The sequence below is a fragment of the Pygocentrus nattereri genome, chromosome 10 (assembly GCF_015220715.1).
Source record: "Pygocentrus nattereri isolate fPygNat1 chromosome 10, fPygNat1.pri, whole genome shotgun sequence".
Taxonomy (NCBI): domain Eukaryota; kingdom Metazoa; phylum Chordata; class Actinopteri; order Characiformes; family Serrasalmidae; genus Pygocentrus; species Pygocentrus nattereri.
In genome coordinates this window covers 20,848,604-20,992,782 of record NC_051220.1, presented here as the reverse complement: position 1 = coordinate 20,992,782, position 144,179 = coordinate 20,848,604, and the positions used below count along the sequence as shown (strand labels likewise).

At 39.5% G+C, this 144,179-nt stretch overlaps 1 protein-coding gene and 1 long non-coding RNA gene across 9 annotated transcripts; one reads left to right on the top strand and one right to left on the bottom strand.

Annotated features, from left to right (window-relative positions):
* Positions 1 to 49,113: 49,113 nt before the first annotated feature.
* nhsl1a (NHS-like 1a) lies at positions 49,114 to 138,475 on the top strand. Of its 8 annotated transcripts, none has more exons than XM_017694428.2 (9): positions 49,114 to 49,498; positions 113,946 to 114,098; positions 119,265 to 119,389; positions 121,288 to 121,362; positions 121,939 to 122,131; positions 124,122 to 124,253; positions 125,525 to 128,818; positions 130,402 to 130,528; positions 136,934 to 138,475. In XM_017694428.2, the coding sequence occupies exons 1-9, from the start codon at positions 49,180 to 49,182 to the stop codon at positions 137,532 to 137,534; spliced, it is 5,019 nt and encodes a 1,672-aa protein (XP_017549917.1). In that variant the 5' UTR covers positions 49,114 to 49,179; the 3' UTR covers positions 137,535 to 138,475. The 8 variants fall into 8 exon arrangements, with proteins under 8 accessions (XP_017549917.1, XP_017549916.1, XP_017549919.1 ...); XM_017694427.2 differs by having other exon boundaries at positions 49,115 to 49,498; positions 125,522 to 128,818; XM_017694431.2 differs by lacking the exon at positions 49,114 to 49,498 and adding an exon at positions 77,057 to 77,896 and having other exon boundaries at positions 125,522 to 128,818.
* On the bottom strand, positions 116,186 to 119,305 carry LOC108425630. Its single transcript, XR_001857719.2, has 3 exons — positions 119,221 to 119,305; positions 117,914 to 117,989; positions 116,186 to 116,222 (listed from the first exon to the last, which is right to left on the bottom strand). It is a non-coding gene; the product is annotated as an uncharacterized LOC108425630 (long non-coding RNA).
* Positions 138,476 to 144,179: the final 5,704 nt, after the last annotated feature.

The following is a 144,179-nucleotide window of genomic DNA, read 5'->3' as shown; positions in this document are numbered from 1 at the left end:
TCTAACTATGTTAGACTAACCATTAAAACAACTGCATATTTATAAGGGTGTGATTATATAGATGTATTTTGGTATATGTACTGGTATATTGGCTGTATTTCAATTTCTTTCCCATGGCTGCATGTCCTCAGGACCCAAAGCAGGTCTTATTTAACTCCATTGTGCAACCCAGTGATACACTTGGATTCTGATATCTATAAAATATGGACAAAACTGCACTGCATAGCCTGAGATTTGAGCAAATGTAATTTCTATTTGAACTGTTGCTTTAAGATGCATTTTTCTTCTTTTACTTTATCAGGCCAGTAGAAATATTAAGATCCTCTACAACCCATTCGTAAGTATGCTTCAGTGTGATGTCCTCTCTAGTGCTGACCTTAATTAGGCTCCATTCTTGACGGCTTTTTTATGCATGACCAGATTTGGAGTGAGATTGAAGTGAGCGTGAGTCCTGCAATTTCCGCACAGAATCCCACTCCTCATTCTCAAAACTGGATGAACTGCTATGGCAGTCACTTCTGTGGACAATGAAGAAACTTGTGTTGAATACTGGAGCATTTTCAAGGGGTACATACAGATTCCTTCTGCATGCAGGGATTTTTGTCTGAACAGCATATATCTCTACACAGGGCTGCAGAGAGTCATATTAGTACATTGTAATGAGACAGCGACAAAGTTTGCAGGCAAAGTATGTTAATCTATGAGACTTTAAAGCATGCAGCATGCTAGCCTGAGGTAAATGTTCCCAGTTAGGGGGAGGAAACTAATTCTGAACTGTCCGGCCTCGATTTTCATTGCATAGAAAGACAACTCCTTATCCAGTGTTTCTGTCCACCGCGCCGAAATTATCAGGGCAAAGCAGCCATATTGAGAGTCTATCTCTTCCATTACAGCCTGTCTTTATCTTGGAACGGGGGAGCGCAGGCTGCAGCAAGTGTCTGGCCGAGGATGCTGTCCACGGCCATGAATATGGATGCGGTGTCAGGTGTAAAAGAGTGGGCCCCTGTGATGCGGCGCTGTCTCTGACACATCCTCTGCTCAACTCCCAGCTCCAATCACACCCCAGATGTACCGGAGCTGCTGCTACTGTCACTCAATCTGTGGCCCGCAGTCTCAGCCGACAGCCGGAGTCCTCGGCCCATAATGCTCGGTGCCGACAGAGAATGCAGAAGGAGGAAGAAACTGAACTGCATGTTAACTCTGGGGTTCCACCTTTAGGAATAGAGTTGTCTTAAACGTTAGCAGTCTGAGTGGAAGGTGCAGATTCTAAACTTTCAACTGACACCACATTTGTGTTTGTAAGTAGAAAAGGATGTATTTTATTAGTTTTTAAATTTGATGAAAAGTTATTTCAATGCCTTTCAATAAAGAATGCAAATTGACCGTAAATGTAATAAATAAAACAAAAATACATGTCCATAATTTTTAGTTTAGCTTTAGTACGATTATCATGCTTGTTGTATTTTAACTCTGCTAGTATTGCATTAATATTATTATTTCATCATTAAGGTTTAGTTCAAAACAAAAGGGCTCACTTTGTCACAATTTGTTTTGTTTTGGTTTTCAGTCCTGCCCTCTTGTTTCATGACTCCACCCCTGATTGTCGCCACCTGTGTTTCCACCTGTCCCTCGTTTACCCTCATGTATTTAAGCCCTGTGTTTTCCCCTGTGTGGTGGCAGGTCTTTGTTTGAATTGTTGTTTGATATGTTTGAGGTTTGATGTCTGTTGTTTTTCTTCCGGCCCTGTTGTTTGTGTACGTGTTTCTTTACATTATGTCTGTCTCCTGCTCTACGTTTTGGTCACTTGAACCTGGACTGTCTTGATAATAATAATAATAAACAATAATAATCTGTTTATGCATTTTATTCTCTACACTTCTGGCTTGATTAAAAGCATTTGTTAAACCCACATTACATCTTTCACTTTTGCCTTCCGAAATGCACAAAATGAGACTTCGGGTTTTCTAATTTTGAATTTTGATCTCCCACTGCCATTCGCAAGGATCATCTCTTGAGAGATTATTCTGTAAAAGTACTCTGAGTTACGGTTATTCTAAGAGTTGGGATGAAGTTTTTTATGTTGTTATTTAATGTCATTAACAAGTAGTTTCAGGCCACAAAGAGAGCAGAGCATTTAATTTCTCTCTGGCTCTAAAGTTTGAAAAGCCATTTTTTAACACAGTTTACAGAAGTTTCACTCTCACATAATCTGTTAGCTTCTTTCATGCAGCTTTGCAAGCCACCATTGAGGATGTGGACTTCTATTGTGTGCCTGAAAGGATGAGGCTTTTCTCAAATTCTATGTTAATGGGATGTGACACGAAATATGAAATATAAGTAGACAGTAGCTGTGCGTATCCAGCTGGGACTATTCAGCCCCAGTTTTAAAATATTTGAGAAATTAAACATGTTTGTGGGGGAGAGAGGAGGAAAAAAAGTGCTTATCTCGTTTTACAAAGCACTCCTGTAGAATATCTCTGAGTACCCAGACGAACGGAAACAGGGGGGAAACAATGTCGAGATTTCGGAGCAATGTGCACTCATTGTTTCCTGAGTTAGATTAGAAATGGGTGCAGGAGAAGGGAAAGGGAGGGGAGAGGAGGGAGGATTTTTTTCCTTTTTTTTGGTGATTCATACCCCTCCTGCAAAAGGCAGAACCCTCAATTCTACTCTATCAGGACCGAACACCTTGGCAGATAGGCGCTGTGAGGTGAAAAAATAGCGAAATGAAATTTTTCGCCACGCTTAAGCGGAGTGAGCAAGGCAAGTCAGTGAGAGAGAGGGAGAGAGAAGGAGAGAGAAAGAGAGAGGGAGAGAGGGAGGGATATTCTCCCATCACTGCACCGCCGCCTCTCTTTGTTCTCAGAGGCCTGCTCGCCATTCTGCATGATTAACAATATTATCGGTACCTGCCCGCGTCTGCCGCCGGGCTGCATGCCATTGTGTTCCCGTCAGGGGTGAGTGGCCAGGGCCTGGCGTGACACTGACGCCGGACCATCAGGTGCCACTGGGGGGGGGGGGGGGGGGGGGTGCATGCTCCCAGGTGGGCCTCTGCACTGGCATTTGCAGAAGCTCCTCTGCAGGGGGTGGGGGTTTGAGCGGGGGGGCATCAGGAGGTAGTGAGGAGGCAACGACTCTGTCGACATCTGCTTAAAAGAAGGGCGAATGAGTTGGCGGGGGGTTGGTGGTGTTTGGGCCCCACAGGGGCGGCACATGTTCCTGGTACTCACGGCTCCATCTGGTTCTGCTGCTGAACTCAGAAAAGTGTGTAACAAAACGCCACTGATCCAGTAATGAATCAGGCTAGTTCATGAGCATGGATGATATGTCTCAAATAGGCCTTGTTGTGTACGTTTTAAGGACATGAACCATGAAATATGGTTACATATTTTCAATACTTCTAGATTTTCTAGATTATCAGGCAGAAGAAGATCATTAGTACCATAACCTTAGCTTTAGATGCTCCTTGTTATGCAAGGGTTCATCGGTTCTACTCCTGGAGGGCCAGAGTACAGCACTTTCTAGGTGATTTTTCTCTGCTAACATACCAGAATAATCTAGTAATTGACTAATGACTGATCAGGTGTGTTTGTGCAACTATGGTGGAATCTGGGCTTACAGGATCAGAACTGATATTTCCTGCTCTGTATATAAAGAGTTGTATTCAATTGACTGAATGGTCAAATTATGTGCTATGAATTATGAACACTCTTATGCACTATATTTCCAAAAGTATTCACTCACCCATCCAAATCATTGAATTCAGGTGCTCAAATCATTTCCATGGCCACAGGTGTATAAATCAATCACCTGCAGACTGCTTCTACAAGCATTTGTGAAAGAATGGGTTGCTCTCAGGAGCTCAGTTAATTCCAGCATGGTACCATGATAGGATGCCACCTGTGTAAGTCCAGTCGTGAAATGTCCTCATTATTAAATATCCCACAGTCAACTGTTAGTGGCATTATAACAAAGTGGAAGCAATTGGGAACGACAGCAACTCAGCCATAAAATGGTAGGCCACGTAAAATGAGCAGGGTCAGCGGATGCTGAGGCACATAGTGCACAGAGGTCACCAAATTTCAATCGCTACATATTCCAAACTTTATGTGGCCTTCAGATTAGCTCAAGAACCGTGTGTAGAGAGCTTCATGGAATGGGTTTCCATGGCTGAGCAGGTGCATCCAAGCCTTACATTACCAAGTGCAATGCAAAGCGTCGAATGCAGTGGTATGAAGTGCTGCCACTGGACTCTAGAGCAGCAGAGATGTGTTCTTTGGAGTGATGAATCATGCTTCTCCATCTGGCAATCTGATGGACGAGTCTGGGTTTGGCGGTTGCCAGGAGAATGGTACTTGTCTGACTGCATTGTACCAAGTGTAAGGTTTGGTGGAGGGGGGATTATGGTGTGGGGTTGGTTTACAGGAGTTGGCTCGGCACCTTAGTTCCAGTGAAAGAAACTCGTAATGCTTCAGCAGACCAAAAGATTTTGGACAATTTCATGCTCCCAACTTTGTGGGAAGAGTTTGGGGGTGGCTCCTTCCTGTTCCAACATGACTGTGCACCAGTGCACAAAGCAAGGTCCATAAAAACCTGGATGAGTCAGTTTGGTGTGAAAAAAATTTACTGGCCTGCACCTCCTGACCTCAACCTGATTGAATACCTTTGAGATGAATTAGAGCGGAGACTGTGAGCCAGGCCTTCTCATCCAAAATCAGTGTCTGACCTCACAAATGTGCTTCTGGAAGAATGATCAAAATTCCCATGAACACACTCCTAAACCTCGTGGAAAGCCTTCCCAGAAGAGTTGACGCTGTTATAGCTGCAAAGGATGAGCCAACATCATATTAAACCTTGTGGATTAAGAATCGATATGATTCAAGTTCATATGCGTGTGAAGGCAGATGACCGAATACTTTTGGAAATATAGTGTATATGGCATTTTTTGCGTATTTGAACTTATTGGAACAAAAGATATTTCCAAGGACTTTTGCATAGGCTACATTTTATGTTTTATTTTTTTTGGTTTTCAATACTTTAAGTTCAGCAAATGAACAGTAATTCTAAATTAATATATGAACATAAACCCTAAATGTGTTCGCTCTAGAGGATGTGGTAATTTTTTCATTAAGTTAAAATCAACAATACTTTGTAATTTGGCATTCAAATGTTTGAAAATTTTCTGTGCAGTCTACATATAATATTTGTACAGTTTTACATACCAAAAACAATCATAATTTATTTGTATATGAGCATTTTCCATTTCTCCTTATTCCTTAGAATTAACCAGCTTATTTTTGTTATTTTTATATAAATGGCATCTGTTCTGATTGGCTGCCGTATATTGTGTCTCATTCAAAAAGAAACTGATTGTATACAAAACAAACAGCTAAAAAAAAGAACAGAAATCTTCAAGGAAAACAAACCTCAGCTACTGTTTTTTAGGAGTCTGGATACTTTGGAAGGATATAATGATATGTTTGCTTGCAGAAATACAGGAACAGCACAACATTTAATCATTTTCAGCACATCTTCCACTCCAATACTACTGCTACAGTCTTCTATAACACTCCTTGCCACTTCAGTGCAAATGGACAAGCTAAACTGCAGTACTGAACAGAATAGAATGTAAAGGTGCTCATGGATGTGACATCACAACCATTACAAATTCAAAATGGAGTGTTTTCTGCATCTTTGTTTCTATATACAGATCATGTGAACTGTTCTGTCCTGATTAAAGATCTAATGTGCTGTGTATGTGTATTGTCTTTTCCTTCTCTCTAGCAGAAAAAGACTGTTGTAGCAGAGTCTATCAGAACAGATCTGTTCCCTCTGAACCTAGGGGGGCAATCTGACCCCCAGTAAAAGTGCTTTTGATTTAATTTGGAATTCTCTCTCCCTCTGCCTTTCTCTCCCATGCACACACATGGACACCCCTTTGCCCAGAATAATTGACTCAGCTGCAGTCTTTGTGATATAATAACCAGTTTACTCCACTGAATGACATTTCACAAGCTCAGCCCCAGCATAAAGCTAATTGTTCTAGAGAGAGAGTGCTGTGTGAGCGTGTGTGCATGTGTGTGTGAGGCTAATGATAAGAGCGGAGACGACACTCTCGCTGCGAGCCTGTGTGTGCGGTGGATGCGACATTTATCTTCAGTGAGACACTGCTGTCCCTGTATTCCTCCATAAAGAGAATGGGCTCCTAGTGTCCCCCCCTCAAAAAAAAAATACTTTTCAATAAGCCCAGTGTTTCTTTCTCTCGCTCACCCACCCCCTAAGCTCTGGTCCATTCTCCTGCAGAGCAAAGATAGGCAGTGTAATATCAAGAGAACTTTCTGTCTTTCGCATGGCTCCTTTGATAGCACTTTGTTGTTTGTTTTATGGATTCGTATAAAATCCTTCTGGTTATTTCTCATGTCATAGAAATATGTCCATCACTGCTTCTAGGTATTTATTCCTAAAAGCTGATTAATTACAAGCAAACATGGTGCCTGCTTTACGCTGCAGTATTCACATTTCTCAGACATAGTGATGTGAATACAACCAATGTCTGCATGAAACTAAGCCCTTAATTTGAGACTTTGAGTGGTGACAGGCCAGAATCGTAATATAAAACCCTCACAAATGTCTTTTGTGATACACTATGTCTAAACAAATCCAATATTGTAAAATGGTAGCAAGCTGGGTTAATACTTAATATAACCTAATGTGTTTCACCTAAAATGAAGCACTAGTACAACGCAATTATTAGTGAAGGCAGAACATAATACTCTCTCAGCTTACTATGGAATTCTTAAATTTAGGAATTACACACAGCCACAGCTTCCAAGCTCCTAAAGACAAAATCATCTCAGAAGCCACACCCTTCTGTATCACTGGAACTATGGAACTGGAAGTGTCCAATATTTGCATAGTTTGGATTTTGACCAGATAAAGTTTGGCATCCATATTTAATAAATACTCTGGTCTTCAGACCCACCACTCTTTCTAGAGTACTTTTTTGTACTTTATGCAATACCACCACCCTTCAGTCATATCTACGTAATCCTTTAGAATACTTTTACTCTGCCTATGGTACAGGTTCCCAAACTTGGAGTTCCACCTGTCCTGGGAGCAGGAGAAACACTAAAATACAGGGTAGGGGGGTACCATTGATCTTTGGGATGGATGGATGGATGGATGGATGGATGGATGGATGGATGGATGGATGGATGGGTAGGAGGGTGGGTGGATAGATGCATGGGTGGGAAGATGGATGGATGGATGGATGGATGGATGGATGGATGGATGGGTAGGAGGGTGGATGGATAGATGCATGGGTGGGAGGATGGATGGATGGATGGATGGATGGATGGATGGGTAGGAGGGTGGATGGATGGATGGATGGATGGATGGATGGATGGATGGATGGATGGATACATAAGCATATATCTTTGTCCTCTAGTCTTCTTTCCACCTCCCTTAAATAACTCCAAATTGTGCTTTGGCAAGCATTTGCTGGCTACAGTCATATAAACAAGTTTGGGCACCCCTTATAAAATTATGCAATGTTGATTTTCTAAGTGAAAATTAGTTAAAACATCCTTTACAGAGAACACACTTCTGCACATTTTAGTGCCCATTTTCTGTTTATTTATATTTTCTGTTCTATGTCTGCAATATGATAAATAAAATAAAAAGAAATTATGCACCGAATTTGTAGAAAAAAACATTTGTTTGTTTCCTGTAAACAATGTATTAGAAAATTAACAAACCATGTAACCATTTGACAAACTTCTTTTGTGCAAAATTTTACATATTACTGTATGTCTCACACAGCGCAGGATGAAATCATAAAGCAGAATGTGGATTAATGCAGTGACGTTTCTACCACAAGCAAATGAATGGAGCTTCTACCACAAGCGAATTAATTAACATTGTGTTTAGAAATCCCATGAAACTAATCAAGAGGTAGATTTGTCAAACTTATTAAGATATAATGCTTTCACTTAAACATTTACTTAACAGAAGGGCTCCTGAGTGCCGCAACCATCTAAGCCGTGGCAATACCGTAGGTAGATCATCCAAAACAGCAAAACTGTTCACATTCTGTGTGGTGAGGATGACCCTTCCTCTCTCCCCATCACTCAACAAGATGCTGGCCAATGCATTGTCTGTTAGCCAACATAACAGAGCTGTGTTGAGCTAGACAACAACGTTGCGTAAACCTGAAAAGATGTACATGGACACATATGCTAGTCTTCATGCTCTAGATCTCCATGTTAGAGTGGAATTTTGTGGAGGAATACTGGGCAAAGACCTATTTTTACATGAATTTTGCATGATGAAGTCAACTGGTGGTCGTGTGAAGCCTCAGCATTTAGCACTCTCAGTTCTTCTCTCTGTAAGTGTTTTGAGTGGGTGGAACACCTGTACAGTCTTCAGCTCACTCACCGAGGAGTGGCAGGTGTGAACACAAACCCCTGGCCAGCACCCTCCCTGCCCAGTGGCCATAACCCCAGCAAAGTTATCAGACACCCAACAGGAGAGCATCATAAGCCAGCTGAGCCCTTGCCTGTAAAACACAATAAAGATTTATTCCAACACCACACTGGTTTATCAAGTAAGTGTTGATTAATCTCATGTATTGTTCATTCAGTAGCAAACATCTGGGACCTCCACACAACCAACACACTATTACAACCACCTAACTTGTAGATTCACTTTGTTGATGTGCAATTAGATGTCTTAGACCATCTGTTGCCACCTATAATTTGGGGTTCGTACCAGGACCACACTCACACTAGCATTCTCACTGCTGTCCTGAGAATGAGTTGCTACTCAAATAATATTTGGTCAACAGCAATGGAGTGGTCAGAAACTGACCAATGATGAATTAACTTGCAATAAGAACAGCAGTGGTAGTAAGCAAGTCAGAATTATTAAGGTACACATACCTTAATACACATATTCACTGTACTCACAGCTCTGTGACAAAACTACCAACAGGCAGACTTATGCTCTAAGGTAAGATAAACTTTATCTGGGTTACTGTATGTGACTAAAAGCATTCTAATATAATGTCTAATGATACATAAAGTTACAGAAAAATGCTAAGGTCAGTTAGTTAACTAGTTAGCTTTTCTTAACTTAGCTGCAGAGAATAGCAGAGAACTAGCAGAGACATTGTTCATGGATTTTGAACACCTTGCATTTTGTTGTTTAGTGCCTTTGCATGACAAATTCATTTATTTTTGATTTCATGATTGCCCGTATACAATTAGATGTGGATCTTTAAAATAGACCACCACGTTGGGACACAACATCTTTGCTATAAAACCTTTCAGGTGTCCGTTTCATGCCTATAGTTATTCTGAGGGATCTGATGGACCAGGCTGGTACAGTGTCCATGACTGGCATTGAGGTTTGTGACTGTGGGGCCCTGCTTGGTGACAGCTGAGCGCAATGCTGCCCCCTCCTCCTCCTCCTCCTCTTCCTCTCATCTTCTCCCCCTGCTTGCCAAAGCTTTCAGGGGCTGCAGAAATCTGCTCGGCAGATGGGTGCCTCGCTTTTTACATCTCACTTGAGGGACGGAGGGGGAACAAAAAAGAAAAAACGGCGCAATCTGCATCTCACAATGCAGCATCAGCGATGCTGTTGAAACGAAAGAGGGAAGGAATCGATGCAAGGGCACGGCCCAGATCCTTAAAGCATCCCCAGCCCTTCAAAAAGTAAATCCCATGTTTTATTTATCCGATTGCGGGAGCAAAGCAGGACCCGAGCACACTGTGCAGGCCTTCTGTTTCCCGATTAGAAGGGAAAAAAAAGAAGAAGAAAAAAATTTGAGAGCGAGAGGAGGGACAGGAGGGGATTCGCACATGTCGCCGAGAAAGAACTACAAATCCCAACAGGCTCAGCGGTGGAAACGGACCAGCTGTCCACGGTTTGCAGATCACATCCCGTCCTCTTGATTACGAAATCACGAAAATAATGAGGACCAAAGTGCAGGCGTGAGTGTTTTCCTCCTTTGTTGTCGCTTTTTTTCTGACAGAAGTTTTTTTTTTTTTTCCTCTCTCGTTGCCTCCAAGCTGTGGTCTGTAGCTGCCAATGTTTGGTGCTGGGCTACATTTGTTCCCTCAGACAGAAGAGAAGCCTCATGCCCTGCCCTGCTAAAGCTGCCATCCAACTCCCGCCTTTTGTTTTATTTAATTTTGAGCGTGGCCCATACGCCTCCCATACCAACTGGCATCATCAAAGTTGCAGAAAGTCCGCAGCAATTAGACACTTTTTGGAGTCTGTTTCACTTTGGAGAAGGCCTCTGCTTTTCTGTGCTAAGTTGTCTTGTGCTAGATGCTGTGAATGTGATTTTATCATGGTTTCTGTTGGTCCATTCGTCATGAAATGTGCACACAATGTAAATACCAAAGTTTCAAATTATGTCAAAAACTGAAAAACAAAAAAGGAGATACAAGGTGTTCTTCCGACAGCAGCAAAATGCTGAAAAGTTACAAAGCACTTGCTTGTGAAGTGTGTCTTGAACTCTAACCCACTGGGTAACAGTAGATAACTCAAGGTATTGTGGGTCTTCAGAGAAAGCCTGATGATTTCTAGCAAACCTAAAATGAAATGTCCATATTTTATAGTTAATTTAATAGAATCATCTTGCTGTAGTACTGTACTGTAGTTGGTATGTTTACACTTTGCAAGTATTGTAATAATTTTTAAAAAGCTTTATTTGAAAACAAATGGATTCAAATTATCACCCATCAAATCTGAAACTCTTCAAGTCTTCTTCTCAGTGCTATCTAGGTAGATACAGCCAAGCAAGCTCTCCCATCGGTTAGGCCTTCAGGAACTTATGAAAATTAAAAGTCCTTATGTATCTGATTTAACCACTAGACGTTAACATACAGTATACATGTGTATGGTTTATTTACATGTATTTAACCTTTAGTTCATAAAACAGTTATTAACTATTATGTTGTATGGTACTTTTACTGTGAAATACTTTGTATTATTAGTAGTAGTATTATTATTAGTATTATTAGTATTATTATATTTTTACATTGTATGGCCATTACCCAATGCCAGTGTGCATGAATTACAGTGCAAGGTGCAGAGACAAACTCATACAGATTGACATATTACAGCTATAGTTTAAAAAAATAAATTAAATTCTGAGATACAGTTGTAGACCTGTCCAGGGAGTATCCCGCCTTCTGCCCAGTGATTGCTGGGATAGGCTCCAGCACCCCTTGTGACCCTGAGGGAGAAGCGGTTTAGAAGATTCAGAGTCAGGTGTTTTCAATCAATGGGATGACAATCAGGTGTGAGTGGGCACCCTGTTTTATTTAAAGAATAGGGAACTGTGTGGGGTCTGCTCTTCACAACACATTTGGAAGTGTTGTGAAGAGTGTTTATGGAAGTGTATCATGGCCTGAACAAAGGAGATTTCTGAGGACCTCAGAAAAAGAGTTGTTGATGCTCACGTTGGAAAAGGTTACAAACCATCTCTAAAGAGTTTGGACTCCACCAAACACAGTCAGACAGATTATGTACAAATGAAGGAAATTCAAGACCACTCTTTCCCTCGCCGAGTGGTCGAGTGGTCGACCAACAGGGATCACTCCAAGAGCAAGGCATGTAATAGTCGGCGAGGTCACAGAGGACCCCAGGGTAACTTCTAAGCAACTGAAGGCCTGTCTCACATTGGCTAATGTTAATGTTCATGAGTCCACCATCAGGAGAACACTGAACAACAATGGTGTGCATGGCAGGGTTGCAAGGAGAAAGCCACTGCTCTCCAAAAAGAACATTGCTGCTCATCTCCAGTTTGCTAAAGATCACATGGACAAGCCAGAAGGCTATTAGAAGAATGTTTTGTGGACCAATGAGACCAAAATAAAACTTTTTGGTTTAAATGAAAAGCGTTAAGTTTGAAGAAAGGAAAACACTGCATTCCTGCATAAGAACCTTATCCCATCTGTGAAACATGGTGATGGTAGTATCATGGTTTGGGCCTGTTTTGCTGCATCTGTGCCAGGATGGTTTGCCATCATTGATGGAACAATGAATTCTGAATTATATCAGATAATTCTAAAGGAAAATGTCAGGACATCTGTCCATGAACTGAATATCAAGAGCAAATGGACCCTATGCACACAAGTTGTTCTACCAAAAAATGCTTAAAGAAGAATGAAGTTAATGTTTTGGAATGGCCAAGTGAAAGTCCTGACCTTAATCCAATCAAAATGTTGTGGAAGGACCTGAAGCAGCAGTTCATGTGAGGAAACCCACCAACATCCCAGAGTTGAAGCTGTTCTGTACGGAGGAATGGGCTAAAATTCCTCCAAGCTGGTGTGCAGGACTGACCAACAGTTACCAGAAACGTTTAGTTGTAGTTATTGCAGCACAGGGAGGTCACACCAGATACTGAAAGCAAAGGTTCACATACTTTTGCCACTCACAAATATGTAATATTGAATCATTTTCCTCAATAAACAAATGTATAATAGTATAATATTAAGTATAATATTTTTGTGTCATTTGTTTGACTGGGTTCTCTTTATCTACTTTTAGGAAAATCTGATGATGTTTTAGGTTATAGGTTATATATTTATGCAGAAATATCGAAAATTTGGTTCGGAAAAAGGGTTCACAAACTTTCAAGCACCAATGTATATAAGAGTAGCATGCTTTTGCTTAGAAATCCAAGATGTACCATATGCATGGCCAGCATGGGCAGAGATTGGTCACACTCTTTCGTGGCACAGTGTCCTCATCAGTTGGGTATCTACAAAGTCATGTAGCAAGTTGAGTGGTTAGTGCTGTCTTCTCAAAACACACTGGCTTAGTTTACATGCAAAGATCTTTGCCAATCTGATTCATTCTGATTATCATTTCCAATTATTTCTGACAAAAATTTACATTTACATGCACACTACCAAGTAATTAGATCCAAACTTATGTACATGTGTGGATGTTACCATGTCCACAAGAATCACGAGTCCAGTCAGAGTGAGATGAGCTGCAGCATGTAATGCTATGTTCACATGTGTGTAGTTCAGCCATGAAGGAAAATTCTGTCACCGCAAACAACAACGTTCCACAGACCACAAGAGTTCAGTTTTCCCAACTTTTGCCATCAACTGCAGCAGTGGAATAAACCGGATGTTGATTTGAATTCCAGACTCAGTAAATACAATAAAAATTAAAGAGCTCCTTTTTTTCACTATGAATAAACATCTATACTATGCAAACGTTTGCATGGTTTCGCACTGTTGTTGGCTGTGTACCGCTATAAGGTGTGGAATGTTGGTGCTTTCAACAAAACATGTGAATGCAGCATACATGAGTTTTTTCTGACCGGGAAGGTACTCAGATACAGGCTTTATCAGATAGAAATTGTGTTAGGAATAGACTCCATCGGACTGGTCTATTCCAATTGAGGTGAATACATGGACATATTCTATTCTGATTGAGCTGTTGGATTATTATTGGATTGCCAAGCTGGACATAAACATGGCTTTTGAGAGATCCAGCCATGCTTGGTCTCTGCTGGTCAGAAAATGGGGCGGTAGACTTCCACCACCCCAAATAAAGTGTGTAGCATTTGCTCTACTAAACTTTTGCTGCTGTTGTGTAGGCAGGTACTAATGACTGGCATTTCAAGATAGATGCATTTGACGAAAATGGATGAAAATGGCTGCCCCTACATGCAGCCCAATCCTACCCCACCCGACTGAAAAAACTGAAACCATTGTGTCTCAGTTCTTGCATCCTTGTGACTTTTTTCTGCCAAAATAAATAAATGAGACTGTTAGCATGAAGCTCTCCATAGATCTGCACAATTGTTTTGTGGAGCCTATAACCCTGGTAACATTCCCATTACTGCATGCCACTGTCAGTTACGCAAAAAGCAGGGAAAGATGTTTTCTCATGGAAAGATGCTTTTAACATGCAAGCACACCATTATCATGTTCTACTGTTTCTCTTGATGGTGAAAACTTAGCGTAGCTGTGCTAGTTCCTATAGCCTGCTTACCTAGCAAGCAAGTGTTAGTAGTAATTGACAGTGACGGTGACTCGTCTGATTGTTTTTCTCTGACTTAGCGAAACTCTTAGCCAATGACTCTGAGAACCAAATTCCTTGGACTCTTCAAACATAACAGCATCATGATCAGCTCAAGAGAGTAAACAGTATCCTTAATGCTAATTATTTACCAATGAAGCCTGACTGCTTCTGCCTCATATATTGTGCAGTCAATTGCTTGGGTTTATGTAGCATTTCTTCATTTCATTTTCAGGCCTAGGAGTAATCAGAACACTCTGCTAAGCTAATCAAATTTTTCTTTCTATTTCATGCCAACACTGCTAAATAGCCACTGTAAACATACAGTATCTCACAAAAGTGATTACACCCCTCACATTTCTGCAAATATTTTATTATATCTTTTCATAGGACAACATTACAGAAATGAAACTTATCCAGAGGTTGGCTTTAAAAAATAGATGCATGAGTGCTGCCAGCATTGCTGCAGAGGTTGAAGAAGTGGGAGGTCAGTGTGTCAGTGCTCAGACCATACACCACACAATGCATCAACTTGGTCTGCATGGCCGTCGTCCCAATTGAGCATCTATGGGGCATCCTCAAGTGGAAGGAGGAGAAGTGCAAGGTGTCTAACATCCACCATGCCCAAGCGGGTTAAGGCAGTGCTACATAATAATGGAGGTCACACAAAATATTGACATTTTGAGCACAATTTGGACATGCTCACTGTGAGTTGTACTCACTTGTGTTGCCAGCTATTTAGACATTATTGGCTGTGTGTTGAGTTATTTTCAGATGACAGTAAATCTATACTGCTATACAAGCTGTACACTGACTATCAAAGTTTATATCCAAATTTTATTTCTATAGTGTTGTGAGTGATGTACTCACTTTTGTCAGATACTGTAAACCTAGGCTTCTGGTTAATTAGCCTTTACCCACTGTGGTATACAGGGCTAAAGTTGCCTTCTTATCAAAATTTTCCATTCCACCTTAGGTGGTGTAATAATTAGCTGCTGTACCATTTAAGGTGGAAGAGCATTTTCTGATAATTTAGCTATAATGAAGTTGGGTACTTGGTTATCCTTACCATTGTAATGTATCTGATCCATAATGCTTGCTGGCTGCTCACCCCAATCTGTAATCAGGCCTGCCTGTGATGTTCTGGCTATAGCACTGGGCCAAGATTAGTGACCACATTATGGCGTGAAGTAAGGAAAAGATTGCAGTTTTCACTTCTTGGCAGACAAATGTATTTCGGTTGGGTATCATATATCTACTGGGACATTTTGAGCTGGGGTCAGTTTGAGTGCAGATGATGAGCTTGTCACTTTTTAAAAGTCAGCCAAGATCATCTCTGATAACACATCACTTTCACTCTTAAATCACATTTTAACAGAAACTTTAAGACGGCGGGGAATGAGCAAAGTATAACAAGTGCTGAAATAGGGGCTGCATTGTAATAAAAGAGAAAAAGAAAGAGAGACATGAACAAAAAAGCTGACAGTGTTAATATGGAACCAAAAACGAGGAGCGCAACCTGGCATTCACTCAAATTCTGCACCTGCACCTTAACAAATGGAGCTCTCCTGTGTGCCTCTCTGGCTTTCTCTGACTCCCACTCTCATTTCTATTCAGCAGAATCTCTCTCTCCTGCCCTGCGTCCAGGCTCCGGGCAACGTTTTCCGGGCGTTTTTCTTTTTTTTCCACTCCCCTCTCGCCTGCACAGCACGATGTTTGTGCGTTAATTTGTGCCCACCCCTGAGGGAGTGGAACAATGAGGTGGACCTGTTTTGGAGCGTGGTGCCAAGTTTAGGGGATGACACAGCGCAGGGCTGCAGACACCTGGTCTGCCTGAAGGGGAAGTGGAAGAGTGCTCCACACCCCATCCCCCTCCCCTCCCCAGTCTCTCCCTTGCCCTCACCGTGCGCAGAAAAACAGCTGCTGATCAGCAACTCACAGCCACCTTACCGTACCAGCCCTACCTACACCATCAATCAGCATGTTCCTCCGGCGAGAGGAGGGTTCAGGTGAAATAGAAGCTAAGTGGGAAGATTTCTCCCCTTCTAACTGTATGTACTTTTGCTGTTACCCCAAATGTTATCAGTCAGTCTAAACATGGTTGACTTCTGAATTTTGTATCTTTAGTTTTACACTGAAGCTAAAAGGCTAATAATAAGTAAAGGAAGTTTAGACATCAGTTTGCATCACACAAACTACCTATATCATCACACTCTTGCCTCAAATTGTGTTGTTATGTATCTTGAAGCTACACTATATAAGTTTTGGAGATTTGGAGACCTCGCTGATGAAATGTACAATTGCAAGCAATATGCAGTAGAACATTTTGTAATGTACATTGTGCCTTGTGTGATTGCGAATGTGTTGAAAGGGTATTCAAATAGAATAATAGTCCTAAACATTGAGCCGGACCTTTATAGAGACTGTGCGTGTGACATTAATACATAATGAAAAATTCCCACAAAATACAACCTGACACTTTGGACATTTGAATTATTATTATTTTTAATAGGGTGAGATGCAGTAGCGCATAGACGCCATATTTCAGGGTTTTTTTTCCCTGACTCAGTAATGCTACTTCTTTTCATTTTAAGAAAAGATCTTTCATAGTGCAGCTTTAAACACAGTTGTTTACGTGGTTTCTGACATTGTGTATCTGTAAAAATAGACAAAATTACAGACAAAATTCAGACATCAAGATATTACTATTGCAGCTATGCATCAAGGGAAGAATTACTGGGATTTTCTGTTGGGCCGTGGGGGACTTTTTTTTAACAAAATACAAAGCAGTTAACTTCCATCAGCAATACACTGACAGCCCTGGTGTTTATTTATCTCTCTCTTACTCTTAAAGAATCTCATCATTATTATTATTTTAAAGAATCAACAACCAACATGATATATTCATCAATTCATCAAACTCTAAAATCTTAAATAGGTGGTATAATGTACATATTTAGATTAATGTAGATGCTAGTGCATGGAGTGGCATGTCTTGCCATGTCTTGGCCTACTCATGTAAGACATAACAATATTGATTAAATAGACTGTAGAGTGTAATTTTTATTTAATAAATGAATGTAATGTTCATGTGGGGACCCAATTTGTACTATTATTATTATTAGTAGTAGTAGTAGTAGTAGTAGTAGTAGTAGTAGTAGTAGTAATAGTAGTAGTAGTAGTAGTATTTGCACTGGGCCCATATGATCCTAGATATGTGACTGTGTGACATGCCTCCATTTTTAAAAATATCATCAGCACCTCATGTGCAGTATCAGTAAGCACATATGGACATCTATTTGATATTATTTAACAATTTAACATCATGGTTTAGGCATGCAATTTGCACAATGCCGACTGTCATTGTCATTTGACTTGACAACTGCAGTTTAAAATAGTTCAGATGCCAAACATTTCTTGGCTGATTATCTACAATTGAGATAAGTAAATTTGAGTTTTTGCTAAACTATTGATTAAATGTACTAAAGTCTTCAGTCACGCTTTATTATTCTGCCTCGTTCTTAGTTATGTGAATCGTTTCTTGACTGAACTTGACTGAAATTTGTTTCTGATTATTAGGAGTGACAAGCATAAAGAATCTGAAAAGAATAACTCCATATAATGACTTCATGCTGTAGAGGAGAGGCACAGAGAGATGAAAGCACTTTACACCGCGTTCAGCTGGTAATGACTTTTTTCACCTGCATAGCAGATAAATGCCTGTGGCTGAGTGAGTCACAGTGAGAGAAAAGGAACAGGGTTTGGAGTTACACTGCACTTTGTTCTTTATGTGCATCTTACATGCCACGGCACCAAAACACACTGTGTTCATCCACTGAACTCACAACACACACTGATTCACTAGCACACAGATCGAACTAGCCCTTTAACCAAAATGATACTTATCAATAAGAAGCATTGAGTAAATCGGAAATCAAAACTGCATTTTCTTTCCATAATGGGATGGGCAAAGTGTGAAGTGCATCAGGGAGAGTATCTGAGCTACCTAGGTGTTTTGTCTCAGTGACAGGTGGGGGTGGAAGGAGGGGGGAGGTAAAACATGACGGTAATGCTTGGTAACGTCTTTAACAGTCCCCAAAGTTTTAGGTAATTACTTTGGTGAACATGTTGGGAAACTTCAAATTCAAGTAAATTACACTGAAAGGTCTTGGGGTAAAAAAAAAAGTGCTAAGTAACAAGGCAATAGCTCTTATTCATCATAGGTGTCCAGTCAAATCTTATCATAAAGTTTCACCATCAATTTTGTTATTCATCAATTCATCATTCACCATCACATCTGGTAGTGTACGTATATAATATCACTCATAGGAATGCTTTAACTGTTCTGTGTTACATTTAAATACATATTACACCAGGCTTTTGTTTTATGGTACACTCTTAAAAAATGCTTCTTTAAAGGTGAAGACCAATGGTTCTATGTAAAAGCATGAATACTCAAAGATCCATTTACATGCTGAAATGTTTCTTTACATGATGAAAATGTTTTTCAGATTGATGGAGAGCTGTATAAGGTTTGGTATAGAACCTTTTTGAAAATGGCTCTACGTAACACCAGAAAGGCTTGACATTTTAACAACAGCAGAATGCATTTTGTTACTATATAGAACCCTTTTCAAAAAAGGTTATATATAGAACCATCTACAGCACATACTCCAACAACCATTTCACCATGCAAAAAACATTTAAGTAGGTAATCGGTAAGTAGGGAAAGAACCCCTGAAGAATCATCTATTTAGTGAGTCTACTACTGACACTCCCCCCCCCCAAAAAATAAACAGAAGCATCTCATATTTTGCAATAATGCAGCATTTAAATATGTTACTTTAGGAAAGTAATCATATTACACAATAACAGCATTCTACTCTCTTAAAAGACATTTTGTTTACTTCACATTACATTATTTCCAGTCATAGCTATTTTAACACTACAACAGACTCAAACTCCACCTACAAGCTAGCTATTGGCTCAAAATCCACTGAACACTGTCATTTCATTGGCTGCCCACCAAATCGTGCTGATAGGCTTGCACTCGATTTTATGAACTGAAGCTCATGCGTCATTTTTGTTCAATTTCTCCTTCTTTCCATGTCACACAAAAGTTTCATGAATCAGACACAGAGTAGTTTGTACGTTGTTTAAAGTGGTCAGATTTGTGCTCTTTTTACATAGTGTTGATGAATAAGTGTAACTCAATAGCACTGATATGCCCAAAATTCAGGTTCTGGCTAATAAACAGATAAAGGACATAGCAAAATGTCTCATAAATGGAGAAGTTATTTTGTGAAATGCCATATTATGATTTATGCTTAATTTGAGAGCTCCTCACTCTATCACATAGCGTGTAGCCCGCCACCCGACAAAGAAAGCTCATTTCCGCCGCTTGTATTCGCGATCTCGTTCTTTCGGTCATTACCCACAGCTCATGACCATAGGTGAGGGTTGGGATGTAGATCAACCGGTAAACAGAGAGCTTTGCCTTTTGGCTCAGCTCCCTCTTCACCACTATAGTCTGGTACAGTGATTACCGCATTACTGCTGCTGCCTGTCCCAGCCTGTGGCCAATCTCACGATCCCGCTTCCCGTCACTCATGAACAAGACCCCAAGATATTTAAACTCCTCCATCTGGGGCATGTCCTTTCCCCTTACCTGGAGTGGGCATGCCATCCTTTTCCAGGCAAAGACCATAGACTTGGAGGTGCTGATCTGCATACCAACCGCTTCACACTCGGCTGCAAACTGCTCCAGTGAGCGCTGGAGGCATCCATGTGATTCAGCCAAAAGAACAACACCATCTGCAAATAGCAGAGATGCCACCCTCCGGCCTCCACACATAATGCCCTCCTGACCCCGGCTATGCCCTGACACTCTGTCCATGAATATCACGAACAGGAGTGGAGACAGGGCACAACCCTGGCGGAGTCCAAAGCTAACACTGAAAGAGTCTGACAAAACACATGTAGACTGGGTTGGCAAACTCCCATGCCCCCTCAACAATCTGTGAGAGGGTGAAAAGCTGGTCCATTATTCCATGGCCAAGAGGGAATCCGCATTGTTCCTCCTCAATCTGAGGTTCAGCTATCGGTCAGAGTCCCCTTTCCAGCACCTTTGCATAGACTTTCCCAGGGAGGCTGAGCAGTGTGATACCCCGATAGTTGGCACACACCCTCCGGTCCCCCTTTTTAAAAATAGGGACCACCACCCTGGTCTGCCAGTCCAAGGGTACTGTTCCCGAGGTCCATGCAATATTGCAAGACGTGTTAGCCATGACAGCCCCACAATATCCAGAGCCTTAACACTAGAATGACTAAAGCTACGAAAGCCCCCTTGTAGCCCACTCCCTAGCTGTGAAGTGATTAACACCTATTGTCTTGGTAATGATAAGGAATGCATTGGAAGCACCAACCCCATGCCCACAGAAAGCTCCTACAGCTCCCAAAGCACCTAACGCAACACAACTTGAAGGTGAACCTGAAGTTACAACCCGAGTGTATATGTTACCAATCCTATTGTGGGATGGAAAATTTGTAGAATTGTGTTTCAAAAGTTATAATTCAAGGGCGTGTAGTAGCGACGGATAGAGCAGCTGCGATTTCTCTAAGGCTGCAAGGGAAGCTCAGATTCCCCTAAAATATTAAATGGTCAAATATGTACAGTTGTGTTAACATTTCATTGACTACAAATGCGTAAGTACATGATAATCTCGAAGACAAGTTCGTTCAGAATCAGCTACTTATCACGTGGCGTCAATACATTTGCCCGTAGAATCTGAGCGTCTTTTACTTCAACAGGACTGCATGGAGCGGGTTTTTTCATTGCTTCGAAACTCGCCAGTCATTGGATAAATGCCATGATTTTGTCCCACCCCCGGATGCTGAGTTTCTCTGAGAGTGAATGGAGCTGTGGGTGGGCGGGTCTGGACACGGAGCTTCTGCAAGATGATTGTAGGATCGGTCGAAAGGCTGATTCCCATTTTGATTGACAGCTATTTTGACCTATTTATGTTGAAAGACAAACTGCAACCCATTTCTTGGTGTTTGCTTGGTGAAATTACTTGCACATTTTATATTGTGCATTGTGTAAATAAACACTCATAGTATTTCCTTGTTTCAGTTTAATTTAATTTCGTTAGTTCGTTCAGGCAGTTGTTCATACTGTTGGCTAGGTCGGAGTGAACTAGCCAGCTAGCAAGGTTCACACGATGTCAGCCAATGCTAATATTGTCAACCTGATTTTGGCAAATTTAGTAGTACTGTATAACTGTATCCAAAAACGGTATTTATAATGATATATATATATATATATATATATATATATATATATATATATATATATATATATATGATAAAACAAATACATGTGGTGCAAAACATTTTTATTTTTAATTTACGCAGAAAAGCAAATATTCTGATGATAATGATATAGAGATATTACACTAACAACAACAATCAATATATTATATATTTATATATTTACAGACATAGGGAGAGAAAGACAGATGTTACTAGTAGGCTTTCTGGATGCACCAGAGCTGCTGCCTCAGTGCTTCTCTGTGAATTAAGGACTTATGGTCCTGCTAATTGCTGGCAAGGCAGGGTGATGTCCTGAGGATCCTGAAATCTCAGTCATGCTAGTGTTAGGCATCTCTGGACGAATCTCATCCACACCCGGTGCCTTGCCACTGAGAAGCTTACCAACTACCTCAGTGACCTCCACCAGGGAAATGGAACTTGACACCCCAGGAGCCTCTGGCCCTGACTCCTGTGAGGGAGGCATGTCTCCCGGATTAAGGAGTTCCTCAAAGTGCTCCTTCCACCAACAGACAATATCCTTATTTGAAGTCAGATTTTCTCCACCCTTGCCGAATACAGCTTGGACGCAGCCACCCGACTGCTCCTGAGTTGCCATACATATGTCCAGAACCTCTTTGGGGCTGAACGAAAGTCTTTTTCCATGGCCTCACCAAACTCCTCCCATGCCCTGGATTTTGCTTCTGCCACTTTTGCAGCTGCCACCTTTTTAGCCTGTCAATACCGTAAAGGCCTTTTTCTTCAACTTGATGGCCTCCCTCACCACTGGTGTCCACCAGGAGGTTCTTGGGTTACCGCCCCAACAGGCACCCATAAGCTTTTGGCCACAACTACGCCTGGCAGCTTCCACAATGGAGGTTTTGAACTGGGTCCATTCAGACTCCATGTCCCCTACCTCCTCCAGGACATGAGAAAAGCAACTTGGTGTTCGTTATGGACAATTCATGCCTGGCACAGACATCCAATAATAATTCACCATTCGGGTTTACATAGGGCAGACCATTCTTCCCAATCATGCCTCTCCAGGTCTCCCAGTCATTGCCAACGTGAGCATTGTAGTCTCCCAGCAATACGATGGAGTCTGTAGGCAGGACCCTTTCCAGAACCCTGCCCATTAGCTCCAAGAAGGCCAAATACTCTGACCTGTTGTTTGGTGCATAAGCACAGACAACAGTCAAAGTTTTCCTCTCTGCAATTTTAATTCGCATTGAGGCAACACTCTCGTCCACCGGGACAAACTCCAACTGCATGGTCACCAGCCAGGGACTCTTGAGTATCCCCACACCCACCCGGCGCCTCTCATCCTGTGCAACCCCTGAGTAGGAGAGAGACCAACCTCGATCCAGGAGTTTGGTTCCAGAGCCAGCACTGTGGGTGGAGGTGAGCCCAACTATATCTAGTTGGTACCTCTCAACCTCCTGCACAAGTTCCGGCTCCTTCCCGCCCAGTGAGGTTACATTCCATGTACGTGTATGTCATGCATTATATGGTTTGGATCGCGTTAGTCTGTTTCTTCACTCCAGACCTGTTTGCACTGGGAGACCCTACCAGGAGCATATTGCTCCCGACAACTTAGCTCAGAAGATCCCTAGACCACACAAGCCCTTCCGCCACAATAAGGCCCTGATCCAGGAAGGGTGAATTAGAATTATTTTTTCAAAATATTTTACTTCTCGACAGTTATGTTTGTGTGGTTCATGGGAAGGTGTATGAGAAAAGATTTATGAATCTTTTACTGTTTCTGACATTGACCAATTTTGAAGTAGTTACAGACTCCAAATTTACCAGAACTGATTCAGTTTATTTAGCCTTCAGGAACATCTGAACATGAGGGGTCATGTGCATATAATTAGGAATTAAAGCAACATTATGTAGCATTTGGGGATCTGGAGACCTCTCTGGTGGATATATGTAATTGCTTGCAAGATGCAGAAGAACATTTAGTTTTACACTACTGCTGCAGTCATTCAGTCAAATCATTCTTTTCTACATTATTATACTTACAGTTGTTGCTGTTACTTTCATGTTCATTCTTAAAAAGTTAATTTAGGCATGCAGTTTGTACACAACAAATGGATCAGTATTAGCTCCTATCAGTTACTTGATTACCTTCTATAAGCTACTAGTGGTGCTTTCAAACTTTTGGCCTGTGGCGCATATTTTGAAATATTACAATTAAAATGCTTTTTGGAGTGAGCCTTCAAATTAAAGCTGTTAACTATAGATTTGTCTCAAAGTGACAGCTGTAGCAGAGGTAAGAGAGACCTTGCTAGCTCTGGCATATGAAGCCTCCACTTCAGTGCTCATTCATGCACATTCAAGATGGTCTTAGCAAGTTGTAGCAATACTTCAAGGCTTTCTAATCTAGTCAAGGTGACACTTTCATTACACATGCACTTAAACATTAAAAATTACATTGCTTTACAAGAATTATGCCGCTCTTTCCATCATTTTTAGGCATTTTTCATAGAAATATGCTATTATATAATATAATAATATGCTATTTTTGTTTGTTTTACAGGATCCTCAACTGAACTACGCAATATTTTTTCTGATTCAGTAACATTTATGGAATATGAAGTGGATATTTGTAAGATTTGCAAACTCAGAAGTGGACTGTACTTTTGTCTTTGTAGGTGAGCAAACAAGTTAACAATTATAAAGCAGCTTTTATTCTTTTTAAAAACACAACTTTTAAAATGAAGACATCAAGCTTCATGACTTTGGCTTGTCTTTGTGGAGAGGTGTGAACTGTTTTCACAGCAGGGAGGTTTTACCCCTTCCATTACCCTCATTGCTCACTAGCAACTCAACAAAGAGTCATAACATTTCATACACAGTGCCAACAGTGTCCTAATTAATATGAAATCACAGGGAAAATATTTTTATTTGATTATATTAACTAAAAAGATCGGAGTTTATTTCAGTTCTGCCAGTAGAATGGTCACTTGGAGGCCTGCAGAAAGGTTAAATGGCTTTGTACTGCATGTGAAGAACTGTGGGTGAGTGAAGGATGCGCCAGTTGAGTCCAGTCGATTTCTTATTCTCACATTCGAAGGATCCTACAAAAATGGAACAGCCTTCAGTGATGTAAATGTTGGTGAATAAGGTCAGTGTAACTCAATAGCGCTGATATGCCTGAAATTCAGGCTCTGGCCAATAAACAGATAAAGGACATAGTAAAATGAATCATAAAAGGAGAAATTATTTTGAGTCAAGAGTTGTAAGTACAAAGAAATTTTCACAGAATTTCACTGTAATTTTATGTCCTCAAGCAGAAAAGTAAATGGGAAAAGTGAATGGTAAGGATCCAGTAAGAACCATTGCTTTCTCTGTATCTCGCCAGTACCCAGTTAAGTCCTAGAACCTGTCAGACAGGAAAAAAAAGTGTTAACAAAGAAAGTGTTAGTATTAAACGATATCATATTATTGGTTACTTTAATTTTCCCAGCCAGTGGTGCACACTGAATCCATTATCTTACTGTTATTTTCCCAGCCACGTAAAAGCCTTCCTCAGCTTCATCTTTGGCTTGCAGACAGAGCCTTCAGGTTTTGTGAATATGTAAGCTGTATGAATGTAAATTTCAATTCTGATGAGCGAACAATCTCATATACATAAAAACACTTATATAAATGTTTGTTCAAATCCAGAAACATTTGAGTCAACTTTGATTCTGATTCCATGTGGTAGGTATAAATGAAGTCGGATCCTTACAATCATTTTCTTGTGTTACAAAAATGAAAGGGGAACATGGAAAGAGATCTGGCCTTTTTCTGGCATAAAAAGTACAATATTAAGTATATAGTATACTTTTATGATTTATGGTTTTAATGGGAACTTGGTGTATTAACATGTGCTTCTTTGTTTTAAATATACTTAGATGTCAGCAAGGCAATTTGGAGAACTAACTCTCGCTAAATGCACTTTGCTGATTATTGTGAGCAAGCTAACTTGTGCCTGATTCCACTCTGTGACCTTCAGGAGGGTCCAAGTTTTTAGAGTGGACTCTCAATCCTGGACGCTTGCAAAGCAGAGGTGGACGAAGTACACAAATCATGTACTTGAGTTTAAAGTAGAGATACCCACGGTAAAATATTACTCCAGTAAAAGTAGAAGTCCTTACTCTAGACCTCAACTTGAGTAAAAGTACAAAAGTATATGGCTTCAAATGTACTTAATTATCGAAAGTAAAAGTACTAAAAGATTAATTGTGGCTCTGATGTCCTGTTATCATTTTTGCAACAAGACTCACTTCTCGAACTCATTTTAGGTGAAAATCCTCCAATGTCTCTCTTGGTAAACCAGTCTTTTAATAGAACGTCATTAATTAGTGACGCTGATGCCTATTAAAATAATCATAAGTACCAAACACTGAAGGCAAACGGTTTCCATCAGGTAGAACCGAGTGGCTCTGAAATCACTTTTACAAACAAGCAAAGTTTCAGTTTAAGATTACTTTGTAACTTAGTTACAAGTTGAATAAAAACTGGCTTTAAACTCAGGACACACATAAGTTTTCCTTTACTATATTGATCTGTAGGTCTCTGTTCATAAACATAAACTAACTGTAACTAATTTACTATAAAATTAAAGTGTTTGTATGAATTCAGAAAAAAAGAACATGCCAGTCAAACGGCATATGTGTAAATATTTCTATATTTACAGGTTACATTAGTTCCATCATTGGTGCTCTTGCTTTGCGCTTCTTTTGACATGTTACGTTTTCACACAAAAACCAAAAGGAACAACAGATTTTTCACAATGTAGTGGAGTAAAAAGTCAGATATTTGACTTTGAAATGTAGTGGAGTGAAAGTAAAAAGTCGCCCAAAATGGAAATACTTAAGTAAAGTACAGATACATGAAAAAACTACTTAAGTACAGAAACTAATTACATTTACTTAGTTACTGTCCACCACTGTTGCAAAGAGAAAAGAGAATCGACTGTTTTGGGATCAACTTCCAACCCTACGAAATGTAAAATGTTGAGTCTTTTTATAAAGTTAGAACAAGTTAACTTTTTTAATCAGTGATGCTTATATTCAGCAGCTATTCCACACTGACCTCCAGTACTCAAACGCACAATACACAAGTTTCAAGTAACACTTCAAACACACTCTCATTCTAAGGTGTTTGAGTTCTTCACTATTCTAAAGTGCTTGAAGAAGCTGTTCAGAAAGTCAAATCTTCTCTCTTCAGACATATTGAAGGACGGAAAGTTGCTGGTGAAGTGCTCGTGGGCAAAGCTGGTGACATACGGACTCGGGCATGGGCGCACACACACACACCCACACATGCGCACGCTCATGCACACACAACTTGGTCAGCACAGATGAGTTGTGGGAAAACAAGCAGCTGCAGGAGGAAGAATGGACCATAAGGCTCGACCGCTTGCCAAATTTCATCATCTATTATGGATTGCCTGAGAAGCTCGCTCCACTGCGACCGGGGCCATGCTTCTGAATCGCATGCAATCACAAATCGGTGCTCAACACCAAGATATTGGCGGTGCCTTTTTTTTTTAGCCTGAGTGCGTTTATGCAGAATTAAACATGTTGTGCAGACAGAATTAAGAGTCATTTGCATCATGTCAGTCTCTTGCATCAGACCACCCTATGGTTTCAAATAAACAAGATAGAGTGAATGTTGGTTTTGCAGACTTCTTTATGGTTACTCTTTTCAAGCTCATTCTGATCTATACAGTGTGAGCAAACAAGTATCCAACCATATATATATATATATATATATATATATATATATATATATATATATATATATATACTTCAAATTTACACATAATGTGTAAATTTTGCTCCATTGAATTTTTTCTGCATCATTTCAGCATTTACATTAAGCAGGTGCCCTTTATATTTTATCAAACTTTTATGATTAATGGACCAAAAGAAATGCCCCAAAATTGCTTGGAATGAAATCTCTTTACATTAACTTACATTAAAAGTAAAGAGCACCGCCTTCTTCTATAAAGCTACCATTTGGCAGAAACTTGGGTTTTATTGGACAGCAATATGTTTAAAAACTATTTGATAGGGAAAAAGTATTTAGACATTACAAAAGAATAACATTAGTAGTTTGAGGCAAATGGCATACACAGCTAAGGGATGTCTACACTAAGAGGTACAGAGATTTTTCAAGCATGGTGGTTTAACTTTTGCCTATTCATATTGGCAAACCATCTCCAGTTCCCCAAGGTTGGGAGGATCCTTTTAATGGGCTCGCAATTTCAACATGCCTCATAAATTTTCAATAGGACTGAAGTCGGAGATGGCCTGTGCCATGCATACACTTTTTTAGAAAGCAGTTTTGAGTTATTTTGGCTGCATATTTGGGTCAATGTCTTGTTGAAATCTTTTACCCTTTCACAGAAGATGATAGTAAATGATCTAATAATATGTCTAGGTACATTCCCTTTCCTTTGATGGCATGTAATGCCCCAGAACTGTTTTCAGGGAAGCAGATCTCATATCATGATGCTCCCATCTCCATACTTCACTGTGTATGTGGTATTCTTGGGATCATAAGCACAACCCTTCTTTCTCCAAACATTACAAGCCAAATTATTGCCAAAGAGTTCTATTTGTTTTGTCCCACCAGAGTACATTGTTCCCGAAACTTTTCATTTTCAACCTTTTCATTTTCAAACTTTTTTCAGTATAAAGAACCATCACATCACGTAAAGGTTCTATACCAATAAAGATTTTTCCTAAAATGCAGAATATCCAAGCCAAGAACTATTTAGGACCCTTTTTTTTAAAGTGACTCATGAGTAGAGATGAGTGGAGTGGCCTAAAATCATACTAAAAAAGTATTGTTAGTTCAGCAAAATAATGACTGGAGTAGAAGCACAAAAACTGCAGGTCAAAATCTATAACTGAGAAACTTCTACTTCTACTACTAGTCACCCTGAGCTTTTTGTATAACACATGTACATTGTGGGACAGTATTTGTTTTGTTTTAAAAATGATTTAATGATAAATATAAATCCTTCAACTTTACTTTAAAAGCAATTTTTTAAAAATTATGTTCACAAGCCCCACGACCCTGAGGGAGAAGCGGCTTAGAAAATGGATGGATTGATGGATGGATGGACTACTGAAATTTAGTTGTTATGGTTTGGCATAGCTTTCTCCCACCTAACCCTATATATACTGACTTTGTATACGTTTAGCTTATTACTATCTCAAATAATGCCTTGGGATTAAATAGATCATAATATAATCTTTGTAATTATTTAAGGTCTGAATACATTTAAATGTGTTTATTGTGGAACTGCAGTTTGAATTAATTCAGTATAATGGTGCAAATAAAGTTATATCACCATTGTCTGCTATGTAACCAGCCACAAAGTAGTACAATTGCTGTCTACATAATAGAATGAACCTAACCACAGTAAAGGAATCAGTAATTAAATACTAATGACTAAAATGTAACTGAGTAAAATGTAGATCAGCCTTGAAGTCGCAAATGCACTTCGGAGAACACTTAGGAAAACACTACTCTATGCAAATTTTACTGCAGTACATAGAACTAGTTAATATCCACCTCTGCTGGCTACTGAATCTGTCCAAGGACAAAGCATTATTTCACGTGTTTAGTGATCACATTTCTCCTCAAAAATATCTTTGTTTTGTTTTAGCACTTCTTTTAAGGAAAGCTTTTTTTTGTTATTCCCGAGGCACCCTCATCCCTCATTAGCTCGGTTTAAATCCAAACGCGGAGAGCTATTTTTGCACAGTATTACAACCAAGACTACAGGATTTACACATGCAGCAAGGCTCTTAAGCATAAACTTGAACATCTTTAAAGGACCAGGCTGCATGCACACACCCCAAGAGGTGCGGCAGCGGCACGCCATTGTTGGTTTCTGCATCTTTCTTCCAGGGGACAATTCTGGCATGCGCCACCTCTACCTAGCAGTCAATTGCCTTGTAAATCACAGGGCTGGGGTAATAAAAACTGATTTGTATATCACCAGGAGTGGAGAGTGTGTCTGTCTTGTAAATTTAATTAAACAGCAGGTGCAAAATCGGGTCATATGGCTTTGATGTGCCCCATGTGAGAATGACAACCAGACAAAGATTCTAATATGGGCAGTATTAACATATTTTTGCATGGAAGCTCATATGCAGAAAAGGCTATCACCTGGTAGAGCACTGAACAAACACCCACTCCCACCCCCTCCTTCCCCCAATAAGCAAAGAAAAAAAAAGACATGATTCAAATGAGCTGTCACCTTCAATTTTAATAGATCCGCACAAAAATAAACGTTTAAGCTCTTCAGAACAGTCTCCACTCGCCTAATGTTGCATAAATACGCCTATTAGAGGCGTCTGTCCCACACTGAGACACTTCGGCTAATTATAGCTCCGCTATGAGGTGAATCAAAGACAGCAAATTCGTAAAACATACACAGCAGGGGAAAAAAGCTTGAAAATGAAGATATATGAGATTTAGAGAGCCTATAATTATTAGAAAAGCGAATTTCGTTTTTTTTTTTGTTTCAAAATATATCATCCACTTATCAGTCAATACTGCCCATATGTGGAATCTATGCTGCTAAAATGGCCTAAATTCATTATATTTTGTGTTGTCACCAAAATCACATTATTAAAAAAACATTATATAACCACCTATTCAATCTACAGTGGTTTAGCTCCACCCATTCATTTTGAAGTTATAAGGAGTGTTTCAGCCTGCCCTGGTTTTTGAATGAAGCGCAGCACAAGGCAGCCAATCAAAACAGAGCTCGTTTATATACAGGCAGGTGTCTAATTAAAGAAAAAAAAACTGCACTGAGATGAGCATTCTGCATGATACAATGAAGCAGTTAACATCCTACCATGAGGGAATGTCTTTTGGAGTTCCGTCACTCCAATAGAGTTCTTGAGACTTGTAGGATCAATGCGAAGGTGGGCAGAAGCAGTTCTGATGGTTCATTATTAAGAAACTTTGTTTGTTTTTACTTTAATTTGTTTCCCATCAATAAATCAGGGTTTTAATTGGGCCTGAGACTTTGGAAATGATCCCTGCCCCACAGAATTCTGTCCAAAACTGACCCAAACCAGCCCATAAGCCCTAATAAAACCTAAAATGATAGCACTGATCACTGGTCACTAATGGTTTTAGTCTGGATTGACTCTTTTTTTGCAAATATATTCAAGATTAATGAACCAGAACAAACACACATCATAACAACATCTTCACACAATCTACAAATAGTAATATAGTAATTTTTCATATTACACATGGATGATTAAACTTTCCGTATTGTGCCATTCTCACACTGTGCAGTGCAGTAGGGTGTTAGCCTATTTGCATATAGAACACAATACATGCAATATATTGAATATGAGATAAAAATACTTTGATTAAACCATTGAAATATCCATTTGGCTGCACTGATTTGTACTCACCTGAACTCATTCATTTATTTTCCATGTACCCATTTGAGTGTGGGCCTTGTGGACCTCAGTGTTGAATTCTGTCAAAAAAAGAAGTTTTATGTAAGCTGAAAGAAAAAAGTAAGGAAAAAAAATTAAGTTGGGGGAAATCTAAAATCTAAAACAAAACAGTGGAAACTGACATATATTTAGAAAATGACATCTGAGCTTGATTGAACCTAACATCAGTCAGGTCCTGTCGGGTTCGGATAAATGTTTCAAGCTCTGTATTAGTGTTAGACATGCAGTAAATGTGTTTCATTCTAGGGGATAGAGAGAGGTTGAAAATTTAACACACAAAAATAAATTATGACACAAATCCACACAAATGTAATACATGGATCTCAGAAAAGACAAGAAGATCTCAATGCAAGAAACAAATGGGCCACGTTGAAATGCATGCATTTCCTATATATTTCGGTTTGGAGACATTCCTCAGAGGCAGCCACAGCACTGAGGTCAGCAATCATCCTCACAGTGGCCAGTATGACTTGTGACTTCCATCTAGGTCTCAGCCCCATAAGGGCCTGTTGATTTGATTTCACTTGCGAGACGTGTCAGATGCTGACCTGACAGCAACATAATCTCGAGTTTTTACCTTCTCCTTTTCTCTTTCCGTTTCTTCCCCCCTCTCCCTTTCCAAGGAGGTGCTGGATAATTACCACCTAGGATGTTGCCATCTGTGCCGCCCTTTCACGGTCTGTTAACTTGCCTCTCAAAAAGTTTTCCGGTGACAGGGGCCACGCATGTAAGAGGGTGCACATTCAAGCATCATTAAATTCGGCGCAAAAGAGAATAGGCCTACTTATGGTTGGGAGCAGCATGTCAAGCCACGCCAAAAATAGACTAATGTGCGAAAAATTAAGCCCCCTGAAATGTTACGAATACCATGCTGCTGCGTGTGAAATGTGGTTCGAATGCTGATTTTTTTCCGGGGTCACGGCGGCCACGTCTGGGCCAAATAACACTACTTGCCTTTGGCACACTGTCATTCCAAAGTCAGCCTGACATTTTCCTCCTTATGTCCAACAACCACATGTCCCTTCTCTAAAGTTAGATTTTCAAGTCTGCCAGTGTCAAACAAGCAGAGCAATAACTTTGCTGTATAGCTCTTAGCGCTGAGGAGATTGAGTTGGACCAGATCGTCAACATAGAAAGCAAAATTGAAATATTGTTTGTGGGCTTTTGGGCTTTTTTTTTCCTTCTTCTGAGATGCAAACCTGAAGATTTGGCATGACAGCTTCTTTGTTAAAGATTCACTTTTGGAAGCGCCAGTGTCAAGTTTTTAATGAGAAATGCCAAACAAAATATGCAGACAGCGCTGGAGCAGGATAGAGAGGCGGGGTACAGGTGCATGGCTGGAAGCAGTGGATGGTTGAATGGCCAAGAGAGAACTTATCTGTGCTCAAGATCTCCTCTGATTATTGCCACATACCATCAGAGAAATGGAACAACAGCAAGCCCAGGTGCATGGTGGAAAGATGATTTATATTACAGGAAGCAGAACTGACTCTTCCCACTGACTCTCAGACTGATATATTGATCAACCCATTGTGCGACTTCTAAAGCACCACGAGCTCCACCACAACAAAAGCAAAACCGCTTAAGGCTGTTTAGGTATTCACCCTCCTAGATCTCCTGATACACCATTAAACCATTTTTAAAGTTATTTTTTGCTGATTTTAGTCAACATACAACATTTAGTTTATATCAGTTATGTGAACAAAAAATGGATGTATTACTTTTATTATGATTTCACTGGTTAAAAGATATCATCTAGAAATTCTTTTCCTTCTTTTGTCATTTTTAAGTGAAAAAAAAAAGTCAGAAGTGGACACTTTAACCTGTCCAAAGAAAATGTAGATTGCATATCCACGGAAAATCCATGTCCATGGAAAATGTAGATTGCATATGTATGCAAGCAACTATATAAATATTTATGTAATTAAGTTGGTTTGGCCTAGCAACACCTTAGCAATAGTCTGAGATAACGTAGCAATGGCCTAGCAACACCTTAACAACCACCTTGGCCACTGTAGCAACAGCCTAAGAACAATTTACCAATGACTTGGAATACCAAAGCAATGACCTAACCCCTTAGTCATAGCACAGCAATAGCCTAGCAATATCTTAGCAACCACCTGGGATATCACAGCAACACCCTAGGAACACCTTACTAACCATCTGGGGTACCATTGCAACAGCCTAACAGAAACTTTAGCAACTACCTGGAATACCACAGCAATTTCTTAGCAACATCTTAGCAATGCCCTAACAACAAGCTAGAATACCTTAGTAACGTCATAGCAACATAATAACATCTACCTCAATCACCATCTAATCCCAACTAAGCTATCAAAAACATTGAGCTCTTCTCTGCAACTGTTTTACCTTTTGAAGCATTATTGGCTGTCTTTGTTAAGCCGACTTATAGTTTGTTCACACATTTTCCCTTGATAGTTATGTAATTGTACTTTAATAAATATGCAACGGAAATTAAATGTATAGCAATACAACAGTGTTCTCTACACTTCTAAAGGTTAAACCCTTTTACTTACAATTCTTGAACGTTTTATAAAGGTTTACTGAAAATTATCTGGCCATGTTTCACCTCTGACAAGTTCCTGCATTGGCATTTGCTGCAAACAAATAGCTGAACCACATTCCAAATTCAGGGTGTTCCATTTTCTTCCCTGAAGCCAACAGAAAACTTTTCCGATGAACCCACGAGTCCAACAGATGTGTCAAGGGCACAGCTGAGTAAGCTCAGGTGAAACACTTCAGGCAGCAGCAGCACTCAGCCTGGGAGGTACTGGGACCTCATCCCAGTCCTGCACCACTGACAGCCTTTATAGCACACATTCAGTCATAACGCACATTATGTGAGCTGAGATTAGGGCCCATATGCACATAGTGAACAAGAATGAGTCCCATAGTTTTTCAGAAATTACATATCCTTTTCTATATCATTATAGCAAATTAAGTGTATTGTTTATTGTTGTAAAATCACAAAGTGATTGCTTTAATATTATCTGTGATGGCTTCAAGAAAGACCTGACTGGCTCTTACCTGAATAGTGGGAGCTTATGTGTATAACTATACAGTTGTATGCAAGGGTTTTGGCACTCATTTCAAAGAGAAAATAATTTAACACTTTCTCTACAGGAAACAAACGTCAACATGGCAGTTTTCTGCAAAGCAGTAGCTGATTTTAAATGAAAATTTGAAATGGAATATTACAAGACTTTTATCTGACAATGATGATATTGTGTGTATATATATATATGTGTGTACTTTACAGGCAAGCTCACTGAAATTAGTCTATCTATCAGAACAAAACCTGGTTCTTTATCAGCAGTTATTAAGCCTTCACTATGTGTGATTAAGGACTTAACTTATCTGTGATTCAGATAAGCATATGGAGTGTAGAGTTTGCAAAGTACATATCAGTTAGGATGTCTTGCCTGCTAAACACAGTTGTATATATATCCATCTGACCTCAGAAAAGTGTTATCATGAATTTTCAGCACGATTTCAATGTATGGGAAGGTGAGCCAAATGTGAGTTTTCTGTGGTGCTTGAGTTCCCTCGTCTGGCCTGTCAAGGTACTGCAAACAACCCATGGATAATGAGTAATAAAATGGGTTCAGCATGAAATGAACTTTCCAATTGAAATTTCAATTCCAAGCATAACATAGCTGAACCTCCACACAGACCTGCTATAAAATGTCATTATGAGTCAGAAACCTGCAGCAGCACCTAAGAAGATCTCTAAAATGAAATCAGCAACACTGCTTGAATAATTTTAGTCAGGCCAAGAAACGGGTTTAAAAAAGTTTTCTTTCCATGTAGCCCACAACTTAACAAGAACTTAGCTTATTATTTTTGTCTCCCAAATATCTTTGGATTAACATGCTAAGAAATTTAAATTTCCCGAAAAATGTGAAATGGTTCCCCACAGCTGTGTTCAGCTTCTTAGCAACACCAGAGTGGGTATTTAGGGGAGTGGTCCAGTTACTTTGAGCTAATATATAAACACACACATATAAGCACATAATGCTCAGATTAACTACAAACGTTACATTCAAGTGTAAATCACCGGCCCCCAACTCAAGTGGTACAGCCCTGGTTTGCTGATAATGAGTCTCATACAGCAGATAGAGAGGTTAGCTTCTTATTTTTATGTAGCATTAGCATATAACTGCTGCACTATTTAAGGTGGAATAGAAATCTGAATAACATCAGCTGTGAGATATCAGTATATTAAATTCAGCAGAATGGTATAAGTCTGGTACTCACTGACAGAACAGGCACTGCTCTACAGAGTTCATTACTTTTTTGTATTACCGATGTAGCAATTTCCGTGCATGAATCATGTGAAGACGGAAAGCAGCGGCAAGATCTGCAAAATCCAAGGAGGCAATAAGAGACGAGAATGAAAAGGCTATTTAAGGAAGATGAGGAACTATATGGGCAAGTGATTAGTGAGAAATGCTAACCTTCACTTCCTTAGCTACCATTAGTTTGCAGCATATTGGCTGTCATGCTACTTTTAAGATAAAAGATCAATTTTGCACATTGTTATTTTGCACAAATGCAATATAGTGAGTGTCTCAGGCACAAACCATCAAGTTAAAGGCCCCAGGGCACAAATGCATGGTGGGTCAATACCTGTCTGCCTTTTTTTGAGTAGTCTGGTTAGACAAGACCTGTGCAGCACCACAATCGCAGCATATCAACCATGGAGTTGGGCACATCACTACTAAACGCAAATTTTTCCATTTGAGACAAAACAGCAGCAAGATTACTCACACATTAACAAGAACTCAACAACCAATACAACACCTCCTTATAAAGCATGCTTCAGAAACATATTTACCCAGTGAAGACGACAGAGACTTTCTCTGCTCTGTTGAAGTACCAAATCTGGCATTTACAGGCTCAGTTTTGACTGGGTTGGATGATTAACTTAAAGAGTATGAAAGCATATTGAAGATAAAATGGACTGCTGAAACATCAACAATCTGAAACACACTACCCACTTAGTTCAGTTGATAATGTGGTATCTAGCCCGTGTAGAAATACATTCAGCAACAGGACATATGATAACTTGTTCAGCCAGGTGATTAACCAAAGAACAGATGGGATTCACATACACAGACAGAAACGTGACAGAGCCAGGGGTAGCGATAATACACAGAGGGTGACTAAAACAAGGAGGAAAGACACAACTAGTATGTAAACAGATGGTGCCAGGAGCCAGTAGGAATGATTTTTTTACTCAACAATGTTGATCAAACAAGTAAAGCTAACAACTCACTCAAGACGAATGATTAAAACCAACTACAGTGTGGTTATTTTGAGTGCAGAGCTACAGTATATTTTATAGAAACTTACTGATTCACAAACTATTAAAAAGACATGATAAGGACATGTCCACACACATTCACAGATTAGCACCACCAGAGTTACAATTTGCATGCAATTTTTCATTTACAAGTTCAATTGCCTTTAAAGTCAACAAAGGTAAAAATCATACTGTATTTTCTGTCCTTACTGTGACGTCTTTCTGAGAGAAACATGGTATCAGGAAGCATCTCTGAGCTAAGTGTTAAAATGGAGGAGAAACAGGATGTGATTGGTTAATATTATTTTTCCCCATGGTTCCTGGTGACATAGCCAGAAATCAAATAAAATATTAAAGCAGGGGCTTAGCCACTGGTATGCATAGGTGGACCTGAGCCTGCCCAGATTCATCACAGGCCAACCCAATCAAAATGGGAAAGAAACATTACTTTGCCAATTTTTTCAAGATAAAGGAATTTGATTCATGCTCTGTGAGTCATGTCACTCTATTATAACCAATCAAATGATTCCACTCTCTGCCACCTTATTTTCTTAACAGTTCAATCACTGTACAGAAACTCAAGAATTCAGTTAATTATCAAGTTTGAGTTTCAAACTTTGCTGGGTTATTTTCCCCCACCTTTTTACATCTCAGCCGTTTGATTTTTAACTTAAAGTTAGTTGTGATAAGTTAATTGGGCAAACATGCCTTTGGTGAGCAGACATGGACTCACGAAGCATTTTATTAAGAACACCTCCTTGTATATACACTCACTGCCCAAGTTATCAGCTCCACTTACCATAAAGGAGCACTTTGTAGTTCTAAAATTACAGACTGTGGTCCACTGTATTTCTCTGCATACATTGTTAGCTCCCAATCACCCTTTTCTTCAATGGTCAGGAGAGCATTGGGTGATTGGGTGACAGAGCAGATTTGGGTGGTTGATCATTCAGTACTGCAGTGACACTGATACGGTGGTGGTGTGTGTTGCACTGGTACAAGTAGACCAGACACAGCAGTGATGCTGGAGATTTTGAACACTGTGTCCATTCAGTGTCCACTCTATTAGGCACTCCTACCTTGTCAGTCCACATTGTAGCTGTGAAGTCAGAGCTGATAGCTCATCTGATGCACAGTTTGTGTTGGTCATCCTCTAGTCCTTCATCAGTGGTCACAAGACACTGCCCACAGGATGCTGTTAGCTGGATATTTTTGGTTGGTGAACTAGTCTCAGTCCAGCAGTGACACTGAGATCTTTAAAAACTCCAGCAGCACTGCTATATCTGATCCACTCAGACAACACACTAGCACAACACACACTAAGACACCACCACATTAGTGTCACTGCAGTGTTGAGAATGATCCACCACTCAAATAATACTTGAAGAAGAGAGTGAAAGGGGGCTAACAAAGTATCCAGAGAAACTGATGGACTACAGTCTGTAATTGTAAACCTACAAAAAAGCACCTATTTGGGTTTAAGTGATTCTAGTATTATGTTTTATATCACCACAGGGTGAAAGCATACACATTCAAGCTGAGCCAACTCCATTGGAAATGGGTACAGCGATGACTGCACGGCTGTGTAATGACATTGCGGGACATTAGTTAGTTTGAAAGTTGCATCTACCAAACTGGCCTACTCAATGTTTAGCAGGCCTGGTCAAAAATTAATTCCTGCCTGTGTTACTTTTTTCAAGATGAGCAAAAGCCTTTATATTTTGATAGATGATTATGGGAAATAATTTTCAAAGAATCTTGTCTTTTAAATGATGTGATATGATGAATCATCCTTAATATGACCAAGAACATACATGAGTATCATATATCAATATGTTGTACTTTTAGTTATATATTTTTCTCTTGCTACTTGCATCTGGTCCATTTTCTTTGCATTAGTCAATGCGCATTTTAAACACAGTGGAAAAAGAAAAGTGGAAGAAAACCTCAGTTGTTCCCAGTTATGCTGTTGTATGTGCTCATGTACTGAAGTGATATTAAACTGCTTTTGGAACTTTTTACAAGAATTTTAGTCTTTATATGAAAATGTTATGTTTAAGAATTAAAATTTCAGTGACAAGTGTCTAGAGAAGAGGTGTTTTAGTTTTTACTAAAAAATGTTTTACAGTAACTTTCAACTATATTGTTACCAATAAAACAATATGTTATATAGGGTGTAAAAATATGTTTGTTCTCTGATTGAGTAAGGGGGTGAGCCCTTTCTGGTGGGCCAAATCAAACATCCTTATATGCCAACTTTGGGCAGCACTGGTCTAGACTTACTTGCAAAGGTATGGCTGGTCCTCCAATAGGTTTGAAAGTGTCTGGCGCCATCTGTTGGCTGAAAACAGTGGGCAAGTGTACCAGTACCACAAACACACTGGAAGCAGGTTAAGAAGAAACACAGCTATCCCTGCATTTTGTGGACCTTTTAGGGACACAGATCAAGCTAAATTAATGAGATGAACTAATGCTATTTTCTGTCTCAGGTGTGTTTAATAAGTTTCATGGTCATAGTGACATTTTTTCAGTTACGTTCAATTAAACATAACATTCATTTTAAAACTTTAAGTTTGAAAAGTGAAAGTTTATAAAACTCTCCTTCCCTTTCTTAATGATCACTAAACTCCATCAGATCTGCTCCGTGAGCCATATCAGCCTCCTTCAGCTTCTTTCTCTCCCTCTCTTCCTGTGTTTAGCAATGCACTTATTTTATTAAACTCAGATTTGCAAGAACTTTAGGAAATAATGAGAGATTTTTTTTAACTGGTAAAAATCTTCTCATCTGACTGGCCTTCACACCACCTTTTAATTTCCATCTACAGGCTGAGGAACTAAGGGCTATAAAGCTGCATTAAGATCAACACTATATGACCTTTTCACATTAAGCTGTAGTCAGCTTTTTTATTTTTCTGCTCCACCTTAAATAAGATAAGATAATCCTTTATTAGTCCCAAAACAGGGAAATTATCAAATGCTGCAGATGTTACATTCTGGTTCTTCAGGACAGGAAAATATGAACAAGAATCTGGCAAATAGGAAGCCAAATTCAGCTTCATTCTTTTCACTGACATTAAAATACTGCAAACAACAATATATGGCAAATACTGGTGTCTGTTTCCAAATACTGAAGATAACTCTAAAAACAAAGGATATAAAGCGCTATCAGTGACATCATTTCTATCCCTTTTGTTTGTTTATACACTCACACCTACTATGAAGTGAGGTTAAACTAGTTGGCTTGTCAGCTAGTTATGTAATGTTACTGTTATCCAAACCCCTTTTTCTTGGCCTCACATAAACCCAAAGTTAATTAACCTAGCTAACAAGCAACCAAGTAAAACCAAGTAAAACCCAATATCCAGCTATACTACAAACCCAAATTATTACAAACTATTTATTGTTTTACTCAGTATATTATAGACTTTGAATAAGGTCTAAGGTTTATTTAAGTAAGCTTTTAGTCAAAATCCAGGCTCCATAAAAAACTCTCCCTTAGGTCTGAAATGATTGGCTTACAATTTTACGAAGCCTGATATAATTGGCTTACAGCTTACCAGGTCTGGTATGATTGGCCGAGTGTTACATTAGTCAGGTAGTACAGCAGAGAGTACTGCATTAGAACGGCAGCAGTAGCGCCTCCCCCAGGTCATGCCTTCCTATTATGGGAGCTATAGATCATCTGGACCAGTAACGCACATACTTGGGAGGGGAACTAAATAACATTTTAGGGGCTATAGCCCCCCTAAAATTGGCCTAGTGACAGCCGTGTCCAGGCTGAGTCCAGGAAGGGGTTGTAACACTTTTTGTTTCAGCCTCTGTAACTCAGTAGAAACCCATATTCATCTGCGACAAAGAACAATGTGGAAATTCTAAAAAAATTTGAGACATTAAAAAAAAATTAAAACATATCAATGATTTGCAAATTCCTTTTACTAATTGGAAATTGGAAACAGTAAAAAGGCAAGGAATTTTTAACTGATTATGTTTTTTTGTTTGTTTGTTTGATGCCTGCTATATGTCCCAAAAAATCTACCTGTCCCTTCTAGAAAAACAAGAGAAAACAGCAAAACCAGCATATGCTGCGTTGGATGCTTGTCAATTAGTATGACTGACCAGCTGAGTGACTAGCTAAACCAGCACAAGACCAACCCTAGCCCAGCAATAACCAGCTTAGGTCTGGATGCAATTAATGCTAATCTGTGCTGTTTTTTTCTGCAGGTGTATTTAATTATTTCTGCTTTTAACAGCATTCAGTAATCATTTGGGAATTGAGGACACCAATTTCTGTAGGTTTTCTGTAGTTTTTTTTCTGTGAAATTTTTCTATTCTTGCCTTGCCACATAACACTTTAACTGCTCAACAGTCTGGGGTCTCCTTTGTCATCATTGCGCCTCGTAATGTGCCATATGTTTCCAATGTAGCCAGGCCAGTCTAGTACCTGCACTCTCTTAAATCAAAACCACTGTTGTAAAACATGCAGAATGTGGCTTGGCATTGTGTTGCAGTCCCTGAAAAAGATGTCATCTAAAAAACAACAAGTATGTCCATTTTCCAATGTTTTTTATACCATTTGAGCTCTGCAGCTGTCCCTTTACGCTGTGCAAAAATTTCATTAAAAATGGACCAATAGCTTTCCAATTGCTCCATAATTGCTTGGACTAAAATCTCTTTATATGAACTTACATTAAAAGTCAAGAATGTTTTTGCCTTCTCCTGTAAAGTTTGTATATATTTGTATATAACTTGTATATTCTTGTTTTTCTATGGACAGAGTCAATATGTCGCTCCAAAATGCATATGTACCCCTCTGCATAATGGTGCCTTCACAAAAGTTACCTGGCACTAACACGCCCCCATATTATTAAGCATCTCTTCTTTGTGCTGTTTTCAAAGAAATACCTATAAAACAGAGTTTACAAATCAATGCTGTATATCTTATTTGCACTGTTACTGTTACTTTTTTGGAATATTGTTACTGTTTTGGAATATTGAGTTTATAATATTTATTCATAAAATGACCAAATCAGTGTCAAATTCAAAGAGTTTCATTGTTACCAGCTGCCTCATACATGGTGGAATGTAAAAGCTGGTTAGGCTGACTGTAATAGTTATAGAAAGCAGGCCCACAAACATATTTATAAAATAATTTATTTAGGTACATTTGTAAAGTTTTGCTAAATTCAATGCAGGAAACGCACAAAAACCATTCAAAAGGAACCTTTTAAATGTGAGTAGACCTTGCTCTTTGGTCAGTCTCCCTTAATTACGTTGTATTACAACCCATCCAGCAGCAATGACTTTATTAAGTGGTTTAGCATGTGCACTTGAAATTTACACATACATTTACACATCAAATGAAACTAGAGAAAATACTGATTGGACCATATCAGAACATTTAGAAGTTCATATGATTGTAAACCAGATTAGTTACTTCAATTGTTTATATTTTCTTCCTGTAAATACATCAGTGTTTTACACAAAGTCTTCCAGCTTATGTCAGCTTGAGAATATAGTGGACATATATTATAAATGTGGCATTATTTGAGCAGCTAATATCTAATTGATGAAAGTGGCAGTAATACAACTTACCCAATGAAACCCTCCAATTGATGTATCATATCACAACATCATACAAAAATGTCATTGACTTTAGTATTACTTAAACTAAATAAACTTACAAATTACATTTTTAATTAATTTCAATTAATTTCCAACAACACCTGTGTATTTTTCCTGTGGACAATAGTCAAATGGCTTATTTATCAGCTGTACTATTGTGTGGTTGGTGGTTGGTGTAGTGTAGTGTAGTGGGTAACACCTCTGCCTTCTACGCTGTAGACTGGGTTTCAATCCCCACCTGGGTAAGCACCCTACACTATACCACTAAGAGTCCTTGGGCAAGACTCCTAACACTGCCTTCGCCTACCTGTGTAACAATAATCAAATTGTAAGTCGCTCTGGATAAGAGCATCTGCCAAATACCATAAATGTAAAATGTAAATGTGAATTTAACTCAGAGGTTAGTTCATCTTATCCAAAAAGGTCCAGTGTGGCTGCAGGTTTTCATTCCAAGCACACAGAAGAAACATGATTCCACATGCTTATGAGAAGTTGTATATAGTGTGCTCCTGCTTGGATGCACTGAAGATGTGCAGCCTTAAATTCAGCTAATAAACAGTACATGTGCAGATGTGCAGAAATGTGTTCTCTGTAAAAGATGTGGTAACTTGTGAAGGCAAACAAACCTAAGGCAATGCTCGTCCACCAGAGGGAGACTCACTTCCTAGCATTGATTTTTGTTCACAACGTCTTTTATGACATTAAATGCTTTCAAAGTTACTCTTTGCTAGTGCTGCCTCTTTTGACGACAAGTTAAAAAGAAGAAATGTATGTGGTGTCACTTGTGACCATTCTATGAAACCTTATATTAAACATGTGAATGTTACAATGGTGACCATTATTTGTCATTCATATTTAAAGAAATATAACAATACCATACTTACTTCAATGACAGCATTACAGCCTGACAAATAATAGTACCCTGTCTATCAGAATATGCTTTTTTGTCATTATTTTCACTTGAATGTCAACAGGGTTGTGCAGAATACTTTGAAAAAGTAACCTGCTAAAGGTGTTCTAGTGATGGCTGAATACTAAATACACTGTTCTGAATGTATTCAGTAATGTGTTTAATTACAATACATAGAACTTAACGTATTCAGAATGAATTTAGAACAGATTTAAAGTACATCTGGATAAGAGACACGGGAAAATCTCTTTTTTCACACATACAAAATAACGGTATTCTGAACACTGCCTTTATCCTGCCTTCTGCCCGATGACTGCTGGGATTGGCTCCGGCATACCCCACCCCCCACCCTGAGGGAGAAGCGTCTTAGAAAGTGTGTGTGTGTGTGAACACTGCCTTTACAAAATGTCACTTGGACTGAATACAGATACTTCTGTACTTCTGTATTCTGAAAACACATTCCCAATATTTCTATTCTGTTATGTCCTAACCCTGTATGCCAAAGCCAAAACCACATGGTAATATCAGCACAAAACTGGTTGCAAAAGCCTCCTTGAAGGAGTGTACAATTAAAGCATCAAAACAAAATTGAAAGTGCATGATGCCCCCAAAATCTTGCCGAAATGAGGCCTGTAAAAGTCAGTGAGGCCTGTAACAATGCAATACAAGATCTCACAATAGCGGCAGATAATTTATAAGAAGAGAATTGAGGTCAGACTGAAGAATCCAAAATGTTTAAGGAAGCTGTAAGTGCTGATTGATGAAACCAATGTGGTTTTAGGGCATAACCGGATATGCAGATTAAGAAACTTACATGGTTACATCATATTTGCAATGCAGAGATCAGCTCCAGATTGTTCTGGAGAGCAGAGCTGCAAAATGAGGCAATTTACTGAACAATGATAACACCAAGAGACAGAGGTAGACATTTGGAGATTTGGACATGCACATTGCATGGACGTATGTGGACATGTCTGTTTCAGCTATACTTATTCCTTGCAGTTGCATAGAATCAAGAATGCAGCCTTTCATGCGTCTCCTCACACAAGGTCACACTGAAGAGTGAATGAAGAGTGATAGGATGCCACCTTTTCAACAAATTAGTTCATCAAATGTATGCACTGCTAGAGCTGCTCAATTCAGCTGTAAGTGCTGTTCTAAGCAAATCTGAATGCTACAGCAGGGGCCTCAACCCAAATTTTAAGAAGAGCCATTTTGTCCTTTCAACAAAAATCTAACCACGTTGGGAGTGGGAGCCACAACATTTTATGTCCATTTTACAATCTTGGTTGTAAATATGTCGTGATATGTGCTACTATTTGCAAAGTATAATATAAATGAAAACAACTTACTTTGCTCTGTTTTAAGCCATACTTCACCTATAACTGCTTTTCTCACATCTCTGGAAACTTTTCCACAAAAGTAGACTAATGTCTTGTAAAACGCCTCTCCACATGTTATTTTTTGTTGAGGCTGAAGTTAGCTTCTCATTCGCCAGCTTTAACTTCTCATTCCACCTTAAATGGTGCATGAGGTGCCAGAATGTAACTGCTGCACCTTTTGAGGTGGAACGGGAAAAATTCAAACGAGAAGCTGACTTTAGCTTCACGAATATTTAGTGTTTTAGTGTTTCTCATTGTAGATTAAACATATCACGAAACAAGCTGAATGCTTATAAATGCCATTCGTCTCCCAAATTATTGATGTTCGTCTTAAATCTTTCTCTTTGTCTTTTCGTTATGTACTAGCTAAGACAAGAATGTTATCTGCATTGCTGTGTGACCAGCAGTCTGCATGCCAACCTTCAGGGTTAAAGGGTAAATTAGCAGTTATAGGCTACTTTAACTCAAGCATTTAAGACACACACATACATTTCCTAAACCACTTATTCTACTGGGTCACATAGAGCCTATCGTAGTGGTCATTGGGCAGAAGGCAGGATACACCCTGGACAGGTGGCCAGTTAACTGCAGGGCAGACACACAGACAGACATATACATCCACACACGCACATTCACACCTAGGGGCAATTTAGCATGTCCAGCTGACTGCATGTTTTTGGATTGTAGAAGGAAACCCATGTAGACATGGGGAGAACCACCCAGAAAGGTCCATAGTTGCCCGCCTGGGATATAGCACCCAGAGTCTTCTTGCTGTGAGGCAACAGTGCTACTCACTGCGCCACAACAGGGCAGTAAAAGAAACTCATGTTGCTGAACCCTGTCCTACAGTATGCAATGAAATTCTAGAAAATGATGTGCTTCCACAGACTTTATGGCAACGCTTTGTGAAAGTCCCTTTCCTGTTTTAGAAAGAAAATGCAATGCATGCACATAAAGGTCCATAAAGAGATAATTTGCAGAGTGTGTTGTGAAAGAACTTGGCTGGCCTGACCTCAACACCATCATACACCTCTGATGAATCTGTGAGCCACCTAATCACCCAACATCAGTGCAGAGCTTCAGTAATGCCTGTTTAAAAGTATGACCGCAGTGTTAAAGTGTTTTATGATATTCACAGTGTTCAGAAAATGACTGCATTCTTTTACATTAAAAATGTTTAAGCATTTCTAAAGTATGATTTTGCTCAAATGCTCCATATCAACCCCTTCCTTTTGGACTCACTCGGGAAAGCCGTTTGAGAAAGCCGGGAGACATTGCAGAGTAATTGGTGATTCTCCTAAGTTCTCTGGGCACTAAGTTCTCTGTGCACTAAGTTCTCTGGGCACTATACCGTTAGCGCACACTTTGATGCATGCGGCATGGTTTTGTGTGTTGATTTATTTTCACTAAAAAAACAACAACAACAACAACCCGTCGTTCACATTAGTGCATATGTCTGTATATGGTCACATTATTAATAAAGCCTTATGTAGATCTTTACAGGAAAAGGAAATGTAAGTTAATGTAGCAATGTAAATGGTAGCTAGCACTTTAAAAAAAATCAAAGTGCAAGGTTTTTGACAGCTGAATGGATGTCAGGTCAGCGTTTAAACACGCTGAAAAAAATCCTCCAAAACATCTCTGCTGGTTTACCTCAATGTGGCGTATTTGCCTTGTGCCAAGTGGATTTGTTAATTTGGTAAAATAGGCTTGTTGAATTTTTTTTTTATCAAAAACGGATCATTTTAAAATTATGAATATATTTAAATTAATATATGTATATTCATATACATGTATACATTCATAAGACACATATATTAATATCTATCTTCAATGAGTCAACTATTTATAGTGTGTATGTATGTTCATGCACTAAGCATGTTCCATGTTTGCCAAGTCATTCTTTGTTCTTATAGCATTTATAGAGGTATCAGTTTCTCTGTGTGCACATGGAACATGCACAGACCGTTCACAGTGTTCGGATTTTCTATCTCCACACATTTCTCAGCGTAGCCACACAAGATCTCAATGGGTTTTAAATTGTGCCTGGATTTCACTTAATGAACCTGGTAGCATCTTGCAGTGATTTCTGGGAATCTCCACCATTTGTTGTGGATTTCCTCCTTGTGAACATACAGGATAAACATATTAAAACAGTTGCTATACATCTGTGGGTTACATGTGCACATGTCAAGTAATGTGTCAAGTAATGTGTTATTACTTGAAAATCTGTAATAATTTACAAATTTGAGAGATGGAAGACCTGTAGAATTTAATAAAAACCTCGAACCAAAAAAAATAATAAAAAATCCACCAACACTGCATTTGATCACTAACACAGGACTGTGTAATCTGAATACATATATGAGTCCAGAGTTTAGTGTAAGAACAAATATTTTAAGTATCGAAAAACTCATGAGATTTACATTCTAGGTGGTAAAACTGCAGCAAAAGCAAAAAAATGATGTTGTTTTATTTTTGTTTTCAGCTTTGAATGAATAGAAAACAACTTTAAGGGACAGATATACTTTTCAACATCCCCAGGTACATCTTTTAACCACAACCGGAGTTTCAAATTTCAAAATCTTTAGAGCACAGCCTGTTGTGTCAGCCAGTACCAGACTGGATGACATTGAGGCCGGATTCACCCAGGTGTGCTGAATTTGATTTGCTAATCTCTCCAAGCTGATGTTAACTTCTTATTCAAATTTCTGTTCCACCTTAAATAGTGCAGCAGTTGCACACTAGCACCCAAAAATATAATTGTTAAATTATTTAGGGTGGAACAGAAAATAGTACACAGACAGCATAGCAAATGTTGGAACTGAGTCATTTTTTTGTTTTTGGTAAAATCGCGGCTATTTTTGAATTTAATGCATCCTAAAAAAGTGGGACAGGGGCAACAAAAGACTGGTAAACTTGTGTAATGCTAAAAAAAATACCTGATGGTTACTTGGCAGCAGGTCAGAAACATGATTGTGCTTAAAGAGCATCCCAGAGAGGCATTGTCTTTCAGAAGTAAAGATGAGGAAGGATTCACCACTCTGTAAAAGACTGCACAATCAAACCGTGCAACCATTCAAGGATCCATCCATCCTTCCATTTTCTAAGCCACTTCTCCGTCAGGGTCGCGGGGGGGTGCTGGAGCCTATCCCAGCAGTCTTCGGGCGAAAGGCAGGATACACCCTGGACAGGTCGCCAGTCCATCGCAGGGCAGACAGACAGACAGACACAGACAGTCACTCACACCTAGGGGCAATTTAGCACGTCCAATTGGCCTGACTGCATGTCTTTGGACTGTGGGAGGAAACCGGAGAACCCAGAGGAAACCCACACAGACACGTGGAGAACATGCAAACTCCACACAGAGAGGACCCCGGTCACCCGGCAGGGGAATCGAACCTAGGCCCTCTTTGCTGTGAGGCGACAGCGCTACCCACCACGCCACCCAAATAACTTAGGGATTTCATCATCTATGGTACATAATATCGTTAAAAGAATCAGAGAATCTGGAGAAATTTCTGTTTGTAATGGATAGGCCAAAAACTTGTATTGCTTAGCCATGATCGGTGGACCCTCAGACAGAACTGCATTAAAAACAGACACTTCTGAAGACCTCTGTAAACAAGCATGCTTGTTTCAGCAAGACAATGTCAAACCACATGTATTACCACAGCATGGCTTTGTGGTCAAAGAGTCTGAGTGCTAAACTGGCCTGCCTGTAGTCCAGAAAATATCTGGTCTGAACGCTTACAGAGTGCTGTTAAAAGAAGCGGTGATGAAACACAGTGGTAAACATGACCCCCATTTTTTGACACGTGTTGCTGGCATCAAATTCAAAACGGGCATATTTGTATTATTTTTAATTGAGTATAGGGTTTAAATGATTTGCACATCATTGAATTTTGTTTTGATTTACATTTTGGACAACATTACAACTTTCTTGGAAGCTGGGCTGTATTTCTCTTCTTATATATTTAGTTTTTTTATTTGTTCTGTGTATGATAAGTGTTTGAAAACAAATGTTTAAAAAGCTGTTATGGTTATATCCTGTACTCTTAGAAAAGATGGTTCTTCAAGGGTTCATTAGTTTAAAAAAATGGTTCTATGTAGAACTATGAACATTCAAAGAACCCTTTGCATCATTAAAAGAAATAGTTCTATGCATCATGAAAGTGTTCTTCAGATTGATGGAAAATATGCTGTATATGGTTCTATACAGAACCTTTTTGAAAGTGGTTCTATATAGCACCCAAAAGGGATCTTCTATTGTGATGATGTCAAGCTAACAATAGAAGAACCCTTCTTTGTGCTATATGAACCCTTTTCGAAAAGGTTCTGTATGGCGCCATTTTCTTTTGCTAAAGAACCCTTGAAGAATCGTCTCATTCATGGCGTCCTACATTCTTAAAAAAGATGGTTCTTCAAAGGTTCGCTAGTAAAGAAAATGGTTCTTTATAGAACCACCCTTTTTGGTACTACATAGAATCCTTAAAAGGTTCTATATAGAACCACTGCCTTCACTAAAGAACCCATGAAGGACCATCTTTTTAAGACTGTAGAAACGCAAGGAGCACTTTTTTTCATCCTTTGGTCCCAAATGATGTCGTTCAAAATGATCACGTGATGCATTTTTGGCATTTTGATTAGCTGCTTTATGAAACTTGCTCCACAAAGTTGAGACGCCTGCAACTGTTTTGAACTTGAATCATGCAACTCCACTGGACTTTAGCTACACGTAGGTTTCAAGCAACTAAAGCTGCGAGAAGGTTTCACATGGACAGCCAGGCTTAAACCGACAACGTGCTCCGGATCCAGAGCCTGTGGAAGTACCATGCCATGCCAGGTTTTGGGAGTGCCCCGCCCACCCTGCTTTAGGTGCGGAGAGCAGGCGAAACTCTTCAGGGGGGACGGAGGGGGGTGTGCGTGTGTGAAAGTTGCATCCTTTGAATCGTGTGGCGGGACGTGAGCGAGCAGCCCGAGCGCATTTATTTACATTCGATTATCACCATGGAGAACACTCACCAGCTTATGGCGTAACAGCCAACGTGAGGATTGTAAGTTCTGAATTTTTGAAAAATGCCTTTTTGCAAGCGCACCGTGGCGCCGCAGCGCCTGTGCAGGTTGACAAAGGAGCCGTTGAGATGTGAGCTCGGAGGAGCGGACTGCTGCAGCGCTTTAAACCCGGATTCATGGACATCCCTGAGCGATGTCAGCAGCACAGCCCTGAGGAACGTCCTCCTCCAGCTGTCCGACCTGTCTCGACACGCATGCACCGTCTTTCTGGAAATCCAGAGCGAGGCCAGTTCGGTGGTCTGTCGGTCTGCAGCGCTGCAGCAGCGCCTGGAAACTTTGCAGTACGCGGTCCGAAAACTGGACCACAAGAAGATAACGATCCGTAAGTGGTGACTTCTGCATTGATCCAGCTGCAGGGTTTAGACGATTCAAGATATAGGAGGTCTATACTGTCTCTGGATTCTTTGTCATAAGATGCATTTAGTCCTCAGCTCACAAGTTTGCCTAAAACTTTCTTTAATGAACCATCTACTGAAAGGTTCTTCGGGGAACCAAAAGCCCTTCTTCAGTTAGTGTCACTTCATTTGTCACCAGCCAGTGGAAGTCCTTGGCCCAAATATGAAATGGTTTCTTTCACTTTCCACAGTTTCCTTTCAATGCATCATGAAGCCACTGTGTCATAACTGTAGTGGGTATATGGGGATGGTAAATTCTGTGTTGATCTTCAGCAGCTATGTTTAGGTCCAGTTCCACATGACTGAACTGTGAATACTGGACTGTTAGTAACTAGTGGGACTGTTTATGTGCTGCTCTCATCCATTGAAGCCTGTTAACTGCCAAAGATGTCAAGGAAGTCTGTAGATATGATGAATGCTTTGATGGATGGACAATCACATTTTAGTTGTGTGATTTCATGAGAACTTAGATGCAAGATATCCAATTTATAATCAGCCAGGTTCTAAGGTGACCAGCATGTGCAGCATTGTGTGGTCCACAGTGTGTAGCAATCCTCTATTATCCTCAGATACATTGGCCTTAGATACATCACATCACTCTTAAAATAAAGGTTCCTTAGTAGTTCTTGGCTTGGATGTTCTGTTTTACACTCTTAGCAGAGACTCTGTATTATTGCCAGTCGTGAATCTTTACAGTCAAGTGTGCTGATGGCTGATTATTATTTTTTGGCTAATTGTTATTATCCTGTTTTAAGTACTCAAAGCTCACACTGTGTGAGCTAAATGAAACTCACTAGCGCATTCCCAGTGCTTTATATCAACCAAAATTCCGGTATAAATAAGATTATTTGTTTTTTATTGCTATATTATACATATATTGCTATAAATGCTATACTGGCATTTAAAATTCCTAAATAAAAATCAGTTGCATATTTAAAGAATATGAATAAAAGGGCTACACTGAAATTATAGAATACTGGCTATTTAGCCCATTGAGTCACACATAATTATGTTATGATATTTTGATCTAGGTGTGGCAGCAGCAGCAGTCAAATATAGAGCAAATGCACTTACTGGCCTTATTGATAAGTACATAATAAAATCTTACCTCTGATGCAAAACCTTAAATTGATGTAGAACCTTTATAATATGTGGAGGTTCTTTAAACTTTAAAAAGATTCGTCACACTTGCATGTCTTATTTACTAACATAGTTCTTTGAAGAACATTCCACTAGAAAGTTAGGGAACTGGAAGTGGATCTTCTAGTATTGTTTCAAAGAGTCATTTTTAGGTAACCAAAAGTGTTTTTTCAATGATCATCACTTCATTTGGTACATCTGTTTTTAAGTGTAAGAACCAGTCAAGTCTCTTGTCCTGAGTTTAAAATGGATTCTTTGGCTTTCCGCAATTTCTTTTTGATGCAGCATGAAGTCATTGTTTAATAATTGGAATGGGTGGATAGATGGAGGGATAAATAGATTGATTTATTGATCTGTAAACATGGCAGATGCATTCATGAATAACTGGATGACAAATTGAGCAGCTATGAGGATGTTTAGAAGTTAGAATTAAACTATGCTGTGGAATGCATTTTCCTCCATTTGACAAGATGAGACTTAGGTTGAATTTAGTTGAATATTTGCTCCACTAAATGTTAATTAAGGGACATCTGCTGTTTAGAGTATAATTCTAGAGAAAAGGCTTAGAAAAGCATCTGCCTTAATGAAGATCTCTTCTGTAGCTACATCAAATGGCACTGTCCCATTAGAGGATGCCATTGTCTTCAGGCATTCTTAACTTCTTTTTTTTTTTTCCCCAAAAGAGGATGCCAGATGATTCCTTCCTATTCCTCTTGCAATCCTTCCTGCTTCGCTGGCTTCTCTGTTTACTGTTGCTTTCCTCAGCTGTGTGTTCTTCCTTTGCTACGAAGGAGAACAAAAGTTTGAAGAGGATGGTATTGGATAGAGGTTACTGGGTCAAGTCACGGGGTGACAATGACAATGATGTGCGTGTGTTTCCTGCTGAGTTGCACTGCTGTTCTAAGATCCGAATGAGATTTGTCCCCTCTGGCTCATGAACTTGTGGATGCTAATTGGATTTTGCTAATGTTGTACTTCACTCTTAATGTGTGACACTTTTTCATAGAGCTTATCAAGGGCTGCTGACATACAGTAGATGAAATATGAGCGAATACATTGTTACGAATCACAGCAGGCAATGTGATTTGAGATGCAGAAAAATGCATGAGTGAACACCTGATATTACCTGAAAAAGTGGCACTTTTTCAGAGCATGTAAAAGTTCTACCAAGCAGTTGGATTATGTTATATATCGTGTTATGAAAATACATTTCTGAAGCTAAAATCTGTGTGAACGTCTGCTGGGTGGCACATTCACAATCACAAATGCTTCATTATGTGGCTGATTTTAACACAACACATTGAATTGCAGGCCTTTTGCATAAATAACATTTTTACTGCATAGCCTTGAGCCTTGTTTGGGGGGTGAGGGGTAATGGTTGTATGACCTATTTGTGTATTGTATATTTGTCTCATGCAAGACAAAAAATCAAGAATTCTGTCAAAGTGAGGGATGAGGGATGCAGTGCTGCACCACAGAATGTTGCAAAACATGACAACACCCTACATTTTAGTCTTAGGCCAGTATGCCTGTTTATGTTTTAAGTAGGTATGAGTGGTAGGAAGTACATTGGTATATGTGGATGCTGTGTTGACATTCCATTATATGGCTTTTACCAGATTGTGGTAGTATGATAAGCCCAAAAAATGCTAAACCACAAACAGCTTCCCCAAGAGAAACGTAAACATGAACAGCTTTAACTGTATATAGAAAAAAAGAGTAACATATGGTTGTATAACATAATGTGGTTGGTTAGTGTAGTGGGTAACACCTCTGCCTTCTACGCTGTAGAATGGGTTCAATCCCCACCTGGGTAAGCACCCTACACTATACCAATAAGAGTCCTTGGGCAAGATTCCTAACACCACCTTCGCCTACCTGTATAAAATGATCAAACTGTAAGTCGCTTAGGATAAGAGTGTCAGCCAAATGCCATAAATGTAAATATGGTTTAAACATTTACAGTGTTTGCACAGATATTCAGTTTGAAATCATTTAAATTCGCCTTTAATTATCCAGCATAGGAATTTTAAGGCAAAAAAAAGAAAACATAAGTAACATGAAAATGCTGTGAATATTTGTCATGTGCTCTGCTGAACATATATAATGCATATAGTGTTACATTATGTTCTTAAAGTAAAATCATATTGTCATTGTGTGGACAGTGGAAAATATTGTTAAAAAGAAAATACAGTCCATAACAACCAACCCTGGTAAATATGATACTTTTGCTTTTTACAAAGGCAGAATTTACACTGCAAAAGACCCAAAAATCTCTTTCCATTCCTGATTCCACCTTTCTCCCAGTAGTACCTTAGTTCACACCCTGAACCATTTCCTTTTATTGCCTAGTTTTATTTTACTGTTCCTTATATATCTGCTGTTGAGGGTCTGTGCGTTGGCTGTCACTGCTCATTGCGGGGCTCCTAAAGAACACAAAGGCTGTTTTCACTGCTCTTGCCTGCAGTGTAGAGTAAGGTGAATGCAGGGCAGGAAGCAGACGATAAGTGAACCCACGTGTACTCTAGACACCCAGCGCCGATTCCATTAGTAAAATCAGGCCCAAGGAAAGATTTGTCTGGTGCCTTGGGTAGGATGGAGTCAAAGCAGAGTTTTTTTCTGCTGCAACACAGCTGATTCAGCTTGAATAATGAGCAGATGAGTTGATTCAGGTGTGTAAGAGCAGAACACATAGTTGTGCTGTGGCCAACTAGCACTAGAGTCTGACACCTTCTGTCAAGGGAGTCTTATTTTGAAAGAAAGAGTGCAATCTGGTCTGCTAAAAACATAATTCTAGCATGTCGTAAATGTAATCTTATACATAGCCATGGTCTGTATGTGGACTTCTGATTTTCCTGACTATCATAACTGCATAAACTTTCATTTCATAGTAGTTACTGAATAAAATACTGTATATACTTAAAAGGTTCTGTGTAATTATAGGAAAAAAATGTTTAACTGGTATAGTCTTCACAATATGTGAAGTTCTGTATCCTCTGCAGGCCACTTAGTGGCCATTCCACAAGCTTAACAAAATCGACTCTGGTATTTTAAAAAATATAGTCATATAAATTATTTTTGCCCTGTAACTCTTATTATCAGATGAAATAAGACACTGCTGGCTTTATGTGTGACAAATGATGCGTTGAGCTGCTAGTGAGAAATGAGGGGTGAAAGGAGGAGGGGTCAGATCCCCCTGCTGTAAAAACAGTTACACCTCTCCACAAAGACAGCGGTGCTGGGATAGTACAACTGCAGATTTCTTGATACCAAAAACTGTGTACAACTGCCACAAAAAAACAGAAAAAGGGCAACTCCATTTTCCCAGTAGCCATAAAATGCAATTTCTACCTTCTTTGGAAATTGTAATTGTATTATTTTGTAATCGTATTATTTCTCTCTACAGTAACATTGATGGAATGGTTGCAAAGGTATTGCTTCAGAATTTCAAAACCACAAGTGAACTGGATTTTGATTTTTGTAAGTTAGCAAGCAAGTCAGCTTGTATGTGTCTGTGTTCAATCTGAGCATATTTGATACTGTGTGACGTATTGATACCTGAGGTCAACTTTTTGCAACTTTTGTTATTAGATGTTGAGATGTAAACAAAGTCATTCAGAGTAGTTTGTTCTGAAATGCTCATTTTGGGAGAAACTTACCAAATCAGAATGGTTCACAGTGGTGGCAATAGGAACCAGATGTCCAAAGAGTTTAATGTCTTTGCAAGTATGCTACCTGATGTCTGAGATATTGTTTAACAGTAGTTTTGAGATCAGGTTTTGTCTTATATTGTATTTTTTTAATCCATTCATGGTGGAGAGATACAGGCAGGCAAGATTTACCTATATGTTAACATTATACACATTCAGAGAAGATGTGTAGGCTCCCTGATAGTAAATAAAATGCCTATATTTGTGTTATAAACATTGTCTTATCACCACCACTGTAAAGAAATTCTGAGTTTCTCTGCCATGGAGCATTTCACATTAAGATAATCGGATTTACTTATATCTCAACAATTGAATTATACAGAAAATGTGCATAATTGGTAAAATTTGCCCTTAAGGCTTTCATATAAAAGGATAAAATGAGTGCATAAAAACTGTATATATATACAGTTATATATATATATATATATATATATATATATATATAGTATAGTATTTCTGTTTTGGACGACGTGGATTTATTGCCTGTTCTGCCTGTGCAGCACTACTGTTCCTTGCTTGCAGCTACCTGTTATCTTCATTTCATGACTTGCGCTTCACCTCAGTTGACACAGAATAAAATTCAACAATGTGCTTCACTAATAAACAGAGAATATAGCAAAGGCATGCAGGGTAGAGCAGTTGCTGTTGGCTTAAGCTATTGAAGCAGGGTCATCTCAGGGTTTGTTAGTATAAACAGCAGTTTGCTACAACTTGCACCAAATTCTTGGTACTTTCAGCAGATATTCTCATCACATGACACATAGTCCTTCAGTCATGTTTATGCCAACTATAATGTGATACCAAACTTACTGTTGAGGCTGAAAATCAACACACACACGCACACACACACACGCACACACACACACACACACACACACACACACACACACAGCAAGACTGATTGAAACCCAGCTGTTTTATTCTTTGTTTCTCCCTCCTCTCTGCAGAGCGCTGTTCTAGCTCATTCCTCAGCGATCGTCTGCAGGGAGAGAGCGCGTCAAAACCAGATGTGCCTCCAGCCCTTCTGAAGGCTTTCCCTGACACCACTTTTATTACAGCCAGATGCACGCATCCAGACACACACCCTCTTTCTTTTTCTCCATTTCTCCCATCTGAACTCCTTTCTCAGTTTGATTCATATATGCTTTTTTTTCATTATTCCATCATTTTTTATTCATCTTCCCTCACTTACTGTCTCTTTTCATCCCTCTCCTTCTGCTCCAGGTGGAATTATTGACCTGTTGTATTCCTCACTTTCATCAAAAGGGGGGCTATTGGAATAGCAGTGGAAAGTTTTGGGGCCTCAAAAATTGAATGCTGGAGGCTTGTAGCACAAGTCAGTCCAAATCCTAGAAAAGCTGTTATCTGTTTAGAGTTCCTCTGAAGTTCACAGCGAGGGAAATACAAACACACATTTTGAGGCCTGCAATCTGGTCTCCTGATGGTGGAGTTCAGTATGAATTTGAAGTGGTCATCCAACAGTCTGTACTTAAGTAAAGAAACTGTAGATCGTGAGGAATAACCATGCCAGATGCTCTTCTAAATATTTTCTGCTCTACATTGTAAGCCTTAAAATAATTTTGCATCCTAAACATGAGCATACTGCAGAGGTTGACCTAGATTTTTTTTTTCTGTAAAAAAAGTGCAGGACTTTTTGCAGCAACTAGTGTTGTCCTGCATACAGGTTGTTAAAGATGGTTGGTATGATAAGCCATCAATTTTACATAGTGTAGTACAGTAAATCCAATTAAATTAATCTCCCCTGGTTTAGACTGTCAAATCAATCCAAAAGTCTTGATCGATCTGCTTTGTGTGTTGCCACACAACAGCTATACCAGTAATCAGGGCCCAGTTTCCCAAAAGCAACTTAGCGTTAATCTTACCTGGTAGAGAGAGTGTTCAGTGTAATGCTCACTCTACCATTCAAGACTCATCTTTGTGCTAAGATGCTTTTGCGAAACCCAGCCCAGATCTTTAGTTTTAGAAAACAGATTGAGAATGTAATTTTGGCAAAGTAAATGAATGTGTACCACATAAAAAACAATCACTAGAGAGCCAATGTTGGCCTGCCAGTTACATCCTGTTGTTTGTATCATATCTAAAACACTAAGCCTTCAATCCCATTTCCAAAAAAGTTGCGATGTTCTGCAAAATGTAAATAAAAACAAAATACTTGAAATGATGTGCAAATCATTTCAAGCATATTTTTAAAGGGAAATATTCAAAATGGGCATGTATTTTTAAAAAAAACAAAATTACGTTTCAACATTTGATGTGTTGACTATTTTTGACACGGAATATTTTACTATGGAGCAATGCTGTTGTAATACATGCAGAATGTGGTTTGGCATCATCTTGCTGAAATAAGGTCTTCGCTGAAAAAGACGTCATGTGGATGGCAGCACATGTTGCTGAAACATGTATATATCAATCAGCGTTAATGGCCCTCACAGATGCACCCCTATACCATCATGAACACTGGTTTCTGAAATGTGCACTGGTAACAAGGTGAGTGGTCTTTAGCTTGGAGGACACAGTGTCCATGATTTCCAAAAAGTTTCAAATGTTGATTTGTTGGAAAACAGTACACTTTTCCACTTACCCTTAGTCCAATTTAAATGAGCTCAGGCCCAGAGAAGATGGCAGCATTTCTGGATTCTGTTTCTATATGGTTTCTTCTTTGCATTTTAACTTGCATTTTTGGATGCCGTGATGAAGTATGTTTACAGACAGTGGTTTTCTGAAATATTCCTGAGCCCACGGACTGATTTCCACTACAGAATCATGTCTGTTTTAATGCAGTGCCCACCAAAGATCATGGCCAACAAATAATGTTTTTTGGTCTTGCCCCCTGCATTCAGAGATTTGTCCAGATTCTCTGAATCTTTTAATGTTATTATGTACTGTAGATGATGAAAACCAAAACGTCTTTGCTGTTTATGTTGAGAAACGTTATTCTTGAATTTGATCATGCAGTCTTTCACAGAGCGGTGGACACCTTCTCATCTTTATTTCTGAAAGACTCAGCCTTTCTGAAAAGCTCTTTTTATATCCAGTCATGTTACTGACCTGTTGCCAATTAACCACCGGGTGCTTCTTTTAAAATTACGCAACTTTACCAGCATTTTATTGCCCCATCACAACTTTTTGGAACATGTTGGCGTCAAACTCAAAACTTCTCAGTTTCAACATTTGATATATTGTCTTTGCATTATTTTCAATGGAATATAGGGTTTAAATGATTTGCACATCATTGCATTTTATTTTTATTCACGTTTTGCTCAGCATCCCAACTTTTTTGGAAATGGGGTTGGCAGGTGAAACACTGTACTAGTATTACTGTTGCTTTTCAATGTTGCTTAAATGTAATGACATAATACCATAATTACATAAAATGTTACAAATGACAAGTTGAAATATATAATTTCTTTTTCTTAACACTAAAGGAAACTGAATGAACAAGAGTAACGATACATCATATTCAAATCATAGACATAAAACATTACCCATCCATCCATCCATCCATCCATCCATCCATCCATCCATTTTCTAAGCCGCTTTTCCCCTTAGGATCGCGGGGGGGTTGCTGGAGCCTATCCCAGCAGTCATCGGGCGGAAGGCAGGATGCACCCTGGATAGGTTGCCAGTCCATCGCAGGGCATAAAGGGGTGATCAGTCAAATCAAAATTTGATTGGCCACCAAAGATGCCACACCAAAACTTTTGCCACGCATTGGCTTCCATCTTGCTGTGTGGCGAGTGTTTGTGCCTTTAAGGGGTTTTACTATTGGCGGATCAATTCTCCAAAAGCTTCCATTCCCCCCAGCCAGTCCAGCGTTGTGAGTACGTCTGGTCAGTCTTGCTCAGCCATTAATGGTGCAGTTGTTTCACTATCAGCAGAATAACTCTCCAAGCTCTTCACACTTAACCTCACCCCCACACCCCGTTGCTGATTAACATTGAAAGAATGTTGATAAAATTGCCACCTTGTTGAACTCCACGCCACTTCTTTGCCACCCCTAGTAAAATATTCTAGATTTGCCCCTGCTGCTAAATTAAGATGGGCATGCTTCATTATGATGGGCAAGGAATTGATGGATGCAGAAAACCACATGTACCAACATACTGAAGTACATCAGTACTGTATAAGTCAATCTATAAGTGGCTTTGTCCAAACATGACCAGGATTTGTGGTGCTTCTTTTGGCCCATCGTCAATTCTAAACTTGAATTTCTTATTCCTGTGCACAGTTATAGTACTTAGATATATGATTTGATCCCAACAGTTAAATTCCTTCTACAATTACACATTATTTTCCTTTCCGTATTTTTTTTCCTGTATCATCATGAAGCTATTGTCTTATAATGGTCATACTGTTTTGTCTGTGAGATCATGTGGAAATATATTCTTAGGCAAAAATATAGGTGATATCATCACAAGACTGTATACGGTCAGTCACTCGCTCATCTGGGAAAGTTTTGCACTCTGGACTTGATTCGGTGGTGACATCATGTTTAGATAGTTGCAGTGAATCATTCTTCCACGAGCACAGAGGGTGGCTTATTGGTGGAAAGTTCATCTTGATTGAGCTCCACAGCTTGCATTCAGTGCTTTGTTGCTTAAAAAATGTTTATTGTTCAGATTTAGGTCTGATTCACAATGTATTTAGTGACTGGTCATGCTCCTATTTTACTGTATTTGCAAAATTGCGTTTTTTTTTAGGTGAAAGCAAAAAGCCCTAAAAGACTTGTAAGTCGGCCTCAGTACCTACAGTCAAAAATACTACTGAAGTGGAATTTTTTAAGCCTTTTTTAAACAGGGGATTTCCTTGAAGCATGGCATTTTGGCCTTGGTCCTGAATTCTTTGTTGGTGGTTGGCCATGTCTCCTTGTGGTCTCTGAAACATCTCAGCTGTGAACATTATGCCTGGTTTTGAATTATGATGTAAACATTTCACTACATGAGTCGTCTTTGTCTAGTAAAAACTATCCTAAATTTCTACAAGCTTTCCTTTTGTTATTACTCTGTTAGTTCAGGTTGGCATTATCACTACTGGGATTCAGTTTTCCAGCTGTTTTACCGTAGACCAATTAGATAGACCAATTAGCATCTTCTGATAAGCTGCAGCGCCAACTGTAGGTCATGGAAATCAAGGCCAAAAAAACTGTTGAGAATGGTGTTGCTACCACATATGCACAAATGCACAATATGTCTATAGGTTTGTAGACACCTGCTCATTAACGGTTCTTCTGAAATCAAGAGTTTTAATAGGGAGTTTGTCCCCTTTTTGCTGCAATAACAGCCTCTACTCCTCTGGAAAGGCTTTGCATTAGATGTTGGAACATTACTGTGATGATTTGATTGTATTCAGCCACAAGAGCATTAGTGAGGTCAAGTAGTGATGTTGGGTGATTAGTTCTGGATCACATACACTACTCCAACTCATCCCAAAGGAACTGGATGGAGCTCCATCACGTCAGAGAACACAGTTCCACTGCTCCACAGACCAGTGCTGGGGGGCTTTAAACCCCTTTAACAGATGCTTGGCATTAAACATAGTGCCATTGTACTGGCAGTGCTTTTCTGTGGAGATTATACAAGCTGTGTGTGCAGATGAATGCATATTTCAGCAATATGTGAACTTGAAAGTAGCTGAATTCTCTAAGTAGAGCAGGTGTCTGGATAATCTGGACATTTAAATAAAATGAAAAATATCCAAATCTGATCCGATTCTGTAAAAAAAAAATCTAACTTTAATTGCTTGTAGCATAACATAGCATAAAAGAAGTCACATGATAATGTTGCCATATATAACATGATGTTAAGATAAGAGCAGCAAATGGCTAACTATGACCCTATGCTGGAATCTCATTTTAAATACTCAATTTTCACACATAGTTGACTTTTTTCAAATTGGTGAAAGAGTTGAATTGTTTTTATATATTTTTAAAACAAATATTTATTATTAAAATAATACTTTATAAAGAAAATAATTATTAATAGCTCACTTAAAGCCTAGTAGTTTTTTACAACAAAAAAAAATACAAGATTGGTATCAATCAATCAATCAATCATGGTAATTTTTAGATGAGAAAAAATACATGACTAGTAAAGTAATGATATACTGAAGTAAAGAACAAAACAAAGATAAGGCTGCTGCTGAACAGAGATGACCCTTAACCATCGTAGCACAGATTTTCTCTCAGCGTGTAAAAAAAGACGCTTTTGTAAAACATCTTCTACGGAAAGCATCACATCCGCGTACAGGATGTTAGTGTTAATCTGAGGTAAGACTGACGTTGTTCAGCATAATTTGCTGACCTTTTTCCTTGAAGTAGTCCCTTTCCCCACCCCACCACATAGCAGTTCAGTCTGAACAATGGCAGTCTTTGTACAGGCCCCTTAGACCTCTAGGCTTGCAGTGATCTATACACAGACAGCTGGATTCCCAGACATGGATTATTCTAATCTTGGACTAAGAAGGAATGGATGATCACATGGCTCAGGTTTAGACTAGGTTTTATCTTTATTTTGGAAATAGCTCATTTGAGCTTAGCTGAAATGCTGTTGTAACTGTGCTTGTTTAGTGTGCTAACAGGGAGGAATCTTACTGGTTCATGGTGAGAGGCCTTTCTCACCCATGAATCAAACGTCTGTAGAGGACAGAGCCAAATGTTTTCTTTGGGTTTCATTCTGTTCAGCTCTGTCCTCAGTCTGCAGTGACTCTTAGTGAATATGACTCCCACTCTCCCATACTTCATGGCATGGACCTGTTGTATTTGGCCCACGTCCAACTATCTGTGGTTCCTGGTTCTACAACGTCCTGGTTATAGTCTGCTATCAGGCCTGACTGCTTGTATGGGAAATTTAACTTGTAAAGACATTTAGAAGTATTAATCTTGCAAAAAAAAATTTTTTCTCTGTGGTTGCATTTGAGCTGGTATTGTCTCAGATGTAATTTAGACTTAATTTAGACTGTATAGATGTGAGATGGCCGGGCTTGTAAGTTATTCATTCACTCACTCATGTTTAGCAGGCTGAAGATTATCCACACGCACATATATATATATATATATATATATATATATATATATATATATATATATATATATATATATCTTAAATTTGCGTAATATTCATATTAAAGTATGAAATCAGAAATAGCCTCAAGTGAATAAGAAGATATTATGATGTTCTTGTGTATTCACTATTGCTGTCTCAAACAAGCTGATGCTCTACAATAGGCTAATTTTACAGAGTATTTACATTGAAAGTATATTCACTGTATATCTGTTAGCAGTACAGATGAGGCAGTTGCAGTGAGGCCTGCTTGGGGGAGACACATGGTGGCAAATGGAGGATACATACCCCCCCCACCAATGTCTTTATTGAACTCATTATAATTCCATTAGCCTACATTGGAGCACCATACATAGCAATTGTGAGTAAATAAGCAAATTACATTGTCATTTTTGATAATTGAAGGTTGATTGCGTGTGGACTCTTGAGACAACTACAGCCCCCTACACTACAGGTGTGATTTTCCCATCTGTGTTGGCCCCACTGTCAAGCACACAGCATAAATAACAACTGTCCGTTTCTGTCACCTTTGTTGAATTGAACCATTTGTCACTGTTAAATTAGACCTCTGCATTTAACCCTTCTGTACAGTGAAACACCCACATACATGCACAATAGTGAACACACATACTAGGGGGCAGTGAGCACACTTGCCCAGAGCAGTGGGCAGCCCTATCCATGGCGCCCGGGGAGCAATTGGGGGTTAGGTGCCTTGCTCAAGGGCACTTCAGTCATGGGCTGTCAGCCAAGGGGATCGAACTGGCGACCTCCTGGACACAGGGCTGGTTCCCTAACCTCCAGCCCACGACTGCCCCGCTTTTTGTTCCTATTTCCACCTTTTCTCCTTGTTAGCGTTGGAAAAATATCTTGTGGCTGAATAAACAGCACCTTGATAGGATGGCATTCCCTGTAAAATTTGCCCAGATACTCTTTGCACAGCTACTCCTAGTTAGTTATTCTCTCCACCAGTATCTTATTGGGCATTGTAAACCCTTTGTGTAGATTCCCCTTCAGCTTGCCCTTCACTGCGGACTAATTAAATAATCTCGCAGGGGATGTGGAAGGAAGAAGTGGGTCAGTATGGAATGGATATTTGGGTTGAGAGTGAAATATGATTTCGGGGAGGTGGAAAAAAAAAGAAGCCAGCACATTCCTGACTCGAAGCGTGCGCCAATGCATTCACACCTGCAGCCCTGAAACTCCAGAAACACCCTGGTGCCTCAGTACAGTCTGGCTTTACTTGAGTTATTGTCTTTAGCCCACGCATCCACCCACCCAGGCATGTGCACATGTGCATACACTCGCATATGCACACACATAATCACACAAAAACAGCCTGCAGTTCTCATCATGAGCTTATATTGTTCTCTCATCATGGCTTTACCGTCAGGGTTATTTGACTGTTTTGTGCATTATGGCTTTAAAACCCACACGATCATTTTCTAACCTGCAGCACACCTTCTATGACAAGACTGGCTGTATTGTATTCACTTATGTGTTTTCAATCAATTATAAATTGGATGAAGAGTTGCAGTACTGTACATTTAAGTAGAAGGAACCACACAGACAGTGGTTAAGGGTCTGTGTGAGGACTGATGATGAATGGACACTGGCTATTATCTGAATACCACACTGATTAGCAGTAACCTTCACACGTTATTTGAGGAATGAATACACCTAATCAGCTTGTTTCCCAAGCTTTGTAGGGCAGGCCTACTGTTTATCACCACTATTACTGCAGAGGTGTCACAAATTCCACACATGGGCAGAAGACCAAAAGGCCCTGTGTTGGGAAAATGGTTGGAATACAGAGCAGGTGTTTCTGCTGTGTGTTCTTTGAAAGTTTGCGTCAGCAGTTCTTGCTGTTTTAGTGGCTTTCTTGAATAAAACATCTTAGTAATGTAATATATGTAGTTCTGCACATCTTTAATTTTTAGTTTAAGATTTTGTTTTATTGTGAAAAAGAGAAACATGCAGCAATTTTTTTATCAATGTTTACTTGAGTTTAGGCCAAAAATTAAAATGTCCTATAATCAATGTAAACATGCTATAAGCAACCTTTTAATAGCATCTTTTCATTAAACTACAGCATGGTAGATTTGGGAATGTGGAGCCTTCTCTGGTGGAAACATGTATTTGCATGCAACGTACAAAAGAACATTTTGTGATGTTGGGTGTGCTTTAGACCCCTTCCTTCATCGGATAAAGATGGTGAGCTTGTTGAATTCAAAGAGAATGTAGTCAAAACTTGTCAATGGAAATGTCTCCTTAAGATGTGAATTATCTACTACAGTCATCATGTCTTTATCAGTATAAAGTTGATTTTACATTTGAGACCAGTGTGAGCCAGTGTGTGTGGTCGGGAAAATCCATAATTAAATTTTAACAACAAAAGTCTGACATGGTGCAGATTTAACTTTCTTAACTTCAACTTTCTTTAAATTTCTTTAGCCTTAAACAATTTTCCAAATGATTGTCATGTCAGGGCCAACTCTCACAGATTAAACATAAGATTCACACAATTAGGTTTATTCTCATAATCTCGTGCTGTACTTGCCACTTCTCTCACTTTTTTATGTCTGTCCTTGAAACAACTGAGTCAACATTCTGACTGAGTCTGAACACTCAGAATGTCTTACTATTGCAACTGCCCCAGCTTTCATTGATTAAAAATCATTGCCAATTGTGATCTTCTGTGTTCTTGGAAATGAATGCAAGGGAAGGACAGCATGCTAATGACCTGTATTTTCCATGTCCATGTGTCTTTCTGATGGATAGATGCTTGGATTGTTGTCTAAAACAGCATTAAAATGATTGCAACATTTGTTTATGACTAAACTAGGTCTCCTTTAAGCTAAACAGTAACCAATGCTAAAAGTATCCATGTTTATCGACATAGTTGTGCATCTAGACCTACATTAGCAAGCATGTAAATTAAGATGTGTTTTCTTCTTTACAGATTTTTTAAGTAATGCTGTGCTAATAACAAGTAATTCTAGATATGTATGCATGTATATAGAAACTACCTCCAGCCTGGCACAATGGGCTCTTGGTTCAAGAAACTGTAGAAGTTGGCAGTCCATTTATTATTAACAGACCATAATAATGGAGTGACCCATGTTTTGCTAAGCTGTAGCAGTTTAAATCCCATATTGCAGTAACAGTTGTTCTGTCCTAACTGATTTGAATTGTGTAACATCAGTATTAGAGCATTTTCATGATTTTATTTGGCTTTGCTGAAATGATAATGTGGATCTTCTTCATGCTTTTTGGGTGGCACCTCCAAAAAGGCTTAGTAAAGGTAAATGTGACAGTAGCGATTTACTGAGCTGTGCTTAATCTATTACTATGAAGTTCAGAAATCTCATTAATCCCATAATTCTGCATTGTCTAGTGAAACTGCATTATCTAGATCATTTTCCAAGTTATTTTAGCTGCCCTCGGGGCTCATTATTACCAGAACCATGCCTAGATATGTGTGCTCTCTCTACTATCTGTCTGGATGGAAAGAAGGAAAAATGCTTTGGGAACATGACACTAACTGTCATAATGACAGCAGTAAATTTAAAGCTGGACAGATTCCGAGCAGGCATGCATTTCTGGAAAGTTCTTTGGCCACCACTTTGCTTCACTTGGCAAGTAGGGCCTACTAAAATCGAATCTTTATATTGAGATCACAATTTTAAAACAGTGCTGTTTACACATTACATGAGCTGCAATTTTATAAATATAGCCTGTATTATTTTGTTGTAAGTGGGGAAGTTTAATGTAATAACACTGAACGTATGAACTGTGTGTATGACAACACAACCACAACTAACTGGCAGTCTGGCACACTAGGGTAAATGTTGTAGCGTCAAAACCTAAAAAAGAGTGTAAGCTTGTCTTCTTGGCCAATAAAGAAGGCTTGGCCCTTAATGTGTAGAAAATAATTGCAATTTAAATTGAAATTGGTCAGAAAAATAACCAAGTAGATATTTTGCTCGGATCATTCAGCCCTCTAATTATTCCCTATAGTAAACAAAATGGCTACATTTGCATTGTAGATATCACAATCCTTGGTTTCTAGCACCACCAATATTAAGAAATCTGAGTTGGTAATCTTCTCTACAATGAAAACATTGTAAAAAACCTCTAAATACATCTCTCTGATTGAACTGTGCAGAAGTTTGTTTTTCAATATAGTGGAATTCTCTTTTAAAACACATCTCTCCAATTATGAACCACTCTCTGTCATACATGTTTACTAAGAAGTGTGCACGCTAAAGTATATCCGTTTGAATTTCAGATGTGTTAATATGCAGAGTCATCAAAAGCGCATTTAGCGCAGCAGAAAAGCAGACAGAGAAAGAAAAAGTTCCCTCTAGAAGATCTGCACGCTCTGATGCAGGAGCTGGGTCCCAGCTGCTGAAAGACAAGCAGTGTGGGAAATCACTGTGAAGAAAATAAATGCAATTACAACTACCAACAGATGAGCTAAAAAAAGACCATCTGTCCCTCAAGAAAATGTTTGTCCCACATCCAGCTCAAACTAAACAAATGTCTCATTTTTCAGAAATTGTAGACAGACACTTACCTTTTTTTTGGTACAATTAAGCATATATAGCTTAAAGCTGAAATATGTAGTTCATCATACTCAGTCACTTAAAAAATCATTGAGGGCATGTAAAAACAAATGCATTCAAAACACGAAAGTACATTAGTCAAAACAGTTGGCCCATTTTATACAGTTTTAGATGTATTTTAGATGTATTTGATAAATGAAGTCATGTGCAAAAGTTTCAGCACCCCAGGTTTTGTAAGCATCTATAGACAACACACTTGTATATACACAATTACTGCTTATTCGCTGAATTTAAACACACACACACACACACACACACACATCTTCTAAGCCGCTTTTCCTTCTGGGTCACGGGGGCTACTGGAGCCTGTCCCAGCTGTCATTGGGAGGAAAGCAGGACACACCCTGGACAGGTCACCAGTCCATCACAGGGCAGACAGACAGACAGACATACACATTCACTTATACCTAGAGGCAATTTACCAATGCCTGACTGAATGTGTTTGGACTGCGGGAGGAAACCAGAGTACCTGGAGGAAACACACACAGACATGGGGAGAACATGCAAACTCAGAAAGGACCCCGGTCGCCCGGCCAGGGAATCGAACCCAGGCCCTTCTTCCTGTGAGGCGACAGCGCTAACGGAATTTAAACATGTTGGGGAAAAAAACATAAAAGGTGGCTGGCAAAAAAGTAATGGCAAATTTTAGATTCAATTTTTTTTCCATTACGTTAAACACAACAAATACATAGAAATTGTGCACTAAAAATTCAGAAAAATGACATTTTTAGATTATTTTATCATTATCATTAGAAAATGACTAAACTTGTCATTTGGCCAGGAGTGTTAAAACATTTGCATACTGCTGTATATGTTGCATGTGTTTTTTCTGTGTAAGGATAGTTAATGCATGGCCCAAAGTGAAAGCCTGGCAAAAAAACAACTTAAAAAGAAGTTCAACAATAAAAGAAAGCAGGAAAAAATGAGGAAAATTAAGAAAGTCATAGGAAAAGAAGCTTGCTTTTACTAACAAATGTGAAAGGCAGTAATTCTCAAATGGAATATTCTCTCTGTCCTGTCTGGGCAGTTCAGGTTATTTATATGCTCTGGGTTGTTCATTTGCACGTCACCACCCCTATTGTTGCACCCTGGTGCTATTCCTTAAAATGAATGTTAATGAAGTTAGGTGTGCTAAAACCTGAAGCTCAGTGTGCAAAGTCTTTTTATGTGTGTAGAAGAAGTAATGACTAAACTGCAGGTTTTACCATGCTTATATAAATCATCCACCGATTCATCCATCACCAAACCATGTTTACAGTTAGGTCTTTTTATGTACAACTCAAATTCCTTTCTTTGCACTCTAAAAAGATGGTAATGATGTGAGCACTACCAGCAGCAAATGCTGGACTAGATATTATAGGAAAAAAGAACAGGCCTAATCTGCTAACTTCAGATATATATAGCCATATATAGTCTAATGCATTGGTATAAGTTGTGGGTTCCACAGCAAAACAGAATAATGCCCTCCACCACCCTAAATATAAGAAAATGAATAGGTAAAATACAGGATACTCTCAATAAAGGAAAAAAATGACAATGTAATTTGCTTGTTTACTCAGTATGTCCACTCCACTGGCATCCATCCCAATACTTGTTCCATATCATCACAGGAAAATGAAAAACATACTCTGGCAACAATTTAATGATATATTACTGTTATGTTCAAATTGTGCTGTTAAATATTATATTTTGGTCATATTGATAAGTAACTATGTGTATTATACTTTGCCATTTTGAAACATGTGTGCCTGAAAACATGAGCATGTTGCACAGGACGCATTGTTAAGGATGTGAAAGAGAAGGCAGGTGTAGGGCAGATCCATTGCTAACTAGACTAACTGGTATAGCTGATGTTAGCTAGATCCAGAAACAGTGGAAGGATATTTCTCTGACAAAATAACTTGTCTGCCCATCGTCCACTTAGGAGAAAATACAGAGTGTCCTTGTCAGCATCCAGTGTTGTAGCAGTTAGCTGTAGTTTTAGCTCACATCTGAAGAGATGGCCTCTGTTTGCCATCCAACCTAAAAACAACCAAATTCTCTCAGCTACTTTTGAAAAATGTTTGTGCTTTTTCCCTCCCAACGGTAAACCGGATTCATTAACCCTGGCAGACAAGATTTAGTCAAAATGTGCATCCCTAGTGCAAATGTGTCAGGATCTATGTGAGGGCCCTAATAAAGATTTTAGGAATGCAAAATCCTAAATCCTAAAAAAATGTGCACAGGGCCTCAGGATCATATATGGACCTCATATAGATTCTCAAACCCCCATCACACCCAAACCCCCCCCCACCCAAAGCTGCACTTTGTCTATATATTTGAGTATATTCCATTTAAGCTGGCCATCTTAAGTAGAGGACGTCCAGTAAAAATAGTTCTTTTTTATGGTTAATAGTTTTTAAAGAAAGTATTTTTTCATATTAGATTTGTATTGATTTAATTCAACATTAAAGCTGTCTGAATTGATATGGCTAAAGTGGTACCATCTTCTTCAGTACTTTCTGATTTTCTGTCTACAGTCTAACTCCGGGTTCATTTCCAGTTGCTGGGGGTGAAGGCTTAAGCTGAACTTGAGGGAGGGCAGATCAGGACTCTATGAATCGCTTGAACTCAGTTACTTCAGGAAGTCCAACAGGAAGAAGAGGAAGGAACAAGTGATTCACTCACTTCTTTCCTATATATGGGTCAACTCTTGAAATGTATATGTGTGGTTTTACTGGAATGAGCAGTGAGGGAGAAAGGGAACAAGAACAATTATTCTTCTCAGCATTCTTAGGCAGTCTCAGTTCTTAGGCAAACCCAGAGAAACCTTAGGACAAACCTCAATTCCAAAAGGTTGGATGAACAGTATGTGAAATGCTTTAAAAATGCTATTAAAATGCTAATAAAATAGAAAACAGTGATATCTAAATCCTGTTTGCTAACACTTTATTTTGAGTTGTCCTTTGTAGGTGATTAAAAAACTCTTAACAGATTGTCAGTAACGCATCAATAACATAGTGCAGTTGCAGTAGTGAAGCATTTGAATACACTGAAGTAAATATCTTGTAGATGCTCTATTGATACATGACTTACATTAAGTAGATGCATTGTTCGTGTATTACATGACGTGAAATATGTTACTTACATTAAGCAAAATAAAACTTTAACTAAAACCTAATCTTAACCTTAACCTCAACCCAAAACCCAATCCTGTACTGCACTGTGGCCCTAATCCTGACCCTAACCTTAAATTCAACCCAAAACGTAATCCCTAAACCTCACCCTGGCCCTGACCCTAACCCTAAACTTAACGTGTTCACTTCTGCTACATCACTGATATGTTGCTATGTTACTGAGAGTCTGTTAAGTTTTTTATCTACATAGGACCACTGAAAATGTTCAAGTATGATAAATTCAAAGGCCTGAAACACGTTTCATCACCTTTCCTTTTAACAATAGTTAATAATATTTTGGGAACTAAAGTTGATGCAGTTTTGAAAGTTTTCAGCTGTGCTGCTTTACAGACCTTCACTCTGATATTTTGCACTTCGTCATGTGCCATGTTTTCAGTGAGAGACAGATCTGGACTGGAGGCAGGTCTAACAGTCTACCTGCACTCTCTGATTATGCAGTCGTGCTGTTCTAGACGATGCAAAAAAGTGGCTTGGCCTTGTCATGTTGGAATAAGCATGGATGACGCTCGAAAAGACGACAACTGAAAGGCAGCATATGCTGCTCCACAATGTGTATATATCTTTCAACTTTAATGGTGCTCTCACAGTGGCGCAAGTTCACCATGCCATGGGCAGTAATGCACCTCCATTCCATGACAGACCCTGCCTGTTGAACGTGATGCCTTTAACAGTCTGGATGGTCCTGGAGAACATGACATCCATTTCTAGTGTCCACTGTGCATCATTCCATTTCTAATGAGCACTGGCCCAGAGAAGTCGGAGGCATTTCTGGATGAGAGCCCGTGATTCCTGAGCTCATGTGGTGACATCCAGCGCAGAAGCAAGTTGTTTTTTTTTTTAATGCAGTGCTATTTGAGGGGTCAAAGGTCATGGGCATTCAGTCGTGGTTTTTGGTCTTGCCCTTTACGCACAGAGATTTCTCTGGATTCCCTGACTTTTTTGATGATATTATGCAATGTAGCAGGTAAAATAACCCAAATGGTTGCAATCCCTTGTTGAGAAGCACTGGGCCTCATTCCCCAACCATTCTGTTTTTAATTCGTCTGTTTTTAGTTGCATTGTATGTACTGTCCTAACTTTCTGGAATTGAGGCGTGTACAAAATAAGTACTCTTTCCAATTTCAGCCACATATTTGCCAGTGTGTTAGCACATACTGAATTCTTTGGATTGAATTCTCAAGACTTTTATTTGAAGCTCCTACTTGGCCTTTCAGAGTATCAAAGCAACCATAAAAAGTCAGTGTATGACAAGGCAACATTTAAGTGCTCCTTTGTGGTGGAAGAACATTGAGATGACAGCACAGGTGAATAGAGTAGTGTGAGGGTGAAAGGTCACCTAAGGTCATTGTTCATGCTTCAGCAGCATTCAGAACTCAGGTTTCAGAGCCTTATTAGCCAGCGGAGGCCACATGACTGGACTTTATGAGCAAAAAATGTGGCTCCCCTGATGTTATCGGCACTGTTACTTGTTTTCCCTTTAATTCTAATTGAAAACATCTGATACTGGGGTCATTGAGTTCTGTTTGGAATGGTGAAAGTGTGTGCTTTGAAAATTAGAGTTTGGGGGAGACTTTTGTCTGTAGTGATACAGGACTGCCCACATTAATTGGGTGGAATGTATGTAAGTGAGGAGGAGAAAGGGTTTTGTCTTCCAAATATAGTGGCTTTTTGGGTGGGTCTGACCTGGCACATTACCAAAAGCCACAGAAGTGAATATTGTATTTCCCGTAGTGTATTAAGTTCCTCAGAGTTGCTCTGTTTGTGTAGTTTCTTAACACAGCAAGAACAGCCTAAGTCATGCAAAACAATACCCTCACCTTAGGATAAAAACAGGAATTGGAAATACTGTATTATTGACCTTTGTTCAGTGTAAAATCAGGCAGAGGTTCACATTTTTTACCACTATCTTTCCAGTGGACATCCAGCAGCATTTGTTATGGTTATAAACAAGTTATCTATTGTACTAGAACTGAACAAATGCCTTTTTTTTCCCTTTGGGATTCCAGTGACAGGCATGAGACGGATAAGGTTAAGATCCTGCCTGCTTAATTTCCACTGGAAGATGGTTGCTCTATCTCTGACCACTCCAGGAAATTCAGGGGGTTTCCCTTCTCATCCATAAAGGAAACAAGCAACACAAAATAGCTCAGACAGAAAATCGTGCACTCAGACTCAAATTGCACATAAACAGGAAGGTGGCTTGTGTGTCAGATGTCTTTTGATTAACTCTGAGCTCTTACAGCTCCACTCTTCATTAATTATTAATCATCATTTCAAATCCTTCAGCCACTTTAGCTGTGAACAAATCAAAACTTTATAGTGGAAAATAAGTATATGTTCTCTTTAACTTCAGGGCCTTTTAGCAATCTTTTCAGCTTAAAAGGAAATGTTTGACACTTTGGTGCCATCTTGTGGATGAAGTCTAGTATCTGTAGGTCTCTAAGCCTACTATTATGAATTATTTCCATGTTGCTTCAAGACTGGTTTGAGAACCTGCATGACATTGTGGGTCAACATGAAGACCCAGTCACCTGACATTGAAACATTTATGCTTACACTAATGCTAAAATTATTTTTAAATTTATATAGATTAATCTTGTTTTTTTTTTTCTGCTGAAGTCCACTTACATGTAAATGAGCTTTTTCTTAAAGGGGAATTCCACCAATTTTTCTAAATTTCTGCATAATTAAATTATTAAGATGTAAACAAAGTCATTTGAAGTGGTTCATTGTAGGGAAACAATGATTTCTTTACAGTGGTGGTGATAGGGACTAGAAATCACATTGTCTCTAAAACAAATATAGCCATTTTATTTACTATCCATAATTATAACCATAACCAGTGAACCTACACATCATCTGAGTTTGTAATGTTGATAATGGTAAAGTAATGATAAATCTGAAAAAATCAGCTTTCTTTGGAGATTTTGTCCCCGCGACCCTGAGGGAGAACTGGCTTAGAAAATATGTGTGTGTGTGTGTGTGTGTGTGTGTGTGTGTAGATTTTGTCTTACAGTGTCCTGAATTGACCTCTCCACCATGAATGTACCGAACCAATACGACTAATCTCAAAGAATTATAAAATAATGTTTTAGACATGAAGCAGTGTTTATAATCATTTCATGTAACCTTTAGAGGCATTAAGTAATTCAGATAACTGGTTTCTATTACCATCACTATGAACAATTCTGATAGCGCAACTTTGTTTACATCTTAAGGGTTTAATTAAGCAGGCATTTTGAAAGATTGGTGGAATGCCGCTTTAATTGTAAGTGAAATATTTTTATAACATCACTAATTCAAATGGAGGTGCTGATGCTTATATATGAAGTTATTTAAAAAAAAAACATTATCCATTTAAATTAAAAAATAAAAATAAATAAATAAACGACCCTTCTTTTCAAAAGTTTGGAATGTTGTGCCATTACTGCTATTTAATTCAAGAGCATCTTATAGGGTATAGAATACTATAAGCCACACGCCAACATTGGGAACATCAGGATGTTATTAAAGGTTTTTGAAACTATCTATTTTCAGTAATTCCTTAATTAGTGATCGGCGTCAAGATTTGATGACCATTACTCAGGGCAGTCTTGGTTTTCATTTTGTTGTAACTTTATTGGGTTTTATTATGGAATCATCTACAGCTCTATTCAGAGCACATATTTCTTTGAACATCGTTTACAGCTTAGTGTAGTAAGAAGGATAAAGTTGTATCATAAAGTAGTATGAAGTTGTAAAATAGTAGCATCATAACATAGTCATTTTATCCATTTGCAGCCAAATCCATTTAATATAATTGAAAACAATAATTCCAGACATTGGAAATGGCCCCCTAAAAGTAGTTCAGCATCAACAGGGTCTCAGCATATGTGCATCTTCTTCAGTATTGCAAACGGTGGCTAATTTCTAAAACAAAAAGATATGTGGAAAAATGTTAAAACAAAACAAACAAAGGCTTCTATGAGTATTGGTGTGTCCAAACATTTGACTCTTAGTATATTTTGCATGTGTATATGTATATATCACAAACTAACTGAGCATGTTTGCATATTTACATGTGAATTCTCTTATGGGTGAGTTGATTATGGTGAAGACCATGATTTGCCTCTTGCATAGTGAAAATATGCACATACATTATACGATAAGCAGGATGTGTAGGGGAATTTTGAGGTCAGCCAACAGCTTTAATAGCACAATCTATAAAGACGCTTGTGGCACACTTGGCTGGCTCTGGAGGTTTATAAACTCAGGGAAGGGTTATCTTGCCAACTGGCTCATACGCCGGTCACATATTACACATTTGTGGCTTTTATATAACTGATGCTGATCAGGAACATCAGTGTCATGTCACTTAGTGGAGATGCAGATCTCTTTCTTTGGCCTGTGCAGATGGACATGGTCGAGTGACTGTATGACAGTGCTGTTCATACTTTTCACACAGTGAGAATCAGGTTTTGGATAGTACAGAGCTAATGCTGGCCACTGTGTGCTATTTCAGTCTGAATCAAAACATTGTTTCTTGTTTCTGGCTAAGGTTATGTCATCTGAAAGATTGTAGTTTTAGCGCACAGTTCTTTAGCAGTTCTAGTTCTTTTGGCACTTAGGTTGTCGGCGAGAACAGATACAATGTGAAAATATGTTCTAGAAACTACCATTTCAGGAAGTCTTTGATTTATGCTGGTAGGTGACGGAGACATCTTTGCATGGTGACATCCTTGCTACATTTGAATGATATTTAAATTAATTTATTGCATTTGGAAGACCCATTTACCCACAGAGATGAGTCTTAAACACTATTTGGAAGGAATTACTTTTACCTGAGGAGTTTACATTTACATTTTATATTTACAGCATTTAGCAGACGCTCTTATCCAGAGCGACTTACAAGAAGTGAAGTTTACAGGGGTAAAGTAATTATTACTGGGATGTGTGTTTCCACATAAGTAAAGACTCGGGCAGCTTTTACCTATTATAAAATAAACTGTAGAAATAACCCCAGGTTATATTAGTTCACTGTGCAATTGCTGCTTTGGTAAATATCCCATCATATCCTGGAAACTATGGAAGCATGGAAGCACTCAAAGAAATATTTACGTGTATTCTTCATGGCCCAAATCAAGCTGATATGTATTACCTTAACTTGCAGCTCTGAACATTAAAAATGTTTATTGTTGGCTGTAAATTCCCAAAACCAAACTTTTTTCATATAATTTTTCTAAACCACTTATCCTCCTGGGTTCTGGGGGTGCTGGGGGAGCACTATCCCAGTGCTCTTTGGGTGGAAGGCAGGAAACACCCTGGACAGGTCACCGGTCCATCACAGGGCCGACACATAGACATTCACACCTAGGGTTCCAATTCACCTGACTGCAAGTCTGTGGACTGTGTGAGGAAACCCATGCAGACACAGGGAGAGCATTCAGACTCCACACAGAAAGCGTCCTGGTCAGCTGACCGGGGAATTGAACCCAGGTCTTCCTTGCTATGAAGCAACAGTGCTACCAACTGCCACAATAATTAAACTAGTGGATAAATCAAGTACCAACTCCCATCTATTTTCATTTATAGCAAGATTTCTTTTCACATGTGACATGAACTTTACAAACGTCCTATAGTACAGCTACATCACTCCACTGTAAAGTCAGTTACTGCATCTTTTCGAACAGTCGCCAATGCAATGTCATTGGATGGCTGAACACGCTTGGAAGAGATCGCTAACCATCAATTTTGTTACGTTAGCCAACAGATGTCTGTGCTGGCATCCAGGATGGTACATCAATGCGAGCTGTGGCAAGAAGGTTTGCTGTGTCTGTCAGTGTAGTGTCCAGAGCCTGGAGGTGCTACCAGGAGACAGGCCAGTACACCAGGAGACGTGGAGGAGGACATAAGAAGGCAAAAACCCAGCAGCAGGACCGCTACCTCCGCCTTTGTGCAAGGAGGAACAGGAGGAGCGCTGCCAGAGCCCTGCAAAATTACCTCCAGCAGGCCACAAATGTGCATGTGTCTGCACAAACGGTTAGAAACCAACTCCATGAGGATGGTATGAGGGCCCAACGTCCACAGATGGGGGTTGTGCTCACAGCCCAACACCGTGCAGGACGCTTGGCATTTGCCAGAGAACACCAGGATTGGCAAATTCACCACTGGCACCCTGTGCTCTTCACAGATGAAAGCAGGTTCACACTGAGCACATGTGACAGACGTGACAGAATCTGGAGACGCCGTGGAGAGCAATCTGCTGCCTGCAACATCCTTCAGCATGACCGGTTTGGCAGTGGGTCAGTAATGGTGTGGGGTGGCATTTCTTTGGAGGGCCGCACAGCCCTCCATGTGCTCGCCAGAGGTAGCCTGACTGCCATTAGGTACAGAGATAACATCCTCAGACCCCTTGTGAGACCATATGCTGGCCCTGAGTTCCTCCTAATGCAGGACAATGCTAGACCTCATGTGGCTGGAGTGTGTCAGCAGTTCCTGCGAGATGAAGTCATTGAAGCTATGGACTGGCCCGCCCGTTCCCCAGACCTGAATCCGATTGAGCACATCTGGGACATCATGTCTCGCTCCATCCACCAATCCACAGTCTGTTGCACCACAGACTGTCCAGGAGTTGGCGGATGCTTTAGTCCAGGTCTGGGAGGAGATCCCTCAGGAGAACATCCGCCACCTCATCAGGAGCATGCCCAGGCATTGTAGGGAGGTCATACAGGCACCTGGAGGCCACACACAATACTGAGCCTCATTTTGACTTGTTTTAAGGACAATACATCAAAGTTGGATCAGCCTGTAGTGTGTTTTTCTACTTTAATTTTGTGTGTGACTCCAAATCCAGGCCTCCATTGGTTAATAAATTTGATTTTCATTGATGATTTTTGTGTGATTTTGTTGTCAGCACATTCAACTTTGTACAGAACAAAGTATTCAATGAGAATATTTAATTCATTCAGATCTAGGATGTTATTTGACTGTTCCCTTTATTTTTTTGAGCAGTGTATGACATCTGTTGACTGATAATGAAATTAGCAGAGACAGTTTCAGCATTCCTGAAACCTAAATTCCTGGTTATCGTTTTTATTGTCCATGCGATACATACATTATTATACCTTATTACACTGTTGATATAAATCAAAAGAAATCTTAAGAATGTTGTTATTGAGATGTAGCTATAATGTCAGCTAATATCTCAGCTTTAGCTGCTTTTAGGCCTTGTCAATTCATTCTTGTCTATTTTACTTTAGACATTATAAGCCTATTTACAGTGAAGAATCCTCACTGGCAGTGTCACTTATTTCAGTCCAAGATTTCACTTAATCAGCTTGGAAAACCACCCTTTAGACCTAGTGGCATTTTTTTAATTAATCAAATATCAGAAGGCTAAGTGAGCCTAATTGAATGTGACAAAGCGCAAAACTCTCAGTGCAAGCCTGTGAGGCTTTGTCCCAGTCATCTTTAATTCACGCTAAAGCGCTTAATCTATTTATAGCTTGTGCATGGGCCTTGCTGAAGTGTAACCTTTTGAAGATTAAAGAGAGAGAGAGACAAACAGAAATAGAAAGAGAGAGAGAGATAAAGAGAGAGAGAGAGAGAGAGAGAGAGAGGGAGATCTGAGAGTTGTGAGATAGTCGTGTCACACTCAGATGTAGATGGTCACGTTGTATTGTTTTGTTTAACCTTCTTCCCCCGTTTGTTGCCTTGCTTTGAATTTGCACTTCCTGTTTACATGAAGCTTTGTGATCAGACGTGCGAGCTGATTGGCTGGTGTGTCAGGGAGGGACTTTGTAATTTAAGGTTTTGGTCTCCTTTGTCAGATGGACACCTGTTAGTAGCAAGCGGGCGAAGAAATATTTGGAGAGAAGACAGAGGCATCTGAAGACCAAATTCCACTCATTCAAGCTCATACAAGCCTTATTGTAGATGATCTCTTTATGGAATTCATATTTCTGCTCTCTGAGTGGCTCCCGTCAGCAAGAGGGACACGTTACAGGTGATATACAGAAGAATAACTTTTCAAGGTTGGAGTTGGAACTAGCCTGTTTTAGTTTCCAGTAAATGTATGATGATTTTCATAGTGGAGAAACCTGGCATTACCTCGTTACTACTGTGGAGTTGGCAACAACGGCTGCGGTGATGTCATCAACAGGATGCTTTTGATCTGCTGACTTAAGGATATCTCCAGTGTCCAGCGCCTGCTCTTTCTCGGATGTATCTTGGCTTTGCAGATGTGTTAAAACCAAAACATAGTGGCAGCACAAAAACATTAATTAACATGTTTTTGAGTACAGATTCTCAGCGCAAGGATGGACTGATGGACTGAAGTGTGAGCTCCTTGAAGAAATCCAGAGCCGTCAAATAATTGGCCTCAGTTTGAGTCACTTCTGAGAGTGTTTACTGTACAGGAGATGATGAGAAGAGAGTGGAGTTCACTGAGGTTCCGTGGGCCAAAAGCGAAGGCTCCTCCTATCCCACAAGCCCTCAGTTTCCTGAGCATGTCCTCGCTGTCCCAACGGGCCAGGCAGCGCTTCCCCAGGTACAGACAGCAGCTAGATCCAGAAGAGGATTTTGATGAGTGGGTGTATACTCCCTTTCGCCACAGAGGTGAGCAGGACAGGCAATGGTAAAATCTAACAATACTTAAAGACATTTTCATGATACACGTGTCAAAATATGTAGCTTTTCGGAGGGTTTGCCAATGAGTGAAGATGGACAAGATGCAGCCTCGATTGTTGTACAGGCACTCTAGAAATGGTCTAAAACTGAATTTGTGGGATTTATGCAGCTCTTCAGTGTTCCAGAAGTACTGCCAATGTCCATTATATACTCAGAAGAGTTACTTGTGATATAAGGTATCACAGTAACATTAAAAAAATGTTATATTTATCACCCAAGACATAGTCAGTTGGCCTTTGCTTATGCATGTTTGTGAAGTTTGCAACAGCAGTAGAGTAGCTTTTTGTGCTTTATGTCAACACACTGTCATCAAATAGCAAGACCCAAAACTATGAACAAGAAAAGATAAAAGATAAGACCAAATCTGCTCTAAAGGCTTTAGAAGCTGCAGACTGTGTAGGGTTTTGTTGTCATAATGTACCAGTATGTGTGAGTTCAGTAGTGTTCAGTAGCAGTTTGGGCCGTAGTCCTGGAATGGGCTTAGAGGGATGTCACGTTTTTAACAAGTTTTATTAGAGCTATGCATGTAGTGTTATCAGAGTCAGAATCCCAAAAGACTGTAAACAGGTTACTTGTGCAGAATCAGGATTTTGACCACTGGGGTTTGATCCTCTGTGTTATAGAGAGATGTGGCCCTCCTTTTTGTCTGTTTTATCTAACATCTTATAACAGAACTTCATTAGACAAATAAAGTCTTAATATTATAACCTAGAGTAGGACTGTGCAATATAGCTAACAATGTCTTTTTTCACTGACTAGGATAGGGGCCTACTATGAATGAATGATATGGTCTGTTGAAAGTTTTCAGTGTTATGCTGTTGTTGACATTATTGGGCATGTCTGTGTAATTAAATGGTTAAAATGTAAACTTGAAAGTCATTCAGAGCGTTTTGATGAGGTGGTGAACCAGACATCTGCATTGGGTATACTATGGAGCCCCACTGGTGACATCCTGTATAAATAAAAATAATGCCTGGCTACGACTTAGTAAGGTATGGGAATGAGATGATCATGTTATGGCCAACTTAGTAAAGCATGGGATTATTTTTATTTATACTGGATGTCACCAGCAGGGCTCTGTAGTACATACTGCCTAAGGTCTGAGACATTGTTTTACAATAATTTTAGCCTAAAATGTTTTCGTTTTGAATACATTCAAAGCGAAATAGTCCTCAAAAACAACTTTTTTCAGATGTACTACTAATTAACCATTTTCAACATTGCATACTAAATCAAGACACGTGTAGGTTTACTGCTGATTTTGGATAGTAAATAAAATGGCAAATTTTGCATTGGTTCCTATCACCACCACTGTAAAGAAATGTAAGTCGGTATTTTTCTCTACAGATTAACCATTTCACATCAGACCTCTCTCTGCTTTGAATTTAGTTGTGAGAAAACGAGGTGCTGTTCAATTGTGTTATTGCAAAGTTGTTTTGGATGAATTTGATAGGCTTTTGTGTACATTGATTCTACAGAACAGAAACAACTTGCAATATTGTGAAACTTAAAGGGGAATTTACAGAATTTGCATTGCATTGTTGATTTTAGTTCAATTCAATCCAGTTTTCTTTTGGGTAGTATTTTTCCTTACAATGTCCTGCATGTACTTATCCACTTTGCATTTATTTTAGAAATATTAGTTTCTCTAAAATGGTAGCCCAGGATGCGGCCTTGTTTTGGTAATAAACCATTCAGTGTAGGGGATTTGGCTATTTTTATAGCTTTTTTTGTGTGTCCAAAGCCTATGACTGCTGACAGCCAAGTAGGGAACATTTAACCGAGCTGCAGCTGGGGTTTGAGGCTAGGCGAGAGGGAGCTGTGGTCACATTTCTGTCTCTCTTTCTCTCTTTTCCTTTCTTTATTTCGAGTCCATCCTTCATTTATTTCATTTTCACATTTCAACAAGGCATTCTTCAGGAGAGATTTCTAGATATAAGATAATCCACTTACATAAGGAAGGGAAAGTCAAAGAAAAATAAGTAACAAAAACAGAAATTTCCAAAACTGGTGTCCATAAATGATTATGATAAGATATGGAGAAAATATGGCAAAAAAACCCACCAAAACTGTATGTACACAGTCCTTCTGTCCTTCCACTCTGAGAAGACAACTCAGTGTTCTGGGTCTGAAAGGATGTGTAGCTGTCAAGAAGCTGTAACTGAGAAAAGAAAACAGAAAAGAAGAAAATATGCCAATTAACCCTTTAACATTCCAGGCATATTACATATTAAGGCTTATTATTCATTAACTACAGGGACTTCAATGCAAACTAATGGAGCTTTTCTTAGATTATAGAAGTGTGTAGTAAAACTTTGGCTTGGTAAGGGGTTAAACAAAGAAGCTGCTGTTGTTCTCAGAGAAGTCCAGACCTCAGAGCCAGAGTCCAGAACTCAAGGTCACTCAATTCATTTTGGGTCCTTTGGTTTGTGAGAAGCAGAAAAGTAAACCAACTTTTAAGGCTGAACTTTAAAGATGTTTTCATTGAAAAAAAATCAAAGCAAGTCTCCATTAGGAAGAGAAGAAAAGAAGAATAAAAGAAATGGAAAAAGAACGGAAAAAGAAGTAATGAAGTTTAAAGGTGCACACAGTAAATCATGAACAGTTTGATGTTATATTTAGTTACTGTGGCTTTTGTGTCATTTTCTGGTACATCGGTTTTCATCTTTTCTTCTAACCTGCTTTTTCTGGAAACATGAATTACTTGCACTTTATGGCCATTTTGACTGGAATTTAAATAACTGAATGGTAGTCTCACCCTTTTGTTGCAACACTGCAGCCACAGTAGTATGTACATCGGGATAGAATAGCACTTTCCCATAGCACATGAGTTGGCAGCCTGCCACTTCGGCAGTGAGCAACAGTGTGTATGTGTGTGAATGTGTGAAAGGGGGAGAGAGAAAGAGAGCGAGCAAGGGAGGGGGTTAGAGACGGTATCTATGAACCTGTGTGAGTGCACACTGGGATGGGGAGGGGGGGGGTGCTTCAATTAGGACAGCAGGCTGCGTGAGGACAACGCTCTCACTGAAAACTCTGACACACTTTAAAACTCACTCACACACACCCACAACCGCTGGCCTGAAGAGGAGACCATGTTCTGTCTGAGAGGTAAGAGTCAGAGTCATTCCTTCAGAAAGAGAAAGATAGCCAGACAACGACAGTTACATTTATTGCTGGTGTCATGGGGGTGAAGAGAGGCGTCCCGAGGACAAAAGGGAGCGCATAGGAGCGGGAGCTGGAGCCGGGCAGACGTGGTCAGTTTCAAAGTGCTCTGCTCTCCTCAGCTTCCTTTGTTTTCTTATGAGGAAGTGGAGCTAACGGGGGAATCTGTCAGGCGACTGTGCCAAAGTTTTCAGCCGGGACAACCGGAGCCTCCAGCTGTTTAAAGGGGAATTAGATGGCTGTCCTTTGTGTACGCTTTGCTGAGATTTCTTCACTGCACTCAGGCTACAAGTTGTTTCCATTTGTCTTGCGAACTTGTGGGTTCAAATGCGAAGTGCTGCAGCCAAGGAATGTTTAGAGTTAGTATTATCACTGGCTGATACATCATTTATAACAATACAGCGGCAATGGTACTACTCAGTAATACTGACTTTTAGTAACAGCTGTATTGGTAGTTATCAGTTAACTTGGTTAACATTTGCATCCTTTTGAAAGAACAATTTATAAGAAGTGTGTAAAATCTATATAAACACAGTTCTTTCTTTCTGTAAATCTGGCTTCCGTCTGGTTGAAGTTCTGTGTAAGGGTCTCTTTAGTTTAACTTGAATAGAAGCAGAACAAAAAGTTTAATCAACACAAGCTCCTCCTGTTTTCAAAGACATTCTTTTTGCAGTACTCAGGATGCATGTGTTCATTAACTTTATTAATACTGAAATATGACCAAACACCTTCACTATGTGATATATTTGGAATATACTGTGAAATGAATTTTAGCAGTAGTAGTTAGTGATGTTATTTTTGGCATGCAATCTTTTTGAGTGTGTTAGATTGGTTTTCAGATATGGTGTGCTAAAATGAATGGAATGGCCATACATTGGGTTAATGCAGAGAGATTTTAGATGAGTGGTCAAGTGGCTTTTAGGATTTTGTTTTCTTTCTCTCTCTCTCTTTCTTTGTCTCCCCCCTCCCTCTGTTATGTGACCTTTTCTCCATGCTGTCTGTATTCCTTCATGTCGGGCAGAAGTAATCTCCCGGCTCTCTGACCTGGATTTTTTGGCTCAGTCACCTTTCTCATTGACTAGTGACCTGAAGGTCATTTGTGAGAGAGGGTCCTTTGCTGGTGTCAGCTCTCACGCCAGTCACACGGATAGTGCCATTGATTTTCAGCCACTGAAACTCTTTGGTGGCAGAACACAATATTCAGTTAGTGCTTGCAGCTCATTATTTCATGCAGAAACTAAACAGCATTTTACTTTCAACTTTTAAGCCCTTCTTATAAGTTTTAATGCTATCAATTGTGTTATTACTTAAATAATCTACCAATTATTTAGATGATTTATTGATACATATACACACACACACACACACACACACATATATATATATATATATATATATATATGTATGTATGTATGTATGTATATAAAAACACCATGTGATTAAAAATATGCAAATGTGACCTTAGCATCACAGAATGTGTTCAAGTGCAACCAACTTCTAAGACTAAACTTAGGAGGTTTTACAAGAAGCATTGAAAAACATCTCTGCGAAGTCTGGTGAAAAGAACGGAAGTTGTATTAAAGGCAAAGAGTGAGCAAACTAAACACTGAAAAACATATTTAGGTTTTGAGACTTCTGTGTATTTTTCATAATGTATTCTTTCTGTGGTCTCTGACTTTTTACATTCACATGAATATAAGAGTCTGTTTATTCCTGTAAGAGAGACAATTAGAAGAACTTAAAACATATATTCATATCATACAAATTGCCCATTTATCTTAGTGTATTTACTGAGAAGGTGAATTGTAATTGATTGAATAACTGATATAATCAAGTAATCATGACAGCCCTATTTATGTTGTACTGAACAGCCCAATTATATGCATTTACAACTTCATCTCATGCATTACATCATATGCTTTTATTTAGGGCAAATGCAGATATTATTTTAAGCTTAAAAGCAGATTTGCTGGAGTGGGCTTCATATTTTTTTTTACATTTTTACAACTCCAAAACCTGGACATCCCCTTGCCCAGCCTCTAAACTAGAAGAAGCCATATTAAACCACAAAGAGACTGCATGAACCCAGAGGGTCATTTAACTTTTTAATGTGATTCTCATCTGAAATGTTATACATTACGCCTTATCTAGCTTTGGAATGCCTGAACCTTTTGCAAAAGCTGCATTAAATCAGATATGCTAGAGATTCTGCCTGTAAGCTGTAAATTTCCATATAATTGATCTAAATATCTGCAAAACTGATGGTATATGACTGTAGATCAGGCTTTAGCTGCAGCGCTCTTGGATGTTACGGGCCAATGGTTGAGCGTGCGGTACAGGTTGAGACAGGCTTTAAAGTGCAGCTCCAAAACAAAGAGATGATAGAGGAAACCCCCCCCCGCCAAACCTCCCCCACTGAAAACAACCTGGCTTTGAGACATGCAATGCAAAAAGGGAAAAAAAACTGTGAAGGAAATGGTTCAGTGCAGATGGCTATTTCCATAAGGCTTGTTTTGAGGATGAGTTGTATTGTCAGCAGAGCAGTCAGTAGGTACAAATATGTGTGGTGACCCACCGACCCTAACTTGAGTGGCACCTCTGGAAGCTGTAACATGGGGGTGTTTAAGGTTGAGTAGGTCTTAAAAGGACCCATATCATTAAAAACTGATTTTTGTCTCTACTCTTTTAAATAAGAGAGTAGGGCTAAACAAAGAATCGTTTTTATACTGAAATCATGTTTTTAAAAAAATGCAGTTTTGCAGCAAGCTTTGGTCAGCATTCAAGCTTCAAGTCTGAAAAAACTGATGTGCTGCAAGCCTTGGTAAAATTAAACCCGGAGCTCAATTATAATATATAATTGTAATTTATTATACTGTATAAATTTTATAAATTATACTGTATAGTTATAATGATAAAATTACTGCATTTAAATTGCAGTATTGCCCAGAAAAATCACAATTGGATATTTTCATCAATTGGTTCAGTTTTAGCAGAGGCTTATATGTAGTAATTAAAATCTGGTGCAGTTTCAAAATGTAGCCTGGACTGTCGACTCAATACAGCCTTTTTTAAAATCACTGTTTTTGTGATGTCACAAAATGCACTTAAATCAGCCTATTCAGCCTTCAGCAGTTTAGCCGTTTAGCCCCACCCATTCACACAAAAGTTATAAACAGTGATTCAGCCTGAGCTGCTTTCTGATCGATGTGTAATATAAGACAGCCAATCAGAAGTCTTTTACATACATCAGTTTTAAGAGAACTGTAGCTGTTTATTTCTATGGAAGTAAGAGAGGTTGGAAAATGGTCATGTAACAATGAATTATGATTGCTTTTGGTTCATAAACCCACATTCATGTTATAAATGGACACCAAAGAATAAAAACACCATACAAGAAAAACATAGGACATGGCTTCTTTAATATACAGGAAACAGCTCATCTGTTTGTCACCTATACTCTCTATTCTAGACTTACTATTCTAGTGACACTCACTATTTGGAGCTACTCTTCAACCACAAGTAGAGTCTGAGCTCGTTGGAGGCAGTGAATGGAATTTAGTTTGTTGTAATTCACTTTAAAAGGCTGAAAGCTGTTCTCTGTTTTTAAGACTTCTTAATAAATGAAGATTCCATGACCTAGAAAAGCCAACCCACACCCGTGGAGTTGACTGGAAAAAGTCCAGTTGTTGTTTTGCTGATTTCGTGATCCAGCCCAGTCACTTTTTTCCTCCCATCTTGACAAGTAGTTAAAAATCTTATTGTGTTTTTTTTTTTTTATGCATAGTTTAGGTCTGAGGTTGTAACAGATTGGGCAGCATTGCTCTTGCTGAATATTGTGGCATGTTGTGAAGCAACCCTTTCGCAAGTGAGTGTTAGCTATTGACACGACATCTGTATTCCATTCTCATGCACTCTTAAATGTCTGTCACGTTACTTTCCATTACCAGAAGACTAGATATGCATCCCTGCGTCAGCATCATTAAGAAAATAGTTTAACAAATTATGTTACAGTGGCTAACACTTAGAGCTGAGTGATTAAATATATCAGTAGATTATAATATTGTTTATATTCAGGAAAACAAACAAACAAAAACACAATGCATTAGTCCAGGCATGTCATGTGCAGGCATCACTGGTTTCCCTCATCTGACACTCTATTGCTATGGCCCACAAGGACTGGAGTCCCCAATCCCTGTTTCAAATCTTTTAACTTGCCCTCTCCCACTTCACCTCACCACTTAGATGTGCATCACATCTATATTACACAAGTGGGCACTAATTGCAGAAGGCAAGCAGGGGACAGCAGATTGTTCAGCCAGCATACCAGTATCCAAAACACAACATGCTGGTTTTGCTGGTGAGCAGCCATACTGGACAATGCTGGTTTTCCTAGCTACATAATCAGCTAGCCTTGCAAACTTTGCAAAGCAAAAATAATTTTGATAATTTTAAGCATAACATACATAAAGTTTGTGAGTAATCACTTTGTCAATAAACTTGGTGTAGCACTGTGCCATTCTTTTGTATTTGTTATTGTAAGCCATGTAGCCTTTCGCATGCTAACTAGCCAGCTAGCTGAGTAAAGTGATAAAGTTGTATCACAGTATGCATACGAGATGGAGTAGTTTGTAACCTAAAGCCCAGCAAATCAAATTATTTTGAAATATTAAGCATTTTAAAGTAGTTTAGCGTTATGGCTTATAAACAACTTTATCTCCAGTTATTTTCGGGTTTGGTATGGGAAATGTGCCAGGCTGTAATGACTTCTGGGTTCTGCTAGCAAAGTTGACAATGGTGTTCACTCTGTCTTTTGCCCCTTCGAGGGCCCACCTAAAACCCTTCACTTGAGCTAATAAAATAATAGAATGGCGGTGCTGGGGATTCCCCTGAGAGGAAATGACTAGACCAAGTAGAAGAGGGCATGTTAAATCCGGTATTGAAACAGGAGGATAGTCATTAGGTCTAATTTGGCCCTTTTAAAGATCTATATTTTATAATTTGACCAAATGCTGGCATTGAATATTTTTCCCACAGTGCTTATTTACAGTTTAAGGCAGTGCTTGAGGGCCAGATTCCTGCACAGTGTGTTGATTATCCTTCCCAAACACATCTGAAGGAACTCATCAGCTGATTGCCAGGTTTAGTCTGTGTGTTAGAGCAAGAACACATCTGTCCTCAAATGACGCCCTCAGTTCCTGACACCTGGTCAAAAGTGTCAAACTAAAATATCTTTGAAAGAAACTTTCTCCACTATGTAATACATGAATCATCATTTGCAGTGAAAAAACGTGTTGCATTGGTGCATTCATTCCATCTCAGATTCTCATGTCTGAAGTTGCTGTTAGAAATACAGCAAAAAGATGGCAAAAGCTATGATTACAGTGTTTTGTACAATGTCATCCCCTCACCCAACGTTCCACATTATGTGCAACACTACATCTACATCTCTTGGATCAGTGAGGCTTTTAATGAAAAATGCAGTTGGCACAGTGGGTAGTGCTGCCGCTTCACAGCAAGAAGAGCATGGGTTCGATTCTCAGCTGGGTGACTGGGGTCCTTTCTGTATGGAGTTTGCATGTTCCCCCCATGTGTGGGTTTCCTCTGTGTGCTCTGGTTTTCTCCCACAGGCCAAAGACATGCAGTCAAGCCAATTGGATATGCTAAATTGCCCCTAGGCATGTCTGTCTGTCTGCCCTGCGATGGACAGGTGGCCTGTCCAGGATGTATCCTGCCTTCCATCCAAAGACTGCTGGGATAGGCTTCAGCTCCCCCTGCAACTCAGAAGGATAAGCAGCTTAGAAAGTGTGTGCATGTGTATGTGTGGCTGGTCAGTAGTGCAGAAATACTGATTACAACATGCTTAAAAAAGCTTATTAAAGCATCATTTATTGTAATAACAATATCATATAGTGCCGAATCCTACGTGGTGGTAAAAAAACTTTGTCTCAATATAAAAACAATATCAGTGGTCAAGACTGTTGACACAGATCTCTGCAGTTGCACGATCATTCTATATTCGGTGCCATTAGAAATTCTAGGTCTAAGCCAGTTTTCACTGTGGGGAAAAATAAAGGTGGCTTTTGGAAACTACTACCATCACGAACTGTGGCAAACAAAAATGAACCAATACATTTTGCTGTACATGCATTTTTCCTGGATTTTCTGAAACTCAAGGCCATTAAGGAGTCAAAATACAAGTAATAGTGCTGTACATTGAACTGATACCATAAGACTGGCAACCTCACCATAATAATCAATACAAACTAACAAGCTTTGTCACATGTGGCAGTTAAATGGCACTCATTCTTCTCATGGGGAATATCTGCCAGAGTTCTTTTATGGGCATGATGTCTACTACAGAATGGCTGACTGCTACATGACTTCAGTGGTGTATTGCAAGAGCAATGTTGTTCCTACTAAAGTTTTCACTAGCTTTCATTCTTTGAAAGGCTAGTCAGCACATTTGAATTATATTCGGCTGAACCATTTCTTTGAGCAGGGTACCAACAAGTACCAAGCTTGGACCGAGTCTGAGGAAGGCAGTACGTTGTCTCGCTCCAGTCCTCATGTCTCAACTGTGGTGATTATTAATTAATTTGTAAAGTCACAGCATGTGTGGCTTATTTTTAGGTATGTTGGGTCAGAGACAGTAAATTCCACATAAATACGACCACATACACACACACAAACACACATACACATGTGCACATGTCTCAGCTGCCAGGAGTATGCTGACCCTCCCTAGCATTACTGAAATTCTGTCCATGATCCTAGTGGTCAGTCTTAGGTCAAAGCATTTGAGCTTGACTTGCAAAGTCCCTAGGGTTCAACTGGAAAACAAAGGAAAACAAATTTTTCTTTAGAATAAAATAAATAAATAAGTAAATGAATAGTTCTAGATGGGAACATACAAGGGAGAGCTTACACTTATTTTATCAAGAGCTTGCAGTGTTTGTCCATGGATTCAAGGAGAGATTGGCTAGAACTTAGTCAAACAGGCTGAATTTGAGAGCATTTGTTACAAAAGATACTTTTATGCCAAGGATTTTAAAAGTGTTGCTCTCAGCAGATGTCCGAATAAATGGTTCTTGTGTCTTGCTATAAAAAAAAAGTTTCTTGCTTAGTGTTGATGTATTTCACTTGAAATATGACCCTTTTCTGTAATGCTGTTTGCCACATTTAGGGCTGACATCCACATTTTGGGCAGGACAACTACTCCCTTCACAAAGAATACCACAGCCTTATCTTCAACCTTGTACACCAGTGCTCTCATTGTTTTACTGTGAAGTCCAAAAAATTCCCTGTTACACACCATAGATATGCATCTGTGCCTATTGAGCCAGAAAGTGCTTCTTTTTTTCAACTTATTCAGTCATCTAGCCATTAACACTACTGAAAAGACTGGGATCTTTGTGGCAGACTGATCACTGGAATCAAAAGAATGCAACTTTGGACATGGACATGGTGCTGGAGTTTGGGTGCTGTAATGAGGGTTGTTACTCAGCGATGCCTTTTCCACCAGCATGGCACAACATTGGCATGTGATCCTATGTGTAAGGGCTATTTACAAACCAAAGTTTTAAGTCTGTACATGCTGATGTAAGAATGTATGATACACTCATTAATTTTGTATTGTCTAGTTTTCCTGCTTGTTCACTATACTTTGGCATTGCTGTGTAAAACACACATTTAGTATGTTTCCTCTCATGTGATGTAATATTCTGTAGGGGAGCATTGTGTCCCTCACCACAAGCATTTTTGTGTTTTCATACATCAGTGTTTTCTCACTACAGTACCCAACATGCAATATACATATGTGTCACACGACCATTGTGACCCCCTCCCCCACCACACCACACACACACACACACACACACGGCAATATAGAAATCCTGACGGCTAGCGTAACCACCGCATATAGAGACTAATAGAACCGGACATGATATTCAGTTTCCCAGCAGTACTGTAAGCTATCTGTCTTCATTCTGCTTTAGGAAGTTAGAGGAAAAAAGCAGCTCAAACAATCAGCCCTCATGAACCAGCCCAAAAGCACTTTAAGTTTTTTTAAAGATCTGCCTACTTTCAAGATACATTAGCCAAAGAGGGATTTTTAGTCTTTAAACTGGTAAATATCTCTCTTCAGACTATTATGGCACTGCTGTAGGAGGCAAGTAGGCCTGTTTACAGCAGATATAGTGATGGTTAGATTTTTCATTTTGACTGGTGTGCCCCTTCACTGCAGCATTTCAGAGATGCATGTTCTTTAAAGGTTCTTTAAATGTCCTTAGATATATACACTCAGTGGGCACTTTATTAGGTACACCTTGCTAGTAAAAGGTTGGACCCTCTTTTGCCTTCAGAACTGCCTTAATTCTTCGTTTCATACTTTCAACAAGGTGTTGGAAACATCCCTCAGAGATTTTGGTTGGTTATTTGAGTTACTGTTGCCTTTCTATCATCTCGAACCAGTCTGCCCATTCTCCTCTGACCTCTCACATCAACAAGGCATTTTTGTCCACACAACTGCAGCTCTCTGGATATTTTCTCTTTTTCAGACCATTCTCTGTAAACCCTGGAGATGGTTGTGCGTGAAAATCCCAGTAGATCAGCAGTTTCTGAAATACTCAGACCAGCCCGTGTGGCACCAACAACCACGCCACGCTCAAAGTCACTTAAATCACCTTTCTTCCCCCATTCTGATGCTCGGTCTGCACTTCAGCAAGTTGTATTGACCACCTCTACATGCCTAAATGCATTGAGTTGCACCCATGTGATTGGCTGTTTAGCTATTTGTGTTAACAAGCAACTGAACAGGTTGTACCTAATTATTGTACCTAATAAAGTGGCCGATGATTGTATATATCATGTCTCCAAAATGGTAACTCTAGGAGTTGTTCTTAACTTTAACGTAGGTTAATTTAACAGGAAGAGAAATCTTGGGTCACTTGTACTGGTCCATTTTTCATTAAATGTTCATGCTATGTAAATTTCAATGCAAATTACAAGGTCAATGATACAAAAGTGATTATGCTAGTGAGACTTTACTTAGAAAGACTCTTTTAAAAGCTTCTTTCAAAGTTGCTAGATTGGATAAACACCATGATCATCTCTTTATTATGCGATATTGCAACAATGAACTGCTCTTTTTAGATGTCATTTGCTATTCAGAAGTTCTTGTTATGTTTTATGCCTAGTACACACAGTAATTCTCATGTGACAGGATGACATCAGACAGAGCGTTAGTCATGAATGAGTAGCTGCTGAAATGAAGCCAATGGAATAAGAACTGAGTTGATCTGTGGTTCGGTCCAGCAGGTGGCTCTGTAGGAATTAGGCACCCGTACCACCACGATTGCCATTGTTGTCCACTCCCACCCTGACTGTGTGGTTGGCTTGCCCCAGTGCACTCAGACTACAGTCAGCCAAGGCTGGCTAGCTGGGCCTCCGGTGGCATTGTGCTCCTGGTGCAGCCTCACACCTTGTGGAGCTCCTAATCTCTATTCAGAGTCACTGGTTTGTGTTATCTAGCAGGGAGGCCAGCTGAGCATGGAATCTACAGCCAGCTATGGGAGGAAAACTCAAAAGCTTTTCAGGAAGTGATTCTTTTAGGTGCTGAGTGAGAAAGGCATGTTAGTGTATTGGTTTGTTTTTGTTTTTGTTTTTCTTAGAGTTTTCTTTATCTGCTGCACTTATAGTTCTAATCCTTTTCTATCATGCTCTGCTCTTTTGTATGCATACCTGTTGACATTAATCCTGACAAGATATTGTTTATTTTCTGTATTTTGATTTACATTAAATACATAGATGACATTACATAGAAGGGTTGTGGCAATGGCCTTCTCGTCCAGTGTACAGCAGCCTTTAGCTGGCAGCAGTAATCTTTCTGTTTGTTTGCTTCGTTGGGTTAAACATAAAAGTTTTGAACAAACCGTAAGACACATGTTCTACACTGCCATCTGGTGGAATACAGAGTTCATGGTTCTTCAACGTGAATGTAACATAATGGTGGATCTAATTTGCTTATCTAAATCCTAATAATCCTAATTTACTAATCTGTTCTTTAAACCTTCATAACTATTTGAATATTCAAAAATTCTGACACATCCTTATTGAGGACATGTAATGTAATGAACTAGATTTACATTCAGTTTGCATTCTTTATCAACAGTTTTGAATCTGCATTTCTGACACTTTCTGTTTGTTTTGATGTCAAGAAAAGACCAAAAAAACATTGCAAAACTGGGAAAAACAGCTTTTCTTTCTGAAAAACAAAATTGTACACAAATGTTTTATTAAATTCAAATGATACAAACATTTAGGGATGCACAATAATATTGGAATCATGCTCTTGAAAAATGTAATTATTTAAAAAAAAAAGAGTGGACAGATGTTTGAGGGACTTCACCAATGTTTGATTTGATTTATTCTATTTATTGCACTCTACTGTGCTAAAATATCTACATTTTATTCATTTTATTAATTTTACTGCGGTGTAAACCTAAAGAAGGGAATATTTTTCTGAATTGGTAATTCAGGTAGATCTAAGTCCAAATTTGACATTTAGTAGATCCTTACGTATGGCAATACCAGATATGTCATTGTTATCAGCCCACAGTTCTCATATTGATGCATCCCTACATAAAATATCACTTTGTCTACTTACAAAGGCAACTGTATTAATTCAAAGTTTAGAATCCACATAATCGCTCATCTTGATGCAAAGAGCTTCAAGTGAGAAATAATTCAACAAAATGTAAGTAGAGGTGTTTAGAGCTGAATGGCTCCAAAGTCAGAACCTGCCAGGGGTCCCAAACCTCTGTTACTTATGAATAACTCAGCCACGTTGAATTGTAGTCTATGTCATTCCTACAAAATAAACTGAGGTAATAGGGTAATAAACCTGGAATTTAAGGAGAATCCATACAACTCATGACACAAATCAGCTGTACACAGTATGACTTTAAAGTAATGTGGCCAGCATCTGTGAAAACTCACTAATCTCTCAGCTCTTCAGATTCATGTCTCAGTAAAGGCCTACGAAGCTGAAATGCTGTCATATAAGTGGCTCCAGATGGTGCGCAGAACCCTAACGAGTGGACACAACAATGACTTTCTCAGGGCCGCGCCTAACTCACCACATCCAGCGGTGTCAGAGTTACTCGGCTTGGAATGAAGAAGCTTGATGGCTTTTGCTTATGGTGAAGGGGAACTGGGTTAAGGCGGGGAGAAGAAGGGGACGCCTGCCAAGAGCTGTCTTCCTCTGGGCTAACGAATTCTGCTCCATGATAAATCTCCCAATGAAGCCACATCACAGGCCTGGGCTTCCACATACTGTGCTTGTTGCGCCTTGAAATGAGGGAGAGAGAAGTTCCTGCCCAAAGCCCGCCGCCGGGCAAATTTTGCGAGCAGGCTTAGATTTGGTTGTGTTTGAGCCGGATGTGATAGCTTTTCAGCTTTTTTTTTTATTTTATTTTTTGCAAAGCACTCTCTGGACCAGAGCAAACCTATGTGGTTTTAAGAGTTTGGCAGCAAGAACAAGGCTAGGATTTCCCCTGACTCAGTTTCTGGGTTAGAAAGCTCGAATGCTGGTGCTAGGTGGAGCTCTCAAGTTTTGGTCTCATTCCCGCATGGCAGGCATCCATGGAGCTGAGCTTGAGCCTTTGGACTGGAACCCGGATGGAGGTTAATCAGATATGAGTGCGATGAAATGGTTGATTACATTATCTCTGACCGCCGCATGCAGATATGTAGCAATGGAATACACTATGGGTGTGTTGCTATTGTTATATTACATGAATGATCTCTCTCTGGACCACAAATCTGGGTCAGTGATCTGAAGCCATCATCCTGGGATTCATGATGTTGCTTTGTTTGGCTTTTGATGCTTATGGCACAACCATTTACAGGATATAAATACGGTACTCTGGATATGCTCTCTCTTTCTCTGTATAAACAGACGTGTGTACTCACCCTGTTGAATCTAGGGATTTTCTTTGGTGGTCACCAGTAGGTGGAGCACATGTTTATTCTTTTCTGGTATATGTAGATGAGGACCTTCACTTTCAGACATCAGCAGCCCTCTGAAAAGGTGAAATGTCTGTTACTGGTTTAAAAAGCACCTTGAAAAATGAATTGTTATTTAAATTGAATCTTACTGACATAATTTGCGCTTTTTAAAATTCTAACTGAAAGGGAACTTTAAAATATGAAGTCAAAGAAAACTGTGATGACTACAAAATTAAAAAACACTTTAAATTGGTCTGTATGATCTTTTTTACCTTTAATGATGTGTTAAGTGGTGTGGTCACTGTGCAGCCACACATGTTCAACTTTTTTGACGCTTGTTAATGCTGAGAGTGAGATACTATCACTGAGCATGACCATATGCCAGCCAAGCATGTCATTAAACCTCAAAGTTTAACACAGAAACCTTGTAACTGTGAGTGGCTTTTGTTTATGTGTTTTATCACGAGTAAGAGAATGCAGATTTACTCTAGACAATGAGGCCTTGAATGTTATGTCACACTCAAGCTAATGGTGGTTAATATTTCCATTTCATGGCAGAACTAGATTAAACACATACTACTTAAGAGTACGTCACTTAAGTAACATATACTTTACTTTGGATGCTGATTCCTTCAGAAAAGACTTAAAGTTTGTGTTTGTCTTTGCATTATTGAAACCTGTTAGCTTAGCACTATGGTCTATATAGATTCTTTACTTACTCTAATGAGGATGAAATACAATCCAATTAGCCCAAAGAAAGTCTAAATGGGCGTAGTTATTCATTGAAAGTATGAAAGCTGGCTGAGTGGGTGTAGTCATTCAGTGAAAGTACGAAGGCTGGGTGACTGGGTGTAGTCATTCATTGAAAGTACGAAGGCTGGGTGACTGGGTGTAGTCATTCATTGAAAGTATGAAGGCTGGGTGAGTGGGCGTAGTCATTCATTGAAAGTATGAAGGCTGGGTGAGTGGGCGTAGTCATTCACTGAAAGTATGAAGGCTGGGTGAGTGGGCGTAGTCATTCATTGAAAGTATGAAGGCTGGGTGAGTGGGCGTGGTTATTCAGTGAAAGCATGAAGGCTGGGTGAGTGGGCATGGTTATTAAGTGAAAGCATGAAGGCTGGGTGAGTGGGCGTGGTTATTCAGTGAAAGCATGAAGGCTGGGTGAGTGGGCGTGGTTATTCAGTGACAGTATGAAGGCTGGGTGAGTGGGCGTAGTTATTCAGTGAAAGCATGAAGGCTGGGTGAGTGGGCGTGGTTATTCAGTGAAAGTATGAAGGCTGGGTGAGTGGGAGTGGTTATTCAGTGAAAGCATGAAGGCTGGGTGAGTGGGCGTGGTTATTCAGTGAAAGTATGAAGGCTGGGTGAGTGGGCGTGGTTATTCAGTGACAGTACGAAGGCTGGGTGAGTGGGCGTGGTTATTCAGTGACAGTATGAAGGCTGGGTGAGTGGGCGTGGTTATTCAGTGAAAGTATGAAGGCTGGGTGAGTGGGCGTGGTTATTCAGTGAAAGTATGAAGGCTGGGTGAGTGGGCATAGTTATTCAGTGAAAGTATGAAGGCTGGGTGAGTGGGCGTAGTTATTCAGTGAAAGTATGAAGGCTGGGTGAGTGGGCGTGGTTATTCAGTGAAAGTATGAAGGCTGGGTGAGTGGGCGTGGTTATTCAGTGACAGTATGAAGGCTGGGTGAGTGGGCGTGGTTATTCAGTCAAAGTATGAAGGCTGGGTGAGTGGGCGTGGTTATTCAGTGACAGTATGAAGGCTGGGTGAGTGGGCGTGGTTATTCAGTGACAGTATGAAGGCTGGGTGAGTGGGCGTGGTTATTCAGTGACAGTATGAAGGCTGGGTGAGTGGGCGTGGTTATTCAGTGACAGTATGAAGGCTGGGTGAGTGGGCGTGGTTATTCAGTGACAGTATGAAGGCTGGGTGAGTGGGCGTGGTTATTCAGTGACATTATGAAGGCTGGGTGAGTGGGCGTGGTTATTCAGTGACAGTATGAAGGCTGGGTGAGTGGGCGTGGTTATTCAGTGACAGTATGAAGGCTGGGTGAGTGGGCGTGGTTATTCAGTGACAGTATGAAGGCTGGGTGAGTGGGCGTGGTTATTCAGTGACATTATGAAGGCTGGGTGAGTGGGCGTGGTTATTCAGTGACAGTATGAAGGCTGGGTGAGTGGGAGTGGTTATTCAGTGACAGTATGAAGGCTGGGTGAGTGGGTGTGGTTATTCAGTGACAGTATGAAGGCTGGGTGAGTGGGCGTGGTTATTCAGTGACAGTATGAAGGCTGGGTGAGTGGGCGTAGTTATTCAGTGACAGTATGAAGGCTGGGTGAGTGGGTGTGGTTATTCAGTGACAGTATGAAGGCTGGGTGAGTGGGCGTGGTTATTCAGTGAAAGTATGAAGGCTGGGTGAGTGGGCGTGGTTATTCAGTGACAGTATGAAGGCTGGGTGAGTGGGCATGGTTATTCAGTGACAGTATGAAGGCTGGGTGAGTGGGCGTGGTTATTCAGTGACAGTATGAAGGCTGGGTGAGTGGGCATGGTTATTCAGTGACAGTATGAAGGCTGGGTGAGTGGGCGTGGTTATTCAGTGACAGTATGAAGGCTGGGTGAGTGGGCGTGGTTATTCAGTGACAGTATGAAGGCTGGGTGAGTGGGCGTGGTTATTCAGTGACAGTATGAAGGCTGGGTGAGTGGGCATGGTTATTCAGTGACAGTATGAAGGCTGGGTGAGTGGGCGTGGTTATTCAGTGAACAAAATCAATGAAATAACAATCATTTTAGCATGGCCTCATTCAGCATGTTCTGAAAAGGACATTAAAAGTGAAGGCGTAAACAGTCGTCATAAAATCGTGTTCATTAATTAATTTGTGTGTAAATTTCATGGCCAATGGACCTGTGGGAACGCTAGAAAATTACTTGAAATCTTTTTATAATATCTTACATCAAAAGTGAATGTTGTTCCTTTTTCTTGTACAGTTGACATTTGGGAGAGACTTTTTTTTTTGGTGACGACGACGATATGTAATTGTGGGTATCAGTACTTGTTGAATTGGTTGAGATGCTGAAAAAAGTAACTGAATATGAAAACAAGTCATTTGTCAGAACAGCTCTAAACAAATGTAAGACTTTTTTTGAGCGTAAAGAGTGAAGGTGTGTGACGCATAAGACTTTCTGTCTGTAGCAGTAATCACCTACTGCATCTGACCATCTGCAGTGTAAAAGCCTGTCTTCAGCAGCGCTTGGATGTGATGGGATAATCCGGTTTTACAGATTAGCCACACAAGGCGAGCAAGCTGGTGGAGTAAAGCATCCTCTCCATCTAGACTCTCAGGCATTTGGTCAAGGAATTCCCTACTACTGATCTTTTTCCCCTCTTTCCATCATATTTTCTTATTTTGTTCATGTGAAATCTAATTTTATCTAGATTGATTTATTTTAGATCATTAACCTTTTTTGTCTCCATGGATATCCTGAACTCAAATGCCTGTAAATTTAGATTATCTCTTCTGAATCTTTTTCATGGTGTTGGAAACTAAGTTTTAGTACATCCTGAAGGAGGAACCCCCTCGAAGTCAAGCCCAGGATGATTGCCTATGTAGACTGCCTCTCCAAGGAACCAGCAGGGAAGTGCTGGAACAGGACCTACTATGAAGATGAGGACGAGCTACTTCCTCTCTACACACGCAAGCTGAGCAACCTCCATCCCAAGACTGAGGGCAGCCTCCGTCGCAGGCTCCTCACCTCCAAGATCCACCAGCAGCAGGATGCCCTTTGGCGTCCCAAATGCTGGGATGGGCCTCCGTCACCTAAGAGCATCTCACTTCCACCAAAGCAGCCTGGCTGCACCTTCAGGCCTGCTCATCAAGACTGGAAAGGTAGAGCTTCCATACCCCGGGCTAGCTTCAGCTCATCTATCAGGAGATCATTTGTTCAGTCATCACAAACAATTGCTAATCTCAGTTTGAGCGGTTGAAAGCTAGTCTGAGATGAGAGCTTGCTTTTTTCTGGAGCTGTGATTTCTGCTGTCTGATGGTATTAGCAGGTGTTGAAACAGTATGAACAGGCCCCAAGACTGTGAAGTTTTTTGATGGCTTTTTTAATGGAGTGCACTGTTTGAGGACAGTGATTACTGTGGCGTATAATTTGGTGCCCAGGCTGGTTACTAGAGTTTGAGGTCTTTGCTCAGCATGAGGCAGGCCAAGGCAGGATGGCTATTGAGGCAGTCGCCTGCAGGAGCTATTAAGATGAAACGCTGAAGTGAGTTTGCTGTTAGTTAAGCCAGCTGAATAAATCATGTGCTTGCAGGGAGCTCAGCCCAGCTTTCTTACCTTCTTTTATTTCATCTCTTTCCCTCATCTTTCCCTCTTTGCTTAAACCTTAAATAGCATGAAAGCCCTTTGGCAAGGCTGTCTCTTTCATGTGGATTTGCCCACTGTTCACTGTAGTCAGTGTAAATGTGTGATTATGTTTTAATTAGGCCTCCGGACAAATTCCATGTCACAATAATTTCACAAGTTATCATCGTTGTAACAATGGATGTGAAACATTCTATTTAGTTCAGCAATAAAATTCCCATTGGCTTTGTACATTTGACATGGTTCCTTGGCAAAATCAGCAAAATACTCTAGGCCCATATTTGATGGTCTTAGAGTTCATTTTAATAACCCTGTCTAGGTTAATAGGAGTCAGCGGATTAATTAAACTTTTAAGAAATGTCACTACATTACCGCATTAATACCACTTTGAGTCCATACTAAGGAAGTTCTATCATAATTCTTCTTTACCTTTATTCCACAAACACTATATCCATTATATGTGCTAGGCAGGCATAATAAGCATTGGCCAGTAGTGGAGGTCATTAAGTGATACTTTACGCAAAAATAATTTTTTGGATTCATCATGCATTCAGAAAACCTGATGCTAATTGAGTAGGACCCCCTAAGTTAGTAAGTCCATTGCATTTTGGATCCACTGGAACAGGCATTCCTGGGACACCATCACTCAAAAAATGTTTCCTTCAAAACTTTACTATCCTTAAACATCTGTTTATCCAACACTTCTTCTGAAATCAAGGGTGTTATTGGGATTTGGACCAGGGTTAGGGCTAGGACCAGGGTGAGGGTGAGTTTAGGTTTTGGGTTGAGGTTAGGGTTAGGATTAGATTTAAAGAAAATTAGTAGATATTTAGTTGAATATAACATGAAAGTAAATGAAGTATCCACAAAGCATCTGTCCACATAAAGTGTTACCGGTACTTTTGTTTGAATGCTTTTGGACGTATAGTGTAGATTAAGCTTCGGTCCTTATCAGGTGACAATGCACTGCAAAAATGGTTGTTGGAAGCTTACTATTATTTATTTATTTATTCATATATATATATATATTGAGACAAGCTATATTAACTGCCAGTATAGTGACTAATCTGACTAAATCACCTGTTAAAATCTTCAGGAATAAGTCAGATTATCTTACAATAAGCCCATAGCAATATCAAATGGGAAATAGTAGATATATTAATCAGATTTAAGATATTTTCACTTGATAAGATTTCTTTTTTGCAGTATAATGATCACTTGCCCTGTTTTAAAAGTTCTTCTCATCTCCCAAGCTAGCTGTCCCCTTCATTCACGAGATGGAGACAGATGTCTCTCAAGGGCTTTTCAGCATGTGGCCTGAAATACAGCCTCTTATGTTCTTTAGTTGTTACAGAGCAGGGAAACTGAAGAAATAGACAGAGAATTAATCTAGATCCATGGAATAACACGAATCAGAAATGATGATGCATTCCTTACGTACCCTAATGTATTATTTCTGAGTGAAATATTTCCAGTATCAGGCAGGGTCTCTGAGCTAGCTGAGCTTTTTCGTTCCATGATAAGTGAAGGTGGTGAGAGCAGGAGAAACATGATATTGTTTGTTAATATTATTTTTCTCTGCCTACTAGTGCATAGTGATGTATTCAAACATGTGAACATGTTCCTGAGTGTAGCCTACAGTTGGCAGTTCACAACTTATTAAGGTCATTTTTTTGTGTGTTGCAAGGTCCACAGGCTTATTTCTTATAAGAGAAATGTTCTACAGACCTTAATCTAGGCACTCCAGTGGCCTGCAGTCCACACGGCAAACACGTGTAATGCTTTCTAATTAGTTTAATTACCTTCAAATAGGCTTTACGCCCCTTGCAGATGCTCAGTGGAAGCCACACGGAACAGATAGAGGACCAATTGGATTTTGTGGCAGTTTTTAAATTGAGAGCTTTTTTTCTTCTTTGCAAATCTTCTTTCCTTTGAAACCTCGTCATGTCTTGAATATTGATTTTCTTTTCCAGAACCGAGATTTCTGCCACCAGATGGCACCAGCTCAGTCCATTAGATATTCCACACTAAACAGCTGAACAATGAATAGTGGCTGCTGAAAGCATCACTGTGGAAAAAAAATAGGTAATTAATTGTTCGGTTGCAAGGTCTTTAATTCAGTGGACTTGGTCTTGTGATTGCAATCCAAGGCTGGAATATTTTAAGCATTAAACAACAAGTTAAGATAGTGAAGAGAAAGTCTTCAGGCATAAACCGGTGTACAATCTCCATTTTATCTCAAAGTCATTATATTGCTGCTTCCTAAAGCCTTTGAGTTTCTGAGTTATCAAGGGCAGCACACAAGTACTTAGTAAATAGATCAAGTACATGTTTGACTGCAGTACTAGACAGCTGCTGGTACTAATCACTGTGCTTTCCAGCAGCAAAAGGTGCTGAAACATTAGAATTGATTATACTAAATTATAATGATAATTAAAAAGTAAATGGTATTTTTTTTTACCTAAATCACATTCTCTGGCTATTTTTAAAGGTACAAATGGCATCAAAAACTGGTCTTTGTCTACATTCTGCTACTGTGTAAACAGATTGTGGTCAAATTTGCCATTCGTGGTGTTTAGAGTAGTTTTCTGAAGAATCTACACAAATATCTGCAAGATATGGGACGCCTTTACGGCATCTTGCTGAAGCACAATTGTCCTTCCATCTGATCCGAATAGTTAGGTGTGTTAATAGTTAGGAGTTTGCGTACTGAACTCATCTGCTTGCAACATTTCCACCATTTTCCCCCTCAAACTCAAAATTAACTGTGGAATGTCAGACATACAAATGTTGGTCAGTAGACCAGTTGTCTGGGAGCAGGTCCAAAACCTTCCATTTCTCATGTCATCAGTCATGCTCTAGATTCAATTTGGCCCAGCAAATGAGGGAAGAGCAGCAAAATCCAATAATGCACGATGCTCTTAAACTGAGCTGAAAATGTTGCTTTCAGTTTTTTATAAATATAAAACTAAAGCCGCCTTGAAGGTTAGACGACACTTGTCATTACTATAGTTATTTTCTTTATTTTCCTTTTTGTGAACAAATGTTTTTTTTTTATTATTATTGTTATGTTTGGTTTTTTAAAACAAGTTGAGAATCATACACAATAAATACACTGGAGGAAAGGATTCTCAAGTCTTTCCTGAGCGCGCACCCCAAGCCCTGCTCAAAAAAGGGTAAACTTGAGTGACAGTGAAGTAATTAAAATGAATAACATTATGAACATCATTAGTTACTCAATGACCAATAGTTTTGACATATTTAAAAAATAAAATCTAAAACATAACATTTTATGTTTTCTTTCCAGCAAGTCCAGCAAATGAACAGTAGCTGTGCATTAAAACATGTAGAATTGTGTTCTCTGTAGAGGGTGTGTTCAGTCATATTCACTTAGAAAGTCAACACAGTGTAATGTGACCGGGGTGCACAAACGCTTGTGTATAACTGCATGCGTGGAATTTCACAAGAAGTTCATTAGAATCCGTGTAAGAGTTTCCAATGAATATCCTGCTGGTTTGGGTTTTTGGAAGCCAAGGTGATTGTTTTCCAGATCTGGCCGGGGAAATATTGAAGATTAATGTCTTTTGTCTGTGTCAATATTAAACCAAGTGAGACATGTGAGAATTTCAGTAGAAAGGAGATTTTTGAGCCATATTTCTGTGTTATTTTTAACAAACGCTTATGTGAGACACATATAAGATCCACACAAAACCACACCCCTACTCAGATATCCCTCACTGATGTGTAACAGATAGCTCCACAAATCCCAAAAAGGCTCTGCTACTCTCTGCTGATTTACTGTAGCAGGTCATATTTCCCATTTTGCTGGCACTGGCCCAGTTTTCTGACACACATATTGGCACACTTTTTCGATCTCTTGGCGAGGCACACATTTCACAGATCAATAAGCTGCATATGCCCAGGCAGACAGAGTAAAGACGGGCTCCTGTATTATTTATGTGTTCTCTCTCTGGCTCTGTCCTGATGTCTTTGTAATCACCACTAAGAAATAATGGAGAACAGGGTTGAGTTCAGTCTGTTTTCACTGTGGCCTGTTTGTATTGCTTGCATTTTATATGCCTAAGAAATAGAGGCATGATATTATGCAATTGAATAGTTTCATTCCAAAACGCACTATAGACCACTTTGTAGAATTATCTTAAATGTCATTATATGTGTTGGTACATGCAAGAAATATTAAAACGTTTTATGGCAGATGTCAGATATGTGATGGGTTAAAAATGAGCCTAGATGATTTTAACCAAACATACTATTGCATGTTAGATCACATGAAAACCACCAATTATCAAAATCCCACAATTGGGAACATGTGAGATTGCCTTGCATTAAAAAATGAAATAAATGAAGTGCATCTGCATTTTCTGTGATATTAGTTTTGCTCAGGCCAGTACTGTGATCATGATTAACAATTTGCCATGATTAATGGTCAGCAGCTCTCAGAAGACATTGCATTACATTGTCATTTTACATATGTATGTTTCTTTAAAAAAACCTTACAGAACATGTACTGGGAACATCAGAGCATTGATCCAGTCTGGGTGCAATAATTAAAGAAATAAATCGTCAGAATTCTCATTTGCATACTCTGTGATATTACTGTTGCAGATACTAATATTATGATAAACAACAAGCAATGATTAATTATGAGCAACTGTCCAGAGACTCAATTAGTTTAATTTAAAAGTGTGACAACAGACATCTGCTGCGTCCCATACTGACTGTTCCTGCACTGAGCGCAGAGTGTTGTAGTGCTATGCAGTGATGATGTGTGATGTGTAAGCAGCGTGTGCAGGGCAGGTCTGCAGTGCGTGCAGACTTTAGTGCGTTGTCTGCACTGAGCTAGTGGAGCACACCTCAGTCAGACTGTAGGCTGGGGGCTGCAGCAGGGGCAGTGGGCTGGGGACTAGAGCAGTGGGAATGGGCTGGGAGGCTGCAGACGTGGCAGTGGGCTAGGGGACTGCAGCAGCACAGTATGATGCAGCAGACACTGTGGGCTGGGGGGCTGCAATGCTTAAGGTGATACTGACCTTCCTGCAGCAGCCCACTCAAAAACGTCAACTGGCTAAAGGTGTCCCTCCCCTCTCTCTGTTTTTCACTCACTGCTACTTTTTTATATTTATATTTAAATTTATACTTATATTTATATTTCATTTATATTTTTCCATATTTTCTCACTACAATGTATGCACTTACATACCACACTCTGTATGCATTATTATGGAATTTCTGGGCAAATAATGATATCCAATGGTTAATACTTTAATGGGCTTGGGTCAGTCATGGGCTGAAGGTTAGAGAACCAGCCTTGTGACCAGAAGGTCGCTGGTTCAATCCCCTGAGCCAATAGTACGTGACTGAAGTACCCACAAGCAAGGCACCTAACCTCCAACTGCCCCCTGAGTGCCGTGGACAGGGCTGTCCACCGCTCTGGGCAGGTGTGCTCAATGCCCCCTAGTGTGTGTGTGTGTGTGTACAGTCACTAGTGTGTATGTGGTGTTTCACTGCATGGTTGGGTCAAAATGTGGAGGTGAAATGTCCCTGTTGTGGGAATAATAAGGGTCTATTTTTATTATTATTAAACGTCTGACAATTCAACTTTTTTAAATGTTTGCATTATAATCTATGATCTATCATTTGTAAGTCAAATGAAAAGTCTGAAACATATTTAACAACATACATAAACTTGGCTGACTTAAAAAAAGGACGTGAAAGTGGTCATCACTTTCTAAGTGCTCACCCGACCATTGGGAGATCATAAGTTTGGTCTCTGGTGATGGCACATCAGTGGCTGGAAGTCTGTGAGAGCACTGCTGGCCTCATTTTAGAGACAAGACAGGCATCTGTTTGCTGATGTAACACATTGGCAGTTAACTTTCTCATCCAGACGTCCAGTGATGTTGTCTTAGAGGGAGTTTGATAAGACTGGCTTCACGTGTCTTGGAGAAAGCACAAGCTAGTCTTCTTCCTTTCAGCTTGGTAGCATCACGTGATGAGCTAACCACAGGTGGGAATTGGCCATGACCAAAAAAATGCCATTGGTATAGCAGCAGTGGCATTCCTGTCTGAAAGGGGAATTGAACTTCTTGCAGTGAGGTGGTGGGAGTGTGAGTGACATTACAGGTAGCAGTGCATGCATGAGTGCAGATGGGGCTTCAAATTATGTTCTAAATTAGTTGTAATTTCAATATTCCAATAGTGTCAGTAACACTGAAAAATACTCTAGATATATGTGAAACTGTTAAACCACAGTTGACCACAGTTATTTATGTTCATTGAATCATGTGAAAGCATTAAAAACCCATCTGAAACATCTGAGATTTGGTCACCATAACAAAATTCTGATTTGTTAGAGGTTAATTTGAATATTTGAGTATATTTGATTATTGCTATAGCGATTAACAAATACTATACTCCACAGCCTTACTGGAGACAACTATTTCTCATTAGTTTAGGACTGAGAGATACAGGTTATTGATACACTGGCATAGTAGGGAATTCCTCATCTTTCTTTTATCTCCTCACCAAAACATGGTTACCACAGTAAAGCCTACATGCAGTCAGGTCATCTGGGAGTTAGGAACAGTCTGGTTTTGTAGTGTGCAGTAACCATGAAAAGAGCTAAAGCCTCCTACAGGTTTTGCTAGGAGACTTTTGTCCCTCTGTTGTTCGTTTTGACATATGACCTTCTTGCAGTTCATGAACAATGGACGTCTAAGTTTAGGAGTTAGCTTCCACATCCTGAGAGCATTTTAGAAGCAGTGATCATAAATACCAGCCATCTTCTTTTTATTATTTAGCATTTTCCTATTCCCAGTTTTGTGAGACACTTTTTGGAAATTGAAAAAAAACGTTTAGGGAAAAGTAAGCTTTTTAACATGTTTTTAATAAAATGGACATCGAAAATGTATGTGTTGGTTTGTAATGACAACATATAAAGATCATTTTTTACTGCCTATTTTATTATTTCATTAATTTTTTTTACTGATAACGTGTGACAGATTAGACAAGCTTTACAGAATCTTGTCAAAATTTCCGTTCAACATAATGTGGCTTTGTAGTGCACAACTCAGGACAAAATGTTGGATGTATTAATGTAAAATGCATGTGATGTGTGATATAGTTTTTGACTGAGCAATTTAGTTAATGTTAGCATAAAGGCAAATTTGTAGCTGGTTCTAACCTGCCTAGTTTTCATGAGCTGTAGTCATATGCAGAAGTTTGAATACCCCCAGTCAAATTACCAAAATGTAACCCATCCTCTACAGGGAATTTAAATAGGATGTTTTTCTTTGCACAGTTTCTATGAGTTTAACATATTGGAAATAAATAAAAAACATAAAATATAAAATGTGCCCTAACTTTTGCGCAGACCACATTTTATCCTAATATTTCCCTGATACAATAGGAAGTGTGTTCTCTTTAGATGATGTTTTAACTTATTTTTACAAAATGAAAAATCAACATGTGGTTGACCAGGGGCGCCCAAATTTTGTATACAACTGCACAGCAACATTTTAATGGTAAACACTATAGCAACTTTAAACAAAAACTGCAACACTGTCTCTTTAGGTTGGCCAAAGCTTGTCTAACCTCACAACAGTTGCTACAACAGAACAGAAGTCACAGCGAGAAGATTCAAATTTCAAAAGATACAAGGTGTCCTCGAACTTTTGATGTGCAGAGTGGGTGATTTTGAGGGTTTGTTGAGGGTTTTCTCTCCCAGCATTCCCCACAGTCAGACTGAGGAGGGGCTGTTGACCTGCAGGTGACTGATGACATTGGACCTGAATGGCTCCATTGTGAGGAATGAGGGATGGAGGACAAACGATAAGAGCTTGTTGCGCTGATGTTGGCAGGCCTCACATGACTGCCGTAATCACTGAAAGTGCCCACTCTCTCCTCTCCTGCTAAGAGGACTTTACACTGTATTTGCTCTCTCAGGTCTAATCAGTGCTGATTTTCCTGCCTAACAGTGCACTGTCTCTGTTTTAGCTTCTCACTCTGATTAAAGGTGATAAAGCTGACCTTTCCCTCGAGTAGCGTCCCGATTCTGAATACATGAATATGAAAGTGATTTTTGTGAATATTCATTTGCATATGTTAAAGCCCTTATCATGGAACTGGGGAGAACTTTTTTGTACTGAGAAGGACCAGCTTCCATTACCTGGATTCATAACCATTATCAGAGAGTTTGATTTTAGATTTTAGAATAGTGTAAAAATACAACAAGCATTACCATTATGATTTGAAAGGTGTTCATTAACATTGTAATCCTCATTGGTACAAAAACTTTATTACTCATTACTTTTATGCACCCCTTCACTTTCTTTTAAACTCTTCTTTGTACTGTATCACTTTGCATCGCCGTTATGGTTTCACTTCAGCTGCATGTGCAATAATGTAGCCAATCACTTTGAATATGCTTTAGCACTTTGACTAAAACTAGCTTTTAAGTGTTTCTCAGGCATTAGTCTGCTTTTTATGATTGGCATTGGTCAGCTAAAAGCATGATTGAGCGCTGTGTGGTTGATTTTTACAGGGTTGTCATAACTATTCTTTTTAAGATGACTTGTAGTCTGAACACATATTCTTATTCCCAAACACTGATGTTTGTTGGGTTGTGGAAATAAAGCACTGGGGGGTTCTATGCTTAGTTACACAAGAGTTACTGTTGAATTTAAGCACTTCTCTGCTTGCTAGTTAGATAACTTCTACTTTGTTGAACTTAATATAGCCTAGTATTTATTTTACAATGTCAGGGTTAAGTCATTATTAATGATATGTAAGTATCATGTGATTTTAGCCAATTTAGGGGCTAAAATTTAGCCTAGCTCGATGTGTTCTGTGTTCTGTGAATGAGAGTCAGTTACGTGTACAACCCCAATTCCAATGAAGTTGGGACATTGTGTATAACATAAATAAAAACAGAACACAGTGATGTGCAAATCCTTTTCAACCTATATTCAATTGAATACACTACAAAGACAAGATATTTAATGTTCAGACGTAAAAACTTTATTGTTCTTTGCAAATATTCACTCATTTTGAATTTGATGCCTGCAACACGTTCCAAAGAAGTTGGGACAGGGGCATGTTTACCACTGTGTTACATCACCTTTCCTTTTAACAACACTCAATAAGCATTTGGGAACTGAGGACACTAATTGTTGAAGCTTTGTGGATGGAATTCTTTCCCATTTTTGCTTGATTTACAACTTCAGTCGCTCAACAGTCCGGGGTCTCCGTTGTCATATTTTGCGCTTCATAATGTGCCGCACATTTTCAATGGGAGACAGGTCTGGACTGCAGGCAGGTCAGTCTAGTACCTGCACTCTTTTACTATGAAGCCACGCTGTTGTAACACGTGCAGAATATGGCTTGGCATTGTCTTGCTGAAATAAGCAGGGATGTCCCTGAAAAAGACGTTGCTTGGATGGCAGCATATGTTGCTCCAAAACCTGTATGTACCTTTCAGCATTAATGGTGCCTTCACAGATGTGCAAGTTACCCATGCCATGGGCACTAACACACCCCCATACCATCAGAGATGCTGGCTTTTGAACTTTGTGCTGATAACAATCCGGACAGTCCTTTTCCTCTTTGGCCCAGAGGACACGACGTCCGTGATTTCCAAAAACAATTTGAAATGTGGACTCGTCAGACCACGGGACACTTTTCCACTTCACGTCAGTCCATCTCAGATGAGCTCGGGCCCAGAGAAGCCGGCGGTGTTTCTGGGTGTTGTTGATATACGGCTTTCACTTTGCATGGCAGAGTTTTAACTTGCACTTGTAGATGGAGAGACGAACTGTGTTCACTGATAGTGGTTTTCTGAAGTGTTCCTGAGCCCATGTGGTAATATACGTTACAGAATTTTTAATGCAGTGCCGTCTGAGGGATCGAAGCTCACGGGCATTCAGTGTTGGTTTTCTGCCGCTCACTTGCAGAGATTTCTCCAGATTCTCTGAATCTTTTGATGATATTATGGATTGTAGATGATGAAACGTTGTTCTTAAACTGTTGGACTATTTGCTCACGCAGTTGTTCACAAAGTAGTGAACCTCGCCCCGTCCTTGCTTGTGAATGACTGAGCCTTTCAGGGATGCTCCCTTTATACCCACTCACCTGTTTCCAATTAACCTGTTCACCTGTGGAATGTTCCAAACAGGTGTTTTTTGAGCATTCCTCAACTTTCCCAGTCTTTTGTTGCTCCTGTCCCAACTTCTTTGGAACGTGTTGCAGGCATCAAATTCAAAATGAGTGAATATTTGCAAAAAACTATAAATTTTATCCGTTTGAACATTAAATATCTTGTCTTTGTAGTGTATTCAATGGAATATAGGTTGAAAAGAATTTGCAAATCATTGTATTCTGTTTTTATTTACGTTTTACACAACATCCCAATTTCATTGGAATTGGGGTTGTAGTTCTCCATTTTTCACGTGGACTTGCCTTTGTCTTTTTATACCAAAGGTTTTTGTCTAGACCAGGAATGTCCAGTCTTATCCACAAAGCAGGCCAGTGTGACTGCAGGTTTTCATTGCAACAAAGCAGAAGCACATATGACACATTGTTTGATAACTGAGACTTTGCAGATGAGACTGGACACCACTGGTCTAGACCAAGATCTTTCCAGACAAATGAAGCAATTTGGCACAGTTCATTGGTCATTGAGCATCTCAGAGTTGTGAAGCTGTTCTTTAGATAATTTAGTATAGTTGTTGTAAGACTACAGAGCTGATAAGTCTGTGCAGACAAAGAGATTCTAACCTCCGATCAGCTCCCCAGCACCAAAATGTTTAATGAAGGCACCCTCAGCAGTGTTCTTTACCCCTTTATTGTCATACTGGTTCCTCAGGGGTGCTAGCCTGAGTATTAATGACCTGTTCTGTCTGCCCCCAGCTGCTTCTGCTCTAGCACTGATTGCCCCGTTTGAATGTGTTGTCTGAGAAGCAGAGGAGCTTCAGAAAGCCTGTCTGCTTTTAGAGACCAAACCAGACAGCACAATAAAATCAACCAGGCAGAAGCACAAGGCCTCAGGGCAACTGAAAATACTCTAGGATACCATGATTCTATAGCTAGGAATTCACCAACTGTGCAAACTAACTTAGGGCGATGGGCAGACTTGGCAGCCATAGCTTTTCATACAACACTGTACAATCCCACACCTTCTCATGCTTTTCATTTCAAATTCAGGCTGCCTGGATTACTGGAGGATCCTACACAAAGCTCTGTAAACATAGTTGGTCAGTATTTTCTGAGCTCTCCCTGGTTTCATAGCAAGGTCCACCTAATATAGATTTTTTGTCACTGATACTAACAAGTTTAAAACAAATAACCAATAATATTGTTTGCTATAATTCTACTGGGTCAAAAGTTGAAGAGATGGCAATGCTTTAGTTACACAGTGCTGTACTGACTGATATACTATTTGATATGATTGTCTATTCTTAGTTGTGACAAATCTAAATCTGAAATAAACAGCAGAAAGTCATAATCTTAAAAAATAGGCTTCTCAAATTGTCGTCATTCTGCCTGTGTCATGCCCTAAACAGTAGGAACACAGGTCTAAGTTGATTACTCTATGGGTAAAAATGGTAAACAGAAGTGTTCTAAAGCTGATAGATGTTACCGAATATACATTTCATTGGATTCTTTAAATTACGAGGTCATTAAGGAGCTGAAATACACTCATTGCTACAAGCAAACTATCACTGCTGTGCACTGAATTGACATTATAAGATGGGCAACTTCACCAAAATACCCCCCAAAAAACAATAAGATTTACCAAGTGTGGTGGTTAAATTGCTTTGGTACTTTTAGCCTATACAGTTAGTAGTTGATGTTTTTATATAATAGTGTTTTTTATCATTTCAATGTGCAGGAATGGTACCTTGTTTGTAGTATGTATGTATAATTATGTGCATTTTGACTTCTAAACAGTCTCATTATTCAGAGGATCCAGAGATACATGGCAGGGAAAATGTACGCAGGACAAAACATATCCTGCTTGGAACATAGATGAGACACAAGATGAGACAACTGCTATTTTTTAAACTCCTTTCATTTTTCCCATAGAGAAAAATTATATCTAACCTAACAGTTTTTTTTATTTTTTGCTGTTAATTCGCTCTTATTTTTCATCCCTTTATTCAGTTCTCTTCACATAAAGGTTATGTTACCGCATGCTAATGCTAAAGGCTAAGTTTAAATGCATTTTCCATTTTTTTTATTGTTAATAACCACTTTGTAAAGAGTGGTAAAGGAATATAACACCCATAAATGAAATGAAATGAAAAAGTGATGTTTGTCTTTTATTGGCAAGATATGCTGAGAAATTCATCGTATCAACCTTAGTATCAGTTTTTGTCATCAATTTGATATCTTGGTCAGTGTCTAATTGATATACTTTAATAAAGTGCTGACTTTGTAAAGAATATGTAATAAGATATTACTACAGATTTTTTGAGACAAAAAATTTGATGATTACAGAAATGGGATGAGATGACCTTGACTGTACTAATACTCCCCAAGGAGGGAGAGACCTTTTGATCTGTGCCCAGTAGTCAGAGACTACCCTGGTCTGAATATTTGTGGTTCAGTATGAATTAAAATGTATATCCATATAGATGAAGATTATGAGCATAATTAAAATAAACAGTTACTGACGGAGTGCACTGACAGGCCTGGAATAATAATAGCTTTTACAAATAGCTTTTCCACGTATACAAAGAACCAAGTCAGCAGCTCTTTATTTGTGACGATAATGCAGGATTATGTGTGCAGAATCTAAATGCTGGGCGACTCATTGGACCCAGTTATTTACAGCTTCTGATCAGCTTCACATGTGAAAGTGCTGAGTACTTCATTTATGCCTCATTTGAACGAGAGAAAGTGAGAGACTGGGATTGTAGCTTCTTGTTTCTGCAGTGATGAGATACCTCAGTGGTTCAGTGCTGGACAGTAGTAGAATGGGATGATTCTTTAAAATAAATGTTCTTTTCACTCTCTGTTTCCCCCGGCTTTACATTTCTACAAAGAAAAGGATTGTATGGAGCGATGCCAAAGAAAATGAGGTGCAAGTGTGAAGAACCTCTTTAGAGCTTAATGTCAATCTGATAACAGTTAAGGCAGAAAGAGTTTTTTTCTAGAATTATACATCCAGACCAGGAACCATTAGGAACCTTTATTTCTGAGAATGTAACTCTTCAGAGCAAAAGAGAAATGACTGAGAGAACATGGTCAGAGGAGAGTATGTAAAGAAATGGGCTTATTGTGGGTGATCAATACCACGCTGGTGCGGTTTCAGTGCTGTGCACCTTCACAGCGATTGAGTAACAGCAAGGTGAGAGAGGGCACTAATGCAGTTTCCAGTGCAGAATGAGGACAAGCACTGAAAATGCTTCGGGGTTAGAGATACAGTGAGAGGAGGAGAAACATAGTGGAGGGAGGCTGTGAAAGAGACAGAACTCAAACAGCATCTGCAGATCCATGGTGTTTGGTGTCTGCATGATAAGATAGAGAGAAAGAAAGATAGACAGACTGAGAGAGAGACAGATGTTAATAAGGAGAGGAGGGAGAGAGTGGGGTGAAAGAGGAGAGAGGATAAAAGAGATGAGAGAAAGACAGAGATATGATAACAGGGAGGGAGGAGAAAGTGGGGAAAAGGGGAGAGAGAGAGGGTAGAATAGAAGAGAGCGAGGGAGAGAGATTAAAGAGAGAGAGAGAGAGAGAGAGAGAGAAAGATGATAAGGAGAGGAGGGAGAGAGAGGGTTAAAAGGGGAGAGGGTGAGAGTGGGCAAGAGGAGAGCAAGAGAAAGTGACAGAGAAAGGGATAGAGACAATGAGTAAGGGGACATAGAAGGAGAGAGAGTAGGTAAGGGTTGAGGGAGAGAAAAAGTGGGAGAGACAGAGATAAAGTGGAAAGAGAGAGAAAGGGTAAGGCAAGAGAAAAAGGGGAGTAATGGGAGAGAGAGAGAGAGAGAGATAGTGGGTAATGGGAGAGGGGAAAGGGGTGAGAGAGTGGGTAAGGTAGAGAGACAAAGATAAGGTGAGAGGAGAGGAAGAGAGAAAGAGAGTGGGTAAAAGAGAAGGGTAGAGCAAGCATGAGTGAGGGAGAAAGGGAGAGATGGTGTAAATGGGAGAGAGAGACTGAGGGTGAGTGAGTGGTTGAGGGAGAGAGAGAGACTGGGGAGGGGGAGTGGAGCACAGCTCTGCCAGTCAGCGTAAAATGAGAATAGAGTGTGTAGTGTGCGTAGTGTGGGCAGTGCTGGCGTGCCTCTGCACATTGCAGCACTCACTTTCTCCTCTCCTCCACACACACACACACACACACACACACACACAACACTCCTGCTCTGTCGCCAATGCTGGACTAACACGGTCACACGCGCATCCCTCTGGAGGAGCCCGGCTTGGAACCCTCACAATGGTGTTCATTGGCACAACTCTCAAATCTGTCATTAAGTACTTGAAGAAGAAGGGTAAGCTCCTCTCGCCTCGTGACTTCTGCAGCTACTGTTAGGTTTATCCCATCAGTGGTCAGCTCAAGGTCAGGTATGCTTCCAGGTAATTTTAAGGTGTGGGATGTTTCGTCGCTGTCACAGTGGGCTTTGTGCATTTGTCTGTGAGAAGTGCAGCTGCTGCAGAATGAAAGATGCCAGAATGAAGTAAGTGACCTTGCTGCTCGAGACTCAGAAACCCAGCAGTTCATCAGCGAAATGAGTTGGAAACTGTAATTAGGCTAATGTTTAAATGCGCTTTGTTTCACAGTTTCTCATTTTGTCTAATTAAGAATGTGGGAAGTTCTGGTGGAGAGCTATTTAGTGTCGTTTGATGTTCATGCATTTTCATTAGTCTTATTCCGAGCCCCTCATTGACAGCTTCAGTTATTTTGGAAGCAGGAGATAATAGCATGTTCAGTGTAAGTGTAATGGAGTTTAATAGTATGGGGTCTTAAATGACTGAACATGAATGTTTATAGTAGATTAAGGATTTGCTGTAGCTAGTTATTTTTGACAAAGCAGCAAGGTCTCGACCCAGATTTTGTGTCACCTTGAAACAGTGCTTCCAAACTGTTGTTATCTTGAAAATGGATGCTTGCATTTTGGAGTCTTGTAGACGAACATGTGCAGGTTTGAAAATGGCTGAATAAAGTGTGAAGGGAAGGGTATCTACAATCACTATGGAAACAGCATGAACATAATTTTTCAAAAATCTGTAAACTTTTATGGTTTATATCGCTACTCCATTAAATCCACCTCAGCACTACTGTACACATTAAAGCTCCTACCTATTTTATTGATAATAGCCCTTGAGGTTACTCTAGCTTTCAGATTTGGTGACTTCTCACAGCTAGGGGTTAGCAATATGACAAAAAAATATCCCAATACATGAATATATTTTTATGAAATACAATATATATTACAATATTTTGCTTTGCCAAGTTGAAATAGCCACAGTGCACCAGCAAAACAGTAACATTTCATTTTAAAAATGCTATCAGACTCTATTTGTACAGTAATGGTTTGAACTGGATTAAATATTATGGACTCCCAGCAACATCACAATTCTAGTAGTTAACCTACCCTGCCTACCCTTAGACTGCATTGCCAGCCTCTTCTAAAGTTCTTTTAAATGAAACATACAACTTAGAAAAGCAAATTGTGCTGTCATTTATTCTGATAATGACACCATATCTTTATATGGTCCACCCCCTATAACTCATTCAATTCAACACTTTGTATTGTCACCATGAACTGCTCCACTGACCTCTAGGACCCCAGGAAACTATGATTTGGATGGATCAATAATCGCTGACATGCCCTTACGGCATGATGATATGACCGGCTTGGGTAAACCTGCCCCGAGGCTCTCAGTGCAATTGATTGTACAATCTGGGTTACCAAGGCACCAGTCAGAAACACGCAGAGAACATTGTGTCTTTAGACCCGTTGAGGCAGAAATGCTTTACTGCTGCTTTATTGCTGCTTATGTAGATTCGCCTGTGCTCCCTGAGGTAGACACAGCCTTGGAGACGGCACATGACTGCAGTTCCCAAATCTCCCTCACGTGCCTCCCCCTCTGCAGCTCGCATACTAAGGCTCTCTTTATTCTTTATCATAAACGAATCTCTTTTTAGAATGTAGCCTGAGGTTGAATTAAATGCATTTGCGATTAATGTTTGTGATTCAAAGAACCATACTGGACAGCTTTGGCTTTGTAGAGACTCAAGTTAAAACATGTCTTTCACAGTCATTTTTACATGAGGAAACCAGCATTCAGCATTCAGACCAGCAGTTATTTGAGTCCAGGCTGCATTATGTACAGTTAATGAACTTCAATGAAATTTACATGATTTAATACAGCACTGGTGATTCCAGTATACTTCCCATAAATGTCTGACCTGTATGCTACGCCTTCTCTGTTCCATTTCCAGCTGTGTCCAGTCTAGATGAGGAAAGCAAGTGGTCAGTGCACTACACAGCCCCCTGGCATCAGCAGGAGAATGTGTTTCTACCAGGGAGCAGACCACCATGTGTGGAGGATCTGCACCACCAGGCCAAGGTCAACCTCAAAACCGTCCTCAGAGGTGAGAAGGAGGAGCAAAACTGCATTTGGGTAAAAAGTGGAGATTAAGTAGGCCACAGAATACTTTTAGAAATTTAGAACAGTAGAACAGAACTTCATGGAGGCTGAAAGGCGGTGGAATATGAGGAAGAAAGAGGAGCAACACAGAATGATTTATTCTGGCTGCAAACCACAGCACTGTTATTCAATATGTAAGTTGTGTCACTGACACACTCAATTTTGATTTTAAGTAATTAAAAATTAAGTTAATTAAGAAATATTCGATTCACTTTTCATGCCTAAAATGGACCTGATTGTGTGTAGGGGTACATTTGGGGTATGTTGCCCAGGAAGAAATTATATAGAGACATATTCCCTGAGGTGGTGAGACCTGGCTTGTGGCTGGCCAAATCCATTCCACTGTCAAACAATGTTGCTTTTAGGCAACAAAAATATTTTGTACGGACCCCGTACAATTTTTTTACAGGCCAGATGTCATTTGTAGTGTCATTTGTAGGTGATAAACAGGTACATACTATATAAGACTTTTTTTACGACCTGGTACTTTTTTACCCCCTTTTTCACCAGCTTTACAACGCAGTACTATGGAGTTTATACTATATACTTGCGCTGTTAAAATCAACAGCTAAAGCCTCTACTCTATTTAAAACCTATTTTTATCCTATTTGGCTCCTAACCCTGATCCTGGAGTACCTTTACCCTGCTTGTTATGTTGGTTTCCTTACTCCATCATATATACAGCTACTCAGATAACATCCTTTACTGAGTAAAAGTCGGAGAAAGCATTAAAATGAGCAGGGAAGGGTTTCTCCAGGACCAAGACTGGCAGGCGCTATAGAATTTCCCACAGCTCAGTCCAAAACCAGAGACTGAAACGGTCCCACCACAAAAAAAAAACCCAACACAAATCACTTTTCCTCTTTAGTATAGTAGTCTGGTAAATAGTCTGGTAATTACCCAGTGGGAGGTTTTATTTACTATCTGACCTTCCTTTGTTCTTTGGCCAAAACAAGGATCTTGTATTTCATTGCATTGTGTGCTGTACTTGGAGATAAGATACACAGCCGTACATGCTTTCTCAATTCCTTTGATAAACTGTCTGATTTAGCTCTGCCTCTGCTGCAGTACAACTGGTAGTAATAGAACCCCTGTAATCTTTTCAAAGTTGCAGGAAAATGCTGTGTTTCTCTCTCTCTCTGTGTCTGAGCTGTCAAGGTCACAGCAGGTGGAGCAGGTGGTGCACCTGAGCCCTTTAGTTTCTTTTGGTTTTTCTGCAAGCTCTGGCATCTCTGTTCGTGGCAGAGCAGTGAATGCTTATTAGAACACATCTGGTTGTTAACAGGGTTGAAAGCTTCTACTTCACTGTTGTAGTGGAATGAATACTAAAGAATTGCTCGTAACAAAACCCATATACAGGCAACATTTCCATGATGTATTATTTATTGAAACAACTAATGCGTATAATTGAGTTCATGGTTCTCAAAGTGTGGAACTACAGACTTTGCACCTTCTCCTTTCCTAATGCCACAGCTCCAGGACAGTGAAAATCACTTTCTATGAATAAAAAAGGATCAATTATGGATTTGTGGCCCAGGTTTGAGTACCTCTTTAAGAGGAAATCCCTTTTAGTGACAGCAAGAATCTTTTTACAGATTCTGTGAAGAACCATCAATAAAAGGTTTTACAGGGATCAACAGATTCCCTAACTGAACCCCAAAAATGTGGACTCATGTGATATACAGTACTGTGCAAAAGTCAGAAACTACCCTTCATTCATTTCTAGTCATTTCCTCAGAGATTTCTGGGAAGATTAGAAACAAGGTAATTCACTTGCTTAAGGAAGGAATAAGTCAAAGCAGACAAAGAGTTTTCAAAATTGGATTTTAAAAAATGATTTAGAGATACACAGAAAATGGGACTCTTAACAACCGTCCAAGATCTGGTAGACCACTAAAACTATCAACATCAGATTAACAGTACTTTAAGGTTTCATCTTTGAGAGAAGATCAAGCTCCACTCTTGATTCAGATCTGAAAAAATCCACAGGCGTTTCTGTCCATCCTTCCCCTGTGAGAAGACAACTCAACTCTGTGTGTCTGAAATGATGTGGAGCTGTCAAGAAGCTCTTATTGAGAAAAAAATCATAAATCAAACAGATTAGAACAACAGACTGACCACTCCAGAGTCCAGACCTCATCATCTGTGAATGGGATTACTTTTATCATGACAAACAGAAAATGTAGCCAACTTCTAATACTGAACTTTGGAGGTAAAAAGTCCCTGCAGATTTCTTTGAAAAAGTGAAACCAAGTCTTCAGAAAAGAACAGACGCTGTAATGAAGGGCTGCTGGTGGAAAGACTACATATTGAAAATTATTGAAAAATCTTATTATTATTGTTGAATCTGTGTAATTTTCTGTGTTTTTCACAGTACTGTGTGTTTATGTAAGTTCGCTTGGACATAATACAATGGAAGGGCAGGAACAGGAGCTCATGCCACATATTTTGAAGTCCAAACATTAATTGTTGTTACCATTTGCTGTGATAGCATTAATGTTTATAATGTTATACATAAAAACCTAAACATAAAGGGAGGAAAATGCTTGAATAGTAGAGCTGTACAATATGGACAAATAACAAGCATTAAGACTGTACAACATAATGTAGTTTTGTTGGATTACATAACTGTATTAATCAAAATACCCAGAGAAACACTTAGACTCTAGACTTGTGATTGGTCAGGATAATAAAAGCATGCAGTAAAAACACACTGTGATTACATTTGCTTCTGCAGTATGAGTACTGCTAAGGCCAATATTGCAAGAACAATGACAATTAACAAACAATATATTGAATGTCTCCACACATTCATAACCCAGGAACCCTTTTTACAGGTGAGAGTTTGAGTTTGTGCTTCATGGTAAATATGTTGGATATTAAAGGGTACCAGAGTCATAACGAGGGCACTAGTTAAGCCACTTCTGCTGTGGGATTGATCCTTCACACGTGCTCACTCTTTGCTTTTTTTTTTTTTTTTTTAACTACACAGTGACTCCTTGTGCCAACTGAACTGTATATTCACTGCTAAATCGCAGAGGTTTCATTGCTTGTCACTGCCCTCTGAAAATGACTCAACCCCAGCATGTTCACATCATACACCCCACGCCTCCCTGCTCTAATCTCATGATTTGGGCAACAACATGGATTCAATTGAAACATAATATTTTCAAACTGTAAAGCCACTACTGTGAATCAAACCCACCCCTACGATATTCTATTTGATTCCATTTTCTTTCATTTATTTGCTACATTTGGAGAGGAAATACACAGGGCTGATGGACCTTTGGTTTAAAGTGTTAATAAAAAAATAAATACACTGAAAAAATATTCTCCTCATGCTCAGGGACGGTGTCTAAAGCACAGCGTTCTGTACGTTGCAAATGTAGGCCATGTGCCTCCCACATGTGGTATCTGTCATCTTCAGGTTTGCTGAGGCAGCAAGTCTGGTGAATTCTCCTTTAGTACTTTAGCAGGTGGTCATTTCTACAAAAATGCTATTAAAACTAATCTTGTACATTCTTGCTTTGATCAAAAATCCCTATTCATAGCTTTATGTGTTCTAAATGAATATACAGGTATTTTTTGTCTAGGATTACTGAAGCAGAGCTGCTTTTTATAGTCATTGTGCCTCAAAAGAAACGCTGGAGCTTCTCTGCAGTGCCCTACATGGCAGAGATTGCATTAGATAGCAACTGAATTAGCTTCTTTGAGCTGCTCAAAATGAAGGATTATGAGCTGAAGAGATGAGGTAATTACCTTGGACTCTGCAAAAAGACTGGGGGGGGGGTCTCAGCAGGGTTTCATTAGAAAAGATGTCAGTAGAGATCTCCAACTGAAATAAATAGATGTGTCAGTGGCAGTGGGTGGAGGTGGACTCCCCCACTTTGAAGACCATTCATAACCCAACATTCATGCCTGACATATTCAGGTTAAACGCATGTTCTCTTTGGGACATAAAATGACTTTCCTTATGCATGTTTTTCGACCTTTATGCATGTTTTTGTATCCAGTTCTTTTTTTGATCTGGAACAGACCCTCCATGCTTGGAAGCCTTTTTTGTCATGCTGTGTTCAGACTGAGTGGGTGATTTTTTATTATTTGCACTGAACTATCAGTTGGTTATGTGAAAGCACTCCATCTTCAATGGAAAAGGTTGTCACATCCACAAATGGGCAAGAATATTTTCTGTTTTCTATTAAAAGAAAATCAAGCTCCACTTTTTATTCAGATCTGAAAAAATCCACAGGTGTTTCTGTTCCTCCTTGCCAGATGACTTGTCAATGATATGTGTCTGAAAGGATGTGTAGCTGTCCAGACGATATTAAGAAGGAGAAGAAAAATTCTTTTTAAAAAGAAGTAGAAAATTAGCAAATTAAACAAAGAAGCTATTAGTGTTCTTACAACAATCGACTGACCACCCTAGAGTCCAGATCTCAGCATCACTAAATGTGTTTGGGATTATTTGGATTGTGAGAAGCAGAAAATGCAACCAAATTCTAGGATTGATGGAGGTGTGGAAACTTCTCCCTGCAGCTTACTTGGAAAAACTTAAGAGTCTCCTGGAAAAAATGGAAGCTGTCATAAAGGCAATATATGGACACATTTAATAATGAAAAAAACTGAAATTATTTCTAGCTGTTGGGGCTTCTGTGTATTTTATTTTTAGATACTTTTAGATTGTATTTTGTTTTCTGCTTTTCGCCCTGATGCTACAAAATTGATCATTTGATTTTTGGGTTTTTTGACAGATAATTCAATAAATGAAGGTCTCTGGACTCTTTTTTCTGGACCACCTTTTGCACAGTAGGACTATAAAGCCCTTATCACTAATCAAACCCCGTCCACCCACTATGTATGTTTACAGACTCCTGTTATCATTATAATAGTCTTTAGATACAGTTGATGCTGTGTAACACCTGGAAATAGCAGGTGGACTAAAGTCAAATGAGAATTGCTGAGATTGGAACTGTAATCACTTATTTTTGCGTTTGGCATTCACCCTGGCAGTTTGTGTTCCTGTGGATATGTTTGTTTCCATGTTTCAAAGTTGGTTGAATGCCCACCTGTCAGTCTGACGTGCTGGATTGTTATGCTGGCTTCTTCACAGAATGTGACAAGCTGAGGAAAGATGGCTTCCGTAGCTCTCAGTACTACTCCCAAGGCCCGACGTTCTCCTCACCCATCTTATCCAGTGGGCCTCTGGACCAGGATGAGACGGAGAAGAAGAAAAAGGTAAACTTTACAAGTACTCTTCCAACTTGTCTCACATCCCGACACATTATATACATTATAACTCAGTCGGTAGTTCAACTGTTTAATCAGTTTACAGTCCAACCACAGAAATAAACAGAATATCTGTTTTTAGTCTATGCTATCTATTTTGAAAAGGCAGTAAAAAAAAATTAGGACAACGCTTACAGAATGTTTACCAACTAAATAAAAAAATATCTTTAAAAGAAATGCTATTAATGCTTGTTTATTAACTATTTTAAAATCAGACCAGAGTGTGTAGCAGACATGCTCATTAGACAGGCTTTAAAGAGGAACTCAAAAAACAGCTTCTTTACAAACACTGCAGTAGCCTGATAAATCAGTGCAATGAGCCAGTCATTAATCTCAACATTACTAAATTATTTTGAGGTTTGATTGAAGTGAACTGTCTCTTTAGCAGTGGAGTAGCTTAGCATGGGTGTTGTATTGGGCTTGTGTTGTGACAACATGTTACATACAGTCATATGCAAACATTTGGGCACCCTGCATTTCACATTGTGTTGATTTACAAAGTAAAAATAAGTAAACGTCTACAGGGAACACACTTCTGCACATTTTAATGCACAGTTAAAGTTATGGCACATTTTATATATATATATTTTTTCCAATCTGTTAGACTCTTTGAATTAATACACATTTTAGAACGTTTGTCCCCTGTAGAGGACGTGTTCATTTATTTTCACTTAGAAACCACAAAGAAAGCACAAGGTATACAAACTACAATTTCATACAACTGTACATCATTAACTGAAAATTAATCCATTAATATTCATGTAATAATTAATAGTCAAATGTGGAAGATTTTCACTAGTATATGTTTTAAATAGAAAATATTTCGACATTGGTATATGAAATGGTCTATTGACAATATGTATTCATTCATTTTAGTGTTCTTGCCATTGTGCATGTGACGGTGTGTATTTGACAATATTATTTCTATGCATTGTCAAAATGATTCTGTCAAAGGGGGTTTTAAGTATGGTCCAATTTTTTATGAATATACTAATTTAAAAGGGACATCTGTTATGATCATTTATTAAGAAACTGTTGTGAGCTAACATGACCACCATGGCATGCACCATTTATCAATATATTTAAATCAAATCAATCATTTATGTGTATGGATAGCAACTTTAGGCTACCATTGGTAGCAAAAAGGAAAGTCAGTAGAGAGAGGATGGAATGAAAGGTGACAACTCACAAAATACAAAAGATATGACTGTATAGTTTTGTTTGTCATCTGGTGCATTTACCAATAAGTGTCCCAGTTTTTTTACCAAAACGTGTAATGACGTAATATCTGGCTATGAATCATAATTATACCATGCGACATGTCTGTAATGTTAGTACGCCATTAATACAGTTTCCAAGTTTTTAACTCCTCATGTTGTATCCATACACCTTTATATGCATGAATTATATAGCTTAAAGTTGAACTTCTTTCAAACTTGAAACCATGACGTAAAGCAGTGGTCACCAGCCCTCCTCCTGGAGATCTACCAACCTGCAGGTTTCCCCTCCAAACCAAATCTAACATAGCTCATTCAGCTTATCTATGGCTAATGAATGCAATATTCAGATGGATCAGGTGGGGTTGGTTAAGGTTTAAGCTAAAGTCTGTAGAAAGGTAGAGCTCCAGGAGGCACGTGTGTGACTGCTGGTGTAAAATGTTATCTTACACTGCCCTCTAGTGGAGCTTTAATATTAGAATACACTGACAGTCATACACTATTATAAACAATAACTGATATATTTGGCATTATGTATTCTCCATTAGTGAGGTATTCTATGATTGTTTATATATATGTTTCTTTCAAATGATTTATATCCTTCACATTTGTTTTCTCCCCTCATCAAAGCGGTCTAGTGTACTAGACTGCTTGTCAGAATCCTGCTTCTCTCTGTGCTGTCATTTGAAACCTTGGAGGAAAAAGGTACAGCTGGCTATGCTGGCAGTAGGCTGTGGTAGCGCTGTGTTCCTCTTTAGAAAGGATGGCTCCTTGTCTTTCTAGCTGCTTTATGCAGTAGCCTAGCCAGTGTTCGTGCCTTCCTAAAACACTAATGCAGTAGATTTAAATTATTTTATTTGTTAAACAGCATTTTCCATCAGTTCAGTGATCCCATATGTTTAAAAGTTCACGTAATAGCATGTTGCTGTATATTATGGTGCTTTTGGTGCTACCTGTAGACTTTTTTCTGTTAGATTTCATTACATTCAAACAAGTATGGAGACTCAGTGTGGTGGTAAGCAGCCTCGGTAACACTAAGCTCAAATTTGCATGAATAATTTACAGGCCTATGCCAGAAGATTCTGAGCTCGGAAATATTTCATTCACAATTTAGTGCCTGGAGGAAACAGAGTTCAGGGGGAGTGCAGAGTTCAGTTCCTCCTTCTTTTTAGCTTCTCAACTGACAAAACTGGGGAAATGACCAAGTATGACGCAATTCCCTTCCCTGGAAATAGGCTCAATCCCATCCTATTCAAGTCTAAGTGCATATGTTGTGTTCAGTCATCAGAGTCGTCAGCTGAAGAGGAGAGACTTGTGTACTCTATGGGCCCCCAAACTCCTCTGCTGGACAACATCTGTGAGATAAATATGCAGAGCAGCTGGAGCAAGAGTCTTCCATTACCGACGCCAGAGGAGAAGATGAGGCAGCAGGCCCAGTCTGTGGCCACCGACATTGTTCCCATCGACATAACAGGTACAATATTTCAGCGTGATGTTCTTGAGATGTTCTCTGGAAAAAAAGCATATTTTCTGAGTTGTTTATGGCCTGAAAAAAATATATTTTGTTTTATAAAATGTATATAATTTTGGTAGCACCAAAAATAGGGATGGGTGTGTTTGCTATGGCAACACTTATAATAAACGATGGGCAATATGTTTAAAATATAACATCAGCATATTTTATTTTCACATTTTACACATCACAATATTTTTTTTAAAGTTGGAACAGTCAAACCAGAACCAGTACTGGCACATTTAAAAATGCTAACAAAAGTACTATTATGAGTAAAGTGCAAATATTGCTGTCTTTGTAATGAAACATCCAGTGAGTAAGCATTCTTTAAGTATTGACAGAAGAGCATATGGTGGCATAATTTGGCCCAATATATCACAGTAGCAATAAATATTATCATATTGCCCACTCCAATCAAAAATCTTTTTAATAGTTGATGTTTCTTTTCAGATATAATTAGTTTTTGAAAAGAATGCCAGCTGATGTTAATGGAATGAAAAATGTTTATTTCTCTATTTAAGGGGATATTAATCATAACATACACTATATTGCCAAAAGTATTTGGTTGCCTTCACACGCATATTAACTTGGGTGACATCCCATTCTTAATCCATAGTGTTTAATATGATGTTGGCCCACCCTTGGTAGCTGTAACAGCTTAAATTCTTCTAGGAAGGCTTTCCACAAGGGTTAGGAGTATGTTAATGGGAATTTTGACCAATCTTCCAGAAGCACATTTGTGAAGTCAGAGACTGATGTTGGATGAGAAGGCCTGGCTCACAGTCTCCGCTTCAATTCATCCCAAAGGTGTTCTATTGGGTTGAGGTCAGGACTCTGTGCAGGCCAGTCAGGTTCCTCCACACCAAACTTGCTCATCCATGTCTTTATGGACCTTTGTGCTTTGTGCACTGGTGCACAGTCATGTTGGAACAGGAAGAGGCCATCCCCAAACTGTTCCCACAAAGTTGGGAGCATGAAATTGTCCAAAATCTCTTGGTCTGCTGAAGAATTAAGAGTTCCTTTCACTGGAACTAAGGGGCTGAGCCCAACTTCTGAAAAACAACCCCACACCATAATCCCCCCTTGACCAAACTTTACACTTGGCATAATGCAGTCAGACAAGCACTGTTCTCCTGGCAACCGCCAAACCCAGACTCGTCCATTGGATTGCCATGTGGTGAAGCGTGATTCATCACTCCAGAGAACTATTCTTCACTGCTCTAGAATCCAGAGGCAGCGCTTTACAACACTTCATTCGATGATTTGCATTGTGCTTGGTGATGTAAGGCTTGGATGCAGCTGCTCGGCCATGGAAACCCATTCCATGAAGCTCTCTATGCTGTTCTTTAGCTAATCTGAAGGCCACATGAAGGTCTGTAGCAATTGACTCTGCAGTAAGTTGGCGACCTCTGCTTACTATACACCCTCAGCATCCGCTAACCCCACACTGTCATTTTACGTGGCCTACCACTTTGTGGCTGAGTTGCTGTCGTTCCCAATCACTGACAATTGACTTCGTAATATTTAGTAGCGAGGAAATTACACAACTGGACTTATTGCACAGGTGACGTCCTATCAGAGTACCATGTTGGAATCCAGTGAGCTCCTGAGAGCGACCCATTCTTTCACAAATGTTTGTAGAAGCAGTCTGCATGCCTAGATGCTTGATTTTATACACCTTTGGCCATGGAAGTGATTGGAACACCTGAATTCAGTGATTTGGATGGTTGAGTGAATATCTTTGGCAATATAGTGTAGCACTAATATTTCTTGATAAATGTGTATGTTATGAAAAAAAAAGGAAATTCTTGAAAATGGTCATGAAGTTTTAGAAAAAAAATCTCTAATTACAGAAACTATGTTGAAAAATGTTTTAATGTAAATGAATTCCTATTCAAATGATACTTGGTGTACATAACCAGTTTTGCCTTGTCTTGAAATCTCATAACAGGTGAGAGCTTTGATCGACAGGCAAGCTTTCGGCGTACCTTAAGCAACACTGACACAGTAATACGGAGGTCAAAGAAGGTAAAACGAAGGAAGACTATAACAGGGGTTCCAGACAACGTCCAAAGGGAATTAGGTATGGCCATGAGGCACTATATCCAATTGTTCTTCAGATTTAGTGAAGTGAGCTCTGCTCCCACTGTAGAAATTTTCTCATTTCTGGTATTTTAACAACTTAGAAGCAGCTGGAGCCAGACTTCAAAAGCATTAATACAGAAGTCTGTTGAAGTGGTTTCTAGATATTAAAAATGTCGTCTTATTCTTAATAAAAACAAAATATTATTCATTAAAAACCTTTGCTTCCTGAACATTTGTCCAGTAATTATTAAACATATTAATTTCCTTCTTATTCATATTGTGATTTATCATTTCTCACACCAAAAAAGAGACACTCTGGCCTAAAACTAGAATATAATGTTATTATGCAGTTTTCTGTAGTGCAACATTGTATCCCTCAGCTTCATGGCTTTGAGAGAATTCACGTTTTTGAGAGACTCATGTTTTTGTTCATCAGTGTTCTCTCACACATGTATTGCAATCATTGCTAATCCAATTCTGACCCTAGTTTAACCACTGATCTATAGGGTAATAAATTTAAGCTAGCATTAATGTAAATTTTACCTTGTTCGCTGAACAAAACAGTGTCTGTCTTTGTTCAGCAAAAATGAAGCACCAAAGAAAATTTTGTTTCTGCTTTCACCCACTGAAAAACGCTAAACTGTCATAAGGCATTTAGAAAACTATGGTGGCCTTACTAACTTTAATATTTAGCCTGCTGTCCTCTTCATCTGAGGAGTTACTTCTGACACTAGATCCATTCTCTGCGTTGCATTGATGATTTGAAAACAGTTATTACATTTATAGATGCCATAAGAATGCTTACTAGCAGTGATAGTGGTTTATCTTTTTTGTTGACCAGCTAGCAAAAAACAGCCCAACCCCAAAAATCGTCCCCCAAAAATTTTGCAAAAGTTAAAAAAAAAATCTTCAAGATACATGATCAGAAGGAGGTTCAAACTGATAACCTTACTTGAGACAACTGTTAGCATGTTAACATGTTTACAACAGATGTTAGCATTTTTACAACAGATAACAATGTTCCAGTCGTGATAGTTCCATTCTTTGGCTGGAGTGTGCCTTAAATATAATTTATTCTATGCTGGCTCTTTCAACGGTTATTTAAGTTGTTGTAGTACACCTACATGTAAGTATGACTTGTTAGTCCAATATATCTGCTAAAATATAAAAGTACGGCTGAATAAATATAGGCACAGAGGAGTGAGAATTGCATGGTCAAAGAGTTTAATTTTACACTTTTTTTCATCTCTCTCAACATTTCTACAGCAGGGCAAAATGACATCAGAACTCACTCAGTGTACATGCCAGGCCAGTATTCCACCCTTAGCCATGCAGGAAGTGTCAACTCCACCTTGAAATACTCAGACACCCGTGATTCTGGCTGCCAGACAGATGAAGTAAAGATAGTACCCCCATCCATGCGAAGAATCCGTGCACAGCGAGGGTGTGGCATCGCAGCTCAAATGGCCAACATCTCACTCTCCTCTTCAGGCAGCATCTCCAACATGAGTGACTGCAATGGTGCCGACTTTAGTCCTCAGCATAACGCCAGTGACCAAGGCTTTCGCAGTCTGCCTCGTCAAGGTGCTCGAATCTCCTATCAACAGCATGAACCCAAGTACACCAGTTCCCCCTACCAGATGGTCAATGGCTCCACGAGCTCCTTGCCCTACCAGGTTAACATGCAGCATGCTAGCCCATCCTCACAGCACATGGTAGTTGATTCCAGAAAAAATGCATTGATCAGTCCCATATCTGATGAATTCCAAGGTTTCCAGAATGGACAGCATAATGCAACACCAGGCTACATGACTTCCAGCCACAATAACAGCCCAGCCCCCTTCACTCCCAGTAGTGCTCTGCAGAACTTGAGTGACTACAGTTCTACCTACTCAAAGCAAAGCTTTGACAGAGAAGAGACATTGCATTCTGTGCCATCTGGTCCTTCACACCACCCCTTTAGCACTGCTGGCACCTCTATTTCTGCTGACTCCTCTCGATGCCAGTCTCCAGCCTCCCTTCACACAGTCAGCCACACAGAGACCGAGTCTCAGTGTAGCACCCTCAACGGAAGGAACTGCGACGGTCCCAGTGGAGTCCGCAGAGACTCTGACTTCTCAGAGAGCAGCACTCAAAGCTGCAGCACTCTGACCATTGACCAATGGACATATGAAACAGCTCCAAAGGGCCAACATACCTCAAGCTGCTCCTCTCCTATCAGTCATGTATTTAACAGTCTGGAACGTTCTCCAACCAAGACTGACTCCAGCTCTTTGTTTTCTGTTGACACTGAGGGGTACTACACCTCTATGCATCTGGACTCAGGTCTTAAATCACACAGCCATGGTTGCATCAACAAAGCAGGTAACGCGAGACACAACTTGTATGAATGCAGGGAGCACCACAGTCAAGGTGACCGCGCAAGCCTACACAGCAATCGTTCTCTGACTCGTAGCATTTCCCTGAGGAAAGCTAAAAAGCCCCCACTCCCTCCTAAAAGAACTGACTCCTTGCGGCGCAAGCCACAACGAAAACCACACCACAGTGAGACAGTTCTTAATGAGCAACTGATCTCTACTCTCCAGGAGTCCCTAAAAGGCAACAGCACATCATTCTCAGGCCAAATGCCCTGCAGTGGATTTGAGGACCCCTGGGTTCTGCGTCCTAGGAGCCAGAGCACAGTGAGTGCGGCAAGTAGTGGGATGTCAGCACCAGCTGCTGTGTGTCCAGTCACACCCACACACAGTGACAGCAGCAGCAGCCAGCGCTCAGAATATGCTGAATCATGGGACTTTTACTTAGACTTCCCTCGATCACGATCTGAGCAAGGGCCGTCCTCTCCAAATGCAAGATCTGCAAGTGCTGGGGAGAATGCAGTCTTAACCAATGTATCAGCTGACTGCAGCATTTCCAGGGTAAAGTTAAATTTAGCTTCATCACCAGACAAGGTCCACCATCTGACCTCACCATCTAGTGGATATTCAAGTCAGTCAATTACTCCAACTGCAGGGACCCCAGTAACATCTCTTCTGAGAGCCAAGTCTCCAGCAGGAAGACCTAAACCAAAAGTCCCAGAGAGAAAGTCCTCCCTGCGGTCCTCAGTTTCTTCTTCAACTACATCCCTGTCCTCAAACACATCGGATTCCTTCAAGAGTCTTCCAACGCCTCCTCCACTACCTTCAACCTTGCCTGGTTTTGTCATTCCTCAGACTGCTCTGTCTGTTTCAACTAGCCCTATGTCCAGCTCTGACACAAGATCCAAGATAACCCCAACACCACCACCTCCTCCTCCTCTGGCTATAAACTCCATCCCCGAGAAAAAGAAAAGCTCTCCCACGCTGTCACCTACCACACCAGAAGAATGTAATGCATCCTTCGACATTTTCCCTGGCTTTCCCCCTCCTCCCTCTGCGATCTCAGATTCTCTGTTGCTGAGGGAAAGTACAGTGGAGTCTCTACCATCACCACCAACACCACCTCCACTTCCACCTCCTCCACCACCTCCTCCACTTACACTCATATTACCATCTCATGTTCATACTCCACCTCCTCCGCCACCATTACCTGGGATGGGCCTTCATGCAGAAACCATTTTAAAAACAACAAATTCTCTTGTAACTGTGGAGTCAGTGGAAAGGACAAAAAAAACAAGCTCTAGTCAACCTGAGGAACAAGAGAGACCTCAGAGACCACTAATCACTGCACAAGCTCTTCAGTTGGTACAGCTCCGACCAATAAAGCTCATGAAGTTAGAAAACATTTTCACAGATATTATTACAACTGTATGTGCTTCAGCAGACAAAGAGCAGATCCTGGAGCCTCAAACAAGTTCAGATAAACTTGCTGAAGTAGAAACTCTGGAAAATACTATTATTCCTAATTCTCCCAGTCCATCAGAGAATGGAATGGACACATCAGAGTCTTCAGATGAAGATTTTACTAATTACATGTCCTCTCAGCCATCCTCTGCTCTAATTGAACCAGTGAACAAAAATGGAAGTGTTCTAGAGCTTCCAGTTGATTCTCAATTTGTAAGCACACCTCCTGCCTTCAAACCTCAACAATCTATAGCTTCTCCAGAGGCAATTCAATGTACTCCCCAGAAGGAGAAGCCTCCTATATCACCTAAGAAGTCTGGTCTTTACTTAATTATACCACCAATCCCGCAGCAACCTGTTTTGAATGGCCTAGAGTCTGTTGAGGTTGCCAGCCCAGAAGTGTTTGCAGAGCCAGAAGCACTGAACTGTACTCCCCTGAGAGATTCAGTTAACCTTGAAGAAATTCCATTACAACTGGATGTAGAAGTTGAGAGTGATTCTGGTAATTCTACTCCTCTTGGCCCAAGCAGAGTTTCACTTAGCAGTGAGTTCTCCTCAGATAGTCTGAATGACCCTCAATTTGCTGCCCTCATTTTCAACGAGCATGACCTTGGATTGAGTGATAATGACCTCGGGCTGAGTGATAAAGACCTTGGGCTAAGTGATGATAAGGGCATTTCAGATGATGGCTCAAGCAGCAGCTCAGGATCAATCAGCTTCAAAGAGGATGAAAATGAAGAAAATGGTAAGATTCTTGTGTTCATATGCAGTTCTACTGTGTTTGCATGTATGTCATCTTGACTCCCAGCACAATGACTGAATGTACAACAACGTCTCTTAAGCACCATACAGTGAAGGAGCAACTATCATTAAATTGATGTGCTAATTTATGTTCTTGGCACAGGATGAAAAAAAAACTTTAGGTTGTGCAAAATGCTACTGCTGTAAAAGTTTGGCTTACAGCTATTGAGCTTAAGCTCATTTGAATTTGTTTCATTTCATGCATAATTATGTAATCCTCATAGCAGCTCATTACCATTGCTTCTGTAAGACATTCCTTTAAAACCACTGATGTTTTTGTTGTCTTGAGGGAGCCCATAACCCAGCCAGCAGCATTCAGAGAGCTGTGGTTCATGCTATAAATGTGCCATTATCTGTCATGAGCACTATTCTGACAGGATTCAATTTGCATGGGTCTTAGGGTAATTTTGTCCTTTACAGGTGTTACTCTGTGATTTTATATCCATCTGGATTGGCCATGTTGTTTTTCTCCCTCCTCCCCTGACAAATTTACAGGCCTAATTACCTACTGTTTTTCACAAACGTACTATATTTAGTCTCCTAGCATTTGCATTCATATAAAATACTTCCTGAATCAGAAAACAATGGTCTCTTTGAAAGAGTCTTTCAACCATTAACTTGGTCTGGGCAGTAGAACCTTCATCCTCTCAGCAATGTGAGAGCATTAGCAGCAAAGGAAACAAAATAAACTCAACCGGAAAGGCTGATTAAATGGCTGAGGCTTGTGGAAAATACAACCCACTAGATACTCACTTGTTCTGTCCTAATTTTATTGCTGTCCAGATGTGAGAGTTTTATCGTTGAAGAGATGTGTAAAAATTTTCATGTAGACGTTCCCCTGATAAACTAATCCAATCTGAATAAGGCTGCAGAATGCTCTTTTTTGATTAAATCAATTGTCATAAACTACATTTTTATTATGTTTTTGTTATGTGTTTGGAAGGTAATAAGCTTTGTGTTAACAAGCCCCAGTGCACATAAACCTTTCTCTCCATCTCCTTAGCCTGAGAGGTTGTAGGTAGTAAATATTGGTTTGCGGTATCTCTCGCCACCTCCTCCGTGCAGTGAGAGATGACTCTGTGGAACCCTCTTCACTACCTCCCCCACAGTTGCTATTGGCTTTTCACATAGTGCTCTGCTGCAGGAATGACTGTTTAGAATTCATTTGATTTTATATGGTATCAGTAACACAAAAGTTTTACTGATAAGATATAAAATCAAATGAATGGCTGTGGGTGGTCAGGATGCAACTGGGAAGAACCACAGAGCTTAATAGGTGGAGGCTTAAAATGTAATCTGCTACTCTGCTACTGTAAAGCTGGGCAAAGTGCAGATATTGCGAGGCAGCAGCAGCAGTAGCAGCAGGGTGTGAATAATTAAAGGAGCTGAAAATGTATGTGGCGGAGCAGTTTTTAGACCACGCTGCATCTCAATCAGCATCAGTCTCGGCTGTGGTGTGGGCATATTGGCTTTTAGTTGCTGTGAAAGGAGAGTAACCAAGATGCATGTGTCTTGTTCATGTCCTAGGCGCTGTGTTTGACTCCAACACAGATAACTCCTCTCCAACTTCCAGCATTAACGAAGAAGCTGTGGAGGAGATGGTGACGCCTGCTCGTCCACGTACTACAGAGGACCTCTTTGCAGCCATTCACAGGTATGCTGAGCCCTGCCATGTAGAAAATGTATATTCAAGATGTTTTAGGCTATACATTTCTTAGATGTCAAATTATGTGGGATGTAAATATGCATTAAACAGATTGTAGACATTTGCCATAGAACATAATAAAATGTGATTATGAAAGGTCTATTAGTGTAGAAACTGAAAGGTCTATTAGTGTAGAAACTGAAAGGTCTATTAGTGTAGAAACTGAATGCTGAGTACTGATCTAAATTGTATAATTAATGACTTCTTTATCTTTATTATGTCCTCCTAACATAATATTCATGATACCTAAATAAAATATGATTCCAGTAATCATTTGTATCATTATGGATGGCAGTTTATTTAAATGTAATTATTTATCATTACTCAAACATTTAATCCTCTAATGACACAATGTTGCCTTAACAAGCCCATTTTTATCATTTTACAATGACACGGCTCACATTTAATGACAATGAAAGGGAACACTGTGAATAAGCCAATAAAATGCATACTATATCCATATCTGTATTCATTTAAATATCTATAAACCTCTTTCTGGCATGGCTTTTGAAGGAAATACATTTCTCCACCAGACAATTTCCCTCAGAAATGCGTTTTCATTCTTTGTCATCCATCCAAAAATATGGTTCCCATCTGCTGCTTTTTAACATTCCATATTTTATAAAGGATTTTACTATTTTGAGAAATTGCTTAAATATGTATTTTGCCTAGAAGCAACGTTGTGCAACAGTGGTCGTGCTGAATGTTGTACTGGTGATTTTAATCAGTAGTTTTGTTTAGAGAATAAAAGCCATTTCCGATTACTTGAAAATGATTCCTTTTTTATAGGTCTTCGTATGATTTTAACTGTTATTTTCCATTTTAAATAACTGCTAGAAGGAAAAAAACGCTTCACAAGGGTAAATTCTGTTTTTTTTTTTATATCACTATCATTTCTGTCCATTGTCACACAATGTTGCCTCACAGCAACATACTCTTAAAGGACCAAATGGACACACATTCTTAAAAACTTTGCAACAGAGGGTGAATTGTTAGCTAAAATTTCCTGCGGAAAAACAGACGAGGGTCTCTCAGTGATACCAGTGTCAACACGAAGTAGAACGTTTTTTTTGTTACTTCCAGAGGACATGCCAATTGAAAATGAGTGACATTTATTCTTAGTAATACTTATTCAAGGAGTAAATAGCCGTGGTAATTCTTCAAGTATGTTATTTTTATCTATCCCTTAATCTGTTTGAAAATTTGCTAGGTGAGATGCTTACAAATTCAGGAAAAGGTCTACACCAGGAACACTGATGACAACGCTTAACTTTAAATTTAGTAATACTGCTTCTGTGGACATTCTTGTATTCAGTGTGATGACTTATTTTCTAAATGCACCTGACCTTCTGGAGCAGGAGCGTGGACATCCAATTACAGGTGTGGAGTGGACTGGCAAGTAACTGTGTCGTTGGCTGGTGGTGCCCCCCTGTAGCGTAGTTAGGCCTGTGGATTACACCCGTAAAAATCCAATAGTTTCCTGGACAGATTAAATACACTGTTTTGCCTTCTTCAATCTCCTTTGGATCCCAAAGTTTCACTGTGCTTGTGATGTAGTTTCCTGTTGGCTGAAACATGATTATATATGGGCCCTAGATAAAAACAAGCCTGTATTGTGATATAGTATTTGCAGATCATACAGTGGCAATGAAAGCGCTTTGAGCAGCTCTTAAGCCACAGCCTTGGGGCACTTTGTGCAGTTTTATTCTTAGCTGTCACCGTCAAACGTGTATACAATAATAATAATAATAATACTTTTATTTTATAAAGCGCCTTTCAAGAGACCCAAGGACACTGTACAATACAAAAAAAGTAAAACAGATAATACATTAAGATTTATAACAATATATAAGATAAACTAAGAAAAAAAAAATATATAAAATAACAACAATAAAAATAAAACAATAATAAAAGACTTAACTAAAATAAATAGAAGTTCGAGAGAAATTCTCACTCAAATGCTAGCTGGAAGAGATAGGTTTTAAGACCGGCTTTAAAACATGATAGAGATGATGATGTACGGAGCTGTAGTGGAAGCCCATTCCAGAGTTTTGGGCCAGCAACACCAAACGCTCTATCACCTAGAGTACGGAATTTTGTAGAAGGCACAATTAGGAGATGAGAGTAAGAGGAGCGTAAAGTGCGAGTTGGAACATACATCTGAAGTAGATTACCCAAATAAGTGGGGGCAAGATCATGGAGAGATTTAAAAACAGTTACCAGTATTTTATACTGTACTCTAAACTGGACTGGAAGCCAGTGGAGATCCCTCAATACTGGTGTAATATGTTCCCAAGATCTTTTATGGGTCAACACCCTAGCAGCAGAGTTTTGCACATACTGCAGTCTGTTTAAAAGCCGGGTAGGGAGACCATGCAACACTGCATTACAATAGTCTAATCTAGAGGTCACGAATGCATGAGTAATGATCTCAGCAGCAGCAGAGGACAGAAATGGGCGAATTCTGGAAATGTTCTTTAAATGAAAAAAGGCTGTTTTGCAGACATTTTTTATGTGGGGTTCGAACGACAGTGTTGTGTCAAAAATTACACCCAGATTTCGAACCTGAGCAGAGGAGGAGACAACAAACCCTGGTATAGAGAAAGCAAGGCTACTGAGCTTTCTGGCAGTAGCAGGAGAGGAAATCAGTATGGCCTCAGTTTTAGTACCATTAAGGCTTAGAAAGTTTTCAACCAGCCAGGCACGTACATCAAGTAAGCAGTCACTTAGCACAGCAGGCGGACAGGTATGAGATGGTTTAGAGTAAACATAGATCTGCACATCGTCCGCAAAGCAGTGAAACTGGAGCCCATGCCTTCTAATGATGTTGCCAAGTGGAAGCATATATAAAATGAAAAGTAGAGGGCCAAGTACAGATCCCTGGGGGACACCACGGGACAGCGCACACAAATCAGACTTGTAGCCACCAATAGAAACAAACTGCTGCCTATCAGATAGGTAGGACTTAAACCAGGAAAGAGCGGTGCCACTTATACCTATAAGTGTCTCAAGCCTGGTAAGTAGCAGGTTATGGCAAACAGTATCAAACGCAGCAGTCAGGTCTAAAAGAATCAATACATTTAGCATCCCCTGGTCAGCAGCTAATAACAAATCATTCACAACTCTGAGTAGAGTCGTTTCTGTGCTATGGTTCCTCCTGAAACCAGACTGGAACACTTCATACAAATCATTCGATTCCAGATGTTCGTGTAGCTGAGAAGCAACCGTTCGCTCTAATACTTTGGCCAGGAGTGGAAGATTAGAAATGGGCCTAAAGTTAGCAAAATTCTCAGGGTCAAGGCCAGGTTTTTTTAGCACAGGAGTAACAGCAGCTAATTTCAAACAGGGAGGGACCAAGCCTGCAGTGAGTGATGCATTTATGACCTTGGTGATAAGGGGACAAATAGCAGGGAGACAAGATTTCACCCACTGTGTTGGGATGGGGTCTAACTGACATGTAGTGGCTCTAGATTTCATAATAAGCTCACCAACAAAACTCTCATTAACAGTAGAAAAATTAGAAAGGCAACTACCAGAGAATTGAACAGAGAGAGATTGATGATTCAATATAGGCCGCGTAAAAGCAAACTGAGAGTAAATAGAGTCGATTTTCAGATTAAAAAAATTAATAAACTTTGAACAGAGATCAGCCGAAGGTGTTAAAGGAAAACAATTCAGAGGGCGGATCAGCTTATTAACTGTTTGAAAAAGACCTCGCAGATTATCAGTGGAGCACTGAATGACATTTGAAAAATAAAGTGTTTTTGCTTTTTGCAGCTCCTCTTTATAGTAACCAACATGATCCTTATAAGCGAGGGCATGCACCATCATGCCAGTTCTCCTCCAGCGACGCTCAAGCAGACGACCAGCAGACTTTAGCTTGCGCAACTCTGGTGTAAACCAGGGGGCAGACTGGGTGAAAGATACTTTGCGAGTCTTTAATGGTGCCAATTCATTAAAGATAGCAGAGAGGGTAATGTCATAGTGAGTCACAAGCTGGTTTACATTGTCACTATTAAAGTCAGAGTGATCTATCTGACTGAGCATGTCCATAAGGACAGAGGGAGAGATGTTTTTTGTATTTCTGAATGAGAACTGTCGTGAATTGCGCTGCCCACGCTGAAAACATGGTAGAACAACATTAAAAAACACAGCCTTATGATCAGATATAAACAGCTCAACTCCATGCAGGTTAGTAGGAGTTATGCCAGTAGAGCAGACAATGTCCAGTACATGACCTTTGTTATGGGTAGGAAAATTCACATTCTGAACAATGTCAAAACAATTAAGAAGATCTAAAAAACTTTTGGCAAATGAGCAGCTTTCGGAGTCAACATGAATATTAAAATCACCAAGCAGCAGCAAATTTGAGTACACAGGTATAAAAGAAGAGAGCATGTCAGAGAGTTCAGAAATAAAAACAGGCGACATTTTCGGTGGTCGGTATATGAGCAGAATTAAAACAGATCTAGAGGCAGTAATGAGCAATGAAAGACATTCAAATGAGGTCAGAGGGGGAAGTGGGATCGTTCTAACTTTAAGATTAGATCGGTAGACCACCGCAAGTCCCCCACCCCGACCTGTTAAACGTGGTTGACATACATATAAGAAGCCCGCTGGTAAAGTTTGATTCAGCGCAAAATAATCATTGGGTTGCTGCCAAGTTTCTGTTAAGCACAGCAGGTCAATATTGCGCTCCACAATAGCATCAGCAATGAGTGGTGCTTTATTATTAAGGGAGCGCACATTCAGTAAAGCACAGTTAACATTAAAATCAGTGTTCAAAGCAGGCAGATTTACGGTTTTAACGTAGTGCAGTATCCGACCACTAGCTCGAGTAGATATTCCCATAGCAATCGTACGACGACATGAGGTCCAGAGTGTAGAAATAGTATTCGCGTGCTGCTTATACATAAAAGTCCGGCCTGAACCACGGTGAGAGTATCTAGGTCTCCGCAAAATGCCGAGGTTGCGAAGATGATAAAGCGAGTCCGGGGGTTTACACCGAGTGTTTTGTAGAACATATAGTTCAATAAAAGAGTACCTTAATGTCCTTACTGCCATGCTGGAAGCCTCCATAAGAGCCAAAACAGAGACGCCGGGCCAGCAATGATTCCCGAAATCCAGTGGGCAATCCCAACAGCGCGAGCAGAGTCAGGACAGGGGCGGGTAATCCAAATGTTGACACCGGTGCCGGCCCACGCCACAGGAACGGTCTGTAAGAGCCAAAACAGCGACGCCGGGCCAGCAATGATTCCCGAAATCCAGTGGGCAATCCCCACAGCGCAAGCAAAGTCAGGACAGGGGCGGGTAATCAAGTACCGGTGCCGGCCCACGCCACAGGTGAAAAGATCAGACGATCTGTAAGAGCCAAAACAGAGACGCCGGGCCAGCAATGCTTCCCGAAGTCCAGTGGGCAATCCCAGCAGCACGAGCAGAGTCAGGACAGGGGCGAGTAATCCAAGTGTTAACACCGGTGCCGGCCCACGCCACAGGTGAAAAGATCAGACGAAACAAACCCAAGGGAACAAATGTCGCCCACAGAGTACAAGATCCTAATCCAGGGTGAGCAATACGAGTAGAATTTTAACTTAAAAATAACCTAAAAAACTAAAACAAAAACTAAACCTAATTCAACATAAATTTAACAGGGGAGAAGCGGCAGCCAAACGCGCCAGCGTGTCTCTCGCAACCCGGAAGTACGTCAAATTTTAATGCCTTGCATGAGCAAATATTAATATATTCCTTCAAGGCAGCCTCTGCTGGATGTTTCTCATGGGAAACTGGGTAGATCTAAAGTTACTTCCAAAAGGCAAAGATTTTACAATAAAATATTAAAGTTTATGAATATGGTAATTTTATTGCCTTTGGTACAGTTTGAAGAATGGCTTTTTAAGTTTGATCTATTGGATGTCGTTCATATATGAATTATATATATGTATTGCAGTAGAATAAAGCCTCATATATCCCAAAAGATAACTTTACAGGACAAGGAAAGACTTTCTTAACCCTTAATGGAAGCAATTTCAGTTGGTCCATTCATCATGAAATTTTGACACAACATAAAGGGAAATTGCCTTATTTTGAATTTTGTCAAAACTAAGATACGTTGCCGATAGCACCAATATACATTTCTGGTAAAAGTAACATAATGTCTTCACTGTCATTCCAAAGCGCATAAGGTTTTTTCCAATGGCCCTTACAAAAGCCAATTTAAACCAATAAAACATGGATACAAAGCCTTGCTTCCATTCCTATTTTACAAATAATAACAGCATATACATATACATACATATATATGTATGCAGTTCTGAGGGCTTATCTGCTAAACTCTACTTGTTCATCACCTCACAGGTCAAAGAGGAAAGTTCTGGGCCGTGGCGATTCTGAAGAAGATCGCTCCCGTGGCTTCCTCTCCTCTCCTCCCGTCACTCCCACCGGTACCTGCCCAAGCCTGCCCTCCCTACCCCGTCAGACCAGCTTCATCCAGCGCAGCCTGCGCCGCTCCACCACCAGTAATGACAGCTTCAAAGCCCTGCTCCTGAAGAAAGGAAGCCGCTCTGAGCACAGCTTCCGCATGTCTGCTGCCGAAATGTTAAAATGCACCGACCCCCGTCTCCAGAGACCCAACGCAGAGGCCTCACAACCTGACACCTCCTGCACTTCCCCAGGACGTAGCAGGAGGGCTTGCGAGGAGTGGGCACGGGTCGAGGGTGCCTTGCCTCGCCTCTCCCCCAGCCTGACATCCTCCAAATATGGTCGCTCTAGCACGCCACCCTCTGCTGCCAGCAGTCGGTATAACAGTCGCAGTCGTATCCCCAGCGGGCCCATGACTGTGATTTGTGAGAAGGAAGGGGAACTGGCAGAGTCAGCGGACTGCTGCCTCAGTGCGGAGATTCCCTTTACCATGTCTCTGACCTCCAGCGGCACAGTGTGCGCTCAGGGCAGCACTTAGTCTAGAAATCTTCTTCTTCACCTGGAGAGTTTTCCACCCCGTTAACAACCAAAGAAAAATGAATGGTTGTACAGCCGTTTGACTCCAGAGACCCTTGAGCTAAAGTATTGCTCAGCGTACAAGCTTGTACTGGCCCAGGAGTGGCCCAAGAGAGATACAGGATAGGAGAAGGTGGATTCTCCCACCGCATATATTTCATTCTTCTACGTAGGAAATCTTTTATATTTCAAAAGAAGATGTGACATCTCGCAAAATGTAATATTTCCAGAGGATTACCCTTTTTTGTCTGTCATTTCTCTTTTTGCAGGATAGGAAATGTAGGATAAATGTAGGTTTCCTTTTGCTGTGAGTTATAGGAGGGATGGACTTAACTGAAATGTGAATGTGGGCTTGATGAGAGAGTTGGATTGTGCTGAGGTTTTTCTGCCTCTCCGTCAATGGAAAGATCCTGACCCAACTAAGCACTTACTAACAACAACTGGCTATACTACCTGCCAACACAAATCACACACTTGGAGAGGTGGGCTCCGAAAAGATAACAGTATGGTCAAGGACGGAGGATCAGTGTTGAAATGAGCTGAACTGTAATAGGGAAGTTGCTGAGGAATGTATGTGGAGACGATGATGCAAGTTTGAAGGACAAAAAAATGAAGATTTCTAGGAGGTATTTAGAGAGACTGACTTCATCCATTTAGTTTTGCACTACCTTTCTAATGCTAATGTCTGTTGTACTGTGTCCAACAATCTTAACTGTAGAATACTCACTGTTACTCCTCTGACCAACAAGAGATTAAAATGTCTTTTAGTAGGCAGTTGTTCGATGCTTTAATTTGAAGTGTTTTTTACCAAAGAAGGCAAATAATGATATCTCTGATGAACCACCATAATCCCCTACTTTACTACTGTAAAAAGAATCCAGATATTAAAAGCTAAATATCGTAGTCTGTTCATATTCAGTTTCTCTCCTTTACTTTTGTTAAAACAAACAAACATATATATATATATATATATATATATATATATATATATATATATACACATACATTGTATCCCTATTACTGTCCCTTGGTGAGAATTTATACAAGTATTGTTTCTTTGGAGGTACTGTATAGCCTTTTATAGCCTATATGACCTAGTACAAGGAGCACCTGAATGTTCTTGCTAAGTTACTGTACTTGCAGTAGTGTGGGAGTAGAGAAATGAAGATGCTTGGGGTGAAGACTATGCTGACAATAAATCTCTGCAATAAAAACATGCTGTTGATCACAAATCAAGTCATTTACTATGTGATATGCTTAGGAAATTTGGGCTTATCCATGTAAAATCAGGCCTCACAGTAGACTATCTTAGATTTGCACTCCTGCCAAGTAGTTATGTTAGCCTGTATTTTGCCTTACAACGAGTGCTGTGGAAAAAGGTAAGTCATCACTCTTGATGGTGTCGTTACCAAAATAAATGGTGCACATTTGCCATTTTATACCTTGCTAGAATTTTTTTTTCAGTGCACCAAATTAAGTTTGGCCCTCTACATCAAACATATATGATTTTTCTAATGTCTGTATTTTTACTCATATCACAGTACTTTGACAATTAGAGATTAGTATTACAGTAATAAGTGGTTATAGTTCATGAACAATGAAGTTATGCATATGTTTCAAATGCATGTTACTCATATCAGACAAGTCTGCCATAAAATATCTGCCATCATTTCAGAGTGCATTAACAAATGTATCAAATATGATCTTGGTATATTAGGACTCTTTTTGAAAAGTTTACCTTCAAAATTCTGTACATTTTGGATAGAAAAAGATTGGAAAAGCATAACAGCTGATGTGTAATCCACTTTGTCCAAAGACACTTTTTTATTTTTATTTCTCTAATAAAGAGGATATTAATCATAACATACTTCTGACATTTCTTATATGGGTAAGGCTCACTCCCAACAATGGAGCTCATGGGGGGAAAAAAAAGGAAATTTATGAAAGCAGCCTTTAATGCATTCTGAAACGACCTGTTTACAAAAGAAGAAATTGCAAAATATCATATAACCATAATCAGAAAACTTAGGAACTGTTCGTATTATATCTCTTACAGTTGTTTTTACAATTGCTCACAAGCATTTTTGGAGTTGAGTAAAATTATTTTATGTAGTAACAAACAATTCAGCTGTTTGCATTCAACCCAAATAAATATTGTCAATGAAAATGCAAAGGAATGTTTTGCTTAGATGAACAAAATCCATGTTTTACATCAATTCAAGCAAAAATACTTCAACTACTGCCCTGTTCCACTTTTTACAGTGGTGTCTACATCAGCCAAAGAATATCAAATTAATAACAATATGAACCAAAACTGCAGAACAAATAATACTTCACTCCTTCATAGATTTAAATAAAAAAATTTACATTTACCTGAATGTCAACAGTTAGTTGTTAGTGTTTTAGGTGAATGTGCTGTGATACAGAGTATTCCTGTTGTAAGAACACTAGTCTTGAAATTTTGATGAAATTATTTTATTATGAGATGGTTTTACAGTGTTTTAATAGCCGTAGAGCATTTTAGGTATGGAATGAACTGTTCTTCATGTTTCTGTAGAGAAGGGTGTGAAGAGTTTTGAAAAAGAGTTTTTGAAAAAAATGCTATATCTAAATCTAAAATATATCTAAATATCTAAATATCTCTCTCTATTTTTTTTTTATAGTTATCAGTGTACTTACTACTTTATATATCCTCTCAAGATGATCAATCTAGACCAGGGGTTCTTAATTCCAGTCCTTGCCCCACTACCCTGCACAGTTTGAAGTTTCTCTACCCTCAACAAACTTGATCTACCTAAACTAGTAGAAGGTAATGACAAAGCGAACAGCAACTGTTTAGGTACATTTAAAACGACTTGGGCAAAACAGTTCAATCCTATTGTACGAAAGAACTGAATGACTTTTGTTCATTAAGTGACTTGGCTCACTGAGCATCACCAGTGACGTCAGTAATTTACTTTAATCTGTGGCTCATTGTCCTGTCTGACCTTTAAGGTGCACTGACAAGTACTGCTGTTGGTCAGCACGAAGCTGTTTTTCCAAAAACAAGAATAGCATCAATTCACATTTTCACTATGTTTCTAAAATGTATAGTGATTATTGATTATACAAAAACAGTGGTTGTATTTGTTAAAATATGATTTACTTAAGCAAGGCATCTGTAGTATCCGGATGACGATGTAATATGACAGTTATCACAGTATGCATTAAGTGCGTTTGATTTTTTTATTTCAATAATTTGATAACCTACGTGATGGAATTGTTGCGTGTTGATTTTAGCACCCAACGTAAGTACCTGAGGGCTGTATGCCAGTAATCTAAAGAGGCACTTGCCATGTGATGTCTTATGCAATTAGGCTTGCTTTAGATACAGCAGTCACCACAAAGAAAGAGAGGTCGCAGACGGGCTTAAGTTATCTACCAAATCACAGTGGTATCTCCAGCATTTCAACCAGACCAGCAGAACACAGCAAATAGAGCTTCACTGTGCGTGGTGACTACCATTCAGCCTTACTACTAACAGGTGAGTCTATAATGAGCAGTTTGCTTCTCATTCTAAATGACTGCTGCTTTGTCCCAGGTATCTTTATCCTGGGGTCTCTCCTTTCGTAATTTACTGCACAGTATAAATAATATACCCCTAATGTGACATAATTATTATAACTAAAGGTAATACAAAGGATATATGACATTGGTGAGAAATGTTTTACATTTGTGGTGCTAGCTAGCATGAATGATACAGCACTGACTTCAAGTGGTCACCAACCTTTCTTTCTTTGTTGAAGAAATAATTCAGCCAGCTAGCAAAAATGTAATAATTAAATAAATAAATACAGTAAACATCAAACAGCACACCCCCACAAAATGTACTTCCACCTTCAAAATGCATTGCCAGAAGTTGGATTTCCTAGTTGTTACCTTTATCTCAAGTTCATTTATCCTATTATATTTCCTGTCAGCTTAAGTATTGGCCTATTGTAATGTTCATGAATGTTCATTATATTTGTGTCAATTAGGCATCAAAAGTAAGTAAGAAAGTAATTTAGTGACCTAGATCAGTTTTTTCTGTCTTCTCCAAAGAATGGAAAAGAGATTAGCAACACTACGTACAATAAGTCTCAAAAGGGATTACAGTGGTCGCAGGACAGTGTTGATCTTAGGGTCAATGACATACAAATTGGAGTGAAAATGATATCTTAACAGTTTATATTATAGACTCATTTATGACAAAATCATGTGAAGAGTTTTATTTAACAACACTGCATACCCATGTGTGACAATTTTGGATATAACAAGTTTGAAAAGCAGACTTATGAGCAGACTTATGAGCAATACTTCATGGGAGACAATGTTGGTGCCTTTTAAGACTAAAATACAGGAATAACTGCTGCAGAATTGTTTAGGTTATGCCCAAGTATTGTACTGTTTTATAGGTATGCTGATTTATTTGTTGAAAATGTATTGCTTCCATGGCTGGATCAAATGTTCACTATGTCCAAAAACGTCTTTCAAGACACTTATTTTTTATTTTTATTTAGAAATAAAGGCTGTTCTAAAAACATCACTACTGGCTCCATAAGGGGTATAGGGCTTGGACCCCAATAGTTGCCACTTGCAATATAGATAGGTATTTAGCTCTCATAACAGTTACAACAGTCCACAGAAATAAGCGAGTTCTACATCAATTTAAGACGCAAACTCAGTGGAAGCTGATAGTTGCTAACAATTTTTGCTTGCATAGAAAAAAATGTACAGCTCAGTGTACAATGGAGACACATTTTTACTTCTCTAATAAATGTGCTATTAATCATAGCAAAAATCATGAAAATTGAATATGCTTTAGAACAAAACACTTCATATGGAAACTGACATGTAGTGTTCACATAGTCTTTACAGTTATTTACAAACTGCTCAGTATAATAACAGCCCATCTCTTGGAGTAGTAGCTAAGTCAGAATTTACCAGACAGTATGTAAGTATACTGAATTGTAATCATTTCAATACAATATAGAAAATGTAAAACAAAATTAACACTGCAGAATTCTAAGCTTTTTCAAAATCATTTTTTGTACAGGGGTATGCTTTTTTTTCTTTTCACTAATATTATTTTCTGAGCCAAACCAATGTATATGGTGTGTAATTAGAGTTCTGTAGAATCAAGATATTTTTACACATAAAATACTAAAACTCAATTTTACTTCTGACCATTGATATCAAATGTTGCATTCCTCATCTTACAATGTTTTTTTATCCAAACTGCAGGAGGCCAGAGACTAGTCCAACTTGAAGACATCCATGGAAATTCTGACACGGCTCTTTCCTTACACAAAAACGGTAGCAGGATTCAAGACCGCCTTTGCTCATGTATTCCGTTTTAAGGACCCCACGGCGGACGCCAGACGAACTGCTCGGACCCGCATCCCCTCCATGAGAAGCAACCGTGAGCTCCATCCACTCCGCACCCACTTCCGCCCTCAATTCCGCTCCCCACTGACGATGGAAGCTGTGAGGAAGAGCGGGAGGGCCTTCACTCCAATCACCACCAAACTGGCGGGAATGTCTGCACCCATATCATCACAGAAAGGCTCCTATGACTTCTCTCTCACTAGATTACCTAGGAAATATGATGGGAAGTCAGAGGTATATGTCTGAAATAGGCTGCACCATAACTGTTTTCAGTAGTCTGTAATTTGTTCAACACATTAACATGCATTTGGGTTATCAGATAATAGAAAACTCTGGGTCTACGTGAGTCACACAGTAATCAGATTTCTGCTTTGCAACCCGCCAATAAATAAGACAGAATAAGATGTGGCGTAAACATCTTTAAAAAAAAAAAAACAAAAAAAAAACATTGAGTCACTTTAGCCAAAAAATATAAATGTACATCAGCTAGATGGTGAAGACCATTTAAATCCTATATTTTGTCATGCATGGAGGTGGTTTCGGCATTGCTCCAAAAGTGTTCTGTTGCCATTTCATGAGTTCTGTGTTTAACACTTTTTGCTATGTCCAGTACAGCACAGATTTCTTAATCAGATTTCCAGGCCTTAATCTGATCTAAGAAATCAGAGTATGCTGTTTACATGACCACTTGAATAATCAGATAACTGCCAAAACCCGATGATGACTGGATTATTAAGTGCATGTAAACACACACAATGTTGACTGCCCTACTGAAAATGGGTTGATGTCACAATGTAAAGAATATTAATGATTTGACCAGTGTTTTGAGGTTGATTCCAGATGCATTTTATGTTTTCCTAATGGGATCTAAAGGTATTCTATAGGAAACTAGTGGTCTCTAATGAAAAGCATTAAACCAATTTCCCATTAGAAAGCAAATTGGTCATGTTTTAATCCTAATGGTCTTTTTTTCAGCAGGGTGTGCTACTTTCTGTGCCCTTTTTTGATGACTGACCACCTTTTTTAACTGTTAGGTACACTAGTGTCAGAACCCAGGACAGCGTGCTACAGAAAGTCGTAATGAGGTGTTAAAGGACACTCCAACCAGACTAGGAAAAACCCTTTCTGATGACCTATGTTGAATGAGGGAGGAACTTGAGAAGTGGTAGGAGATGGAAAAACATCTCCTTTAGGGACAGTG

What these genes read in the sequence shown, in the direction of transcription:
- nhsl1a (XM_017694427.2), top strand. Translation starts at nt 49,180, where the DNA reads ATGCCTTTTTGCAAGCGCACCGTGGCGCCGCAGCGCCTGTGCAGGTTG. An exon ending in CCTCAAAACCGTCCTCAGAG is followed by an intron (nt 114,099 to 119,264) that starts GTGAGAAGGAGG and finishes GCTTCTTCACAG; the next exon opens with AATGTGACAAGCTGAGGAAA. An exon ending in TGAAACCTTGGAGGAAAAAG is followed by an intron (nt 121,363 to 121,938) that starts GTACAGCTGGCT and finishes TGTTGTGTTCAG; the next exon opens with TCATCAGAGTCGTCAGCTGA.